Raw genomic sequence first — 144179 nt, 5'->3', positions numbered from 1 at the left:
GACTATTACAGTAGACAACGATTTCTGCAATAACAATCCAAACAAGAAATGCGCCAAGACCCAGTTCCTGGAAAAAGCCTGAACTGCTGAACGGAATTACACCAAATTTGGCAGAGAGATAGCTCTTGGCCCAGAAAGCACACTTTTTTTCATATGGTGTAAATCTGTTCAGTAGTTTTTGAGATATTTAAAGATTTACAGATATCGATATTTGAGAATTGTGAGATCTGATTGGCTGAGCCCTCCAGAGCACGAGCTTGCCTCTGATTGGCTGCCAACACTTCAAACCAGGAAGTGTTGGAAGCCATCTTGTGCCTCGGACCGAGGGATAGGGAAAAAGGTGACAGTAAGATTAAAAAACAAAAAAGGGGGGGCTCACCCTAAACCCCCAGGCCTGCTCAGGGGGTCCCACAGTGACACCCAGGCCTTAAAAAAGCAATTTTATTTAAAAAAAGTTTGGCCGGATCATGCTTGGTGCGCGAACCATGTCCAAATGAAAAAAAATGAAGCGCGGTTGGGCCAGGTCCCGGGGGCAATCATCAATTCTGTAAAAGGGGCCCGCGGGGCCCCTGCAGCCCCAGGGCCCGCCAACTCCTTGGGCTTTATAATTTATTCAAGGGGGGCACATGGCCCCTCTGCAGCCCCGGGGACCACCACCTCCCGGGGCTATGTTAAAATACGATGGGGGGCCTCACAAGCCCCCCCGAGCCCCGGGGACTGCCACCTCCCCGGGGCTAAAATAAATAATGTGTGTGGGGGGGCTCGAGACCCCCCACACTGCCCGGGGACCACCACCTCCCGAGGGCACTGTTTATTTAATTTCAGGGGTCCGTTGTGGACCCCCGGGGACCAACACTTCCTCAGGGCCTTAAACACTTGGAAGGAGGGCCGCGTGGCCCCCCTTCTAGAGCCCTTGATGCCCCTGGGGACCGCCACACCCCAGGGCCGGCTCCTGCATTGTCACGGGGTGCCCACCTCAGGACATTGCTGTTTGCTATGACAGGGCAGGAGCACGCCTCCCGCCCTGTCATAGCAAACACTGCTTTGGTTTTTGGATGCGAGAGCAGGAAAACCTGCTCTCGCTTCCAAAAACCCAAGCAGAATTGCTTTTGCACAAGAGGAGCTGCATGTCAGTCGCTCCCCTTGTGCAAAAGCAATGCCGGCTCCCAAAGGAGGCAGAGAACCGGTGGGACCGTGGGGGCATTGGGGCTACCCCCACTGTCCTCAACGGTGAGGCCAGGTGCTGTAGGATGGGGTCCCCGGGGCCAGAAGGGGCCCAGGAGGGGGCCACGCACCCTCCCTCCCCTGCAATAAAAAGAAAACGGGAAGGCCGGCCCCGGGGAATGGGGTCCCTGTGGCCATATTTGGCCTGAGGAAGGAGGCCACACGGCCCCCTCCAAATAATTAAATAAATAATTTTTAAAAAGACTGGCCATGCCCCGGGTGATGGGGTCCCCGGGGCCATGCAGCCCTCTTCCTGTTTTTAAAAATTATTTTTTTATAAAAAGTGGTCAAGCCCTGGGGTATGGGGTCCCCAGGGCCCCAAAAATGTAAAAGAAGGGGGGCCACACAACCCCCTTCTAAAAAAACAATTTGAAAAAAAGTTGTCATCTCCCCGGAGGCCCAGCCCCCTCCCTGCACCACTCTGTAAACGCACCCCTGGCGTGTTGTAAGTTGGGGAATTAATTCCCCTTCAATACTGAGGGTCCCTGGGGGCCATCTAGCACACCAGGTACCTCCAGTAAGCGCCACACAGCTGGATTGCAGAGAGATGGTCCGAGGCCATGCCCCTTTTTACACCACTCTGCAAACGCGCCTCTTGGCGCACTACTAGTGGGGCGATGAGGTCCTCTTGTGTCCTGGGGACCTCAGGACATAAGTGGACTTCATTCTCCGAGCAGCAGTGCACCAGGAGCTGCGTTTTTAGAGTGGTGTAAAAAGGGGTGTGGCCTCGGACCACCTCTCTGCAATCCAGCTCTGTGCTGCTTACTGGAGGTACCTGGTGGGCTAGTTTGCCCCCAGGGACCCTCAGTATTCAAGGGGAATTAATTCTAGATGTTTAGCAAGCATCAAGGCTAGTTCCGCAAATCGGCGTAGCAGGGTTGCCTTCTTCGGAAGACAGGCTTCCATGGTGGCCCAAGGGGAGCAAGCGGTAAGTCGGGTAAGACCCTGAGAGACTGTAGACCAAAACACCTTCAGGGAGGGGCAAGCCCATATCATATGACTAAAGTCAGCATCCGACCGAGAACATCTCGGACAATCCGTGGAAGCCATAGTGTACATTTTGTGTATTGCTAGCGGCATGAGATAGGCTCTATGTAATATCATCATCTGGATTGTCTTTAATTGAAAATTGTGGGAAACCCTCTTAGGGTGTTCTAGCATCAAAGTCCACTCTCTGTCATTCAATTCCCTGGCTAACGTTGCTTCCCATTTAAGACGAAGGGCCTGTAGGGGAGTACACAACTGCTCTCTCAAACCATGGTATAACCACCTAACCAGATGACCCATAAGGTGAATAGCCTGCAATAATTGAAAGGTAGAAAGTTCCTTCTGGTCGACCAACCAGTACCTAAGGATAAATTGTACGGCCGCATGCATTAAGAATAAGTTGTTTGGGACTGCGTTATTGTGTACAAACTCGGCATGGGGCATCAAGTTACCCTCCAGGAATAAATCCCCAACAGTCACTGTCCCAACCTGTGACCAGCTCTGTAATCTAGCATTTGACAACACTCCGCACCTGGTAGGCAGGCCACAGAGTGGAATGTTCGGGGCATAAGGAATAGATATTTGGGCATATTTTAACGCCAGCTTCCAGTAATGCAATTTGTAGGAGATAGGGAGGATCCTTCACCTTGGTGGCTGCGGGGCATAAGTGTACCTAGTTGCAGACAGTCAGGGGAGTAACCTATTTCAAATAGGTTGAGGCTGGCTAACCAATATGCCAGCCTTTGCAGCTGCCCGACAATGCAATATGCCTTCGGCAAATGAAGTAATTAATTTTTTAATAATGAATTGTTAATTAATATTCATTTATTGATCATTCATTTTGTTAGTTGTTTAATTAAATGTTTTTTAGGTTTGGGCTGTGGGGTTTATAGGGGTAAAGGGTGGGAAGTAAACTCTTTTATTTTATTTGTTAATTACTTGTGAAATGCTAATAATTATTTAACTGGGAATTAATTGATTTAATTGTGTTCTTAATTTTTTGTTTAGTTTTAGGTTGGGGTTGTGGAGTCTAAACAGCTAAAGGGTGGGAAGTTAATTAATTTTAATGAATTTAGATTTTTATCAATAATATTTGTTAAATTGACAAATAATTATGTTAATTGTGCAAGTAAATCTTTGTAACTTTAGCTGTGGGTTGTGGGTTTTGTAGAAATGTATGGGTTGGGAAGTAAATTCATTTTACATTTTGAATACTAAATATATTTCTGGTTTGTATTCAACACATTTTTTAATTTATTTACTGTTTTTAAATGTTTTGATTTGGTTTAAGATATTTTACTTGTTTTTAATGTTGCACTGACTGGAGTGGGAGTAATAAATTTTAACCCTCTGCAATACAACACTTTCCCTATTGTTGCACTGACTGGAGTGGGGATACATTTTACCCCTCCGCAATCCAACACTTTCACTACTGTTGCACTGACTGGAATGGGAATAGTCATTTTTACCCCTCCTAAATCCAACACTTTCCCTACTGTTACACTGACTGGAGTGGGAATAGCACATTTTTACCCCTCCACAATGCAACTCTTTCCCTACTGTTGCACTGACTGGAGTGGGAATAGTAAATTCTATCCCTCTGCAATCCAAAACTTTCCCTACTGTTGCACTGACTGGAGTGGGAATAGTACATTTTACATCTCCACAATCCAACACTTTCCCTACTGTTGCACTGACTGGAGTGGCAATAGTAAATTTAACCTCTCCGCAATCAAACACTTTCCCTACTGTTGCACTGACTGGAGTGGCAATAGTAAATTTTAACCCTCTGCAATACAACACTTTCCCTACTGTCACACTGACTGGAGTGGGAATAGTAAATTTCATCCCTCCGCAATCCAAAACTTTCCCTACTGTTGCACTGACTGGAGTGGGAATAGTAAATGTTACCTCGCCGCAATTCAACACTTTCCCTACTGTTGCACTGACTGGAGTGGCAATAGTAAATTTGACCTCTCCACAATCCAATACTTTCCCTACTGTTGCACTGACTGGAGTGGAAATAGTAAATTTTACCCCTCTGCAATCCAACACTTTCCCTACTGTTGCAATTACTGGAGTGGGAATATTAATTTGTTCCCCTCCACAATCCAACACTTTCCCTATAGTTGCACTGACTCGAGTGGGAATATAATTGTTTTTGTTTTTGTTAATTATAATATTTATTGTTTTGTTAATTGTGTTCAGAATAGTAAATTGTAGTATTTTCTAATGTTATATTTTAATAAATCTTATAGTTATTATAGTTAGAGTAGTAAATATTATTTTTGTGTGATGTAAAGACTTTTTTTATTGTGGTGTGTTAGGTGGGAGTACTTATATTTATATTTATTTAGTATAATTTTTTTTAATGCAGTGGGAAATGTATATGTATTTGTTTACATTTTTAATAATGTATTTTATGTTGTTGTAATTTAGATAATTATTATGTTTGATTTATTAGAATAATAATAATATTTAAAAATGACAATATTTTTGTTTGTAAATTATGCATAATAAAAATTTTAATAATATATGTTTACTTTTTATTTTACATTAAATTATTTTCTTTTTAACAATTTATGTTTTTGGTATATTTAAATATGTAAACATATATTTATGATAATATTATATTATTTAAAATATTAGTTTATATATATATATATATATATATATACATATATATATATATATATATATATATATATATATATATATTCACTGAAAAAAACATAGGTTTCAGGGGCGTTATAGTTAGCTGGACTTTTCACTCGTACAAAACCATAGAAATTCCCCCGTTATAGTTAGTTCAGCTAACTATAACTCGCGCGCCCGCAATGCACTGCTGATGACATCACATATTACATCACTCATGACATGGTCAGTGACATCACTCATGACATCACTGATGACATCTCAAATGACATCACTGATGACATCATCCAGTGAATGTTTTTTTCCCCTGAAAATTACATATGTTTTATATATGTATATCTCAAGGTCGATGGAAGAATACATGGGTATATAAGTGTCTAAATGGATGATTTGTTTTTGGAAAATTGATTGTATAACTGACTGATTAAGTGTATCTTAGTGAATACATGGCTTAGTGAGTAATGTTTAAATATGTAAATATCTGTATCAGTCTCTCACTTTGTGTATAAGTGGCTGCATGGGTTGGTGAGTAGCTACATGAGTGTCTATATAGGTTATTAGTTGGTTTTTTGAGTATCAGTATAAGTGTCTGATGTCTGTATGGTTCGGTGGGGGGTATTACGTAGTGCATAGGTGCATGAATGAGTGACTCACTGTTTGTATGTGTTGAAGACAGCATATGTGCAGGACTGTATGGGTGGATGAGTGTGTGCATAGGTGTGTTAGTGAGTGAATGACTGTCTCAATAGTGTCTCTATGAGTAACTACATATGTTTTAAACTAGTATATGTGACTATTGGTGTATATAAGTGAGTATATGTGAGAGTGAGAGATTGAAAGAGTTCCTGTATGAATAAGTATGTGTTTCTATAAGTGATTGTTTAAAAGACTAAGTATGTGTAAGTTTCTGTAGAAGTAAGTGTGGTGGTGTGTGTATAACTGTATATGCAGGTAAACGGATGTTTGATTCTTTATTAGCATGAGTGACTATGTGTGTGAGTAACTTTATGGATGAGTGGCATTGTGTAACAGGATGTATAGGTGTATGAGTACATATGATGAGTGAGTACATGTATGAGCGACTGTATAGGACTGTTGGTGAATGAGTGGATGTGGATGTGGATCTTACAATTACAGAATAGGTTGTTGTAACTGGTATTGGTATGTCCATTGTTTTGAAAATTTTAATTTCTATTTTTGAATGTGTGTATCAAAGGTTATATTAGGGGGAGAGGAGGTCTGCCACTCTATCACAAGGATGATGTCATGAGTGATGTCATCAGTGATGTCATGAGTGATGTCACTGACCATGTCATGAGTGATGTAATATGTGACGTCATCAGCAGTGCATTCCGGGCGCGCGAGTTATAGTTAGCTGAACTAACTATAACGGGGGAATTTCTATGGTTTTGTACGAGTGAAAAGTCCAGCTAACTATAACGCCCCTGAAACCTATGGTTTTTTCAGTGAATTTCTAAGGTTTTTTAAATGCTAATTCCTAGCTTTAACGTGCCTGAAACCGATGTTTTTTTCAGTGAATTTCAAAGGTTTTTTAAATGCTAATTTCTAGCTATGCCTACAGAGATAGGACATGTGAAGAAAGAAGGAAAAACGCACATAAAGAAAAAAAAGAAATGCAGAAAGAAGCAACAGAAGTCCTCAAAGACGAAGAAAAGTGCAGGATGAAGTATAACGTGCAGAAAGAACAAACAGAAGAGCAGAAACAAGCCTTGTTGCAAAATCATCCTGTACCCTCAACTTTTTCAGACGGATACTGGTGGTAACTGAGTCTGACTAACCAGTCCTAGAGCCGGTGCTATGTTAAAAGACACTCAGAATACAGTGAAAACACCTACATACACTAGGGCACACTATGTGTTGGGGTCCCCCTGTGATTAGCATGACCTCCTCTGTAAGCCCCTAGTATATAATAGGGCAGGGGATTAAAACTACCTCTTAAAACGCATCACAGGGCGTGTTTGAACACGTCACCTCATGCCCCGTCCCCTCCCTTCCCCACTGTGTAAACACGCCCTGTAGCCGTTTTAAGTTGGGAGATTAAGTCCCCTTGAATCCTGAGGGTCCCTAGGGTCCAACTAGACCACTAGGTACCTCCAGTAAGCGCCACAGAGCTGCGTTGCAGAGAGGTGTAAAAAGTGGCACGGCCTGCACCACCTCTCTGCAACGCAGAGCAGTGGTGCTTACTGGAAGCACCTGGTGGGCTAGTTGGACCCCAGGGTTCCTCAGGATTGAAAGGGAATTATTTCCCCAACTTAAAAACGCAGCACAGGGCCTGTGGGCGTTCTGAGTTGAGAGATTAAGTCCCCTTGAATCCTAAGGGTCCATAGGGTCAAAGTAGCCCACTAGGTACCTCCAGTAAGCGCCACAGAGCTGCGTTGCATGGAGGTGTAAAATGGGGCGTGGCCTCAGAACACCTGTCTGCAACGCAGCTCCCTGGCGCATACTGGAGATACCTGTTGGGCTAGTTGGCCCTCAGGGACCCTCAGTATTGAAGGGGAATTAATTCCTCAACTTACAACTGGCCAGGGGGCGCGTTTGCAGAGTGCTGCAAGGAGGGGCGCGATGCCGGTCTTTTATTTATTTATTTTTAAAAAGGAGGGCTGTGTGGCCCCCTTTCTTTTTCTAATTTATTAGCCCTGGGGACCCCATCCCCCAGGGCCTGCACCCTAATTTTTTTTGTTGAAAAAAATTAATTTGGCCCTCACAAGGCCTTAATCGGCCCCGGGGACCCCAACCCCCAGGTCATGGCCATTTTTTTTTTATCATTTTTTAGGAGGGGGGCTGTGTTGCCCCCCTCCTCAGGCCACTTATGGCCCCGGGGACCCCATACCCCGGGGCCGGCCTTAGTTTTTTATTTAAAAAAAAATATATATATATTGATAGAAACACCTAGGACATGCTGGACAAACCGTATGTACCTATCACCATGACGATTTGCATGATATTCATTAAAAGGCGACTATGCATACAATGAATCCACGTAGAATGTATTCACACCGCTAGTGAAGCTCTGACATGTCTGACACCCTACCGTGCCTAATCCCGGCGCCCCTGCTGGTGGGTACTCTCCAAGTAGACACCCTTGTTGTTTATTTATACAAACATGGGTAGCTATTGACGGGCACATTTAATACACATGCACACCAAGCCATTCAAAGGGGATTCGACAAAAATTTGACCAAACTATGCAAGAAACCCCCTCACGGTTAATAAAACACACATCCACCGCCGGATGTGTAATACTTTTTATTTTACTCTCTGGAAAGGAGACAAACCTCACTTGAGAGTCACAGCATGCTCCTGGCTGAGCCCAATGCTGTGTTACACCCACCAGTGCCCGCCGAGTGACACACACCTCTGTGTTGTATTCCACCAGCTAGTGCATATGCTATGACACTCTCTAGCCCATGTGCACTTTGACACCACCCTGTGAATATGTCATGCCACACTTGCCTTCACACGGGTTATATTGCCCCATCTAACGTGCCTTCCTCGATGCCTATGTTATAAAGCACAGCGCTATGCCATACATATTACAATATGGGATCCATATCTTTGTCACAGTGCATATGCAATGTTACACTACACAGCACATATTTGATATTACAACTTTAGAGACTACTTAGGTTACACAACACTGCCCTGTGCATATTACACTCCAAGGCGCATATCACATAGCAAGCGCTAGTGCCTGTGCTATCTCGCGCTCTCCAATGAATCTGTCATTGCGCACAATGTATTGCATATTATATTTCACGCCCCGGTTCATCTTATATCACACTTTTTGGTGCAAAGTTAATACCATACTCTATATCTAGTTTTCATTTTCAATCGTGCTCTCAGGACTATGTTCTATATAACACTGCGTCCACCTACCCTTTTCAAGGGCATTACATTTTGCGATGGGGGGTGGAGGGTCAGGGGATATTTCTGCCAAGTGAGCCCGGAGTCACAGTCCCAAACGTCCTCTTCTTCCTGAATAAAAGTGAGATTATGCTGCATACTTGTTCATATTTTAAGTAGTTCGCACAGACACACATTTTAAAAACAATAAAGTTCCTAATACCTACCTTCTATGAACAGTTAGCTTGCTGCCCCATCCACCTCCTCCCTATCCTCTGTTGTCTGAATCCATGGACTAGCCTCCTCCCTCCTGCCATGCATGGTCTGATGTGCTGCCACTGCCCAACATTTAGCATGATGTACCAGTCCACTCATCCTGCCCTCCATTGCCCAATTCTATGGCCCATTATTGACCTCCTGCTTAGCCTCTGTGCTTTGCTTGCTGCCCCTATTCTCCTTCCCTCTGCCCTCCGATGTCTTTGTGCATGCCCCTGCTCCATCCTTTTTGACCACCATGTTCCATGGACCTGCCACTCCTATCTACTCTGAGTGTTCTGTTGAACTGCCACTCCTCTACCAACTGCCTAGCATTGTCAGATGACTGTAACCTGTCCCTGCCACCTCCACCCTGCCTGTCCACATTCCATGCCCCTATCCCCTTCCTCCTGTCCTCCATGGTCCATTTTACTGCCACACCCTTCTGCCCTCCCTGGTCTGTTGTGCTGCAACTGCTCCTCCTCCTGCCCGCGTGGTCTGTTGTGAGGCCCCTTCCCCTGAACTCTCTTGTCTGTGCCCAGGTCCTGACCCTCCCTTCTATCCTCCATGGTCCTTTGTGCATGCCCCTGCACCCTCCTTCTTGCCCATCATAGCCATTGTGCTGCCACTAACCCTCCCGCTTGCCATGCATGGTCTTCTGTGCTGCCATGGCCCCTCCCACCTTCCCTGTGTGGTCAGCTAGCTGCTCCTGACCCCCTCCCACCTTCCCTCCATGGTCTGTGTGTATGCCATCATAGTCTCACTGTTGTTCTCCATGGTGTGTCTTGCCCCCTTGCCCCCAGCCCTCTGTTTCCATGTGCAGACCCCTATTCCCTACATCCTGGCTTGTCGGTTCCATTTTAATGCCCCTGATCCGTCCCTCCTGCCCTTTATGGTCTGTTATGCTGCAGCTTTCTCTCCTGTCTGTCCATTATGGTCAGCTAGCTACCATTGCCTCTTTCCCCTCTGTTGTCTGTTGTCCATGTGCATGGTCCTGTCCCCTCCCTATTGCTTTCTATGGATTGTTGTGCTGCACTCCCGTCCCGCATGCCCTGTGTGGTGTATTGTGCTGCTGCAAACCCTGATGCCTGCCCTGTAGGGTCATTTTGGTGCACCTCTCAATGTCCCTCCTGTCCTCTGTTATCCGAGTCCATGTCCCTACCCCAATTCCTCCTGCCTACCATGATCCAATGTACCATACTTGCGAACATTTTGAACTTGGTAAGAGGGAGATTTTGAAATAAAACTGGGGTATTGATTTTCCCCTTTGAGTTACATTGAAAAAGAGAAGATTGTAGACAGGAAAGAGATCAAGCAAAGCCCATTTGAGCTTAAAAACATTGGACGTTTCCTGGCTGAAACGGGTCTGTTGGCATGTATGGTTGTATGACCACTGCATCTTCCTTCTGCCCACAATGGTCTATTATATTGCCACAGCCTCTCTTGCCAGTCCTGTATTGTTGGTTTGTTGCCCCTGCCCCCCTTTCCACTGCCCTCCATAGTCTGTTGTGCTGCCACTGCCCTTCCTGCCTGCCTAGTATGGTCAAATTGGTGCCTCTGCACTCTCCTACCTGCCTTCAATTTTCAGAATCCGTGCCCCTGGCCTCTGCCTCTCAACAGTATCCCAATGAACAACTAGATTGCTAACATTCTATATTTGTTACAAAAGTGTGGAATGCCTGACGTCATCTTGATGTAATCAAAACTGTAATGCCTAGAGCATTTCCTTTAGAAATTACATATATGAGAGGGTCTTATTTGCATCAAAATTACGGTTAGTGCTCTAAAAAACTAAAATGAGGACATTTTTCTGAGTTTTCAAATAGCGATAAAGAACTTTTAAATTATTTGAAATCTTAGTTTTTTTATCCAGTTGACCACTTGATTAAATGTTGCATCCAAGGGGAGAGGGTGTGGTGTTACTTCCAGAGCTGCAGACTTTGCAACTGGGGAACCAGGTTGGAGTTTCTGCTTCAGCTCAACATTCTGTGATTCTGGTCAAATCACTTAATCTCCCCATGTCTACAACCGAAATGAATTTGATCTTGTGTGATGTAACCAATGTTCATGTAAAGCACTCCAATACCTGACAAGTCTGCACTATATAAAACTGCAAATACACAAAAAATAAGTGTTTTGCACACTTCTGTCATTGGGCTACATTTGGGCTACATCTGGGTGATATTTGGGCTACATTTGGGCTCTTTTGTCTCTGGTGGCCATTTTAGGAGACTTATTTGTTATGAAGTTTCCTAATTTCCTCATTTACTGCAGTCTCCTCAGTAGGAAATGCTTTCAGTTTTTTACTTTGATTCCATCAAGGAGGTATTCAGATATGTCACACATTTGCCATAAATTCTGAATGTTAGCACTCTAGTTGCTCATTAGATCACTGTAGTAAAGCTGCTGCTCACCACGGAAGTCTGCTGCTAGTATTAGAAGTTAGAAGTGCATGTTTCAGTCTGCATATCAGAATTTTTTAATGAAATAGAAGATGATTTGAGAAGTCACTCAAAATGTGGCCTAATTTTTATTTCTTCAGCACTAATCATAATTTCTATGGCAAAATGAACCCCCTCATTCTGTTCCTTTTTACATTAAATGATTTAAGTGTTACCAGTTTATTCCAATCAAGATGGCTTCAGGTGTCCCATACTTTTGTCATAAGTAAGACAATAAGCGCTCTAGTTGTTCTTAAGAACACTCTGGGACATTCTGTCATTGGGCTATACTTGGGCTACATCTGGGTGATATTTGGGCTACATTTGGGCTCTTTTGTCTCTGGTGGCCATCTTGGGAGATTTATTTGTTATGAAGCTTCCTAATTTCCTCATTTACTGCAGTCTCCTCAGTAGGAAATACTTTCAGTTTTTTACTTTGATTCCATCAAGAAGGCATTTAGATGTGTCACACATTTTCCATAAATTCTGAATGTTAGCACTCTAGTTGCTCATTAGATCACTGTAGTAAAGCTACTGCTCACCAGGCAAGTCTGCTGCTGGTATTCAAAGTGCATGTTTCAGTCTGCATGTCAGAATGTTTTTATGAAATAAAAGAGGATTTCAGAAGTCAAAATGTGCCCTAGTTTTTCTTTCTGCAGCACTTATCATAATTTATATGGCAACAGGAACCCCCTCATTTTGTTCCTTTGTAAATTAAATGTTTTAAGTGTTACCACTTTATTCTAATCGAGATGGCTTCAGGTGTGCCATACTTTTGTAATAAGTAAGACTGTTAGCGCTTTAGTTGTTCTTGAGAGCACTCTGGGAAGCTGCAGTAGAACACAAAGGAATCAACTGACAGTCTCTGCCCTTGTTGGATGTACATGTTTTACTGAGAATGTCAGACTTCAATCTTACATGACTGAGAAAGATAATGTGAATTTACAGAAACTATGCTCTCAGTTTAGCTTATAGATCACCTTCCAAACCTCTGTGGGAAAGTATGAGAAAATAGTTTTCTCTCAAACATGGTTCATGATATCACAGCAGAAGGCTTTTTCACATGGTAAAATCACCTTAGAACACACAACAATTCCTAAAATGAGTATGGTACCATCAACAAATGATTTATAATGTAACTAAAGTCTTAAAACCTTCTATTAACTGCAATGCTTTTTAATGAGGTGCTATCATGTATATTGGTCCCAAGATGGCTGCCAACACTTCTTGGATGAAGTACTGACAGCCAATCAGATCTCACGATGAGATATGTCGTTAGGCTCTGCTCAGATATGTATGTGATTTTACTTTTGATTTTCTCAGGAACTACTGAACAGATTGACACCATATATGCAAAAGGCACATCCCTGAGCTGAGGACTACCTCTCTGCCAAATTTCAAGTAATTCTGTTCCACCGTTCGGGCTGAACCTTGGACTAAAGGTCCCTATGGAAAATTGCATGGGAAAAACGTGTTTTGGGACCCCCCTTTTTTCTCAGCCCCCGCTTGACAAATCCCCCCGAGACTTTCAGGGTAGGAACGGAGCGGAGCGGAGCGGAGCGCCCCACCTATTTTGAAAATTTCGCGAGGATTCGTCAACCGGCGCCAAAGTTATTCCAAATAGAATGTTGCGGATTTCCTATGGAAACACGGTCCTAACTATAACTATCTACTGGCGACCGCCAGTAGATAATATATATATATATATATATATATATATATATATATATATTCACTGAAAAAACCATAGGTTTCACACACGTTATAGTTAGGTGGATATTTCACTCGTAAAAAACAAATGAAATTCCACCGTTATAGTTAGTTCAGATAACTATAACTCGCGCGCCCGCAATCCTCTGCTCATGACGTCACATATTACATCACTCATGACATGGTCAGTGGCATCACTCTTGACATCACTGATGACATCATCCTTGTGATAGAGTGTCGGTCGCGCGAGTTATAGTTATCTGAACTAACTATAACGGTGGAATTTCATTGTTTTTTTACGAGTGAAATATCCACCTAACTATAACATGTGTGAAACCTATGGTTTTTTAAGTGAATTTGCAAGGTTTTTTAAATGCTTATTCCTAACTATAACGTGTGTGAAACCTATGGTTTTTTCAGTGAATTTGTACGTTTTTTTAAATGCTAAGTTATCTATGTATTATTATTATTTTTATATATTTATTTTTCAATAAACTACGTATTAAAATTATTGATTTATTTTTTCATGGTTTTTCACCGTGCGCGCACGGTAAGCGCACCCCCGCGATTTTTTTTTAGAAATGTTTTTTTCTGCCTTCGGGGTGCGTCAGGGACCCCCTGACAGAGGCTAGGGGGTCTGGAACTCTCTACCCTGCCTCCTTTTCACGTTCGCCACCTTCCTTTTCCACTCTCGCACTGAAAACAAACAAAATGGCGGCCGACACTTCCTGATTTCGACCGATTCGAACGTTGACTGACATGTAACAACCAATCAGAATTACGCTCGCGCATGTTAGGGCTATAGATATGTATGTGCTTTTAACTGCAATTTTCTCAGGAACTACTGAACAGATTGACTCCATATATGCAAAAGGCACATCCTTGACCTGAGGACTACCTCTCTGCCAAATTTCAAGTAATTCTGTTCAGCCGTTCTGGCTGTACCTTCGACTAAAGGTCCGATGGGAAAATGCATGGGGAAAACGTGTTTTGGGACCCCCTTTTTTCTCGGCCCCCGCTTGACGAATCCCCCTGAGACTTTCAGGGTAGGAGCTGAGCGGAGCGCCCCATTAGTTTTGAAAATTTCGCGAAGATTCGTCAACCGGCGCCAAAGTTATTCAAAATAGAATTTTGAGATTTCCTATGGAAACACGGTCCTATCTATAACTATCTACTGGCGACAGCCATTAGATAAATATATACATACGTATATATATATGAACTAGGGGTGGGCGGAATTTGCGTAATTGCGTTACGCAAATCTCCGCGAAACGGTAAAAAATCTCCGCGAACACGCAGAAATTCCGCGAACACGCGGAATTGCTTGTTCGCGATGGTTTTTTCCTGTTCACAATTGCTGTTTGCGTGCTCGGGGAGAAATATCTCGCGAACACGCATTTTGAGAACGCGAACAAGCAAAAATTTCGCGAAATCGCGGAAAGCAGACTTTTGAGCAATTTCGCGTTCTCCGCGGAACGCGAAATTACGCAAATTCCGCAAATTTCGCGAGCGGAACGGAATTTACCGCCCAGGCCTAATATGAACATACACACACATATATCTATATGTCTTTACATTTTTAAAAGCAAGTTTATTTGTTATATTTGTTAAAATATACATTTAAATATATTATATTTTATTTTTATAAATTAATGATAGTATGTAATGTATGTTTATTTTCATATTTTCAATTAAATATATTTAAAAATCAATATTTAATACAACTATACTATTATAAACTATATTGTTTTTTGATATTTTTGTACTTACCTTTTTAAGTATAGGCAGTCGATCTTTTTTCTTCTATATTTTTTCCTCGATATTCTGTCAGTGAACCAAAGCAGCAATATTTGCATGGGCTGATATACACATATTTTGTTGCTAAGTATGCAACTATTATTTTCCCCTTCCCTCAATGTTTATAAATGCAGGCATAGTTTTTATGTATAGGGGCATATGTATAACAATGGCCTCATCTTCTTGCCATGCATGTTTTCTCATGTCTAAAAAATGTCATGTCATGTCTAAAGCGGGATTCATTCATGCATGTGACTGATTTATGCCTGATCCCCATGTTAACGGGATAGACAGAGTTTACATGAGCAGGGACTTCTGTCATTCATTTGTTGGTGGATCTCTAACTGAGGACTTCCATAGGGTCCACTCTTACTACTTTATAAAGCTTACATTCTGGTCTATTACTCAGAAGTATTGGAATCCCTAATTTTTGCTCATTGTTGCATTATGCACAAAGGGTCTTCGAACTATATGCAAAGTTAAGCACTTTGTCCTGAGCATTATCTCAAGTACTTGTTAGATCCCTGGAAACCAAAAGGCAGACAGATTGACCACTACAATTGCTAATTGAAGGGACTTTCAAACATCATCTACATAAAATGATTTTGTTAAGACTGTGACCAAAGGAGAACAGAGTGGTTGGGTGGTTCCCTGTCTATCACAGATCACCTCTGAGGCTACAACAAACTCTGGTGAACTTGGTTTGACAGCGGGAGAGTGTGATTTATCTTGATTCTATCTATATAATTATATAAATATACTGTGACCTAATAAATAACAATTTGTGCTGTCAGACAACAGAAGTACGCTGTATGAAATATATGTGTTACATACAATTAATTTTATTCTGATTTTGTTATTTTGGTCATTCTATATTTCGGAGTAGATATTTTTACCCCATCTCCCTAATTTGTGTTTTTCACCAGCAATTCTGCCATCCTGTGGTATTATTGGTTGCCCTATTATGTTATACCATGGTTAAACATACATGCACTGATATATACATATATATATATAAACAGGCTCCGACTCCGTGAGTAATTTAGCATAGAAGGATTTATTCCAACTTAACCCAGACGCGTTTCGGCGGAAACAACCGCCTTGTTCACTGCATCCAGTTCTCTGTTAATAGTACATAGTTATATACAAATTATCTCTTCACTCTCTTAAGGTTGTCACAGCAACCACAGAAAAACGTAATAGACATAGTAAGGGTCATGTTGAAGTCAGTTGTTGTAGCAACTGGAAAACAGACCCAGCTGGATAACGATACAGTTAATAAATACGAACAAAAAATAACGTTTAAAGTAAAATTATGCTATGGTTAAATAGTCACACATTAGCAGTTGAAAAAATACATTTACAACATGTAAAGTGAGAATGTGTTACTGTTCTTATTTGTTAGATGTGTATATCTAAAGTGAAACGTGCCCAATGAAAAATAGAAATCCCAAAATAGAGGGAATAATGACCTTCCTAATGTCATGAATTTCAAGGGCTCGGTGAATTGTGGATAAACGCACCGAGTGCGGATGTAAATGTGAAATACTCGCCATTATCACTGGTTAATCCCATGTGTGAGAAAAAAAGAGAAAAAGAGACGTTTTCAGTAAAGGAATAGTGTCTAGTGTCTCTAGGGACTGTACGCTTATTTCCGCCCAAGTGTGCATTTTTAATAAATGGTACATCCTAATGTTAGGCCCTAATCAAAAAGTCGTCTTGGGTACGTCAACCACAGTAAAAAGGAAAGTGAATAATAAAGAGAATAAAAAATAAATATAAAGTGTACGGGAACTAAACGCTAAGAGGAATGGATCAGTAGAGCGGTTAATTATCAAAGATGAACACTAAGAGCTTTGTCGGCATTCATCCTGTGTGGGATTTTGGAGTTAAGGAGAATAATATATCTTGACTCCAGTCTCCTTAGCGCCAATTGCCCGTTGCCTCCCCTTGGATTTTTCGGAATATTGTCGATGACAAAATAGGATAGATCCTGGGATCTTCCGGCATGTTGTGAGTTTATGTGTCTCGCCCTTGGATATGTTTGGTCATTGTGCACGATAGCTCTTAGATGTTGCAGGATGCGGATATGTACAGGGTGAATGGTGATCCCTACATAGTGTTTACCACAAGTGCACTGTAGGACATATACAGCAAAGTCTGTTTTGCAATTGAAGCTACCCCTTATTTCATAAAGTGTTTTTCTGAAAGGCATGTGCACTGTTTTAGTGTTGGTTCCATGCTTACAAGCTTTACATCTACTGCATTTAGAAAATTCCTTTGGTGTTTGAAGCCAATTTGTTGTTTTGGCAATGACGGGCGCATTACGCACTAGCTCCTGACGCATAGATTTAGCTCGTCTGAAACTGATCAAGGGGACTTTAGCACATGTGGGTCCCAAAATAGGATCATTACGTATGTTATTCCAGTGTTTATAGAGGATTTTTCGTAGGAAAGCATGGTACACATTGAAACCTGTGATTAATCTTGGCGTGTCTGTTTTTATGGTTTCAGGTTTGGTCTGGCTATTTTTTTTCCTGAATAAGAGATCCTCTCTAGTAAATTTATCACTCCTAGTTTTGGCATTATCTAGGATTATGGTCTCGTATCCCCTGCTGCGCAATCTCTTGAAGAGGTCATTGGTAGATTTACTTAGAATCTCTTCCATGCTGCAGTTGCGTTTCATTCTTATGCACTCTGCATAGGGAATACCCTTTTTGACACTGTTGTAGTGAAAGCTGTTTGCGTGTAGAATAGAATTACCCGCTGTAGGCTTCCTGTATGTTCTCGTCTGTATTTTGTTCTTTTCTATGTACATTTCTATGTCCAGAAATTGTATACATTCTTTGCTAGTGTGACTGGTAAAAGAAAGATTAAGTGTGCTGTCATTAAGTTCTTGTGCAAAGCGTTCAGCGCTTTCTTGTGTGCCTTGCCATAAAACAAAAATGTCATCGATGTACCTGACATAAATTATTACATTTTCCTTCATAACCAAACTGTGTGTTTGCATGAGTACTTGCTCCTCCCACCAGCCCATATGCAAATTAGCATAGCTGGGGGCGAAGCAAGTACCCATGGCTGTGCCCTGTAATTGTTTATAAAACAATTTATCAAAGATAAAAATATTGTTTTCCAGGCAGCACTCTGCCATTTGCAGAAGCATAAACGTGTGTCCATGTAAGTGTGTTGGTCTTTTGCTCAGGTAGTGTTCGAGTGCATGTAATCTGTCCTTATGTCTAATGCTTGTGTATAATGTGTTCACATCTAGTGTCATAAATACATAATTATCATGCCATGTGACATCATACATATATATATATATTTATTCACTGAAAAAACCATAGGTTTCAGGGATGTTATAGTTAGTTGCAGATTTCACTCGTACAAAACTATAGAAATTCAGCCGTTATAGTTAGTAGAGCTAACTATAACTAGCGCCCCCGCAATGCACTGCTGATGACGTCACATATTACATCACTCATGACATGGTCAGTGACATCACTGATGACATCACAAATGACATCACTGATGACATCACTGACGACATCTTCCAGTGAATGTTTTTTTTTGTAAACTTTAAATATATTTTATATATGTTAATGTCAAGGTGTATTGAAGAATGAGTTGGTGTATAAGTGTCTGGGTGGAGGATATAATAGGTGTGTGACTGACTGTATAAGTTAGTGATTAAATGTCCCTTACTGAATGCATGGGTTAGTGACTAAACTGTGTGAATGTCTGTATCAATCTCTCAGTTGTTGTATAAGCTGCTGCATGGGTTGATGATTAGGTACATGACTGTCTATATGGCTTACTTATTGGTAGCATAAGTATTATCATGGGTGGCTCAGTGTTTGTGTGTGTAGGTGGGTGGGCGGTGTGTAACTTTCTGCCAACATGTCTGAGTGGCAAATTTATTAGGTGTATGGGTTCAATGGTGCATGTGGAAATAGCTGTTTTGGTGAGTGTGCGTCTGTATCACTGTGTTGGAGAGTGAATGTATATCTCACTGGTATATGTGTGAGTAACTACATATGTGAAAGGCAGTAATGTGAGTGTTGGAGTATATAAATGACTCTATGTGATAGTGAGTAATTGTGAGAGTGGCTGTATAAATGAGCATGTGCTTGTGTCAGTGATTGTATAAGAGAGTCAGTATATGTTACTATTTGTATGAATAGGTTAGATACTGAATGTATAACTGTATAGGTGAGTAAACAGCAGTGTTATAGATTCTTTACATGACTAGCTATGTGTGTCAATAACTCTATGGATGAGTGACGGTTTATGAGTGTTTGTATAGGTATATGAGTATATATAATAGTGCTATATTTATGAGTGAGTGCATGTATGAGTTACTGTATGGGTGAATGAATGAATGTGTGTGTATAACTAGGAAGTAGTCAGTGGGTGTATAGTAACTGCTATTGATTTGTCTATGGTTTAGAAAATGTTAATCAGTATTTTAGAGTGGGTGTATCAAAGGTTATATTAGGGTGTGAAGAGGTGCGTCAAATTATCACGTGGATGATGTCATCAGTGATGTCATCAGTGATGTAATTTGAGATGTCATCAGTGATGTCACTGACCATGTCATGAGTGATGTAATATGTGCCGTCATCAGCAGTGTATTGCTGGGGCGTGAGTTATATTTAGCTCTACTGACTATAACAGCCAAATTTCTATGGTTTGTACGAGTGAAATGTGCAACTAACTATAATGTCCCTAAAACTTATGGTTTTTTCAGTGAATTTCAAAGGTTTTTTAAATGCTAATTTGTAACTATAATGTCCCTGAAACCTATGGTTTTTTCAGTGAATTACAAAGGTTTTTAAAATGATAATTTGTAGCTATAATGTCCCTGAAACCTATGTTTTTTTAGTGAATTTCAAAGGTTTTTTAAATGCTAATTTCAAATTATAATGTTCATTAAACCTATATTTTTTTCAGTGATTTTAAATTATCATTCCATTTTCAAGGCTATATCACCAGTTTTCCAGCAATAGCTTCCGCAAAAACAAATTGTCACAAATGAGAGCAGCAACTATTGCAAATAATATGCAGAGTAGGTGTTCCTGTACAAAAATAACACGAAAACACCACTTCCCGATATTTTTAACGAGCAACCAAATCTGCGGTGTTATCCAAAAACAGGCAATAAGCTGCATTAGCAGTAGGAACGTACCATCTGCATTTTACTGGTGTAAAGTAGGACGACTACGTACAATGTGAAAGGGAGCCCTGCACCGAACCACATCTGAAGACCAACACATGTCATAGAGCTACTGATCATGCACCTCCGACACCCAAGACGGCCACAAAACCCACTGCCACCACCCCCAGGACCTCCCCCGGACCACCACCCCTACTACCACTGAGGCAGCGCACAACAGGACAGTGGACCTTCCAAAAATGGCATGACCCCTCAGCCACACTATAGCTGAATGTTGGGAGATGTAGTAACCAAACATGTGTGAAGAACGCCCACCAATAATAATGCCCACAATACCAAGTGTAGCGGTGATGTGCTGGACAGACCTCACTATGCAGAGCATAAACCTCTCCATGTGTACATATACTGCTGGTACTTGTAGTGTTGTGAACAGTGGACGCAACCATGTTACCTCAGGCAGTGGGGAAGATCTCGGTCATGTACCTGTATCGTCGTCCCCTGTAAGCGGAAGTGCAGTTGGCTGGTCCAACATACGCCACTCCAACTTAGAAGTGTGACTAAATAGGCCGGGACTCTGGGCGTGGTTCACTTGTGTGAAAGCAAACACGTCTGCCAGAGCAGCTGCCCTCACCCTGCCATGTGCGAACACAGCGGAACAGCACCGCAGAAGTATGTCTGTGCAGACTACTGCCTTCAAACTACACTGCGGACAGCAGGGCTTACAATTCAGATGGAGAGGCGATTGCAGCCAGTAAGCAAGACACATTCCTCCCAGTGCGGCCTGCCCAGACCTGACCCACCCAGCTGTGTACACGCTGAGCACCATAGGTACCACTAACTCAGTGCACCACAAGTCTCTGCCACGTGGCCGTACTAAGGTAGAATTCATTAGACAAAAGACATTGCTACCAGTGCGGCCCGCCCGGACCGCGCATCATCACAGGGTGCGCACACGCTGAGTGCTTCAGGTGCCACTATCTCATTGCACCACAAGTCATCGCTACATGGACTTAGTAAGGCAGAATTCAGTAGGCAAAAGACATTTCTCCCAGTGCAGCCCCCTCGGACGACGCATCATCACAGGGTGCGCACACCCTGGTTGCTTCTGGTGCCACTAACTCAGTGCACCACTTATCATCACTTGCTGTACACACGCTGAATTGCCAATAACTGTGCTGCTCTACTGAACGCCATGTGGCTGTGGACCCTTGCTGACCGCTGCCTCTGGCCTACACTGCGGTCAGCACAGCTCACAATTAAAATTGAGTGTTTATTCATTAATTACAGAGTCCAGTAGGCAACTAACTACAACGTCTTCGAAACCTAAATATTATCCTTTTAGTGTGCTTGCTTCAAGAACTTTTTTGATAACAATTATAGCTTTATTAAAATCACGAAATTCATCTTGCAAGTCCAAAGGAACACTGAATGGCAGTCTACACTGCAGCCAGCAGAGCTCACAGTTCAAAATCAGTCTTGATTCATGAATTTCAGAGTCCAGTAGGCAACTAACTATAACGTCCCCAAAACCTACACATTTTGACAATGTATTCCATACATATTTCATCTTTTGTCACCTACACAGCAGTCAGCAGAGCTCACAATTTACATTGAGACTTGATTTATTAATTGCAGACAGAATTGTACTCTATGTCCTCGGATTTTGTCAAGAGGAAGTGACAAAAAGCATTCCTCGATGTCTGTGCTGACTACTGCCTTTCATTTACATTGCGGATAGCAGGGCTCACAATTCACACCGAGTCGCAATTGCAGATGACGCAGTCCAGTAGGCAAGAGAAATTGCTCCCAGTGCGGCCCGCTCGGACCACGCATCATCGCTGACTGCGCACACACTGAATGCTTCTAATGCCCCTATCTCAGTGCAGCACAACTCATGGACCCTTTATGATACAATATTTTGTGTATAATTTCACATGTGGTGCCCCTACCTCTGTGTACCACAAGTCATGGACCTTTTACAATAGAATCTTTTGTGTATTATTTCACATCTGGTGCCCCTATCTTAGTGCAGCACAAATCATTGACCCTTTATGATTGGATCTCTATGTCAGATCCAATGATTACCGTTCTACTTGTTGCTAGCACCAACTATTCCTGGAGGGCTGGCTTGCACTCACCCCACACGCATCCAGCACAGACGTCACTGGACATCTGACCCTGGTAATAAAAAGGAGTTGAGCGCACGTGCCTGTACCCAGTTCCACTATGTATCTGTGTCCATGTGTTCATTATGTATGCAACATGCTGCCCCTGGGCCCTACCACATTACATTGTGCTCTGAGCAGCGTATGCAACCAACTTATCTTTGACAGTGGGAGAAAACTTTGTTTATGTAACTTTGCCTTGGTCATTGTATAAGTACGCACGTAGAGACTGGATGATTAGAGTACTGCAAGGAGAGTATATAGTGAATTTATAAGTGTGTGGGGATTGGCGGAGTGATTGTATAAGTACATATGTTGGCACAGCCTAACTCCGACAACAAGCTCTATTTGGCTGGCCTCGATGACCCAAAAACTGAATTTTTGACTTTACATGGCCCAGTATTGCTACAGCTGTAATACTCCACTAAATGTGCAATAAACATCCACACAGATGTGTCATCTCCACCATATTTCTTGTGTGGAACTATGGATGAATGTAGTGATTCCCCGTACCTTCCATATTGGCCATGTTGTGGGGCTTGACTCACAGAGTGACACATTGACGCTTGCAACCCGGGTTACGGCAGCACTACAACAAGAACACCCGCATAGTGACCAACTTATCTTTGACAGTGGGAGAAAACTTTGTTTATGTAACTTTGTCTCGGTCATTGTATAAGTACGTACGTAGAGACTGGACGATTAGAGTTCTGCAAGGAAAGTATAAAGTGAATTTATAAGTGTGTGGGGAATGGCGGAGTGATTGTATAAGTACATATGTTGGCACAGCCTAACTCCGACAACAAGCTCTATTTGGCTGCCCTCGATGACCCAAAAACTGAATTTTGGACTTTACATGGCCCAGTATTGCTACAGCTGTAATACTCCACTGAATGTGCAATAAACATCCACATAGATGTGTCATGTCCACCATATTTCTTGTGTGGAACTATGGATGAATGTAGTGATTCCCCGTACCTTCCATGTTGGCCATGTTGTGGGGCTTGACTCACAGAGTGACACATTGACGCTTGCAACCCGGGTTACGGCAGCACTACAACAAGAACACCCGCATAGTGACCAACTTACCTTTGACAGTGGGAGAAAATGTGGGTTATGTAACTTTGTCTCGGTCATTGTACAAGTACGTACGTAGAGACTGGATGATTAGAGTACTGCAAGGAGAGTGTTTAGTGATTTTATAAGTGTGTGGGGATTGGCGGAGTGAATATATAAGTACATATGTTGGGGTAGCCTAACTCCGTCAACGAGCTTGTCTCTAATTGGCTGCCCTCCATGTCCCAAAATCTGAAATTTGGACTTTGCATTGGCCCTGTATTGCTATAGCTGCAATACTCCACTGAATGTGCAATAAACATTCACATTCACATAGATATGTCATGTCCACCATCTTTCTTGTGTGGAACTATGGATCAATGTAGGGTCAGTGATTCCCTGTCTCTTCCATGTTGGCCATGTTGTGGTACTTGGCTCACAGAGTGACACATTGACGCTTGCGACCCGGGTGACTGCAGCACTACAACAAGAACACCTGCATGGCCCATTGTTGCCAGATTGTTTAAGCATTCTCTAGTCCAAAGACAACCAAAAAGGGGCCCAAAGTAGCCCAATATTGCTACTTTAAGGAAGGAGGGGCAGGGACAGCATCAAGCAGGCGGTGAATGCATTGGAATTGATGTTGCAGCAGGCTGCCAAGTAAATATTTGTCTAATAAACCACTTTAACAAACTAGTTTGCTTGAGCGCTGTATATATATTTATAATCTGGCAACTAGCACAAACCAAAATTTTACTGCACAACCGGGAAAAATATAGCCCAATTGTGCGTGATCTAGCCCAATCTGGCAACAGTGCCGCATCAGTTGATTCCTCATACAGCTCACGATGGAGCCACGCCCATAGCTCCGGAGTCATTCTTCACAGCCTCACGCAGGACTGACATGCGCCAGGACAGCCCACTCTGCTTACACTTACAGGGAAGGAGAACAACGCTAAATGGCCCAGATTTTCATTGTAGTGTTGTGCTTGTCACAGGTCTAGTTGTCAGTATGCCACAGCCACTCCCTCACGCCTGGTATACACCCACACCACACCCATCCAGCACAGGCGTCACAGGACATGTGACCCTACCAATAAAAAAGACCGGGCACACGTGCTCTACGCCATTTTAGAATTGCACTGTGATGGCCCTTCCCGGTGGTCCGGACACCTCATGTAGGCCTGAGCCGCCGAACAGGCAGGCCTACCGCCACATGCGTGGCCTCACTGGTCACTGAGTTAGTGGCACCACAAGGACTGAGCGGTTGTGCAACCTGCGATGATGATAGGTGCACTAGTATGTCCTCTGCCATGGCAAAATCAAAGACTCAGCACCAAATGTCTGGGCGGCGGGAAGGGAAACTCAAAGGCGGCACAGCGATTTAGGTGTACACAGTCATATATACTCTCCCATTACTAATTCTGTACTATATTTCAGATGTGGGAGCTTGAGGGCTCCACTAGGTCCTGGCACTTGGTTTGAGACACAGCGGTGGGGTAAAGGTGAGCTGTGAGGGTTTTGACAACAGTATGGGCACTCACTGTCCCTCTTCATCTCTTCCTTTCTCTCCTTCACACTCTTTCTCTCTCTTCTTCTCACAATGTTTCTCTCTTTCTCACACTCTTTCTCTCTCTCTCTTCCTCTTTCTCACTTTCTCTCTCTCTTTGTCTCTCTCACTCTTTCTCTTTGTCTTACTCTCACTATTTCTTTCTTTTACTCTCTCTCTTCCTCTCACTCTCACTGTTTCTCACTCTTTCTTTCTTTTTCTCTCTGTCTTCCTCTCACTCTTTCTTTCTCTCTATCTCTCTTTCTCTCGCCTTTGATGGGCGCATGACGCACAATGTTATCTTACTTTTTGTCTTGCAGGCCAGCGATGATGCGTGGCCATCCTGCAATCAACATTCAACCTGAATTGTGAGCTCTGCGTCGCCACGTGTACACAACGGGTGAGGAGGTTTCTTCAGCATGTGGTGGACCCTATTTGACACACGTCGTTGGTGTAAGGTGAGTTGAGAGGCTTGTTTGTGCAGCGGCGGGCAGTCACCTCCGGGCAGTGGGAGTCGATGGGGTGCAGCAGCCTTGGTACGCAGTGGCACACAGCTATCTCCGGGCACTGGGACTGCATGGGGTGCAGCAGCCTGGGTGCACAGCAGCTGTCATACACCTCTGGGCAGTGGGAGTGGATGGGGTGCAGCAGCGATTTAGGCATGTGCAGTTGTATGTACTCATCCATCACTGATTCCATACTATGTTTCAGATGACTAAGCTTGAGGGCTGCTCTATATCCCGGCATGTGGTTGGAGACACACCGGTGGCAGAAAGGTGAGCTGTGAGGATTTTCTCCACAGTGTCAACACTTCCTCTCCATCTCTTCCTTGCTGTTACTCACACTCTTTCTCTCTCTCTCACTCTCTATCTCTTCCTTTCTCTCTCTCACTCTCTGACTCTCTTTCTCTGTCTCTTCCTCTCATTCTTTCGTTCTCTCTCTTCCTCTCTCTCACTCTTTCTCTCTCTCTCTCTCTTCCTCTCTCTCACACTGTTTCTCTCTTTCTCTCTTCCTTGTATATCACTCTTTCTCTCTTTCTCTCTCTCACTCTTTTTCTCTTTCTCTGTCTTCCTCTCGCTCTCACTCTTTCTTTCTTTCTCTCTCTCTCTCTCTTCCTCTCTCTCACTCTTTCTGTCTTTCTCTCTTCTTTGCTGGACAAATGACGCACCATCTCATCTTTCTTTTTGTCTTGCAGGCTGTGATTCACAAATTGTGCACTTGTATGTACTCATCCATTACTGATTCCATACTATGTTTCAGATGACTAAGCTTGAGGGCTGCCATATATCCCGGCACATGGTTAGAGACATACCGGTGGCAGAAAAGTGAGCTGTGAGGATTTTCTTCACAGTGTCAACACTCACTCTCCCTCTCCATCTGTTCCTTTCTGTCACTCACATTCTTTCTCTCTCTCTCACTCTCTATCTCTTCCTTTCCCACTCCCACACTCCTTCTCTGTCTCTTCCCCTCTCTCTCTCATTCTTTCTTTCTCTCTCTTCCTCTCTCTTACTCTTTCTCTCTCACACTGTTTCCCTCTCTCTTCCTCTCTCTCACAGTTTTTCTCTTTCTCTCTTTCTTGTATCTCACTCTTTCTCTCTATCTCTGTCTTCCTCTCTCTCACTCGTTCTCTTTCTCTTTCTCTTTCTCTTCCTCACTCTCACTCTTTCTCTCTCTCTTCCTTTCTCTCACTCTTTCTCTCTCTCTCTTCCTCTCTCTCACTCTTTCTGTCTTCCTCTCTCTCACTCTTTCTCTCTCTCTCTTTCTCTCTCTCTCACTCTTTCTCTCTCTCTTCGTCTCTCTCACTCTTTCTCTCTGTCTTCCTCTCACATTTTCTTTCTTTTTCTTTCTCTCTCTCTCACTCTTTCTTTCTCTCTCTCTCTCTCTCTTTCTCTCTCCTTTGATGAATGCATGATGCACAATCTTATCTTGCTTTTTGTCTAACAGGCTGTGATTCACAAATTGACGTTCCCCCCAACACCCCCACAGCTGAACGAATGTAGAACCTGCGATGAGGCGTGGCCATCCTGACAACAGCTGAGAAAGTTGCTTCGGCACGTGGTGCACCCTCTTACACACACGCTGGTGGCAGAAGGTGAGCAGAGAGACTTGTTTGCGCAGCGGCGGGCAGTCACCTCTGAGCAGTGGGAGTGGAAGGTATGCAGCAGCCTGGGTGCGAAGGAGCGGGCTGACACCTCAGGGCAGTGGGAGTGGATGGGGTGCAGCAGCCGGGGTGTGCAGGAGCAGACAGACACCTCTGGCCAGTGGGAGTGGATGGGGTGCAGCAGCCTGGGTGCGCAGGCCGGACACACACCTCTGGGCGACGGGAGTCGATGGGGTGCAGCAACCTGGGTGCACAGGGGTGGGACAGCGATGTAGGCGTGTGCAGTTGAATGTACTCTGCAATTCGACATGTGGTGCACCCTCTAACACACACACCGGTGGCAGAAGTTGAGCAGAGAGGCTTCTTTCCGCAGCAGCGAGCAGTCACCTCTGGGCACTGGGAGTGGATAGTGTGCAGCAGCCTGAGCACACAGACACCTCCGAGCAGTGGGAGTGGATGGTCTGCATCAACCTGAGTGCGCATTGCCAAAATAGAGAATTAGGCGTATGCAGTTGTATGTACTCTACAATTATGAATTCTATACTATCTTTTAGATGACTAAACTTGAGGGTGCACTATGTCCCGGCACGTGGTTTGAGACACACCGGTGGACAAAGGTGAGCTGTGAAGATTTTCTCCAGTGTCAGCACTCCTTCTCCCTCTCCAGCTCTTCCTTTCTCTCTTTCACACTTTCTTTCTTTCTCTTTCTCTGTCTCTTCCTCTCTCTCATTCTTTCTTTCTCTCTCTTCTTCTCTCTCACTCTTTCTCTCTCTCTTCCTCTCTCTCACTCTCTCTCTCTCTCTTCTGCTCTCTCACACTGTTTCTCTCTCTCTTTTCCTTCTATTTTACTCTTTCTCTCTCTCTCTCTCACTCTTTCTCTTTCTCCGTCTTCCTCTCTCTCTCACTCTTTCTCTCTCACTCTTTCTCTCCTCTCTCTCACTCTTTTTCTCTCTCTCTTACTCTCTCTCACACTGTTTCTCTCTTTCTCTCCTCTTTGTATCTCACTCTTTCTCTCTCTCACTCTCTCTCTTTCTCTCTTTCTTTGTCTTCCTATCTCTCTCACTCTTTCTTTGTATCTCTTTCTCCCTCACTCTTTCTCTCTTTCTCTTTCTCCTTTGCTGGACGCATGACGCACCATCTTATCTTTCTTTTTGTCTTTCAGGCTGTGATTCACAAATGGTCCAGCTATGACATGACATGGCTGTACATAGTTTTAGTTGTTGTTGTTTTGTTTTAATAATTTTTTTATATGTAAATCCATACATTACTAAGATTCTTATTTGTCCAACCTCAAAAGCATCTTCATATTAAACTTTTTAGAACATTACCCAACTTGTGGGGGGTGGGGGTGAGGGAGGATGGTGGTCAAGGGGCAGGTGGTGGGGGTGTCGGAGCAGTGTTGAGTGTCCAACCTGCATGATCATTGTCTCCATTGCATCTGTTGTCAGAGACTTGTGAGCCGGCGGGCTGGCTTGTAGATGAAGAGCTGCAAGCCGACTGGCTGGCTCATAGAGGAAGAGCTGTGGCCCGTCAGTTCGCAGAGGGAGAGCTGCGGGCCAGCTCGCAGAGGAACAGCTGTGGGCTGACTGGTATAGGGAAAGGTGCAGGCCGTCGGCTTGCAAAGGAATAGCTGCGGAACAGTGATGTGGGGAGAGGGAGCCTGAAGAGTGTATCTCACAGAGAGAGACCTGTAGTATATTTCCAGTCTTGGCTTCACAGATGCAACTGCGGGCCCCAGAACTCGCACCCATAGAGCTGTGAGGCGACAAGTGGTTCGCAGAGGTAGACTAGCGGGCCCAAGAATGTTGTTGGAGGTGTGCTGTTGATGGTGGAAAAGGGTGTGTTACCTGCTGATGTAGGGAGACGCAGTGTGAAAGTGGTATCTCGCACAGACAGAGCTCCGGTATATTAAATTGCCCCTGGGACCTTTCCTTTATATTTTCACTGGATGCAAGGCACAAGATGGCTGTTATTACTTCCTGGTTTGAAGTGTTAGCAGACAATCAGAGGAAAGCTCGTGCCCAGGAGTTAGGCACCGTCCAGATATATATATCTTTTTTTCCTTTAATATCTCAAAAACTACTGAACGGATTTACACCATTTCAACAAAAGCACACTTTCTGTACCAAGACCTTTCTCCCTGCCAAATTCCGTTCAGCAGTTTGACCTGTAGCCTTGTCTAATGTTTCTCATGGAAAATGCATTGCGAAAACACTTTTTCAGACGCCTAAACTTTCAAGATACCAGCTGATCAAAAAAGAGAAACTTTCTGGAAAATTTAGTAAAGATTCGTCTAGCGATGCCAAAGTTATAAGCACATGGAGGGCTCCAGGAGGTGGGCCATGCAATCCCCCTCCCAACATGAGTGAAGCCCCGGAACTGCGGGGACACCAGCGGGCGCCCGCAGCCCCACCGAGCCCCCGCTATTATTTTTTAAGAAATGCCCCTGGGACCTAGCCCACCCCGGGTTCTCATTAAAATGAAACACGGGAACCTGCGACCCCAGCGCGAATTGCACCGATATTTTTAAAAAAATGCTTTCTTTGGCCCTGAGGGTCCTTCTGGGACCCCCTGAGCAGGTCTAGGGAGTCAGGGTGTTTCTACCCTGACCCCTTCTCTTGTTTCATACCTTTGTTTCTCTGTTTTCTGGTGACTCGTTTCTACCGAGTCACAAGATGGCTGCCAACACTTCCTGGAGTGTTGACAGCCAATCACAGTGAAGCTCACAGGACTTAGGCTCCGCCCAGATATCAAACTTTTATTTTCTAATCTCTCAGCAACTACTGAATAGATTTACACCATTTAAAAAAAAGGTCGCTATCTGATCCAAGCACTACCTATTTGCCAAATTTGGCGTAATTCCGTTTAGTCGTTTCGGCTCTAGCCTTGCACAAAGTTTCCTATGGGAAATTGATTTTTTGACTCCTATTCTTTGAATTTCTCAAAAAACTGCTGAACGGATTTATACCATTTTAAAAAAAGATCACTTTCTGAACCAAGCTCTACCTTTCTGCCAAATTTGGGGTAATTCCGTTCAGCATTTTGGGCTGTAGCTCGTTGCAAAATTTCCCATGGAAATTAACATGGGGAAAATGTGTTTTGGGACGCCCCTTTTTTCTCAGCTCCCGCTTGATGAATCACCCCCAAACTTTCAGGATAGGAGCTGACCTGTATAGACTTTGTTTGGGGAGAATTTCGTGAAGATTTATCAAACGATGCCAAAGATATTAGCAAATCACAAAATGCTTTTCCTAAGGAAACCAGGTTGTAACTATAACTACCTACTGGCGACCACCAGTAGGTTATATATATGTATGTATATATATATATATATATATATATATATATATATATATATATATATATATATATATATATTACCTAATTACCTACTAGTGGGTAGATATAGTTAAGACCTATTTTCCATAGGAAATCCGCAACATTCTATTTGGAATAACTTTGGTGCCGATTGACGAATCCTCGCAACATTTTTCAAACTTTTGGCCAGCTCCGGTCCGCTCCTATCCTGAAAGTTCCACGGTGATTTAGCAAGCAGGGGCAGAGAAAAAAGGGGGGTCCCAAAAAGCATTTTCCCCATGCAGTTTCCCATAGGACCTTTAGCCACAGCTAGAGCCCAAACTGCTGAACAGAATTACACCAAATGTGGCAAAGAGGTAGTCCTCAGTTCAGACTCGTGCCTTTTGCTTAAATGGTGTAAATCCGTTCAGTAGTTCCTGAGAACATTAGAGTTAAAAGTACATATATATCTATGGCCTCGGAGGATCCGCCCACCCTCCCGATCAAGAGCTGAATTTTAATTGGCTGCCAACACTCTGAATCAGGAAGTGTTGGCAGCCATCTTGTGCCTCGGTAGAACCGAGACACAAGAAAGCCCCCAAAAAAAGACGCAAAACGTGACATGGGGGCAGGGTAGAAATACACTAACTACACCCCCGGGACACTGTAGTTTGCAATGACAGGGTGGGAGCCTCGCGGCTCCCGCCCTGTCATTGCAAACTGCTTTGCTTCATTGAAGCGAGAGCAGGGAAACCTGCTCTCGCTTGAATGAAACAAAGCTGATTGCTCTTCCACATGGGGAGCAGCATGTTAGCTGATGTCACTGATGTCACTGACCATGTCATGAATGATGTAATATGTGACATCATCAGCAGTGGATTGCGGGCACGCGAGATGTAGTTAGTACAACTAACTATATCGGAGGAATTTCAATGGTTTTGCTCGAGTGAAATGTCCAGCTAACTATAACACCCCTTAAACCTATTGTTTTTTCAGTGAATTTGTAAGGTTTTTTAAATGCTAATTCCTAACTATATCAGGCTGGAAACCTATGGTTTTTTGAGTGAATATATATATATATATATGGTGGATATTTATAAGAGTGTTAGAAAACTTAAGCTCCTAAAATATCATGCACAATCTAAAAATAAAGAAAAAATTGCTGGAACAGAGACCAAGATCGACAACCAGCCTACTGAATTTGCTCCCCTTAAACTCACCCAAAATGAATCCGGCAATTTGGTGGATACCCTATATGACTTGATTCACGAAGATGATAAATTAGATAACAATGCCAGTGGCGAAATAGTGACAACCAATACTAAACTATGTCAGACACCCTTCAAGCCACCATCCAAATTCTACCCACTCATGATAAAAGACACAATAGACAGTTTTCAAGAACAAGTCATCAAAGACCTAAAACAACTGAATAAAGTTACATTCAAGGAAAAAACCAAGACTGTCAAAAACAAAAAAGAGCTCCAATATCATCAACTAATGACGAAGATAAAAAACAACAAGGAAGTAGTCATTAGAAATGCAGATAAAGGCGGCAACATCGTGCTGTGGAAAAGAGAGGATTATTTGGCAGAAGCAATGCGCCAACTCAATGACAAAACATGCTACGGGAATAGTAATAAATTGATTTTCAGTTCAGTACAAACGGCGTTCAAAATAAAGCTGATGGGGTGGCGTGACACTGGTCAGTTAACCTCTGATGAATACAAATATCTATGGAATGCCAATCCAACCATTCCCATCATGTACTTTATCCCTAAAGTACACAAGAACGAACTAAACCCTCCAGGGAGACCAATAATATCGGCAAGGAACAGTATTTTTGAAAACACTTCAATATATGTTGACTTCTTCCTACAGGAACATGTTCAGAAACTAGCCTCCTACATCAAAGACACAGGGGATTTTTTGGCCAAAATGGCAAATTTTTCCTGGCATAATGACTATTTACTGATCACCCTTGATGTGGCCTCACTATATACTTCAATCAAGCACAGGGATGGCTTACGAGCTCTACAATATTATTTGTTGAAAAGAGGAACTCAATATGCTGACCATACTAAAATGTTAGTCAATATGGTAGAAATGTGTTTGTTGAATAAAATGTTCATGTTCCAGAATACTATGTTCCAACAGTTACAGGGAGTAGCAATGGGAGCCAGCTTCTCCCCCAGTTATGCCTGCCTACACATGGGCTGGTGGGAGGAGCAGGTTCTCAGGAACAAATATTTGGAAATCCTAGAAACTCACGTAAAATGTTGGTGGAGATTCATTGATGACCTTTTTGTGGTATGGCAGGGCACTGAGGAGGCAGCATTAAAATTCATTGAATCCATCAACATCAATGATTTAAATCTTAGTTTTACCGCCAACATTAGCAAAACCAATGTGGTATTTCTAGATGTAGACCTCATTGTCAATCAGGACAAATTAGACACCAGACTACATAGAAAACCCACGGCAGGGAATGCCATCCTCCATGCAAAAAGTGCACACCCAAAACACTTAGTGCAAAGCATTCCATATGGGGAGTTACTGCGCATTAAACGCATCTGCAGTAATGACAAAGATTTGGAAACAGCACAATTGGAATGCTTAACCAGATTTAGAGAACGAAGCTACAGCAAAACTTGTTTAGTTAAAGCATTAAACAAGAGCAATTTGAAAACAAGGGAAAATCTGCTAAAACTTAAAAGTAGAAGCAACCAAACTAGATACACCACACAGTAAATTTAGATTTATCTTGGAATACAATCAGCACGAGTCATCAATACGTAAGATTATCAACAAAAATTGGTATCTGATTAAATAGGATCCAATAATAGGTGAATCAATTTCCAAAAAAACCTCCATAACATACAGAAAAAATACTTCAATGAAGGATACCCTGGTGGACAATGACCCCTGTGGCCTTACAGCTAAGGGGTCATGGTTAGCTCAAAGAATCGGATTTTACAAATGTAAAACATGTAAGGCTTGTCAGTTTAGAGTAACTACCACCGAATATTCAACCCCTTTCGGTGGACCAAACAGACAGATCAGAAAGGCCTTAAATTGTAAAACTGAATATGTGATTTATGTGTTGGAATGTCCTTGCAGACTGAGATATATCGGCAATACCATCTTGCAAGGACATAAGCGAATACTCCAACACATACGGGCCATCAAAAATCATGACCAGGCCTATCCTGTGGCCCGTCATTTTCATGAGCAACATGATGGTGATCCAAAGGGTCTTAAATATTTCCTATTGGATTCAGTCCCCAAAAACAAGCGAGGGGGTAACAGGGAAAGAACCCTTCGTGTCTTGGAAATTCATTATATTCTAAATCTAGATACCAAACAACCCAACGGGATAAACAGCTCTGATGAATTACATGCCAGTTTGTAACAATAATTATGGTCCATCAGCATAAGTACCAAATGAGCTTTAAGAAGGACTTTTAGAAGTACATCTTGTAATGTTCAAAGTAAAATCATAATAATAAACACAAGTGAGAAACTGCGATAGTCGCAAGAAATAGCCTCTGTAACAAATATATTGGCAAATCGAACCAATTTAAAGTTACCATTAATTTTAAGACCAATCGACCTACCGAATTCTCCCTTTCCAAGTGAATTGTTTTTAATCACTTTTTTTAGATAAATTTTAGACACTTAGCACCTTTTTTTACAAGCACTTTATTTTTGCACATTAATGGGCGATGAGTACACAACATATACAACAAAATATATTTAAAAAAATCTTTTAGCAAGTGAAGACACAAGACATCATTTTGAGTTCAGTTCCAGAAATAGTTGGTTAGATTACCAACTAATTGAATAAACAATATCCTTCAATGTACCAGTATTGGTAATCTGATATATGTAAATGATTAAAACCCAATAATTTAAACGGATCAGCCTATACTCTACATAAACACTATTACAGTAAGCAAAAGAGCATTTGGGAAGATGAATTGGTTTCGGATTTATCCTATTATATACATTTTGTGCATTTATTTATAACATTTTATTTAATGATGCAATGTATTTAATCAACATATGATATTATTTTTACTACTTTTATGGTTGTATTGTAAACAGGAATTGTGTAGTATTTGTATATATTATTTATTTAACTATTTATTTATTTAATTGCAAATTTGCACACAATGACTTGCACCTTATAAGTATCCACAGAACATATTTTGAAGCTGAGTTTAAATTATTTACATTTTGACGACAACAAATACCAGTTCTATGTTGATGTCTTCTACTTGCTTTTAAATGTTGGTATGAACACCTTAAAGAAATCAAATCAGGTGGTGTTTGCACATGAAACACAACCACAACAAATAAAGTTAATGAATTATCTCACGACAAAAAGTACTGGGAGGAAAAAAAAGAGGAAAAAATGAAGGAGGAAAAAACAGGCTTTAAAAAAAAGTGTGTAACCTATAAAAAGCATTCCCATTGGTAAATGCGCGTCATGTGATCAAGTCCCCAGGGAGGGACGAAACGCGTAATGGCTGCCGTTCCTGTTTGTGTAACCATGAAATAAACTGAGCGGTATTTCAAAAGGATTTTTGTGGTCCGTGCTCTTTGTATCCAGCATCCAGTATCCAAGAGGAAGGAAATGTGGTGAAAGAGTATTGAAGCGATATATTTATATATATATATATATATATATATATATATATATATATATATATATATATATATATATATATATATATATATATATATATATCTACTGGCGGTCGCCAGTAGATAGTTATAGTTAGGACCTATTTTCCGTAGGAAATCCGCAACAGTCTATTGGGAATATCTTTGGCACCGATTGACGAATCTTCGCAAAATTCTCCAAACTTTTCCGCTCTGCTCCTACCCTGAAAGTTTTGCGGTGATCCGTGAGGCGGGGGCAGAGAAAAAAGGGGGGTCCCAAAACGCGTTTTACCCATGCAATTTCCCATAGGATATGTTGTCGCAGCTACAGTCCGAACCACTGAACGGAATCACACCAAATTTGGCAAAGAGGTAGTCCTCAGTTCGGACTCATGCCTTTTGCATATTTGGTGTGAATCTGTTCAGTAGTTCCTGAGAAAATTAGGGTAAAAAAGTTAGTGATATCTATGGCCGCGGAGGATCCACGGACCGTACCTGCACCGTAAGCGCACCCTCCCCGAACGGAGCGTGCACCCTCCCGATCGCGCCCTGAATGCTAATTGGCTGTTGAGCGTCTCTCTACATTCGAAACCAGGAACTGTTGGCGGACATTTTCTGCCTCGGTAGAAGCGAGGCTGAAGATGGAAGGGGAATAAGTGTGTAAAAGATATAAAGGGGGCAGAGTGGAAATACTCTGACCCTCTAGATCTGCTTAGGGGGTCCCAGAAGGACCCCCTGTGGCCCCCCCTTTTTTTTTTTTAAAAGCGGGGAAATGCGCGCATGGTGCGCGCATCCTATCGCGTTGGATGCACGGATTCTCTCGCGGTGGGTGCGCGGATCCACGGCAACGTTTTTTGAAAAACGACAAGAAATCATTGGTTGTATAACAACTTTCTACACTGAAAGGTAGGGTGTATATTTTTGTTTTTTAAAGGTATGATTGTTATTGGTTAACAAAAACAGATTGTTAGGAACATTATATATGATAAGCTGATATGTTGAAAAGTCAAGCACACTTCCTGTCTTGTGTAGGAACATTGTGTTCTGAACTTGTGACCTGTGAGCTCAGTGCAGTGTTCCATGACCTGTTTCTTTGGTAACAGCCAGAAGGCAGATTGGGGGAAGGGTTGAAATGTATTTCAGTTGGAAAGGGTTGAAATGTTTAACCAATAGAAATGTGTGTTTGCTTTTGAGTTTATGTGCGAAGGATTGTGATTTGATGTTTACATGTATATGTGTGGAAAATGAAAGGGAAACTTTTCCATTCTTTGCTTTTGCTGAGAGGTGCACAGTGCAGAGATTCTGTAAAAGAAAATATGGTGAGTGATTGATATACTCCTTAATCTACAAAAGAACTTGAAAGATGAGTTATTTAATTGTGAGGGGATGTATGTAGACTATTTTGATTTTAATCAGACTAATGTATTTTTCCTGCTAAAGTGTAGGGAGTACTTTTTTTCTCTACAATGTGTGTGCATGTAGAAACCATTCTGTGATAGGCATTTGTGTTTTTCATGTGTTTGTAGACAGATAACTGTCTAGTTTTTATATTTTGGTAGAATTAGAAACCAGTCATTGTTTATGAATTTGTGAAATGAGTTATGTTATGTTTCTATACTAACATGTAGTACTACTTCTAGATGAAGAAATGTGTTGTGGTATAGTGCAAGGGATAGTGTTGTTTGTCTAGAATCACACAGTGAGTCTGTGTGCATTTGGGAACCACTGTGAGAGAAGCATTTGGTAATAGTGTGTATTTGCTGACAGATAACTGTTTTAAAACCAGTCAGGTTGTCAAGTTTTAGTAGCATTAGAAGACAGTTATGGCTTATGCTTTCATTAAATGAGTGAGGCATTGAAAGTAAATTGCAGTCGTGAAATATGTAGATTGTGTGCAGTTCCCTTACCACTTGCACTGTAGTGAATGAGTTTTGGTAAGCTCATAGGGATAGTGGTGCTTGTCTCGAATCACACTGTGAGTTAGTGTGTATTTGGGATCAGTGTGAGAGAATCATTTGGTAACATCATGTATTTGCTGACAGATAACTGTTTTAAAATCTGTCATGTTGTGAAGTTTTAGTAGCATTAGAATCCAGTCTTTGCTTATATGTTGATTAAATGAGTCATGCTTTGACACTGATGTGCTGTACTTAAATATGTAGATTGTGTGCAGTTCCCTTATCACTTCCAGGGTAGTGAATGAGTTTTGGTAAACTCCTAGGGATACTGGTGCTTGTCTAGAATCACACTGTGAGTCTTTGTGTATTTGGGAACCACTGTGAAAGAAGCGTTTGGTAACATCGTGTATTTGCTGACAGATAACTGTTTTAAAACCTGTCATGTTGTGAAGTTTTAGTAGCATTAGAAGCCAGTCTTTGCTTATGTGTTGATTAAAAATGAGTCAGGCATTGACACTAAAGAGCAGTCGTGAAATATGTAGATTGTGTGCAGTTCCCTTATCACTTCCAGTGTAGTGAATAAGTTTTGGAAAACTCCTAGGGATACTGGTGCTTGTCTAGAATCACACTGTGAGTCTTTGTGCATTTGGGAACCACTGTGAAAGAAGCGTTTGGTAACATTGTGTATTTGCTGACAGAAAACTGTTTTAAAACTTGTCATGTTGTCAAGTTTTAGTAGCATTAGAAGCCAGTCATTGCTTATGCATTGATTAAATGAGTCAGGCACTGACACTAAAGTGCAGTCGTGAAATATGTAGATTGTGTGCAGTTCCCTTACCACTTCCACTGTAGTGAATGAGTTTTGGTAAGCTGCTAGGGATAGTGTTGTTTGTCTAGAATAACACTGTGAGTCTGTGTGTATTTGGGAACCACTGTGAGAGAAGTGTTTGGTAACATTGTGTATTTGCTGACAGATAAGTGTTGTAAAACATGTCATGTTGTCAAGTTTTTTGTAGCATTAGAAGACAGTTATGGCTTATGCTTTCATTATAAGAGTCAAGCATTGACACTAAATTGCAGTTGTGAAATATGTAGATTGTGTGCAGTTCCCTTACCACTTGCACTGTAGTGAATGAGTTTTGGTAAACTCATAGGGATAGTGGTGCTTGTCTAGAATCACACTGTGTGAAAGAATCATTTGGTAACATCATGTATTTGCTGACAGATAACTGTTTTAAAACCTGTCATGTTGTGAAGTTTTAGTAGGATTAGAATCCAGTCTTTGCTTATGCGTTGATTAAATGAGTCATGCTTTGACACTGATGTGGTGTACTTAAATATGTAGATTGTGTGTAGTACCATTAACTCTTCCAGAGTAGTGAATGAGTTTTGGTAAAGTCCTAGGGATACTGGTGCTTGTCTAGAATCACACTGTGAGTCTGTGTGCATTTGGGTAAGGATTGTGAGAGAAGCATTTGGTAACATCGTGTATTTGCTGACATATACCTGTTTTAAAACCGGTCATGTTGTGAAGTAGCATTAGAAGCCAGTCTTTGCTTATGCTTTGATTAAATGAGTCAGGCTTTGACACAAAAGTGCAGTCCTGAAATATGAAGATTGTGTGCAGTTCGCTTACCACTTCCACAGTAGTGAATGATTTTTGGTAAATGAGTTATGTTATGTTTCTATACTAAAATGTAGTACTTCTTCTAGATGAAGAAATGTGTTTTGGTATAGTGCAATGGATAGTTTTGTTTGTCTAGAATCACACTGTGAGTCTGTGTGCATTTGAGAACCACTGTGAGAGAAGCATTTGGTAACATTGTGCATTTGCTGACAGATAACTAATTTAAAACCTCTCATGTTGTCAAGTTTTAGTAGCATTAGAAGCTAGTCTTTGCTTATGCATTGATAAAATGAGTCAGGGTTTGACACTAAGGTGCAGTACCATGTACTATTCTGTTCACTGTGGCAGAACTGAAAATTTAAAAGTTTTACCTAAGCACTGTCCTAGAAGTAGTCTGATTATTTAGTCAGTTTCCAAGTACCAAATAGATTGCTTCAAATAAAAGTGTTCTGACATACTATACACTTGTCTTTTACACCTTCAATTCCCTAGTCAGTATCCATACACTTCCAGGAAACATCCTGTCACTTCCTTTGCAGTCCTCTAGAGACCCATTCAACAACATGTACTAATCCATTGACTGTGCCAAAACTCAAACACTTATAAATTCACCTAGACACTTCCTTTCCAGTACTCTAATGATTCAGTCACTGCCTAAGTATTCATGCACTGAGCCAGGTCCTAGCACATGGACTACGTCAAACCCATATCCACTATGAATGCAGTCCTCTAACCACCTACACACTTGTCTTTCACACCTTCAATTCCCCAGTCAGTATCCGTTCACTTCCAGCAAACACCCTGTCACTGCCGTTGCACTCCTCTAGTGACCCATTCAGCATCATGTACTAATCCATTCACAGCGCCAAACCCTAATAAATTCACCCAGGCACTCTCCTTGCAGTACTCTAATCATTCAGTCAGTACCCAAGTACTCATCCAGTGACCCAGGCATTAGTATATGGACTGCTTCATACCCTTATCCTCAATGTTTGCAGTCCTCTAACCACCTACACAATTGTCTTTCACACCTTCAACTCCCTAGTCAGTATCCATACACTTCCAGGAAATACCCTGTCACTATCTTTGCAGTCCTCTAGTGACCCATTCAGCACCATGTACTAATCCATTCACTGTGCTAAAACCCAAACACTTATAAATTCACCAAGATACTATCTTTGCAGTACTCTAATCATTCATTCAGTGCCTAAGTATTCATACACTGAGCCAAGCCTTAGCACATGGACTGCTTCAAACCCCTATGCACTATGCATGCAGTATTCTAACCACCTAGACACTTGTCTTTCACACTTTCAATTTCCTAGTCAGTATCCATACAGTCCAGCACTTGCCACTGCCTTTGCACTCCTCTAGTGACCCATTCAGTACCAAGTACTAATCTATTCCCTGTGCGAAAAGCCTAGCACTTATAAATTCACCTAGGCACTCTCCTTGCTGTACGATAATCATTCAGTCAGTACCCAAGTAGTCATGCAGTGAGTCAGGCCTTAGCACATGGACTGCTTTAAATGCCTATGCAGTATGGATGCAGTCCTCTAATCACCTACACAGTTGTGTTTCACACCTTCTATTCCCTAGTTAGTATTCATACTCTTCTAGCAAACAGCCAGTGAGTCACCCAGTGTGTCTCCTTATAGTACTGTAATCATTTAGTCAGTTAGCATGTAGTCTTTTAGTGAGGTAGGCTTTAGGACATTAACTGCTTCAAAGTAGTATGCACTATGCATGTAGTGTTTTAATGATCGTCACACTTGTGGTTCAGGGCTATAGTTTCATAGTCAGTTTTTATATAAAATGTGTTTGTACAGTAATGGAATAGTATAAATTAGAAAGTTATTAATATACATTTATTTGTGATTCTTTTTTACAGATACAGAACAGGAGTGTTTGCTCATCTGTTTGCACTCTTCTCGTGCAAGATTGTTTGGATGAAGGGTCCTTAGGTGTTTCATCATACTTGCTGTGCCGCACGAGTATTTTTTGCTAGGATCTCCTCGTAACAGAACTCTTTGGCAAATCTTGTGAGTGACAAAGGTGGCATTGGTCTTTGTTTGCTCCTTGGAAAAATAAAAAATTTCCTCACCACTGAAGAAAAACGTTTTTGGTGTGGTGCCTTCTGCAAAACATTTTCTTCAGATTCGGTAAATATTTTAAAGCGGCAACATTTACAGTTTTTGTAAGTTAAACTTATAACATTTTGTTAGCTGTATGCATTTTATATATCTGTGATTTTTTTCTTGTGGTATTTTGTTGAGAATACCATGGTTTTTTTTTTTAACAATCCTTCTTATTTTCCAGGTCTGTTGTCGACATCCATTGTCCCCACAGTAGTGTTCCGCCTTGTTTTTTTTTATTATTGTTGTTACATTTTGTTTATTAGTTTATTGTTCATATATATGTTAATAAAAAAATAAAGTTTGAAAATAGTTTTTCGTTTATATATTTATTATTATAAAAAATAAAGTTTGAAAAAAAAATTAATAACGTTTTTGGGTGTTCTCTTAACTGCTGTGTGACTCTTTCTTGTTCTTATTACTGTTATTTGATGGAGTCCACCATGGTGTTAAATTTTGGGGCACTTATCGCTGGAATACTGGTGATATCTGCAGTTTGTACCAACTTCTGAATAGTGTGTTAGATTTATCTCAACTTTACTTCCGTTAAAGTGATGATAATGAAATGGAGAGTAGCCGTTCCCGTGCAAAAAGACACGAGGTGCACCTTTCCGATTTATTCTAAATACTAAAATCCTGTATTGAATTGCACTGAGGTATTGGCTGCACTTACAGTGTACACACAAAATCTATTAAGAAATCTCATTGTATTTATATTGATTGGGAATAGTGCGTCAGGTGCTGAATCTTGATGAGATACACTGCTCACTTCGTATATTGTTCTGCACACGAAAAAAATCACATCACAACTTTCACACCAATTGCAATGCAAAACAAATTCCGGCGATAAGACACGTTAGCACCAGGGATTTTACACCTGCTTTCTGCTGGTGTTAAGCAGGACAACTACCTGCGCCATGAAAGGGAACACAGCCAAGAGCCACACCAGAACACCCACAGGTACCATAGAGTCAATGAGCATGATACAGGGATACCCATGAGGGCCAGAAGACTCATCTCAACAACTCCAGGACTGCCAATGCCCCCCAAACCCACATCTTAGTTAGTGTGTCCCCGTGGTCATTGTCTTAGCATGATAGGCACGAGCCCTGCAACATCACAGTGTGCTGTCACCTCGGCGTTGGCAGTGAGCCTGGATGTGTAGCTATGCACGCATCCTCCTGCATGCACAACTGGCGTGTGCTGGTCTGGGGTTCACAGGTCAGTGCAGGAGTGTGCCTATCCGGCAAGGGGAACGGGGTGTCTCGGACATGTCCGTGTACAGGAAGTGCGGTAAGTGTGTCTCTGTGTTCTGGTGTGGCCTGCTACAAGAGCCGCAGCAGTTGATGTTGTAAACTGGCATGCACCACCTCCAAACGGCACTGTGATGTTGTAGTTGGAATGTAGTAGGACATGCGCAAATAGGCATTACAATGGTGTGTCGTACGAGTGCACGAGATACAACAGTGCACCGTACAAAAGTGTGGGGGCTCATGGGAGGGAGGTGCAGCCGTTTGGCAACATAACACACAGTGAACTCGACCATGTGCCACATGCTGGGCATCTCATCCATGATGACCACAGTCGCAGACATCCCACAACACCAACGACTGGCCTTTGTACACATCCTGTATGAATGCAGTGTGGTTTTCACTTCTATGCTCGTTCAGTGGTGTGATGTTGGCGGGTTGTGTGACTTGTGCTGCTTGTTGGTGTGTTTCATTTTGGCCATTGTTAGTCTATATGTGTGTTGTACTTAATTGTGCACGTGTGCCATTCTGCCCATCTACCCCCCTCCCCCCACTCCCAGCTTCTTCCTCTTCCTAGTACTGTTGTGTCTATAATTTTGTTGCTGCACACATAAATACATGTAAAGAATAAATTAGAATAGTTTCTTGATTCTTTTAGGTTTCGAAACTTCTCTATTGGTTTCTTTTTAACTTTCCATATGAACCGTTTTTTTAATATTCAACAACACATAGAAGTCAGAATTGCAACGTATTCTATCAACACACTTTCTAGAACATTCTACAACACGTGCAGGTTAAAAGTTCATCAATTTTTTTAAACTTAACGATATTTTTTGTAACATTTTCTTGAATATTTAACGACACGTGCAGGTTAAAAGTTGACGATTGTTTTAAGTTTGAACAGAGCCTTCCAAATGCAAGTAGCAGGTGTGGTTGATCTGAGCAAATTTTATCCTTTGATATGTACTCCACGTTGAAACTGCTTTTTCTTAACCAATCACAAAGATGCTTTTCCACAAAACTAATGTGCACCCTACTTTTAAAAAAGAATGCTTTTCATGATATCTTCAGAGATAAGTTATAGATAGGAATTAGCATTTAAAAAACCTTTGAAATTCACTGAAAAAACCATAGGTTTCATGCACGTTATTGTTAGGAATTGGCATTTAAAAAACCTTTGAAATTCACTGAAAAAACCAAAGGTTTCAGGGGCGTTATAGTTAGGAATTGGCATTTAAAAAACCTTAGAAATTCACTGAAAAAAACATAGGTTTCAGGGGCGTTATAGTTAGCTGGACATTTCCCTCGTACAAAACCCTAGAAATTCCCCTGTTATAGTTAGTTCAGCTAACTATAACTCGCGCCCCTGCAATGCACTGCTGATGACGTCACATATTACATCACTCATGACATGGTCAGTTACATCACTGATGACATCACTGATGACATCTCAAATGACATCACTGATGACATCACTGATGACATCATCCATGTGATAAACTAGTGCATCTTCTCACACCCTAATATAACCTTTGATACACCGACTCAAAATTTCAGACTTCCATTCTCAAAACCATACATACTCCAATACCAATATAACTACATACACACTCATTGACTCTTAGGTCTACACACACATCCACTCACTCACCTGTAGAGTCACTCATACTTACAGTCACTCAGGACTATCATATGCATTTATATACCTATATAAACACTCCGACACCACCAATCATCCATAGACATACTCACACACCTAGTCAGTCATGGAAATAATTAATCACACTCCCATTTTCTCACCTATGCAGTTATGCACACACAAGTTCACTTACTCATAAAAATATTACCACATTCTTACTCTCGTATATTATCACTGATACAAGCACACACTCATCCATACAGCCACACTAACAATCACACTCTCTCACATATACCCACTTATATACTCTTACACACATATATACTGCCTTTCACATATGTAGCTACTCACACATGTACCACTGAGATATACGTTAAATCACTAACACACCCCGACATACACTCACCCAACCACACACTCCATCACAGATGCACTCTTAAAACCATGCACCCATAGAATCACCCACTCACACATGTATGCACAGAGTCACACACACCCCACCCACACAAACACTCAGGCACCCAAACAGATACTCAGACAACCAATCAATAACCCATAGAAACTCTCATATAGCAATGCACAAAACCATGCAGCCACTTATACACCAACAGACAGACAGATACAGACATTCACACAGTTTAGTCACTAGTCTGGAGTTAGATACGTTTAATGACTCACTTATAGAGTCAGTCACGCACCTACTAAATCATCCATTCACACACTTATACACCCACTCATTCGTCCATAGATTATATATATATGTACCAAAAGAAGAACCTCAGAATGGGGAGCCACCAACCCTGCAGGGCGGCCTCTTCAAAGACGGGTACGGAGCAGCCCGCCAAATTCCACTCTCCGTGAACACACACACAAGAGGCCCATTTCAAGAGACATGAAGCTTTTAATTGGAGAATTCAGCACAGCGCTTCCTATAGTCCAACCGGTTTCGGCCATACTGCCTTTGTCACGGACAGGAAGTAACGCAGAGTGAAACTGTGCTTACGTTTTTATAGTTTTTTTCGGCACTTGACTGATTGTAGCCTGCATCTCCCATAGTGCATCATTCCATGCTGGTAAGTGTGATTATTGGAACAAATGCGCGTTATGCTGGCAGAAGATTAGTAATCCGCTCAGCTCCCTGATGCACTTTATCCTTCGAGTATATTTCACAGTCAATTGTCTTTTAAAAAGCGTAGTGCAAGATTTTCACTTGCTCCAGTTATCTGCTTCTGTCAAAAGAACGATTGGAAGGGGAATTATCCCCGACCAAATCCCTTCCAGCGCTGCCGTCTTTTCACTATGTTGGCATCACCTTCGTAGGTCTGGCGGAAGCATGTGGGTCATGCTCCCTCATCACACATCAAAAGAAGAACCTCCGAATGGGGAGCCACCAACCCTGCAGGGCGTCCTCTTCAAAGACGGGTACGGAGCAGCCCACCAAATTCCACTCTCCGTGAACACACACAAGAGGCCCACTTCAAGAGACATGAAGCTTTTAATTGGAGAATTCAGCACAGCTCTTCCTATAGTCCAACCGGTTTCGGCCATACTGCCTTTGTCACGGACAGGAAGTAACGCAGATTGCAACTGTGCTTACGTTTTTATAGTTTTATTCGGCACTTGACTGATTGTAGCCTGCATCTCCCATAGTGCATCATTCCATGCTGGTAAGTGTGATTATTGGAACAAATGCGCGTTATGCTGGCAGAAGATTATATATATATATAAATATATATATCACAACAAACTCCTCCTAAGAAAGCGCAGAGGCCTCAGCGGGGATTAAAGGAAACTCCTTTATTGATTAGGCGGCATGATGCATTTCGGCCCAATCGGCCTTTGTCGGATGCCTTAATATTCAGGAGGCTTGTCACAACGGTATTTAAAACAGTCCTACCACATTCCCATTGGTGGGAACTCGCTCCGCCCCAAACCAGTGTCTGCTCACCACCCGCAGTCAAATCGGGACTAAGGGACTACGGATCCCAGAGGGTACCTGTACCAGGTAGGTGCTGCGTGGGGATGTGATTTATTCTGCCCATGTGGGCTGGCGAGGTGTAGGATTGTTTGCGATGTTGACAATGCCAATATCCTGCTGAGATTGAATCTCGGAGTTTCCTCTAGTCCCCAGACCATTCCAGCCACCAAGCTCAACACTCCACAGGGCAGGGACAGGAGTAACAGTGCACCCTGTACCTCCGTGAAGTCACGTACCGCATTGCAGCCGCCCTTGCTTCAACTTAGATATAGGGGGTGGGCCCGGACCATTCCAGTACCCTGGACGAGAAAAGAAATCCGCAAAAGCAGGAGCCAGTGATATCCGGGCCAACTTGTGGAACAGGGGCCTCTGTAACGCATCTTCTGGCTGACGCGTATAAAATGTCACAACAAACTCCTCCAAAGAAAGAGCAGAGGCCTCAGCGGGGATTAAAGGAAACTCCTTTATTGATTAGGTGGCATGATGCATTTCGACCCAGTCGGCCTTCGTCGGATGCCTTAATATTCAGGAGGCTTGTCACAACGGTATTTAAAACAGTCCTACCACATTCCCATTGGCGGGAACTCGCTCCGCCCCAAACCAGTGTCCGCTCACCACCCGCAGTCCATCGGGACTACGGATCCCAGAGTGCACCTGTACCAGTTAGGTGCTGCGTGGGGATGTGTTTTATTCTGCCCATGTGGGCTGGTGAGGTGTAGGATTGTTCGCGATGTTGACAATGCCAACATCCTGCTGAGATTGAATCTCGGAGCTTTCTCTAGTCCCCAGACCGTTCCAGCCACCAAGTCCAAGACTCCACATGATCAGTGATGTCATTGAGATGTTATCAGTGATGTCATCAGTGATGTAACTGAGCATGCCATGAGTGATGTAATATTTGACATCATCAGCAGTGCATTGCTGGGGCGCAAGTTATACTTAGTTCAACTAACTATAACAGGCGAATTTCTCTGGTTTTATATGAGTGAAATGTCCAACTAACTATAATGTCCCTGAAACCTATTTTTTTTTCAGTGAATTTCTAAGGTTTTTTAAATGCTAATTTCTAACTATAACGTTTTTAAAACCTATGTTTTTTTCAGTGAATTTCAAAGGTTTTATAAGTGCTAATTTGTAACCGCAATGTCCCTGAAACCTATATTGTTTTTAAGTAAATTTGAAAAAGACATGCATACTTTTTGTAGTGAAAAACTAACTGCAACAGTAGTCTGTTATAAGTTATAATTTAACAATTTTTAAACCTTAATTAGCACTAATTAACATATAAGTGTGGAAAAAGTGTGACACAGCAGCTATGATACCTGACTTCGAACAACGGCGTTCACAGTTCGATTCCCACTCTGGCGGCACATTAGCCTACCACTATGTCACTGTGGGCAATACCTTGCTTGATCTTCCCGACGCCCCGAGCGCCGGGACACCTCTCTGGCGATAGCTGTACACTTTACAAATGCGGGCATTTTTTTAATTTAAAACCATAGTGAAGAGAAATGTTAGCACATATTTTTTTTTTTATTCTGAATGATATTTTATTTATGTCTTCTATTTAGAATTACGGCTATTAATAGATGTTTTTAGTCATGTGAAAGGAAATGACACGGTTTGCCGGGTAACCATTTTTAAGCTCTCCAACGTTTGTACATATTAAGGAGCTTATACGGTTGAGGATCGAAATCGAAACCTTTACCGCTTCACACTTTGTAACTTTTCCCTACATGAGCAGAAGTTAAACAGTGAAAACGTGAGCACGTGTCAACTGTAAAACGTGATATCTAAATGGGCGGAGCCGCATGTTCCTTCCATAGGCTACTCAATAACCAAAAAGTATATAAACTACACCCGTTGATCCATTCGTTTTATTTTTGCGAGTTATTTGCGCGTGCCCATTCTGTGATGCAGGTTCCGTTTTCTAGCGTTGAATTCTTCTTTTGCGACAACAAATCATATTACGGAGTTGTAAGTTGTTTGATTATGGCATAGTAGATATTTATAATACGTAGCTATTTGTGAATATTTAAAGATTTGTATTTAGAAAAAAGTGTTATTGGTTGTTTTTGGCATTTATATGTAACGTCAGAAACAGACAGAATAGAGGAAAGACTGTTTCTTTTCCCTGCTCCTTTGAGCTCATATATTGTGACTTTGTATATTATAATATTGACACTATACTTGACCTCAGAGGTGTTGGTGACCCGTGGGCGCGAAAACTAAAGAGTTATAAGTAACGTCAGCAGCTTCTGGTTCTTACTCTGTTTCTCCCCTATCATATAGTGTGAGTATGTATATTGTAATATTCACAGTCATTAGGATCTCAGAGGAGTTTATGACCCGTCGGCGCAAAGACGAAAGATTTCGAAGTCCCGGAGAAAAGAAGCTTTGAACACATTCACCGCTGGAAAATATTTCGTTATTGATCTTGTTTTGTGTTCATGACTTTATTTTCCTTTTCCTTTTATCTGTCATCAGTGACACTCGGTATATTGTAGTACAGTGTCATATTTTAAGACAACAGGAGTTGGAGATTTGTCGGTGCCAGGAGTAAACCATCTTAAATACAGCTTACTGACCTTTATAACTTATTTGATCAGATATTTTTATAGTGAGAATATTTTTTGAAATTGCAGTTTAAAAAAAGATTGTTTGCATAGATACTTATGAAAATCTGTGACACCGCATTTCAAACTGGTCACTATCCAGATGTTTGGAAGAAGGCCGTGATCAAACCTCTCCTGAAGAAACCCTCCCTGGACCCCACAGCTCTGGCCAGCTATAGACCAATAGCGTGTCTCCCCTTTCCTGCCAAAATATGCGAATCTCTGATGAATAAACAACTCTCAGAGTTCATCGATACTCACCAACTTCTCGACGAAACGCAGTTTGGCTTTAGGAAAGGTCATGGAACTGAGACCGCTTTAATAAAAGCTTCAGATGAGATTAGAGCCATTATGGACCAGGGAGGTGCGGCTGTCCTGATTCTGCTGGATTTGTCCGCAGCCTTTGACACGGTCGACCATGATATTCTGGTCGACCGTGTCACAGCCCTGGGGATAAACGGTATGGCTAGAAATCTCATTTCATCTTTTCTTGCCTACCGTACCCAGACAGTGAAGTTGGGTAACTTCTATTCTCCTGTCTCTGCACTCCCCTGTGCAGTCCCACAGGGCTCCTCGCTAAGTCCAACGCTATTTAATATCTATTTAGCAGACTTAGCGAGGGTAATAAAGGCCCATGGGCTGCGACTTACATCCTACGCAGATGACACCCAACTGGTTCTGGCAATACACAAGGGCGGCCCAGCGGTGGCAGCTAATTTCCAAAGCGCCATGCTTGCTGTCAGTACCTGGATGTCCTCCAACTGTCTGAGGCTTAACTCGGACAAACAGAGGTCATGACCTTTGGTAATGTCTCCCCGGATTGGTCTTCTGCCTGGTGGCCTGACCAGCTGGGCTCTCCTCCTGTCCCAGTTGATAAGGCCAGAAACCTGGGAGTCATTTTTGACAGCAAGCTGTCATTCAACCTTCATGTCAACAAGGTTGTGTCATCTGCGTTCTTTATTTTAAAGAAAATTAGGAAAATACTGCCTTACCTTCCCACCTCAGCTGGGAAGACCCTGGTCTCTACCCTAGTGTTTTCTAAAATCGATTATGGGAACGCCCTCTTCCTTAATACTCAGAAACTCGTTCTATCTAAGTTGCAGTCCATACAAAATGCTGCTGCAAGAATTCTTCTTGACATCCCCCGCCGCCAGCCAACTACTCCAGCCATTCGTCACCTGCATTGGCTAAGAGTAGAGGGCCGCATTAAATTCAAGGCCCTTTGCATTGCCTATAAGGCAGTGCATGGCGTCGGTCCAAAGTTTCTGATTGAAGCATTCCAGTTGTATAGCCCCAAAAGACAGCTGAGATCCGCCAACTCCTGTCTGCTTCCATTACCTCGCACCAGAACGGCAACCTGGGGAGACAGGCGCTTCCTGGTTGCCACACCTAAACTCTGGAACCTTTTGCCACTCACCATAAAAACTGCCCCCAATTTGATAAGTCTTTCGTAGGCTCTTAAAGACATGGCTGTTCAATCAGTAATCCTGCGGCTTGGTCTCTCGTTTTTGTCACATGCGCCGAGACACCTTCGGGTATTTGTTTGCGCAATAAAAATCGTGAAAACAAATAAATAAATAAATAAATACTTTCTTACTGAATGCCTTTGATGAACCCTACATTTCTGAGTGATATTTTGGTATTTCTCCTTTTCTCTGTTGTGGTGCCTATTCTCCTTCTCCCTATAGAATATATAGGAATAGTAGTGTATATTATACTACTATCCTATATGTTCTTAAAGGAGTATGTGATCTGTTAGTGGAGCAGTGAGCGACCTCTAAGCACTACAACAGAACTTTTCTGAGTTCTACAGAATAGAAATTGTAAAAGTTGAGATTTTTTTTATTGTGGTCCTTATTCTTCTTCTCCTGTGGAATACTATAAACTCACCATGTATATTTTAATACTGTGACTTTATAGTAGTTCAAAGGGGTTGGAGATCTATCTGTGCGAGGAATTAACAACATATACTACAGTTATTTCTGTTGATAACTTACTACCTCACAGTTTGTAACACTGCTAATGTTTTATAAAATAGTACTTCCTAAAAAAAAATTGTATACATAGTGCTTCATTTAATGTTTTGATGAAGCGTACATTTCTATATAATATGACGTCATTTGTGTTTAACTGTTTTTTACTTGCTATTGTTGTTGTGACCTGAGATGATATAGTGCGGGAGTGTTTCTTGTAGCACTTCTTTTCTACTTTATCTAAAAGTAACTGATGCCCTATTATATTAACAAGAATACGGGGCAACACTTTTACAAACTATAGGCGACAAAAAAAAGGGAGGGTGTGGCCACGCTTAAGGGATATTTAATGAATTGCGTTTTTATTTGATACTCCTCTGATATATACAGCTACACTTTCCTAAGAAAGTATATTTGTGATTGCTTAATAAAAACTGTTTCAAACCTAGACTGAAATTTTTGCAGCGCAACCACACCTACTATTTTGCTGCAAGGAAGTAGCACTCCCCACGACAGAAGTAAGCACCGCACTATGACTATACATTATAAGTAAACATTGCTCTCGAGAAGTAGCCTACTCAGAACCTTATTTAAATGAAGACCGCAACAGCGCGCTTTGTTTTTGCAACCCCCTCCTCCATATTATAATATTTGTTCCAAAGATGTAGCACACCCGGCCGGAAAGTAAACACCACCTTATAAGTAAATAGTGCTCCTGGGAAGTATCCCACCCACTGACTTAATAAAAAGAAGACCGCAACACTCTGTTATTTTCCCGCAGTGATTTGTAGGCCCCACGCAAATTATATAAATGGCCCTTAAAATATATAAAAACCATTTTTACCTTCAAAGTCCCTGTCCACCACCTTGTAACCACTGTACAGAGTTAATAGTGTTCCTACCCTCCCATCTACTACCGTTTTTTTTCCGTGCGTCACAAAATGGCTGACAACAGTGAACCGTTCCCAGCCAATAAGGAGCAAACTTGTACTCGGAACACTTTAGTCAATAAAATATCCATGGTGTTCCGCAGAGGGGGAGGCAATGGCTGCCAACACTTCTGCTTTTAATGCTTCACAGCCAACGAACATTAAGCTTGGGAAGGTCCTGCTTGGAACACATCAGCCAATCAGATGTCCCTGCTACTCCGAAGAGGGGGAGGCAATGACTGTCAACACTTCTGCTTTTAATGCTTCACAGCCAATGAACATTAAGCTTGGGAAGGTCCTGCATGGAACATGTGAGCCAATCAGATGTCCTTGCTACTCCGCGGAGTGGGAGGGAATGGCTGGCAACACTTCTACTTTCAATGGTTTGCATCCAATGAACATTAAGCTTATTGCTGGAACACCTCAGTCAATTAAACACGCCCTCCCACATAATATTACATTTCCTCTAACAAAGTGACACTATCCGTGATAAAAGTGAACACCGCATTATAAGTAAACATTACTGCGCATTGTATTAATGGAAGGCCGCAAAGGGGAGCATTATTGTTTTCCCGATATGATTTCCACAGCCTACTGAACATTGCCGCAATACTGCGCATCGTTGTTTTGCGGATGTGATTTCCACGGCCTACACAACATTCACGCTACCTGTGTGTGCACCCTACACACTGCTTGCCGCCATACGGTGTATTGTTTTCCCGATGGGCTTTCCAGAGCCTATGCAACCTTGCCGCAATACCGCGCACCATTGTTCTGTAGATGTGATTTCCATGGCCTACGCAACATTCAAACTCCCTGCCTCTGCACCGTACAGACTGCTTAAACTAAGTCCACAGTGTTCCTACTATACAATTTTTCTCTTTTTATCCCCTACTCCTTTCAACTGAGTCACAAAATGGTTGTCAACAGTTCCTAGTTTCAACCGTTTACAGCCAATGAGCCGCAAGCTCGTGCTTGTAACGCCTCAGCCAATCGATGTCAGAATTATCAAATATCGATATCTGTCAAATTAGAAATTTCTCAAAAACTACTGAATGGATTTACCCCATTTAAAAAAAAGCATGCTGTTTGGACCATGACCTTTCTCCCTGCCAAATTTGCAGTTTGACCTGTAACCTTGTCTAAAGTTTCCTATGGAAATTGCATGGAGAAAATAAGTTTTGGGACCCCCCATTTTTCTCAGCCCCCCCTTGATGAATCACCCACAAACTTTAAAGATAGGAGCTGATTTTTTGGGAAAATTTTGTAAAGATTAGGCAAACGATGCCAAAGTTATAAGCACATCAAAAAACGCTTTTCATATGGAAACTAGGTCCTAACTATAACAACCTACTGGCGACTGCCAGTGGGTGATATATCTATACCCACCTACATTGGCCGGCATCTGAGGAAGACATTGTTCGAAACGCGTCATGCCATGGCTTTTCAGTGTAAATAAATTCTCTCCTTTACTCCCTGCTGTGTCCCTCCTTTTCTGTTTCACTGCACGAACGTCTCTGGCATATATTCCGCGCTAGCCCCGAGCGTATTGGAGGAGACCCGCCTACATAAGAGGTCTGGGTCAGCAGGGCAGCTTCGGCAACTCTTTCTTCTACCATTGGCACGACTGTCTGTGATTTCACGGAGGAATCGGGAAGCACTGTTTCCTTGTTTTTCAGGCAGCTACTATCATGATGTTTTGTGGTTGTGGGCGTCTAGGGATCCGGGAGAGAAATAGAATTTTCGCTAGCAAGGTTCGACCACAGTTCAGAACAGCGTTCCTCGAACACTTCCAGTACCCCAATGGGACACAAGCAGCTGAACTACGTGACTTACCTGGTGTACGGTGAGAGGTACATACTGGGAATTGCAGTCTGCCTAAGCAACTACAAGTCCGATTGGAACTATGGTTCAGCCCACCTGGATGGCCACCAATGGCAGAGCGACTGGGACTATATCAATGAACTGGTGGGAGTGTCTTGTTGAAGCCGGCATCTGAGGAAGACATTGTTCAAAACGCGTCATGCCACGGCTTTTCAGTGTGAATACATTCTCTTCTGAACTCCCTGCTGTGTCCCTCCTGTTCTGTTTCACTGCACAAACATCTCTGGCATATATTCCGTGCTAGTCCCGAGCACGTTGGAGGAGACCCACCTACATAAGAGTCAGCAGGGCAGCTTCGGCAACTTTTTCTTCTACCAAGGTATTGGCATGACTCAGAACCCACCACACCCACGCTTAGCTGATGTGCCGCTGCGCTTAGCAGTCTGTGATTTCCCAGAAGAATCTGGGAGCATTGTTTCCTTGTTTTTCAGGCCGCTACTATCATGATGTTTTGTGGTTGCAGGCATCTAGGGATCCGGGAGAGAAATTGAAGTTCGCTAGCAAGGTTCGACCACAGTTCAGAACAGCGTTCCTCTAACACTTCCAGTACCGCAATGGGACACAAGCAGCTGAACTACATGACTTACCTGGTCTGCGGTGAGAGGTGCATACTGAGATTGCAGTCTGCTTACACAACTACAAGTCCGTTTGGAACTATGGTTCAGCCCACCTGGATGGCAACCGATGGCGGAGCGACTGGGACTATATCAATGAACTAGTGGGAGTGTCTTGTTGAAGCCGGCGTCTGAGGAAGACATTGTTCGAAACGCGCCATGCCACGGCTTTTCAGTATAAATAAATTCTCTCCTGAAGTCCCCGCTGTGTCCCTACTGTTCTGTTTCACTGCATGAACATCTCTGGCATATATCCGTGCTAGCCCCGAGCGCGTTGGAGGAGACCTGAGTCAGCAGGGCAGCTTCCGCAACTCTTTCTTCTGCCAAGGTATTAGCACGACTCAGAACCCACCACACCCACGCTTAGCTGATGTGCCGCTGTGCATTGCAGTCGGGGATTTCACGGAGGAATCTGGGAGCACTGTTTCCTTGTTTTTCAGGCCGCTACTATCATGGTGTTTTGTGGTTGCAGGCATCTGGGGACCTGGGAGAGAAATTGAATTTTCGCTAGCAAGGTTAAACCACAGTTCAGAACAGCGTTCCTCTAACACTTCCAGTACCCCAATGGGACACAAGCAGCTGAACTACGTGACTTACCTGGTGTGTGGTGAGAGGTGCATACTGGGACTTGCAGTCTGCCTATGCAACTACAAGTCCGTTTGGAACTATGGTTCAGCCCACCTGGATGGCTACCAATGGCAGAGCAACTGCGAATATATCAATAAACTGGAGGGAGTGTCTTGTTGAAGCCGGCATCTGAGGAAGACATTGTTCGAAACGCACCATGCCACGGCACTTTAGTATAAATAAATTCTCTCCTGAAGTCCCCACTGTGTCCCTCCTGTTCTGTTTCACTGCACGAACGTCTCTGGCATATATTCCGCGCTAGCCCGAGCGCATTGGAGGAAACACGCCTACATAAGAGGACTGAGTCAGCAGGGCAGCTTCTGCAACTCTTTCTTCTACCAAGGTATTGGCACGACTCAGAACCCACCACATCCACGCTTAGCTGATGTGCCGCTGTGCATTGCAGTCTGTGATTTCACGGAGGAATCTGGGAGCATTGTTTCCTTGTTTTTCAGGCCACTACTATCGTGATATTTTGTGGTTGCAGGCGTCTGGGGATCCGTGAGAGAAATTGAATTTTCGCTAGCAAGGTTCGACCACAGTTCAGAACAGCGTTCCTCTAACACTTCCAGTACCGCAATGGGACACAAGCAGCTGAACGACGTGACTTACCTGGTGTGCGGTGAGAGGTGCATACTGGGACTTGCAGTCTGCCTACGCAACTACAAGTCCATTTGTAACTATGGTTCAGCCCACCTGGATGGCCACCAATGGCGGAGCGACTGGGACTATATCAATGAACTGGTGGGAGTGTCTTGTTGAAGCCGGCATCTAAGAAAGACATTGTTCGAAACGCGTCATGCCATGGCTTTTCAGTGTAAATAAATTCTCTCCTTTACTCCCCGCTGTGTCCCTCCTGTTCTGTTTTACTGCACGAACGTCTCTGGCATATAATCCGTGCTAGCCCCGAGCACGTTGGAGGAGACCCGCCTACATAAGAGGTCTGAGTCAGCAAGGCAGCTTCAGCAACTCTTTCTTCTACCATGGTATTGGCACGACTCAGAACCCACCACATCCACGCTTAGCTGATTTGCCGCTGTGCATTGCAGTCTGTGATTTCACGGAGGAATCTGGGAGCACTGTTTCCTTGTTTTTCAGGCCGCTACTATCGTGGTGTTGTAGTATGGGTTAACCACTCCCTATGTACAACGCTAAGTTAGCATAACTTCGTCGTCTGTTAGAAAGCCAGCTTGCCACTTTTGCTGCTTTTGCACGCGACACTGTTGTTACATGTTATTCATTCGAGAACTGCTGACTCGTCTTTGCTTCACATGAGAACTGTCTGTTGTTTAACATCCTTAACAGTAAGTAGTGACCTTGGTCTGTACACCGTGTAAAGAACGAGTCTGGGTCACTAGACGGTGCAGGTTGTTGTGTTCAGGTTGATCGTACCACTTCTTAGCCATAACATACATACAGCTGCCAATACCTGAAAGACGAGTCCTTTAATATTGCAGAGCAACATGTTTTCACTTTCATTCGAAACGAAGAGCTGTTGCAGGAGAGAGCCTAGCTGATCCTGTGATGTGATTCCACTAAGCTGATCCATAAGGTATGGGGTCCCCCATGCAAGCCTAAGAGACCTTCTATTAGTCTAATAATAACCTATTAGTTGCTAGAGAAAGGAGGGTGGTCGCTTTCCACTTTCATTATTATTATGATTGCTCCTTTCATTTTCTATGGTATTGTAACAATGCTGATGGTTCTGATCTTAACCATTTGTCTGCTTGTGTTAGCCAAAGTACTGCATCTTAGGACGCGAGGTTTATAAAATAAACTCTTTAAACTTTACCGTGTCTTTGTTATTCTGTTGTGGACTGATATATAGATACCAACGGGTATTTCGGATTCCCACCACTCCTGAGAATATCTAAGTTGCTTGTTCTGGGTTGTCTATACATTGGGACCGCCGAGCTAAATCTCGGATAACGAATGGGACACTAAGCTAGTCGGATAGGGGTTCTTGGTTCTGAGGGGAGTTTCTGGTACACCACAATTCTCTGAGGTCCTGGTTTCCTGCGCATAGTTCTGTGCATAAGCAGAATCCCCGCAACATGCTGTAGTACCAGCGAGAATGGGCCCGTCGTCTATTGCAGGGGCCACATGGCCGGTGCTGGCCGGTTTTACGCCCCATCCCCGCTACATGACTGTGGGGGTGGCGGAGTTGCGTGTGCTACACACTGCCCTGATTACGGTCCATAGGGCGTTAGTGCAGTACGTGTCTCGCAATGTACAGGTGGGGGCACCTGCAGTTGCGGGCCACACGACTGACCATCACGCGGTGGTCATCAGTCCAGTTATGGTTAATGCGGTTGTCGGCAAGCGCCCCCAGAATAAGGATGAATTTCCTTACTGGCTTGCTGAAAAGTTTGATCAATTAGAAGCCGTGTTTCCGCATACTTCTCCTGTGGATAAACACAGGATACTCACTAATACTTTGCCGAAGGACCTGGTCCCGGATATTGTCGACTGTGACAATTGGGGCAAGGTCTTTGCTGCGACCTATGCAAAGTGCTATGGCACTCCGTCTATGTCCGTACTACCCTCTGTCATCAAGAAGGTCCAAGACAATCATGGTGCAGAGGCAGCCATTGAGTTGGGAATGAGGCTTGTCGACAGCTTCGATGTGGTTTGTTCCATGGTAATGGGCAACCTCAAAGGAGATGCCATGTAATTCCAAGTGGGCAATATGTTGGTACTTGTGGATCTGGCCGACAGGCCAAAGGAATTCGCTAAAATTATTGCGAAAGCCTACAGAATGGTGGGTTGTAGCGCCTTAGGTGTGAAACCCACCGTGATCATTCCTACTGTAGTACAGCAACCTAAAGTGAGTTTGTCTACCAAAGACGAAAAGCCCAACTTTCCAAAACAAAGTTGGCAAGCCAAAAAACAGGGGAAGCAGCAAGAGAAATGGAGGTCTCGTTAGGCGTCGCCGGTGCAGATACAAACTGAACGCACTTATGATTTGCGCGATTGTTCTAATATTAAGTCACCTGATAGATTTCAGGTTCCTGAACAACGCTCTCCTCGTTCTTCACAGGAAACATCGGCTTTTCAATCCGGTGGCGGAGATCGTGGGAAAGGAAGGGGTGCTCAAGGTCGTGAGCAGCCCCGTCAGACTGACGGTAAAGGCAAGCAGGACGAATCTGCACGTCAAAGACCCCCGTTTCAGAAGAAAAAAGTTGCTGCTCTGACTGCGAGATATGCCTCAGATGGTACGGACACAGCTTCTGAACCAGACATGGGTGCTAACGCTGCTAGACAGCGCGATGGAAGTTACAGTAGTGCGACAAGCGCTGCGTCCATATCTGGCGGCGACAGCAACTGATACATTTGTAAGTGTTGAAACTGCTGATACTCGCGTATCTCCCCCTGAACGGATGTTTGAAATTGTCCTTATAATTGAGGGTGACATACAACGTAAAATTAAAGTGGTATTTTGGGATAATCTAACCTCCACCGATGATATCCTTTTGGCGGAGGCGGATTGGCCCCCGGCTTTCGTTTTAGATGCTCCTAGAGGGGAGGTAGTGATCCTCCCGTCCTTTGGGCACACAGTGCCAATGGAACATTCTAACAGGTTAGCCGGGGAGTGGGCGCAGGTGCTCGCGCCTGCGTTGTACCGTACTCAGGTTGGCTGTGACAAATTTTCTCCCCACCATACGATTCCGTTGCGGTCAGAACCCCAGCCACAGCCCCAATATCCCATGCGTCGCGAGGCTAGGTCTCACGTCGCGTCTATCCTTGAACAATTGGAATATCAGGGAGCAATTGAAATATGTGTGTCACCCATGAATAATCCTTTATTCACTGTGACAAAGCCTGACGGACCGTACCGCCTAGTTTTGGATTACCGGCACTTAAATTCGCACTGCCGGACATGTGCGGTACAAAATACTCACAGTTCGGCTCTCGTCGATAGTCTGGTGAGAAAACGGTTTAAAACCACACTTGACATCTCCAATGGCTTTTATAGCCATAATCTGTCCCCTCATAACTATGAGTGGACGGCGTTTACCTCGAGTGGCAAACAAAAGAAGTTCAAAAGGCTCCCGATGGGCTATAAAAATAGCCCCGGGGTCTTTGCTGCTCGTGTGGTCCCTCTCTTGGAGATGGTTGACCCGGAAGCATACTCGTATGTAGATGACATCTACCTAACAGACGACGAGTTGCTTCCACACCTTGCTTACGTGGATAACATAATTACTATGTTTGCTGACTTCGGTTACAAGTTCAACTTTGCGAAGTCCCACATTGCCGAGTTCACAGTGTTGTTCTTGGTGTACGAACTCAATAATGAGGGTCGAGGCTTGGCTCCGCAGTTCCTTGAGAAATGTGCACGCCTTAGTGCTCCTACGACACTGAAGAAATTACAATCTTTGCTGGGTTTTCTGAATTTTGGTCGTACCTACATTCCTGATTATGCCCAGCGTATCAAGTCGCTTTATGCCTTGGTAAAACCTACTTTTACCAAATCTTGCTGGCTGCCTGAGCATTCTGCTGCATTGCAATCTTTGCAGTCTGATCTTCTTGCTTCGAAATTCTTACAAACTCGTGATAACCACACTAACCTGGTCATTAGAATCGTACCGGGTGCAGTGGGTTTCACCTACTTGACGTTCAATGAGGGCGACACCGTCCCCATTGCCTACAAATCTCATCTGTACACTTCGGCTGAGCTGCGCTTTTCCGCTGTCGAAAAAGTACTGACAGCAGTTCAGATGGCGATCCTGAAAGAGCGAGCGCTATCACAGGGGAAGCACATGCTGGTGGTAACACCGTACCCTGCCCTTGAGGCAGTCACTAAAGCCAGTATACCGAATTCTAAGGCTTTGCATCCAAGGTGGATAAAATGGGCAACCTCCTTGACCTCGCCTGACGTCACATATATCTTTGACGCGGCATTACAGACACAGGAGTTCTTGGAGTATGAATTTGTTCATCCGGCTCCTCTGACTTTGCGCCCGCTCGAGGAGTACCATTGTGTCATTTACACTGATGGGTCTGCGCAACCCGCTACTGGATCAAAGCACGCCTATTCAGCGGCCTGCGCAATTGTGGTGGATACTTTCGTGAACGGAGAGTTCCAATCTGATGTCGTGCATACGCAGTCATTGGGTGATTGTACCGTGCAGTTAGCAGAACTGAGGGCTCTAGTGCTTGCACTGGAGTTTGCTGATCCTCGAGTCAGTACTATTGTGTTCAATCATACAACGAGAATCTACACTTTTGGAGTCACAATGACTTTCGTGATTCGAAAGGTAGCACAGTAAAGCATAAAACGCTTTGGGTTCGAGTGGCAGAACTTAAGGAACGTTTGCCCCTCGTGAATGTAATTCACACTCTTGGTCACCAACGGGTTGGTGTCCATGCTGTCGGTAACAGTTTGGCTGACGAGGCAGCAAAAACCGCAGTGGCGACATATTTAGGGGCAGCAGTTACAAGATCCAAAACTAAGATTGATGATGACATCTTGGCAGCTATTGCTGCGTCCGAGACAGGGACAGGCTTTCCGAAAGGTTTCCCTTCTCGCTACCATTATCGCTTAAGTCCTGATAACGTCCCATTAGTGAGGATTAACGACGTTGGTGGCAGATTGATTCCCAACGCGGACTGCAGACCATCTCTGATTTCAGCTGCCCACGAAGGTGTTGCGTGTGCGCATGCCGGCGTTTCGGCTACTGTATCTCTTTTGCAGCAACGTTACTGGTGGTACGGTTTGTACAAACAGGCGCGGGCTTATGTCCTTTTATGTGACATTTGCCAGCAGATTAAACCTTCTTCTGCTGCGCGTCCACCACAAACGCAGCTGTATATATCTAATCAACCACTTGCGTGTGTTTATTTAGATTACTGCGGTCCTTTTTCCTCTGATACTGCGTACAAGTACATCTTAGTTGCAGTGGATTCGTGCACACGTTTTCGGTGGGTGTGGCCGCGAAGGAGTGCTGATGCCCAGACTGTCATCAAGGATTTGCGTGTCTTTGTTGGGAGTTTTGCATGTGGTACCCTTCATTCTGACCAGGGCCCTGCGTTTGCATCTAGGGCGTACAAAGAAGCCATGAGAAGTTTGGGGGTCCAAGTCAAATTTTCGTCTCCATACCGGCCTGAGGGCAATAGTGTTGTGGAGCGAATGAACCGTGACCTAAAGCAATCTTTGACAGCAAGGGTTTTAGGTACAGGCCGAGGCTGGCTCACCCACTTGTATGAGGTGCAACGCGCACCTAATAATCTCCCTAGAAGGTCTCTGGGTGGGCGGACCCCATACATGATGCTCTTTGGAGTACGAATGCTTGTCCCGGACCTTGAGGGTCTAGACATGGTGGCGGCTGCCGTGCCTTTTGACCTAGATGATCACTGTGCTGTATTGCAGAATCTTCAAGAAGCCAGAGACACTCTAGCAAAGGAACACGTACCCTCTGCATCCGAAGCTGAGCTCCAGATTCCGGTAGTCGGCTGGCTACCTCGAGTTGGTGACCTGGTCTGTGAGAAGGTGGAGAACAAGAAGGAATTTGGCCCCTCTTATCATGCACCGGTCCCGGTGCTTGGAGTCCAGGGTACACGTACAGTTATTTTACCTCCACTTCCTGGTCGCAAGGATAACAGCTACAGCGTGTGGCCGATTCTCCATAGTATGACATCTTCAGTTTCTTGCCCTTCCATTCTGCGAAATTCTGTTGTGATGCCGCCCTCGAACATCATGCCTGAGGTTGCCGTTGAGATGCATGCAGTTACTGCTCCTTCTATGCAGCCTACTGCTGGTGGTTTGCCTGATGATCCTGAGTATGCTTATCCTGCAGGTGTCCCGTTGCCTCTGTTATATTCGACAGCGATTAACCAGTCACGTTCTTCCTTTGACACTGAATCAATGACTTCCACTGCCCCTTCCAAAATTTCTATATTTTTTGCCTGGTTCAAGAGACATTTTTTGGTGGCACCATGGACTTACATCTGGCTGGTGATAATATGTATTTTTTTGTTCATGACAATTGGCTTTGTGGTAGTGTTTTTTAAACTTATCAATGGCCACTACCTGGCTGAGCGATCTGCGATTAGATTACTTGATGGAACTTTGGCCCCCCATTCCTCATCACACATTATGAAAAGGGACCAGACTTTTGTGAACATTACTGCCTGGCCTGTGCGTGATGGGTTCGCTTGGGATGCTGTTAAATTTCAAAATTCATGGACCTACTGAAGTGATTAATGTGCCTAATGTCTTTCGTGTTTCTATGGGTGATGTAGTTAAACAGAATATCCGATCGAATGATTGGGATGTACAAGCAATAGAAGCACTATTTTCTGATCTAAAATATTATGCTGCATTTGATGCTGAAGATTTGTATTTAAATTCTGCAAATTATGGTGAACAATTTTGCTATCAACATTATGGCACACATTCCTACACAGAACAAATACCTTTCGTAATTTTGATAATTACACACAATGGGAACACTGTCCGGCCCCTTATTATGGCAGTTCTGCCACGTTAGTGAACAAGTTCACATATTTTTCGGATTTTAGTGTGTCAAGTCCGACCTCTTTTTATTTTAAAGTGGCGGCTGAGACCGCCTCTAAGGTTTGATTGACACATACCAAATTGTTATATTCCAAGTCCTTTATGGACGAATTGGCTATCGGAGGCTATGAGCTATGGAAAGCTACTATCGATCTTAAATCGGTTTGGGGTACTAAACCGTGGCAGGTTCAGGGAACAGAAGATTTGCATCGCGCCTGTCTCATCCCAAACCACATTTTGTTTTTGAATTCATCTATTTTTCAGACCACCTGTTTTGGATTGGCCACATCTAAAAAATTGAATTCCCCCTCGATCCCAGATCTGGGTGCTTATCCTGGCTGGGGTAATCACACGGATCTTTCCCTTACTAGGTTGCAGTCCCTCATTTCCAACACCACCTTTAATGTTTCAGCATTTAATCCTGATGGGTGGTTGGTATGGCAAACTGGTTCAGATTCCTGTCAACGTCGATTTCTAGCTTTAGCACCTGGGTATACTCAAGTCAGGGTAGATCCTCGTTTTGAATCATCACACACTGTAACTACCTACTCTGTGGGTAAGTTATGCCAGTCATGGCTGCAACATTCCACATTAGCATCTGTTAAACTTCATTTGTCACTTTTAACTGACAAAATTGATCTGAATGATTTTATTAAGGATCCTGCGACAGGCAGGTCCAAAAGATGGGTATATGCTATTTACAACGAAGTTTGGAAAATGTCGCAAATTGAAGCTGCGTCCAGATTACGTGCTATTGACCAGGCCAATATGGAAAACGTATTGGCTGTGATTGATAATAGTATAAACACCGTGTCTTCTAGAATATACACTTTAGAAAATATTTTTTCATCTGTCGTAGACATTGTGCAGGATGATTTGTCTGTATTGTATCATGGCCAGAATCAGTTGCGTTCTGTTATGCAGTTTGCATGGACTTTACAAACGTTAAAGGCAGGGAAGGTCCCATGGGATTACATGAATGTTTCATCTTTGTTCCTCCCTTTTAATTTAACTGCAAAACAATAGTTTATGTCCATGAAAGATGCTACTTATTCATTACTGCACATTGAGAAATTAGAACCGTTACCTCTCTCTATTGCTGAGTTAAATTCGGCCGTGTGGCTTATCCGCGGAGTGATCACTTTACCTTTTCCGCTTTTTAAGTTTAGTTCGTGCATGAAACATTATGCTCTTGGCAGATATGAACAACGTGGTACTGCATTCCTGCACAAAGTTTGGTCGCTCCCGTTCACATATAGATGCATGCGAGAGGGAAAAGAGGTTTATTTGAGGGGTGAGGAGTGCACTTCTGCCCCTGATCATTCTGTAGTGTGTAGACACATACAATTACATGGTGCTTGCAATATACACGCTCCTAATTTGGCTTGCATCCTGAAAGGTATACCGGTCCCGGTTATAACCCCTTCATTTACGCTGCTTGCTAACGGTAGTTATTTGCTTTTAAATAATGAGGATTGCTGCGGGATGCTAAAGGGAATACCATACATAGTAACTGTTTCACAGTGTGTTGTTTGCTGTAAAAATGTCCTTTTCCCACCCCGCATGGCCGGCTCGATGTTTCTATCTGGCCTTCGATTCCAACCTTGAACGCAGAGTTCAACTAGATGAGCAGAATAAGGGCTCTTTTGTCTCGAAAGGAGATCGCTTTGAGTTCGTCCCGTGAAACCTTTCTTCTTCACGTGGCAAACACCCGCACGGAGGTGCAGGCACTTTTGAATACTGACCTCCCCTTGCATTTTGGAACATTGATACAGACTATCTTTAATGCCTCGTCTACGACTGACATAGTTCATTTCTTTAAACCTGTGGGCTCCGGCCTCGTGACCTCCTTTCAAACTATTTTTGGTGTGATTCCTGCATTTTTTCATTCTATTTTTTCCAGCTTCTTCGGAGGTCTCCCTTTGCTTCTCGCCCTTATAGCTGGAATACTTCTATTGGTTTGCATACTACGCAATGGCTGCGCAACTTGTGTACCGTGACAACATGCCCCGGCTGTTACAACTGCGTAATTGGATGCTTGAATACTATGGCACCTTACCCCTGGCGACCTTAAGTGTCGCATATGGATTGTTCTTCCGGTTTCCATTCTTTACTTGTGTGCAACCAGTCTTTCACTGCCTGGATTGTCCATTCCAGTGGGCTCTGGATTTATGCCTGTCAAACTCGGTGTCACCTGTCCCAGATTTTGATCAACTAATGGGCCCCTTAGTGGCTCATGAGTTTGAATGTTCTGGTGTCGGGTTTATGGTCTTGGGTGCGGCACATGGAGTCCTTGGAAATTGGGCCATTGAAGAGGCTGCGATTGACTTGCTGGAACAAAGTTATGTCGAGGAACCTTCCTGTTGTCCTCGTGTGGTGCTGGAAGCTCCAATTGTGAGTGAACACGTGTGTTCCTTTCCCTTGCTGAATTGGATGGCGGATAATTTTGCGGAACGCTCCAATGATTTCCTCTTGGAGGCTGTTGCAACTTATTGTGCCTATACCTTGATGGATTGACTCTTTGTCTTGGTCAACTCATGGTGCATCCATCGATGTCATTTTTCCCCATTTTTTCTTGGTTTTTTCCCTGATGACATCATTTTTCCATTTTGACACTTTATTTTTTTTTCGAACTTTACACTTAACCTTATATGGACTTATAGTTCATGCCCTTGGTTCCCCTCTTTCTAACTTGAACTCTGCGTTCTTGATAAGTGCGCCCCTAGTGGTTAGTGGTCCGATCAAGGGGGGTGTAGTATGGGTTAACCACTCCCTATGTACAACGCTAACCTCGTCGGCTGTTAGAAAGCCAGCTTGCCGCTTTTGCTGCTTTTGCACGCGACACTGTTGTTACATGTTATTCATTCGAGAACTGCTGACTCGACTTTGCTTCACATGAGAACCGTCTGTTGTTTAACATCCTTAACAGTAAGTAGTGACCTTGGTCTGCACACCGTGTAAAGAACGAGTCTGGGTCACTAGACTGTGCAGGTTGTTGGGTTCAGGTTGATCGTACCACTTCTTAGCCATAACATACATACAGCTGCCAATACCTGAAAGACGAGTCCTTTAATATTGCAGAGCAACATGTTTTCACTTTCATTCGAAACGAAGAGCTGTTGCAGGAGAGAGCCTAGCTGATCCTGTGATGTGATTCCACTAAGCTGATCCATAAGGTATGGCGTCCCCCATGCAAGCCTAAGAGACCTTCTATTAGTCTAATAATAACCTATTAGTTGCTAGAGAAAGGAGGGTGGTCGCTTTCCACTGTCATTATTATTATGATTGCTCCTTTCATTTTCTATGGTATTGTAACAATGCTGATGGTTCTGATCTTAACCATTTGTCTGCTTGTGTTAGCCAAAGTACTGCATCTTAGGACGCGAGGTTTATAAAATAAACTCTTTAAACTTTACTGTGTCTTTGTTATTCTGTTGTGGACTGATATATAGATACCAACGGGTATTTCGGATTCCCACCACTCCTGAGAATATCTAAGTCGCTTGTTCTGGGTTGTCTATACATTGGGACCACCGAGCTAAATCTCGGATAACGAATGGGACACTAAGCTAGTCGGATAGGGGTTCTTGGTTCTGAGGGGAGTTTCTGGTACACCACAATTCTCTGAGGTCCTGGTTTCCTGCGCATAGTTCTGTGCATAAGCAGAATCCCAGCAACAGTGTTTTGTGGTTGCAGGCGTCTGGGTACCCGGGAGAGAAATAGAACTTTCGCTAGCAAGGTTCGACCACAGTTCAGAACAGCGTTCCTCTAACACTTCCAGTGCCCCAATGGGACACAAGCAGCTGAACTTCGTGTCTTACCTGGTGTGCGGTGAGAGGTGCATACTGGGACTTGCAGTCTGCCTACGCAACTACAAGTCCGTTTAGAACTATGGTTCTGCCCACCTGGATGGCCACCAATGGCAGAGCGACTGGGACTATATCAATGAACTGGTGGGAGTGTCTTGTTGAAGCCGGCACCTGAGGAAGACATTGTTCGAAACGCGTCATGCCACGGCTTTTCAGTGTAAATAAATTCTCTCCTGAACTTCCCACTGTGTCCCTCCTGTTCTGTTTCACTGCACGAACGTCTCTGGCATATACTCCGTGCTAGCCCCGAGCGCCTTAGAGGAGACCCGCCTACATAAGAGGTCTGAGTCAGTAGGGCAACTTCAGCAACTCTTTCTTCTACCAAGCTTTTGGCATGACTCAGAACCCACCACACCCACGCTTAGCTGATGTGCTGCTGCGCATTGCAGTCTGTGATTTCACGGAGGAATCTGGGAGCACTGTTTCCTTGTTTTTCAGGCTGCTACTATCGTGGTCTTTTGTGGTTGCAGGCGTCTGGGGACCCGGGAGAGAAATTGAACTTTCGCTAGCAAGGATTCGACCACAGTTCAGAACAGCGTTCCTCTAACACTTCCAGTACCCCAATGGGACACAAGCAGCTGAACTACGTGACTTACCTGGTTTGCAGTGAGAGGTGTATTCTGGGACTTGCAATCTGCCTACGCAACTAGAAGTCCGTTTGGAAATATTGTTCAGCCCACCTGGATGGCCACCAATGGCGGATCGACTGGGACTATATCAATGAACTGGTGGGAGTGTCTTTTTGAAGCCGGCATCTGAGGAAGACATTGTTCGAAACGCATCATGCCACGGCTTTTCAGTGTAAACAATTTCTCTCCTGAACTCCCCGCTGTGTCCCTCCGGTTCTGTTCCACTGCATGACCATCTCCGGCATATATTCCACGCTAGCCCCGAGCGCGTTGAAGGAGACATGCCTACATAAGAGGTCTGAGTTAGCAGGGCAGCTTTGGCAACTCTTTCTTCTACGAAGGTATTGGCACGACTCAGAACCCACCATTACCACGCTTAGCTGAGGTGCCGCTGCGCATTGCAGTCTGTTATTTCACTGAGGAATCTTGGTGCACTGTTTCCTTGTTTTTCAGGCCGCTACTATCGTGGTGTTTTGTGGTTGCAGGCATCTGGGTACCCGGGAGAGAAATTTAATTTTCACTAGCAAGGTTCGACCACAGTTCAGAACAGCGTTCCTCAAACACTTCCAGAACCCCAATGGGACACAAGCAGCTGAACTACGTGACTTGCCTGGTGTGCGGTGAGAGGTGCATACTGGGACTTGCAGTCTGCCTACGCAACTACAAGTCCGTTTTTAACTATGGTTCAGCCCACCTGAATGGCCACCAATGGCAGAGCAACTGGGACTATATCAATGAACTGGTGGGAGTGCCTTGTTGAAGCCGGCATCTGAGGAAGACATTGTTCGTAACGCGACATGCCACGGCTTTTCATTGTAAATAAATTCTCTCCTGAACTCCCCACTGTGTCCCTCCTGTTCTGTTTCACTGCAGGAAAGTCTCTGGCATATACTTCGCACTAGCCCAAGCGTGTTGGAGGAGACCCGCCTACATAAGAGGTCTGAGTCAGCAGGGCAGCTTCGGCAACTCTTTCTTCTACCAAGGTATTGGCACGACTCAGAACCCACCACACTCACGATTAGCTGATGTGCCGCTGCGCATTGCAGTCTGTGATTTCATGGAGGAATCTGGGAGCACTGTTTCCTTGTTTTTCAGGCTGCTACTATTGTGTTGTTTTGTGGTTGCAGGCGTCTCGGGACCCGGGACATAAATTGAATTTTCGCTAGCAAGGTTCGACCACAGTTCAGAACAGCGTTCCTCTAACACTTCCAGTACCCCAATGGGACACAAGCAGCTGAACTACGTGACTTACCTGGTGTGCGGTGAGAGGTGCATACTGGGACTTGCAGTCTTCCTACGCAAATACAAGTCCGTTTGGAACTATGGTTCAGCCCACCTGGATGGCCACCAATGGTGGAGCGACTGGAACTATATCAATGAACTGGTGGGAGTGTCTTGTTGAAGCTGGCATCTGAGGATGACATTGTTCAAAACTTGTCATGCCACAGCTTTTCAGTGTAAATAAATTCTCTCCTGAACTCCCCGCTGTGTCCCTCCTGTTCTGTTTCACTGCACGAACGTCTCTGGCAAATATATATATATTTTCACTGAAAAAAACACAGGTTTTAGGGACGTTATAGTTAGTTGGACACTTCACTCATACAATACCAGAGAAATTCAGCCATTATAGTTAGTTGAGCTGTGGGGGGCCTCTTGGCCCCCTGCATTTAAATCATGTAGCCCCGGGGAGGTGGTGGTCCCCGGGGCTTATGGGGGCCTGGGAGTCCCCCCAAAAAATTAAATGCCCCATGGAGGTGACAGGAGCTCCCCCCACATATTTTTTATGGAAAAGCCCCGGGGAAGTGGCAGTCCCTAGTGTTGCGGAGGGGCCACGTGCCCCCACATATGATAAACAAAGCCCCAGGGAGGTGGCGGTCCTCTGGCCTTTGGAGGTCCCCACACCATAATTAACAATTGCCCCAGGACCTAGCTCACCCAGGGGCTTGAAACAAACAAAGCGCGGAAGACTGTGCTTCGTTTCTTTATTCTCAAAACCATAGACACACCAATACCAGTTAGTACATATCCACTCACTGATTCATAGGTCTACACACACATCCACTCACTCACCCATACAGTCACTCATACATATAGTCACTCATAAATACAGCCACTATTATATACACCCATACACTCATACAGACACTCACACATAGCCACTCATCCACAGAGTTACTCACACACCTAGTCAGTCACCCAAAGAGTCAATTACAATGTCATTTACTCACCTATACAGTTATACACACACCACCTCACTTATTCACAGATACTAACACATACTTACTATCTTATACAATTACTGCAACAAGCAGACACTCATTTAAACATCTACTCTCACAATCACTCACTTTCACATACAGTCACTTATATACTCCAACACACATATGCTGCCATTCACATATGCAGTTACTCACACATATACCACTGAGACATCCATTCACTCACCAACACAACCATATGTACGCTCACTCACCCATACAGCCCCTTGCAGACACACTCATAAACCCATACAGCCAGTGAATCCCCCACTCACACATCCATGCAGGTAGTCACACAACAAACATCACACAACACACATACACTCAGGCACCCATACAAGTACTCAGACAATCAAACAATAACCCATATAGACACTCATGTACCTATTCACCAACCCATGCAGTCACTTACAGACCAACTGACGGACTGATACAGACATTCACACAGATTAGTCACTCACCCATACATTCACCCAGACAAGTAAAATCACTCACTTATAGTCAGTCACACACTGACTGAATCATCATACATATATCACATTCTTAAACTTTTTAGAAAGACTCACAGTCACTGGATGATATCATCAGTGATATCATCAGTGATGTCATTTGAGATGTCATCTGTGATGTCATCAATGATGTCCCTGACCATGTCATGAGTGATGTAATTTGTGACGTAATCAGCATTGCATTACGGGGGCATGAGTTATAGTTAGCTCTGCTAACTATAACAGCTGAATTTCTCTTGTTTTGTACGAGTGAAATGTCAGACTAACTATATCATCCTTGAAACCTGTGGTTTTTTCAGTGAATACCTAAGGTTTTTTAAATACTAATTTCTAACTATAACGTCCCTGAAACTTGTGGTTTTTTTCAGTGAATTTTATATATATGTATTTAATCTCCTCTCACTCTTACAAGGAGGAAATCAGCACTCAGGTTGTAGTTTGGAAGTATTTAATCTGCAAGGGATGCGATCCACGCATTTCGGCTCGTCCGAACCTTGATAACGATACAAGATGTCATTGTAGCTTCCTTATTTAAATGTACAAATGCCTCCAGTTGCCAACATTAACAAAGGACTACATATTACTTCAATCCAAAAAGCTGGCGGCCATATTGGCCAGGTCACGATGTGAAAATTCAGGAATTGATACAATAAAGAAAAGAAAACAAGTGTTAATATGCACACAATATCATTTCAGCATATCTTGCCCCGTGACCGCCATACCTGAATGTTCGTCAACGTAACTTATTCATAATAAACATACTTTGGATTGCAAACATCAACATAAACAATAGACTACACATTACTTTAAAGTGAAAGGCTATTGGCCATATTGATCTGGGCACGTTGCATATTCTAATGGTTCTTTCACGAAAGAAAAGAAAAAAGGGGTGTTAATATACACACACTATCCCTAAATAAAGTTTTAGTGATTATAGTTCCATTCCATTCACAGCTCATTTGAGATGTCATGAGTGATATCATGAGTGATGTAACTGACCATGTCATGAATGATGTAATGTGTGAAGTCATTAGCAGTACTTTGCGGGGGCGTGAGTTATAGTTAGCTCAGGTAACTATAACTGCTGAGTCTAACTATAACGCCCCTGTAGTCTTTGTTTTTTCAGCAAATTTCTTGTTTTTTTAACGTTAAGTAAGATGCCTATCACAATGGATAGTGGGGGGCTGTTAGCAGGGTCTGGCCTGGCATTGTGCTGCCCCCACCCAAGCTTGCTGCTCCTGCCTCCCCTCCTCCTAGCCATCCATTGTCCAAGTCCATGTCCCTGCTCCTTTATGGCCGTTCTTCTGCCACTGGCCTTCCTGCCTGCATCCACCCCCTTCCTATCCTCTGTTGCCTGAATCCATGCACTAGCCTCCTCCCTCCTCCCTCCTGCCATTAATGGTCTGATGTGCTGCCACTGTCCTCCATTTAGCATGATGTCCCTGTGCACTCCTCCTGCCCTCCATTGCCCAATTATATGCCCCATCATTGACCTCCTGCTTAGCCTCTGTGCTTAGCCTGCTGCCCCTACTCTCCTTCCCCCTGCCCTCCGATGTCTGTGTGCAAGCCCCTGCTCCATCCTTTTTGCCCACCATGTTCCATGGACCTGCCCCTCCTATCTACTCTGAGTGTTTTGTTGAGCTGCCATTCCCCTACCATCTGCCTAGCATTGTCAGATAACTGTAACCTGACCCTGCCACCTCCACCCTGCCTGTCCACGTTCCATGCCCCTATCCCCTTCCTCCTGTCCTCCATGGTCCATTTTACCACCACACCCTTCTGCCCTCCCTGGTCTGTTATGCTGCAACTGCTCCGCCTGCCTGCCCCGCATGGACTGTTGTGAGGCCCCTTCCCCTGAACTCTCTTGTCTGTGCCCAGCTTCTATCCTCCATGGTCCTTTGTGCATGCCCCTGCCCCCTCCTTCGTGCCCATCATGGCCATTGTGCTGCCACTAGCCCTCCTGCTTGCCATGCATGGTCTTCTGTGCTACCATGGCCCCTCCCACCTTCCCTGTGTGGTCAGCTAGCTGCCCCTGACCCCCTCTCACCTTCCCTCCATAGTCTGCGTGTATGCCATTATAGTCTCACTGTTGCTCTCCATGGTTTGTCTTGCTTCTAGTGCCCATCCTGCCTGACCTCCATGTTCAGCTTGCTGCTCCTGCCTTGCCCCCTGGCCCCCTGCCCTCTGTTTTCCATGTGCAGACCCCTATTCCCTCCCTGCTGGCTTGTCTGTTCCATTGTAATGCCCCTGATCCCTCCCTCCTGCCCTTAATGGCCCGTTATGCTGCAGCTTCCTCTCCTATCTGTCCATTAGGGTCAGCTAGCTGCCATTGCCTCTTTCCCCTCTGTTCTATGTTGTCCATGCGCATGGTCCTGTCCCCTCCCTATTGCTTTCTATGGATTGTTGTGCTGCACTTCCGTCCCGCATGCCCTGTGTGGTGTATTGTGCTGCTGCAAACCCTTATGCCTTCCCTGTAAGGTCAGTTTGGTGCACCTCTGCATGTCCCTCCTGTCCTCTGTTATCCGAGTCCATGTCCCTACCCCAATTCCTCCTGCCTTCCATGATCCAATGTACCATACTTGCTAACATTTCAAACTTGGTAAGAGGGAGACTTTGAAAAACAACTGAGGTATTGATTTTCCCCATTGACTTACATTGAAAAAGAGGAGATTGTAGACAGGAGACAGATAAAATAAAGCCCATTTGGGCTTAAAAACATTGGGCATTTCCTGGCCGAATCTGGTCTGTTGGCATGTATGGTTGTACTACCAGGGCCTCTTCCTTCAGCCCACAATGGTCTATTATATTGCCACGGCCTCTCTAGTCTGTCCTTTATTGTTGGTTTGTTGCCGCTGCCCCCCTTTCCACTGTCCTCCATAGTCTGTTGTGCCTCCACCGCCCTTCCTGCCTGACCAGTGTGGTCAAATTGATGCCTCTGCACCCTCCTAGCTGCCTTCAATTTTCTGAGTCCGTGCCCCTGGCCTCTGCCTCTCAACAGTATCCTAATGAAAATATAGATTTTTAACATTCTATATTTATTACAAAGGTGTGGCACGTCTGACGTCATCTTGATGTAATCAAAACTGTAATACCTAGAGCATTTCCTTTTGAAATTACATAGATGAGAGGGTCTTATTTGCATCCAAATTATGGTTAGTGCTCTAAAACACTAAAATGAGGACATATTTTTGGAGTTTTCAAATAGCGACAAAACACTTTTAAATTATTTGTTATCTTTATGTTTTTTATCCAGTTGACCACTTGATTAAATGTTGCACTTAGGGGAGAGGATGTGGTGTTACTTCTAGAGCTGCAGACTTTGCAACTGGGGAACCAGGTTGGAGTTTCTGCTACAACCAAAATGAATGTGTCCTTGTGTGATGTAACCAATGCTCATGTAAACCACTCCAATACCTGACCTGTCTGCACTATATAAAACTGCGAAAACACAAAATATAAAAAGTGTTTTGCACACTTCTGTCATTGGGCTACATGTGGGCTACATCTGGGTGATATCTGTGCTACATTTGGGCTCTTCTGTCTCTGGTGGCCATCTTGGGAGATTTATTTGTTATGAAGTTTCCTAATTTCCTCATTTACAGCAGTCTCCTCAGTAGGAAATGCTTTCAGTTTTTTACTTTGATTCCATCAAGAAGGCATTTAGATGTGTCACACATTTACCATACATTTTGAATGTTAGCACTCTAGGTGCTCATTAGATCACTGAAGTAAAGCTACTGCTTGCCAGGGAAGTCTGCTGCTGGTGTTGAAAGTGCATGATTCAGTCTGCATGTCAGAATTTTTTAATGAAATAGAAGAGGATTTGAGAAGTCAAAATGTGCCCTAATTTTTCTTTCTGCAGCACTAATCATAATGTCTATGGCACAATGACCCCCCCTCATTTTGTTCCTATGCATATTAAATGTTTTTTTAGTGTTGCCACTTTCTGCCAATCAAGGTGGCTTCAGGTGTGCCATACATTTGTCATAAGTAAGACTGCTAGCGCTCTAGTTGTTCTTTAGAACACTCTGGGACATTATGTCATTGGGCTATACGTGGGCTACATCTGGGTGATATTTGTGCTACATGTGGGCTCTTTTGTTTCTGGTGGCCATCTTGGGAGACTTATTTGTTATGAAGTTTCCTAATTTCCTCATTTACTACAGTCTCTTCAGTCGGAAATACTTTCAGTTTTTTATAAAAATCGCGGGGTGCGCGCACGGTGCGCGCACGGAGCACCGTGCGCGCAGCGCACCGTGCGCCCAATGTGTGCGCATGGTGCACGCACGGTGAAAAACCTTAAAAAATATATATAAATTAATAAATACATAACTTAGCATTTAAAAAACCGTACAAATTCACTTAAAAAACCATAGGTTTCACACACGTTATAGTTAGGAATTAGCATTTGAAAAACCTTGCAAATTCACTTAAAAAACCATAGGTTTCACACAGGTTATAGTTAGGTAAAAAACCAATGAAATTCCCCCGTTACAGTTAGTTCAGATAACTATAACTCGCACGACTGCCACTCTATCACAAGGATGATGTCATCAGTGATGTCATGAGTGATGCCACTGACCATGTCATGAGTGATGTACTATGTGACGTCATGAGCAGTGGATTGCAGGCGTGTGAGTTATAGTTATCTGAACTAACTATAACGGGGAAATTTCATTGGTTTTTTACGAGTGAAATGTCCACCTAACTATAACCTGTGTGAAACCTATGGTTTTTTAAGTGAATATATATATGTATATATCCTTTCTCCTACGGCCCGTTTTTTTGACACATGGGCGCTCTTGATGGTGCATATGCGATACGACGGAGCCAAGTCGTTTACAAATCCACAGCAGCGTCTCCGTTTAGAGACAGGTTCGTTCGCACTCAGAAATGATCACAGCCGAATCCATGTTTCTCTTGGCAAGGTTGCAATTTAATTCAGCATTCCAGTAAACTTTCCTCTACGCGTTTTGATCTTAACAAAGATCTTGTTCACGAGGATCAGTTGTTACACTTCTGACATATTTTTTTCATTTTTAAACCAATTTCCTCATATGTCATTACGTCACTTCCTGCTTTTTGTATTGCATTCTGGTTATTGTAATTCCATCATTTTTACTGTTACTGATTTTCTATATACATAATCACCCTAGTGTGTACTATTAACCAATCATTTTTCTTCCTTCTAATATAAGCATTTCTTTCTGCCGATTATTTTACAAGGGAAGTTTATGCTTAATGCGGGCCACCCATTGCCTATTGTTGGCATTCACCTTAGCTTCAATTTCAGGTCTAGTCGCATGTTATTGAAAAACGCAGTTCTCATGTCACGTATGCCTCTTGGCTTACAAAGGGTAGTCACCTCTTTTACAAACTTTATGTCTAAATTGGGCCTTACCATTAATTGCTCAAAAACATTCACTATGAACTGTGTCAACAGATCCAATAAAAAGGGTATCCCTATTTTTATTAACAAAAAGGTAATTGAACGCACCAAAACATTTTCTTATCTAGGGCTTTTATTCGAGCGATCAGGATCCTGGACTAGTGCAGTTAAATCCAGAAGGCTTCTCTTTTGTAAGTCTTTGATGGCTTTAGCTAATTTTATCAGAAAATTAGGGAAACGCTCTCCAGGAGAACTACTGCACATATACAAGGCAAAGTGTATTACGGTCGCTACCTATGGGGCAGGAATTTGGGGTATCTCTAACGTCAACTCACTACAAACGGCAGAAAATATGTTTCTAAAACACCTTTTGTCTGTACCTGAAAGCACGTCTAACTTCATTCTGTCATGCCGAACTTGGTTTACCCTATCTGGAGGACGTGATCAAGATCCAGCCTGTCCTCCTTTGGCATAGGGTTTGGACCACAGATGAGTCCGTTTTTAATCGCCTTATATTAAAAGACGCTATGGGGCTTGACGGTGTAAAAAGTATGGGTTGGCTAGTAGGAGACGTTAAATTATTCTTAAGCCAGTTAGGCCACCAGGAATACTATAATGATCCCTACACCTTATGCAACGTTTCTAGAAAGGATTTTAAAACTGGTTGCATGAGATATTTGAGTGAAAAGAGAATTATGATTGAAATGGATAAACCCCCGGTCCAATCACACCATCTTACCTTAGCCTTTGAGCATATCCAGCCATATATCCTGATGGTCCTTAGCGACTATGAAAGATTTTTGCTTACGCGCTTCAGGTTAAACATTATTTTCAGGTCATTGAGTTTTCCAGAACTGAATGATTGGTCGAGAACGTTAAGTAAATGCCCATGCGATGATCTTTCCGCACAATCCTCCAATCACATTATGTTCTTTTGTAAATTTTATCTTGACCCTAGAAAAAGATGGATTGTACCAGTGCTTAAAAAACTAGGATTGAGGCAATGCCGCCCAGCATATTTAGAACTACAATTCCTGGACAGTGGATTTATAATTGCCACCATTATTGCCTTTTTAAAGGCTGTTTTTAAATTGCGTAAATCAATTATGATATGATCTGACCGTGTTATAAACCGCTTTCTTTTTATCATTTTTAAGTTGGATAATTTATGAACTGTGCTTTTATGGAATGCTTTATCAAGTATCTGAATAAAGTAATTTGATTGATTGATTCACTGGGTGCATGGTTTCAAGAGTGTATCTGTGATAGACTGTATGGGTGGGTGTGTGTGTATGGGTGTGTTAGTGAGTGAAAGTATATCTCAGTGCTACATGTGTGAGTAACTACATATGTGAAAGGCAGTATATATGTGTGTTGGAGTATATAAATGGCTATAAGTGAGAGTGTGTGATTGTGAGAGTGGCTGTATGGATGAGTGTGTGCTTGTATCAGTGATTGTATAAGAGCGTAAGAATGTGCTAGTATTTGTATGAGTAAGTGAGCTGGTGTGTGTATAACTGTATAGGTGAGTAAATGGCAGTGTGATTAATTATTTGCATGACTGACTAGGTGTGTGAGTACCTCTATGGATGAGTGGTGGTGTGTGAGTGGCTATATAGGTGTATGAGTGCATATGATAGTCCTGTGCTGAGTGACCATAAGTATGAGTGACTGTACGGATGAGTGAGTGGATGTGTGTGTAAACCTAAGAATCAGTGAGTGGGTATGTAGTTATTGGTATTGGAGTGTCTATGGTTTTGAGAATGGCAGTCTGTAATGCAGAGTGGGTGTATCAAAGGTTATATTAGGGTGTGAGAAGATGCATCAAATTATCCCATGGATGATGTCATCAGTGATGCCATCAGTGATGTCACTGACCATTTCATGAGTGATGTAATATGTGACGTCATCAGCAGTGCATTGTGGGGGCGCGAGTTATAGTTAGCTGAACTAACTATAACAGGGGAATTTCTCCGGCTTTGTACGAGTGAAATATTCAACTAGCTATAACGCCCTTGAACCCTATGGTTTTTTCAGTGAATTTCTAAGGTTTTTTAAATGCTAATTTGTAACTATAACGTGCCTGAAACCTATGTTTTTTTAAGTGAATTTAAATGCTAGTTTCTAACTATGCCTACAGAGGTAGGACATGTGAAGAAAGAAGAAACAACACACAGAAAGAAGCAAAAGAAATGCAGAAAGAAGCAGCAGAAGTCCACAAAGACAAAGAAAAGTGCAGGAAGAAGCAAGACATGTGCAGAAAGAACCAACAGATACTCCTGTGCCCACAACTTTTTCAGACGGGTACTGGTGGTAACTGACTCTGACTAACCAGGCCTAGAGCCAGTGCTATGCTAAAAGACACTTAGAATACAGTGTAAACACCTACATACACTAGGGAACACTATGCATTGAGGTACCCCTGTGATTAGCATGACCTCCTGTGTAAGGCCCTAGTACATAATAGAGCAGGGGAATTAAACCTACCTCTAAGTCAGAGGTGCAGAAATATGATACTTTAACTAGTAGTCCTGTTTGCGAATTGGTGGCGAAAGGGTGCTGGGTGTCCAACCAACGTTCAGGAATTCCACTGCGTAGGACTTACAGGAGGTACCAGGCGGGATTCTTGGCCCCCAAACTCCCTCAGGACTAAATTGGACTTCATCCCCCATCCGTAGTCTGCCATGAGGCGCGTTTGCAGAGTGCTAGAGAAAGGGGGCCATGGCCTCCGAAGATGCCTTTGCAATCCCACTGTGTGGGACTTACTGGAGGTAACAAGAGGGGTAGTTGGCCCCCAAGGACATCCTTAGGGGCCAACTTTTCAAACTATTACCTCCAGTCAGTACCACACAGCAGCATTGGTAAGTACTGGTACAAGGCCACGCACACTTTGCCTACAACTCTACAAACGCGGTCCCTGGAACGCTCTTGGATGGGGATTGAAGTCCCCTTAACTGATGGGGGTCCTTTAGGGGCCAACTAGCCTACCTTTTACCTCCAGCAAGCCCCACACAGTGGGATTGGTGAGAGGTAGACAAAGGCCATGCCCCCTTTATCCACCACTCTGCAAATGCGCCCCCTGGCACGTTGTAAGTTGGGGGATTAAGTCCCCTTGAATCCTGAGGGTCCCTGGGTTCCAACTAGCCCACCAGGTATCCTCCAGCAAGCGCCACAGAACTGCGCTGCAGGGAGGTGTAAAAAGGGGCGAGGCCTGGACCACCTCTCTGCAATGCAGCGCAGTGGCGCTTACTGGTGGTACCTGGTGGGCTAGTTGGCCCCCAGCAACCCTCAGGATTGAAGAGGAATGAATTCCCCACCTTAAAACACTCCACAGGGTGTGTTTGCACACATGTCACCTCAGGCCCTGCCCCCTCCCTTCACCACTGTACAAACACGCCCCGTGGCGCGTTTTAAGTTGGGGGATTACGTCCCCTTGAATCCTGAGGGTCCCTGGGGTCCAACTAGCCCACCAGGTACCTCCAGCAAGCGCCACAGACCTGTGTTGCAGAGAGGTGTAAAAAGGGGCATGGCCTGTGTTACATCTGAGCTATGTCTCTTTAAGTGCATGCACCTGTTCATTTGTTATAGTGGCATGCGCTGTGTTTTGTTTTACTATGTATTCTATGTTCTGAAGTGGAACATAGTGTGTTTGTACCAGTGAGAGCCCAGTTGTACTGGAAGCTTTCATCTGGAAGGACATACTGCCGTGCTGTGTTTAAATAAACGAATTGAAGACTTCTTTGCTTTCCAGCATTTTAATATTGGCGACGAGTTGGGATATTCTCCTGTCAGTTGCAGCACGGGTACGGAGAGAGAAGGAACCCAAAAAGATTATATTTTTTTTTGCGTGTCTGGCTCGTAATAGAAGAAGAAAAGGTGGATTATCCTATTTTTGTAGCATTTCACCCAGGAAAGAAGAAACGTTTTTTTTTCTGACCGTGGTCGAGAGAAATTGCAAAAGAAACGCAAGGAAAACAAAAGGGATTAGGTCACGTTTGGAAAAAAACAAATCGTACCGGAGTCAACAGAAGTTGAGAAGGAGCGTGCGCCGTATCCTAGCACCTCTGTGTGGAGAGTGTTGTTAAGGAAGGTGCGTCTTCTGGAATCCAAAGAAGATAACGTCATCAAATATCCAGTCACGCAAAGACGTATTCTGCGCAAAGGAACGCTGTAGGCGTCACCACCGTTTCTTAGTAACCAATTGTTGTCTAAGGGAGGAACGTCAGCGCGCAGTATGCACAGTGACGCGCAATGTGTTGAGACAACCATTTTTGAGTTGCTAAGGTAACCGCAATTTGATACGAGCTCAGAAGACGGAATGGCGCGATCGTTCGTCAAGTAAAGGGTTTGACTTTTCAAAATCTGGTAGGAATTCAATGAAAAGTTTGGGAAATAATATTTTTTGGGGTTATCAAGACAGTCAGTCTTACCAGTGATTTCATAGTAGGATTTGCTTTTGTAAATAAGAAGGGACATTACAAACGTCGTTTTGGAAAGGGCATTGGAAGGGACTGTTTAAATATATAAATATAAAAAATGTGGAATACATCATTATTTTGGAGAAGCAAATTGAAACACATAGTTTAAGACATTTCCATCTAAAAGAGGAGCGTTGTTTTTTTTTTTTGCTTGGAAGTTGGTTCTCATACTCAGAGTTTTGAATAGAATTTCAGGTAGAGTGTAGTTTTGTTCTGTTTTTATATTGGATTGGAAGTGGAAAATAACATTTGAAGAAACATGCAGTTTGAACCACCAGGAACATTTTTACAGAATAAGGGGGATCCACCTTTGCCATGGACGAGGTGGAAGGAAGAATTTTTAACGTATATGAAGGCTATTGATGGAGAAAGAATGGGAGCAGAAAGGAAAAAGAGCATATTACTAAATTTTTTAGGGTCAGAAGGTCAAGACATTTTCAGAGCTCTACCGCAATTCACAACAGAATTAGGAGAAGAAAATTTGAACGTGTATAATGAAGCCTTGCAAAGACTTGAGAAGCGATTCAAACCAACTACCAGCATTGCTTTGAACAGATTCAAATTCTACACGAGGGCACAAAAAGAAGAAGAATCTTTTGATGATTTTTTGACGGCTTTAAGATCCTTATGTGTGCATTGTAAATTCGGTATGATGGCTGATAAAATGATAAGGGACCAGATTATTGTGCATGTGAGGAACAAAAAAGTACAAGAGAATTTATGGGTGATGGGTAATCCTAGCTTGGCGGAAGCAATAGCTAATGCCAAAGCAGTAGAACAATCTGAGAGCTGGATGCAAACAGTTAGACAGAGTACGAAGAAGAATGAGTTTGTGGAAGAGGTGTGTGTTTTAAAGAATAATTTAGGAAGTAGTACACAGGCACAAAGCAACAAGCCGGAGGTTAGTCAAAAGAAGACTATAAGCAATAGATACAGCAGTGGAAATGTATTTAGAGGTAATGTGAATTTTGGAGGTCAAAGTGTGTGTTTCAGATGTGGGAATAAAACACATTTAGCGACATTCACAGGGTGCCCTGCGATTAATAGACAATGCAGGAAGTGTGGTAGATTTGGTCATTTTAGTAATGTTTGCAGGGTTAATAGAAGGAGCAACCCGTCCTCCGCCACTGTAAGACCAATCTCGACAGTGAGGGGTACAGAAAATGTCACTGATGATTTTCAAAGGGAAGGGAATGTGATTAATTCCGAATGTGAGAGAGGATTTGTTGTGTCTATTGTTGGTAGGACTGTAAGTGAGTACAAAGAGAATTTGCTAGTGTCTCCTAAGTGTATGGTTGTGGTTTTAGGTGTGGAACTACGACTCATGGCTGACTCAGGATCACCATGGACGATAATTACAAAAGAGTATTTTAAAGAGAAATTGAAAGAAGTCTGTAAAAAGGAAAAGCTACATGCTAGCGATGTCATTGCAGAAAGTTTTGATGGTACAAGATTTGAAATGGAAGGATTTTTCAGTGTCACTTTGTGGTGTAAAGGAAGGTGTGCAGAAATAAAATTGTATATTGCAGTAAAAGGAGTAAATGTCCTTGGATGGCGTGACCAATGGAAATTAGGTATTATTTTAAATCCACGTGCTACAGAACCAATCATATTAGGAGGTGATTTAACTAAAGGAAATTTGGCTGTTTTAGATCATAGTGACAGAGTGAAGAATTTAGTCAGTAAATACAGTAATGTTTTCAGTGACAAGTTGGGAAGAATAAAGGATTTTGAGCATAAAATCATTTTGAAAAATGATGCACGCCCTGTTGTACAAAGATTGAGAGGCGTTCCTATTAATGTTAGAGAGGAACTTAGGGATAAGTTGAAGGAACTCACTGATGAAGGTGTTATTGAAGAAATTGAGTTGTCTGAATGGGTTTCACCTATAGTTTTAGTACAGAAGTCTGATAAGAATTTGAGAGTGTGTGTGGACCTCAGAGCATTAAACTCTAACATTGTGATTGATTGTCATCCTCTTCCAAATATTAACGAAGTTGTATCTATGTTTGTCTGAAGAGTCAAAAAATCTCACGGCATTTATAACTCCACAAGGCCTTTATCGCTATTCTAGGATGCCGTTTGGGTTGGCATCGGCCGCAGCTGTTTTTCAAAGGATTATGTTTAAAATTTTTAGAGATGTTGATCATTTTGTAAAGTGCTTTCAAGACGACATCTTAATTTTTTCAAAAAATGAGGAAGAACATAATGCACATCTCAAGGAAGTTTGTGGAAGGTTAGAAAAGAATGGTCTTACTTTTAAAGAAAACAAATGGAAGTTGTATAGGAAGTCTGTGGAGTATTTAGGTCACACTTTGTCTGGTGATGGTGTTGTTCCCAAAAAGTCTAATGTAGATGCCATCATTAATGCCCCAGCTCCCACAAACAAGGATCAATTGTTAAGTTTTGCGGGGATGTGCGAATATTACAGCAAATTTGTCAGTAATTTTTCTTGCAAAATGGAGCCATTGAGAGAGTTACTCCGAAAGAATGCAATTTATATTTGGAGCAGTAATCAACAGAAAGCTTTTAAAAACATAAAAAAAGAAATTGTGCGTGCTCCCACTTTGAAACCGTTTTGTGTTAAAAAAGATTGCATCATCACAGTTGATGCAAGCTTATATGGTGTTGGTGGTGTACTCTCACAGAAATATGGTAGAGAAGAGTGGAATGTGGCCTTTGCGTCAAGAACGCTAAATGATACAGAGAGGAAATATGCTGTAATCGAAAGGGAATTACTCGCCTGTGTATGGGCCATCGAGCATTTCAAGTTATATGTATGGGGTTGCAAGTTCACGTTAAGGACAGATCACAAGCCTTTAGTAAATATTCTTTCTCCTGGTGGAGGGTGGAATTCGACTGCTAGAATTGCTAGACTTTCTTCTAGACTTCAAGAGTATAATTTTAATACGGAATATGTTCCAGGGAGGAAGAATGTAACAGCTGGTTTTCTTTCAAGATTACCGTGTGTTCAAAGTGGAGTGAATGTTGTGTAAGAAACTGATTTTGTTCTTGATATTAGTGATATTATCCCTGCACAATTTCAAGAGATTAGTGAAGCACTTTGGGAAGAGTGCGTGGATAAAGACAAGGATTGGTCAGAAATTAAAAAATATGTTATGGAAGGTTGGCCGAAGATGGATCAAATTAGACCCGAGTTATTACCTTTTTTCAAGGTCGCAGGTGAACTAGGATGTGAAGGAGCTTTTCTTTTTAAGAACTATAAATGCATTCCTCCTAAAGAAATGCAAGAGGTAATTCTTAAAATAGCTCATAAGATGCATCCTGGGATTTCTTCCATGAAACGTCTTATCAGGAATTTTTTTTGGTGGCCTGGCATTGATAAATTTATTAGTAGTCAGGGAATGTGATTTGTGTGTTTCTAGTGAAAGAATGCTTTGTACTAAAACTCCTCCCCTTAGAATGGTTGAATGGCCAAAGGAACCTTGGCAGAAATTAGCGTTTGATATTTCAGGTCCTTTTAGTATGCTTCCAGAAAGATGTAGGTTTGCATTAGTTTTGGTAGACCATCATTCAAAGTGGCCTGAAGTAAAATTTGTAAATAAGATCACAACAGATGTTGTGTTAAATTTCTTGAGAGAGATTTTTGCACGTGAAGGTTGTCCGTCGTATCTTGTCACTGACAATGGAGTACAATTTACTTCTTCAGATATGAAAAATTTTGTGAAGGAGTGTGGAATAAAACATGTTTTTACGTCTCTTTATGGTCCGCATGAGAATGGCCAGGTTGAGAGGTTCAACAGAGTTTTGAAGGATTACATAGTGGAGTCTGTGAAGCATGGGGGTGATTGGTTAAGTAGAGTGAGGGAGAGGTTATGGCTTTATAGAATTACTCCTCATTCGACAACTGAAGTCAGTCCTTTCAAACTATTTAAAGGTAGGGAACCAGCTTCTAAGATTTGCCCTTGGTGGTTTCGTCAGAAGTGTGTCAAGCAACATATGAGTAGCGAATGTGTTAATGACATTGCTATTAAAGAAACTTGTTCGTGGTTTGATAAAAAGTGGAAAACTCGTGTACCATCTTTTCGTGTTGGGGATTGGGTCAGAATTTTAAAACCTGGCATCATCAGTAAGGGTGCTAACAAGTTTAGTAAGCCGATTCAAATTAAGAGAGTTTTTAGGAATTCTGTTGCCACCCAAGATGGCAAGGTTTGGAATGTTAGAAGAGTGGCAAAGTGTCCATCCAATTTGCAAAGTTTTGTTCCTGCAGATTTTTCTAATGAGACTGATTCTGTTGATGAAGATGGTGTTAGTATTTCTTGTGAGTCTAGTAAGGGGAACACAAGTATTTCCAATTGTCCTAATGTTAGAATTTCTAACCGTGTAAAATATTTTCCTAGAAAATTGAATGATTATGTTTAGGTGGGTTTTCTGTTTTTCATTTTTTGATGCAGTTTATGTTTGTTTATTTTTGGGTGTTTAATTCAACTTTATTTTATTTGAATGAGGGAGATGTGTTACATCTGAGCTATGTCTCTTTAAGTGCATGCACCTGTTCATTTGTTATAGTGGCATGCGCTGTGTTTTGTTTTACTATGTATTCTATGTTCTGAAGTGGAATGTAGTGTGTTTGTACCATTGAGAGCCCAGTTGTACTGGAAGCTTTCATCTGGAAGGACATACTGCTGTGCTGTGTTTAAATAAATGAATTGAAGACTTCTTTGCTTTCCAGCATTTTAATAGCCTGGGACACCTCTCTGCCACTCAGCGCAGTGGCACTTACTAGAGGTACCTGGTGGGCTAGTTGGCCCCCAGGGACCCTCAGGATTGAAGAGGAATTAATTCCCCACCTTAAAACGCTCCAAAGGGTGTGTTTGCACACATGTCACCTCAGGCCCCACCGCCTCCCTTCACCACTGTGCAAACGCGCCACGTGGCGCATTTTAAGCTGGGGGATTAAGTTCCCTTGAATCCTGAGGGTCCCTGGGGTCCAACTAGCCCACCAGGTACCTCCAGTAAGTGCCACAGAGCTGTGTTGCAGAGAGGTGTAAAAAGGGGCATGGCCTGGACCACCTCTCGGCAATGCAATGCAGTGGCGCTTACTAGAGGTACCTGGTGGGTAGTTGGCCCCCAGGGACCCTCAGGATTGAAGAGGAATTAATTCCCCAACTTTAAACGTGCCACAGGGCGTGTTTGCACAAATGTCACCTCAGGCCCTGCCCCCTCCCTTCAACACTGTGCAAATGCTTCCAGTGGCCAATTCCAGCCCCGGGGAACCCATCCCCCGGGGCATGGCCCCCTCATAAGGCCTCTATTGGCCCCGGGGACCCCATCTCCCGGGGCCCGTCTTTATTTAATATTTATGTTTTTTGGGGAGTGGGGCCGCGTGGCCCCCCTCCCGGGTCAGGACCCCATCACCCAGGGCCTGGCCATCCTTTTTTATTTTTTGGGGGAGGGGGCCATGTGGACCCCCTCCTCAGGCCAAATATGGCCTCAGGGACCCCATCCCCTGAAGCCTGGCCTCTCCTTTTTATTTTTTCATTTTTTATACTTAGGGGAGGAGGGCCGCGTGGCCCCAATCCCGGGCCACTTCTGGCCCTGGGGACCCCATCCCCCGGGGCCTTGCCTCTTCGTTGGGGACCGTGGGTGGGAGGCTCAATGCCCCCACGGTCCCTGCCGGCTCCCCGCATCCTGGATACACATGCAAAACAGACCATGCAGTGCATGTGCTGCAATACCCATGTGGATTCAAATATGTGGGTAATACCACATTGGAAGTCCACAAGCGCATTTTACAACATCTGCGTGCTATAAAAAATTGGGATAAAAGCTACCATGTAGCACACCATTTTGAAGAGCAACACAACAAAGATGCACGGGGTCTCACATACTGTGTGACTGACGCAGTAAAAGAAAACATGAGAGGAGGAAACAGGGAGAAAAGTTTCAGAAGACTTCAATCCAGATATATAATTGAATTAGACACAAAGAGCCCGAATGGTCTGAATTTAGGTGAGGACATGCACACACATCTTTAATACATTGAGGTAATTATCAAGAAATTCCCGTTCTAGAATGATGCATTATCATTGATTTGTATTGGTAACATTTTTATAGCAGCATGTTTTTAAATTTAGGTAGGAAGTGCACTTTAGATCCATAAACAAACAATGAATTTGAAATTGGCTTAATTAATGTGTTGTGAGCCTACTTGACCATGATAGCATGATAGCAGAGAGAATCACGATAAAAGGGCTAAATACAGTACACTGTTATGCAGAGAAGAGAAAATTGTATTAATAAAATTTATTTGAATAGAGTTGAACTTGGTAAAAAAGGAGAAAGGCCCACAGTGGCTGAATATGGGTTTATGCCTATAAAAGCAAATTGTATTCACGGGATTTTAAACTTCTAAAATCAAGTGATTTTTCTTTTGTAATTAACGACAGCCATATTTGAGGCTAGGACTTGAGTTAACAACAATGTTATTGATTTGTACACGTTTTCAAATTAAGAAATGTGTATGAAATGTTGAAAACTACAGGTCTGTTGTCTATATCGTTTGTAATGGAAGTTTCACGTAATGAAATAGAAACAGTTAAAAGACTGCCACTAATGCAGTCCTCGTCATTGGTGATCAAGGCTGGGATCAGCCGAAACGCGTTCGATGGAGGTTTGACAGTAAAAATATTGCCAATCACACATGGCGTCGTCATCCTGGTAAGAGGAGTTGGATTTGCAATATATATATAACGGACTCTTCCCATGTATTACTTACCAGATAACATTGCCTTTTGGGAACTGTGGTTTTTCGAAAGCCTCAGCGAATATTGAAACATGTGATCAAAGGCAAAGCGGACTACCGCCAATGGGAGTGAGCCAAGGTATTTCAAAAGGGCGTGATGGAGCAGTACCTTGGTCTAGTGGCATCTGATGAAGGCCGTAAGGCCGAAATGCATTGTGCCTGAGCTGCTGTATTAAAGGTCTTCCAACGTGTTCCCCGTGTGGCCTCTACCTCTTTTCAATGGAGTGGTGTTTTTTGGATATATATATATATATATATTTATTCATTTATTTATATATATATATATATATATATATATATATATATATATATATATATATATATATATATATATATATATATATATATATATATATATATATATATATATTATATATATATTACCTACTGGCGGTCGCCAGTAGGTAGTTATAGTTAGGACCCTGTTTCCATAGGAAATCCGCAACATTCTATTTGGAATAACTTTGGCGCCGGTCGACGAATCCTTGCGAAATTTTCAAAACTAATGGGGCGCTACGCTCTGCTCCTGCCCTGAAAGTCTCGGGGGGATTCGTCAAGCGGGGGCTGAGAAAAAAGGGGGGTCCCAAAACGCGTTTTCCCCATGCATTTTTCCATAGGACCTTTAGACACAGCTACAGCCCGAACGGCTGAACAGAATTCCTTGTAATTTGGCAGAGAGGTAGTCCTCAGGTCAAAGAAGTGCCTTTTGTAGGTTTGGTGTAAATCTGTTCAGTAGTTCCTGAGAAAATAGCATTTAAATCAATATATATATCTGTAAGCGCGCTCAGAGCGCGCACCGTAAGCTTACCGTACGCGTACTTATGTGAACATTTAATAGAAAACCTTTCACAATGAAGCGCATAATATGTCCTCCGTGTGCGGACTGTGCGTGAAGGGCATCGTGCGTACATGGCCCATCCAGCGTAACGTGGGCACCGCGTGCCCACCGTGCGTGCACGGAACGAACTGCGTGAAGTGGGCGCGCACGGCACGAACGGCGTAAAGTAACTTAGCATTTAAAAAAACGTACAAATTCACTGAAAAAACCATAGGTTTCACACACGTTATAGTTAGGAATTAGCATTTAAAAAACCTTGCAAATTCACTGAAAAAACCATAGGTTTCACACAAGTTATAGTTAGCTGTACATTTCACTCGTAAAAAACCAATGAAATTCCACGTTATAGTTAGTGCAGGCAACTATAACTCACGCGACCGCAATCCTCTGCTGATGACATATGTGTCTTTATGAAAAAAAAAATATTTGTAATATAGGTATAGCTAAAATTTAATGGAAGAAGACATGGGCAAATAAGTGTCTAAATACAGTATTAGCATCAGCAGAGGATTGCGGTCGCGTGAGTTATAGTTGCCTGCACTAACTATAACGTGGAATTTCATTGGTTTTTTACGAGTGAAATGTACAGCTAACTATAACTTGTGTGAAACCTATGGTTTTTTCAGTGAATTTGCATATATATATATATATATATATATATATATATATATATATATTACCTGCTGTCGATCCCCAGTAGGTAGTTTTATTTAGGACAAAAGTTTCCAAAGGAAAAGCGTTTTTTGATTTGCCAATAACTTTGGCGCCGCTTGACTAATCTCCACAAAATGTTCACAAAACTTCCCCTTTTTGGTTCAGCTTCTCTGTTGAAGGTTTTGGGGTAATCCATCAAGTGGGGGCCGTGAAAAAATGAGGGTCCCAAAACGTGTTTTCCACATGTTATGTCTATGGGGATTTTGTAATTTTTGACCACAACTACAGCCCAAACTGCTGATTGAAATTACACCAAATTTGGCACAAATCTAGATGTTGGTCCAGAAAGCATGCCTTTTTTGATTTGGTGTAAATCCTTTCAGTAGTTTTTGATATATCTAACTTTAAAAATATAGATATCTGTGGTTGCGAGTCATTGCAGTGGACTTATGGATCCTACAAAATTTGATTGGCTGCCAACACTTCAACCAGGAAGTGTTGCCAGCCATCTTGGGACTCGGCTTGAAGCTGAGTCCAATAAAAAAATTTAAACAATAAAAAAAAGGGGACAGGGTAGGAATACCCAGATATTGTGGGGGGTCCCTCAAGTACTCCACCGATGGTACAAAGCATTTAAAAAAAAAGAATTGCAACAGACTTGCTGGTAGATCCGCGAATCCGTGGCAATATTTTTTAAAAAAGCAAGCGCAGGCTTGCGTGTTTGTTTTGAATAGCCCATGAGTGGGTTAGATCCGGGGACATATGCTAAATATAGGAGGTAGCGCATGGGGTGCATTTGCAGAGTGGTGGAGAAAGGGGGTTTGGCCACCGAAACCTCTTAGAAACCCACTGTGTTGGACTTGATGAATGTAACAAGAGGGGTAGTTGGCCCCCAAGGGCCGTCAATAGCCAAGGGGACTTCATCCCCCTACTAGCAGTGCACCAAGAGGCCTTCCAATAAGTAATCTAGTGGCATCATTGGCAGTGATGGTGGGGGAAAGAATGAACTGGCAGTATGCTGATGCCCGGCATCTGTCGATTTCATTATCTGTGGGTAATTATATAAGCTTGAATACTCCCATTGATGGAAGGCCTGAGTGAAGTGGAAGCTGTGCTGGGCGCTGAAATCCTGGCATTGTGAATTGCGACATTTTTATCCCATTAGGAGGTCCTTGAAGAGAGTGATGTGACTTTCCTTTGGGAGTTGGAGTTCTGGCCCACATTGACTCTTGCATATTCATTCGCCACTGGAGACTACTCCTTTTCTATTGACTTTGCAGACATCCTGCTCCTGGCTTTGGTTGCAACTGGGATACTTAACATCCTAGTACAGCGCTACGTGTGCCTTGTTCTCTAGCCACGTTCAGGGCCCCACCTATCAGCTCCAAAGGTGTGTTACCAAGCACCAGACAGAGCTTTAACTTCTTGGCCCGAAAGCCATCAGAGTGAATGTTGGCCCTAATATGGCGTACATAATTCTAAGCCACACCATTCCTCCTCAATTCGCGATATGCTTCACAACCCTGATCTACCCCGCTTGGCAGGGAATGACTCTCAGCCTCATCCCCCAGCACCGGTGAGGGCTCGGTCTCACATGCTTCCTTGTCTAAGGAAGGCATCCAGATTTTGCTTGTTGAATTCCAAATGGAGCTCACTTCCCTGTGCCATGATTTCACTACAGCCATCTCCGAACTTGACCAATCCCTGCTTCAGATGGACACTTGCCTGACTTCTGTGGAGATGATGGTGGCAGATCACAACATTTATTTATTTATTTATTTTATTTATTTTATTTTGCACATTTGTAGAGCGCTCTGATACCCGGAGGTGTCCTGGCACTAGAAAGATAGACTGGTGTGTTGAAGCGTGCTTACTGAGTGAAGAGCCATGTTTTTAGACCTTTTCTAAAGGCCATCAGATTCTGGATTTGTCTAAGCGCAAGTGGAAGTTTATTCCAGGCCTCTGCGGCCCCAAGAGAAAAACTCCTGCCTCCCCAGCGAGCTCTTTTAATTCTGGGGACCGTGACCAGCGCCTGTTGTCCTGACCTCAGGGTTCTTGCTGGTTTGTGCCAGCGGAAAAGAGATTTCAAGTGCCTAGGTCCCGAATCGTGGAGGGCCTTAAAGACCATACAGACTGCCTTGAAAGTGATTCTTTTACGGACCGGCAGCCAATGAAGCTTGCCCAGCTCCTGAGAAACCGAGGCAAATTTGGGTGTGTCAGTGATAAGGCGAGCAGCTGCATTTTGCAGAAGCTGGAGTTTATTTAATACGCTCTGCTGGGCGTTTAACATCAGGCTGTTACAGTAGTCTAGGCGTGAGAGCACTAGACCCGTAACTATTGTTTTCCTGTGTTTCTTCTCAAGATAAGGTAGTATTTTCCTGATGGTTTTGAGTATGAAATGAAGGGAGGAGGAAAGAGCATTTACCTGGGCTTTAAAGGTCAGGGAGGTATCCACCAGAATACCGAGATTTTTCACTTTGTCCACCGGATCTGGGAGAGGTCCCAATTCGTCTGGCCACCATCTCGGGGACCAAAAGTTGTCTCTGTCACCAAAGAGCAGAACCTCGGTTTTTGAGGAGTTCAGCTTAAGGCAACTTTGTGCCATCCAGCGGCCAACTTCAAGCATGCAGTTTCTGAATCTATCAGCGGTATTTTCTGTGTTACCGGGAAGGAGGGACACCACAATCTGTGTATCATCGGCGTACGCCGTGAGTTGAAAGCCGAATGATCGAATCACCGGGGCGAGGGTGGACACGTATACATTAAAAAGGGTTGGGCTCAACGAAGACCCCTGAGGAACTCCGCAAGGAAGCACAAAGGAGTGAGATTCGTGGCCGCCCAGCGCCACTGTCTGAGATCTGTCAGACAGGAATGCTTGTAAGATTTTTAAAGCCTTACCCTGAATTCCACATGCCCTCAACCGGTCCACCAAAAGCTTATGGTGGACCGTATCGAAGGCTGCCGAGAGGTCTAATAGGATCAGAGCTGCTCTGCCCCCTGTATCCATCACCTGCCTGATATCTTCCATAGATTTGATCAGGGCGGATTCCGTGCTGTGCCCCTCTCGGAAGCCGTGTTGGGAAGAGTCCAGTACATCCGCCGATTTGAGGAAGGCACTAAGATGTGTGTTCAAGTAACCTTCTATTATTTTGGCCGGGAGTGGGAGTCTGGCAATCGGGCGATAATTGTTCATCTCCGTGATGTCAAGATTGGTTTTTTTTAGCAGGGGTAAGATGGAGGCTTGCTTCCAACTAGAGGGATATTCCCCTGTCTCCAGCATCTGATTGAGGAGGGGAGTGAGACCCCTAGCAATTGCGTCTGGTGCAAGTTTAGTTATTGTTGTGGGGCAGGGATCATGAGGGGAGCCTGATTTAATTTTGAGTAGGCGACTTATCACTTCTTTTTCCGTGATGGGCGGGAAATATAGAAGCGTGAGTTCAGGTCTGGCGGAATCAAGGGCCTCCCTCGGTGAGGAGGTCATCACTATACTATCTAAGGGGAGAAAGATGTTTTCCACCTTTTCACGAAAGAAGGTCGCCAAGCTTTCGCAGAGTGAGAGGCTTGCTGGAATTTCCATAGGTTTGGGGTTTGCTAAGGAAGCGACCGTAAGGAAGAGTTCTTTAGGGGTATTGGTTGCATCTTCTATCTGTCTCGTGAGAAAGGCTTTTTTCGCTTGAAGGATGGATTCCTTGTAACGCCTTTGTTCTGAATTAAGCGTTTTTTTGTCAGCTGCCCTATAGTGCATGCGCCAGATTTTTTCAAGTTTTTTGCACCTTATTTTATGTTCCCTTATTTGATCTGTGAGCCATGGGGCGGCAGGCTTGGCCCGAGTGGTGTGGATGATTTTAGGGGGGGCTAAGAATAAACAAGCCTGGTCCAGCCAGGTAGTATAGGTCTTAGCTGCTTCCTCCACATTGTTCGGAAGGGGGGGTAATGTGGTGTTTAGTGTATTATCTAGCGAGTCCCCAGTGATGTTTTTCCATTTTCTCGCTAGTTTCGGGGTGTTTCTCTTGTTGACTGGTTTTTCATAAATGGTGAGAGGAATAGAGAAGTGGACTGCTGAATGGTCAGACCAGAACACTGGTAGGACCGAGGAGACTTTCAAATTAAGCTGATTGGAAAAGATCCCATCTAGGGTGTGTCCTGCTCTGTCAGTAGGATCCATTACTAACTGTGGCATGTCGATCCCAGTCAGAAGATCGATAAGTTCCTGGGTGTCGGGGGAAGTTTTGCTTTCCAGATGGAAATTAAAATCACCCAGAAGAGTGAATCTTTGGGAGCAGGCTACAGCTTCTAGTAATTTACTCAAGGCTGCTAGAAATCTAGTTTTCTCGCCCGGGGGCCTATAAACAAGGCATCCTATGAAAGACTGGTGATTAGAGAGGGTAAAGTTGAATAGCAGAGATTCATCTAGGTCAGAGGGACCGGGTTGAAAGGAGCCTCTGATGTCTTTATGATATATAATGGCTAGGCCGCCCCCTCTCCTTTTGTCCCTATTTTGGGTGTAGCAGATAAAGTCCTGTGGGGTAGCTTTGACTATATCTGGACCTGATGCTGCGTCGGTCCAGGCTTCCGTGATGAAAGCAATTTTTATGCCTGCGTCCTGAATGTACTCGGCGACTTCTAAGCTATGCTTGACTAGAGACCTTGTATTAAGGAGAAGGCACTTAGTCAGGGAGTGGTTGATTATTGGACAGGTGAACTGGTCTCTTAATTGCGTGATTGGTAGCCAAAGAGGTTTGAGCAAATGTGACGAGCACTTGGGGCAGTGGGAGAGTGTGGGAGGGTGATTGGTCCCAGGTTCCCAAATGTTGCAGTCCTTACCGGGAGAAACGATGTTTAGTGCTAGCAGTTCGTCTGTATTGTAAACAAGCCTGGGTAAGGGGTGAGGCGTGGAAGCAGCAGGGGGGCTGGCCCTGGGCGTGGGTCCGGCGCGGACGGGCACAGACGGGCTCGCCTTTGGCGAGCCTTCGGCGCGCCATCGGCGCGCCCACTGCGCTCGTCCGCTGCGCTTCCTCGTGAGGGGGGCCATATAAAGGAGGAAGGGCGGGAGGGGCGGAGCACTGCACTGCTCGGCCGGCTCCCAACCCAAAATGGCGGTACCCTCGGGAGCGGAACGCCTCCAAACGGGGGTTCGAGTGCCCAGAACAGAAAGTACGGAATTTAAGAAGATAAAAGCAGACACAAGTGAGCTTTACAAAAATAACAAGTGGGATTAAAACAGTTTACAATTTATTTGCAAACAATACTAATCTGTTCTAAATGTCCCGGCTTCCGCCTCAGGACGCTAGCTTCACACACCGAGACTGTCAAGTCAGTCTCCGGTAGGAAGCGCCAAGTTTTTAAAGGAGGAAGGGCGGGAGGGGCGGAGCACTGCACTGCTCGGCCGGCTCCCAACCCAAAATGGCGGTACCCTCGGGAGCGGTACGCCTCCAAACGGGGGTTCGAGTGCCCAGAACAGAAAGTACGGAATTTAAGAAGATAAAAGCAGACACAAGTGAGCTTTACAAAAATAACAAGTGGGATTAAAACAGTTTACAATTTATTTGCAAACAATACTAATCTGTTCTAAATGTCCCGGCTTCCGCCTCAGGACGCTTGCTTCACACACCGAGACTGTCAAGTCAGTCTCCGGTAGGAAGCGCCAAGTTTTTAAAGGAGGAAGGGCGGGAGGGGCGGAGCACTGCACTGCTCGGCCGGCTCCCAACCCAAAATGGCGGTACCCTCGGGAGCGGAACGCCTCCAAACGGGGGTTCGAGTGCCCAGAACAGAAAGTACGGAATTTAAGAAGATAAAAGCAGACACAAGTGAGCTTTACAAAAATAACAAGTGGGATTAAAACAGTTTACAATTTATTTGCAAACAATACTTATCTGTTCTAAATGTCCCGGCTTCCGCCTCAGGACGCTTGCTTCACACACCGAGACTGTCAAGTTTGATAGCGTTGATAGGATGGCACTCATCGAAAAATTGGAGGGGGGCAACTGACAGTGCAGGATAAGATAGATGATTTGGAGAATCGCTCCAGGTGCAATAACATCTGCTTGCGGGACCTGGCTGCTTCCAATTCACCAGCTGATCTGGAATCCCATGTTCAAGTCCTTTTTTCCCACCTTCAGCAGCTTCCTGATGATTTGTTGGTTCTCCTGTGCTGTACCCACAGAGTCTATTCTACCTTCTATTTGTCTTCAGACACCCTGCCTCTGGTACTTTACTTGTAGGAGGCTGGCTTAGTATATGGTGCTCACTTATGTAAGTGTAGCACCCTGAACTAATCCAGACAACCCTTTTGGTGATTTTAGTGGTCTTAGACAACCTTAGAAAACTCTCTGAATGGTAGCTGTGGAGCCCAGAAGGAGTGTAAACCAGCTTGTTTTACCAGTACTAATCATGTGGGATAGGTTAAGTGAAAAAGAACCACACAGAGTAGCTATAAAAATATGTATTTATTATAAACACTCACTAACACATTGCAATATCTCATACCCATAGATATAGCCACAATACACACAATACTTTAATAATAAAACACGTAAGCAGCACAAATACACAGTGGTCTCCAAGGGAAGACCAAACCATATAATAAGAAAGTGGAATGTGTTAGACGACTTAAGTCAAGACTAGAACCAGAAGACGGAGAAGAGCTGGGGACCCAAGCAACCACCCATGGTCAGTACCCAGGAACCTCACTGAGGCCATGTGCAGAGTGGGAACATGACTGCATGCTCAATACAAGTCAATGGGTAAGTCGCAGTTGCAGATTTTAAGACGAAGGACCCTTCCCAGAGGACACTGAAGAAACCCCATGGAAGATGGGTGCATAAGTGCAAAGTGACATATGTAACCGCCATAGACCACAATGGAAGACTTCAGTGACCATGGATACCCCGGGAATCAGGATACCTACACCAGGGAAGCCGGGTGCATAAGTGCAAAGTGACATTGGTAACTGCCATCGACCACAATGGAAGACTTCAGTGAAGATTCCGCTGGCAAAGAAGGTAAAAGGGTCCAGTGAAATCCAAAGGTGTATTCAAGATGAGAGGTACCTGCAAGCAGAGGGGACGGAGTCTATGCCACTCAGGAGTGACCAGGTGTCACGGAAAACGAATGCCCACTGACGTCAGAGATGCAGGAGAGTTGACAGTGACCTTGGTGCTGCAACTGTGCAGACCAAGCAATGCTGTGGAAGACCAGGAACCATTCACGAGCTGTCCCATGTCGGATGTCAAGAGCCAGAGGGTTGGTGTCCGTCGGAGCACCAACAAGCCTTGGCAGCAGTAACAGACATAGTAGAAGATAAAGGTGCAGTGACTAACCACGAACAGGTCAAGGAGGGGAGCCCACAGTATCCAAAGAAGACCCTTAAGAGGACCCACGGGCCGAAGGCACAGGAGTCACAAGAGGACCTCGAGCAGCTCACCAATGATGAATGCCCACAGTGCAGGGGGTGTGGTGAGGACAAAGATCTTGGTAGCAAGAGACGCTTGAGGCTGGACCTTCTTGGAGCCCGAAGATCTCTGGTGAAGAGAGTCAAGAAGCATTGGCAATGGCAAGTCAATGCAGTGCACAGGGGTACAGCTCCAGCAGTTTCAACAAGGGATACTGGCTTCCAACTTGCTGTGAAGATAGTGTAAGCCTAGAGGGAGTTGCAGAACCACCACCTTTGTTTCTGAACCTTTCGGAGTCCATAACAGCTCAGGGACAGTAGACCAGTCAGCTTCGTTGGCGGTGTCTGCAGGTGTAGGGAAGTGAGCCCTTCACTTCAAGGGAGAATCTTTTGGGTGTCTTGGATGTCCACAGGCCTGTTGAAGAACCTGTATGGAGTACAGGCACAGACAATGCAGAAGACTGGCAGGATGACGAGACAAGGAGCAGCAGGAGTCTTGCCAGTTGCAGTCGCGGTTTCCAAAGCGTAGTCCAGCGAAGGCCAAAGTGCCCAGACGGTTGAAGATGAAGTGGTTTCGGATCTGAATCTTGTCCCATGATGAATCTAAGGAACCATTCACAGGTTAGTCCTTAAGTACCCTAAGGAATGGACTGGGACGATTCAGGGGTCCCTCCCATGTCCTTTGTCCAGTTTTGCGCCAGAGTGGGAGCTAAATGCTCCCTGAACTGGTTCCAACTGCAGTATGCAAGGAGGGCAACAAATGTGCCCTTCAAAGCAGTCTAGTGGTTCTGGCAATTAAGCCTAGGCGGTGCTTGTGCAGTTGTACTCCGCGGAATTTCACGGAGTTACTGGAAAACTCAGTGAAATATGTGGCACACTGCTTTTCCCAATGTGTCCCAGGAGACTTCTCAGAGCACTTCATATCTTCATTCCTTTTTTTTTTTTCACTTTTTTATTTAGCCAAAAGAGAAAAACAACCAGATAAATTACAAAACAGACCATAAAGTCAGAGAGTCCAGACTGGATAAGCAAATATAGAGTATATGATATATACAAACAAACTCATCGTTACTCTTTAGTCCCATTGCAGACAATGCCAGATTCGTTCTGTTCTAATCTGAGAGCGGAGGCCCCTGGCCTTTGCCAGGGCGATCTCTAATTCATATACCCCTCTTAACAGCTGCCAAAATTCCACAAACGTTGGAGGTTTAGGCTCAATCCAGACCCTGGCAATGCATAGTCGGCAACAAGCCATAATAATAGAAAATAAGGCTGCTGAGATTAAACCTGACTCATCTATTAGCCCCAACAGTATCTCTTTCTCTGAAGTAACAATATTAGTCCCTGAAAGGTTACATAACTCCTGAGCAGTCCTAGACCAAAGGGCAGATAGTAAAGGACAAGTAATGAACATATGTCTAATATCAGCAGCATACAATGTACATTTGGGGCAGACGGTTTTAGGTGCCACATTGGACATAGCCCATTTTTAAATGATTTCAGGCGTATAATATAGAAGGAATAACATCCGATGCTGCTGCAGTTTTAAGTTAATAGACGTAACAGAAGTGTTAATAATCGATAATGACCTATACAGAGTAGTTGTGGTGATGCTAATACCAAAATAACGGTTTAATTTCTCAACAGCCTGGGGGGCATCATCTGCTACACCTAAAATTAAACATTTGTAAATTTTCCCAATACAGCCCCTGCCCCGGAGTTGTAAGAATGAGCTTGCAGGTTCCCCCAGTAGATTAACTCTCACTAAACCTTCCCCATTAATAAAAAAATCTCTAATTTGCAAAAATTTAAAGAAAGAGTGATTGGGAACCCCGAATTCGTCTCTAAAGGAAGAAAATGGCCTAAATCCGTCCTGATCATACAGTTGCCCTAACTGCAGTAATCCGCATTGTTGCCAAATCTTCCAAGCAGAATCACCAAATAAAACCCCCAGCCTAGGATTCCCAAATAAATAGGTGCTAGCATGCAATTCGGGGATGTTATACTGCTTTGAAATATCTCGCCAGATCCAAGCAGCATGCCTCAAAATCTTAAAACGAACGCGTTTGAAATAATTTGGGTCTGTCATCTGGGCTAGTACGAACCTGTAGTCCGACCCACATGTTAACTGATATGAAGTCCACTTTTGAGACGTACCAAGACCTTCCATCAAGCTCTGCAAGCGCGTAGCAAAGGCCGCCCAAAAGTATAGTTTAAAATCGGGTGGTCCGAAACCGCCCCTCTCATATGGGAGTTTAAGAAGTTTAATAGTCCGCCTGGCCCTTTTATACCCCCAAATAAAACTACCTATGATGCCATCCAGTCGTTTAAAAAATGAAAATGGAACCCGCAGATGAATACTCCTAAACAAATACAAAAACTTTGGAAGGACATTCATCTTAATAACATTACAATGCCCCCAAATAGTTAAGGGCAGTTGATGCCACCTGCGCAGGTCCGTGGCCACTTTCTTGAAAAGTGGTTCATAGTTAATCTTCACTATTTCCTCCGTATGACTGTTAAGACTGACCCCGAGATAGGTGGCCTTTTGAGTAACGCCCAAAATAGATGGACAGGGGCTATATTCAATATTAGTGATTGTTTGAGTTTTACTAGTGTTAAGTTTATACCCGGAGATTGATCCGAAACGCTGAGCCTCCAAGACAATCTCCCCCATCGCTTGGACGGGGTTCGTAGTAAAAACAGCTATATCATCCGCATAGGCGGTTATTTTAATATACACTTGGTTAAAGAGGACCGGAGTAATCCGCTGGTTCCCTAACAAATGACAAATGAAAGGTTCAATGTATAATGCAAAAAGTAGGGGGGAGAGGGGACACCCCTGACGGGTGCCCCTCTGAATAGCAAATGTATCCGAAGTCAGGCCGTTAAGCCTAATAACAGCCTGCCAGTTTGCATAGATTTTCTGGATTGCCAAAACAAACTTGCAGCCAATCCCTACTTTCAACATTATAGCCCAAAGTGCCCGCCAAGTGACTCGGTCGAAAGCCTTCTCGCCATCCAACATTAACAACGCTACTTTACCACCCAGGCATTGAGCCGCGTCAAACACAGCTATGGCAGTATTAATATGGGAATTGGTATCCCGCCCTGGGACGAAACCATGTTGTTGATCCGACACTATTAACTTTATGTATGGAGCAAGTCGAGAAGACAAGATCTTCGAGAAAATTTTGGCGTCATGATTGATAAGTGAGATTGGGCGATACGAGCCTCTCTCATCTTGAGGCTTCCCTTTTTTGAGAAACACAATTATATTTGTCTGTTTCCAAGACGGGGGAGCGTCCCTGCCGTTCATGATATCATTCACCATCATTAAAAAAAACGGTCCCAGAATTCTTAAAAAAATCCTGTAAAACTCTAAAGGTAAGGCATCCCCCCCAACAGCATTCCCTACGGGTAAAGCCTTAATTGCTTCCAATATTTCAGCTCCGTCCACATCCCTATCCATTGAGAGGGTAGTGAGAGAGTTTAAGGTTTTCAAGCCACTCTCCTGTAGGTAAGCATCTAGCCCATGATAATCACTAGTCGTGTCATCCCTGTATAGATCTGTATAAAATTGCCTAAATTGCTCCAAGATCTCTACAGATCGGTGAAAAGTTCGACCATCATCCCCAATGATACTCTTAATTTGCGTATGGGCCCTAGAGTCCGCTAGCTGATAGGCTAAAACCCGCCCAATCCTCTCTCCATATTCATATTGTCTTAATCTAGATTCGTGATACTGACTAGCCACCTTCTCCCTTAACTCGTGAATGATCTTGGCTCTCGCTATTACAAGTTGCTGATGAATATCAACTTCTCGAGGATCTCTATTTTGTATTGCTTTAATGTGTTGCTGTTCTAATTCCGAACACTCCCTTCAACCAGCAGCTACAAGTAGTACCCTAGCCTGATTTTGACGAAACAGATACTGCTGAGTGATGCCCCTAATGAATGCCTTTAGGCTGTCCCAGACCATAGACCATGAAGCAGTATGGGCATTAGTGTCTATAAAATCCACTAGTTGTCCTTGCATACGCTGAATATAGTCATGGTTTTTAAGAAGAATTTTGGGAAATGTAAAACCCCTTGCCGCCCGGGGTGTTGTTAGTCCGAGAAAGATTGTAACCAATAGAGGGTTGTGATCCGACGTGATTTTTTGACAAACCTCGATATTGGAGTCTGCTAGGCGAGCCTGGCTAACAAACACCATGTCTATTCTAGAATATTGACGGTGTGGTTGCGAAAAATATGTAAAACCATTAGCTAATGGATAGACCTCCCGCCATAAGTCGACCAACTGGTGTATTCGCAATAGATCTTTAATAGCCACCCTAGTAGATACCATTCTAACCCGACCCGAGACGTTTGAGGAATCTAATTTCTGATCTAGAACACAATTGAAGTCTCCCATAAGTATAAGTTCACCATCCCAGCCCAGCAGCCCTGAGTTTAAAAAGGAAATGTCCTTAGAGCAGTCGATATTCGGACCATAAACCACGCAAATAGTGAGTTTGTGTCCGCAAACCAAAAGTTGGGCAATGACCCATCTACCCCTATTATCGCTAAGTGACCGTAATAAAGTAAATTTAGTAGTTCGTGCTTGCAAGAGAGCTACACCACGTATTGAGACAGTCTGTGAGGTACATGTTATCAATTCAAATCCCATTTGCTTAAAAAAGTTACGATCCTTGAAAGCCAAATGAGTCTCTGTTAAACCAATAATCAGTGGTTGATATACTTTTAGTTCCTCCGAAACTAATCGCCGTTTAGTAGAAGAGTTCAGGCCAGCCACATTCCAACACATTATACGAACTCTAGACATTTTCTTCCGGGTATTGCACTTAAACACTGTCCCTCCAAACCAAAATCTTGTCCTGGAACGGAAAATCCATCGTAACCAATAACATTCTTTTTAACACTCTTTTGGCTATTTTCAACTGTTACCCCCCCCTACACCTACCCCCACCCCCAACCCAAACCTGGATCCCCCCACAACCCTGTGCCTAATGAACGGAATCACCCCCTTTCCCAGCTGTCAAAAGACAGCAATACACCAAAGTGCACCCCCCACAAAGAGCACCCCCCCCTCCGACCACCGAGAACTAATAAGTACGACAAAATACAAGTACATTGCAAAGCCCTGCCTAACTTACCAAGTAAGTAAGTCATTACACATAAGTGGTTCAACTCGGAACAAAGCATGTAAATACGTGGAAATACAGAGACCATAATATGCCCCCCGTTAAGAACACCCCCATCATTTCTTTGGTAGTTGTTGCCATTTAGATAGGCTTAACTTAGCCTCTTGTTCATTAAAGAAAATATGTGATCGCCCATCTTTGATCACTTTGAGGCGGGCAGGATCTTGTAAAAACACTGATGCACCGACAGCTTTAAAAGGATCCATAAGCTGCCTTAACTGCCACCGTCTATCCATAGTGTGTTTGCACAGATCAGAACGCACAAAGATAGACATTGAGTCATATTGTACTGGGGCCATAGGTCGAGCTTTAAAGAATATGGCTTGCCTCAATAGAAAGTTCCCAATATACACTAATATTGGTCGGGGGAATGTTGAGGAACGAGAAGGGTTAGCAGCTAGGGGAAGACGATGCGCTATTTGAATTTGCGAATCCATATCCCAGTCGGCAAGATCAGAAAATGCTTTAGAAAAGAGACTTACAACAAACAAATGATGGACGGAATGCTGACAATGCATACATTCTCCCCCAGTCAAGAGATCTGGGTTAAATCCATCGTTCTTTTGCCCACTACACCACCCCAGTTTAGACATGGCCATATGCAAATCAGTCTTGACCTGTGCCTCATGGGAACAGTCCAGCCCGAACTGCCAAGCCATGTCTTCCCTGGACCGGAATCAAGCATCCTAGGACCGGTTTCTGGCTATCAGCCGTCATCAGCCAGGATAGCTTGACTCCAGTGGCGTAGTGAGCACGGGTCCCACGTCTGGGAATACCCATCCCACTTAGGGCGAAAAGCGTTACAACAAACAAATGATGGACGGAATGCTGACAATGCATACATTCTCCCCCAGTCAAGAGATCTGGGTTAAATCCATCGTTCTTTTGCCCACTACACCACCCCAGTTTAGACATGGCCATATGCAAATCAGTCTTGACCCTGTGCCTCATGGGAACAGTCCAGCCCGAACTACCAAGCCATGTCTTCCCTGGACCGGAATCAAGCATCCTAGGACCGGTTTCTGGCTATCAGCCGTCATCAGCCAGGATAGCTTGACTCCAGTGGCGTAGTGAGCACGGGTCCCACGTCTGGGAATACCCATCCCACTTAGGGCGAAAAGCGTTACAACAAACAAATGATGGACGGAATGCTGACAATGCATACATTCTCCCCCAGTCAAGAGATCTGGGTTAAATCCATCGTTCTTTTGCCCACTACACCACCCCAGTTTAGACATGGCCATATGCAAATCAGTCTTGACCCTGTGCCTCATGGGAACAGTCCAGCCCGAACTGCCAAACCATGTCTTCCCTGGACTGGAATCAAGCATCCTAGGACCGGTTTCCGGCTATCAGCCGTCATCAGCCAGGATAGCTTGACTCCAGTGGCGTAGTGAGCACGGGTCCCACGTCTGGGAATACCCATCCCACTTAGGGCGAAAAGCGTTACAACAAACAAATGATGGACGGAATGCTGACAATGCATACATTCTCCCCCAGTCAAGAGATCTGGGTTAAATCCATCGTTCTTTTGCCCACTACACCACCCCAGTTTAGACATGGCCATATGCAAATCAGTCTTGACCCTGTGCTTCATCGGAACAGTCCAGCCCGAACTTCCAAGCCATGTCTTCCCTGGACCGGAATCAAGCATCCTAGGACCGGTTTCTGGCTATCAGCCGTCATCAGCCAGGATAGCTTGACTCCAGTGGCGTAGTGAGCACGGGTCCCACGTCTGGGAATACCCATCCCACTTAGGGAGAAAAGCATTACAACAAACAAATGATGGACGGAATGCTGACAATGCATACATTCTCCCCCAGTCAAGAGATCTGGGTTAAATCCATTGTTCTTTTGCCCACTACACCACCCCAGTTTAGACTAAGGGTGGGCGTAGCGGGCGTAGTGGGGCTACGTGAAGCAGCACGTAGTGTGCCCAAATCTACGCACACTACGTGCTTTGCGTAGCCCCACTACGCGCCACCCGCCTCCCGCCCGCCCTCCTTTTAAATCAAACCCCTGCATTTACAATAAATACTAAAGTAAAGAAACTTACCTGAAACGCGGCGTCTCCGGGGCTCCCTCTTCCATTTCAAACTTCTTCTGACAAATGCGCATGTGTGGAAGCCCGCGCATGCGCATTTCTTGCGAGAAATGCTCATGCACGGGCATCCGCGCATGCGCATTAGTCAGAATAAGTTTGAAATGGAAGAGGGAGCCCCGGAGACGCCGCGTTTCAGGTAAGTTTCTTTAATTTAGTATTTATTGTAAATCCGGGGGTTTGATTTAAAAGGAGGGCGGGCGGGAGGCGGGTGGCAGCGGCAGGCAGCTACGCTTCGCCCTGGGTGTGCGTAGCACTAGCCTGCTTCGCCTACTTCGAAAACTGCGAAGCAGGCAGCGCTACGTACACTACGTGGGCGAAGCGTAGTGTCTCGCCCAGGGTTAGTTTAGACATGGCCATATGCAAATCAGTCTTGACCCTGTGCCTCATGGGAACAGTCCAGCCCAGCCCGAACTGCCAAGCCATGTCTTCCCTGGTAGCCATGTAGTCTCTGAAAAGAGACTAACAATAAACCCTCGGGCATCGGCACCCTCCCTTCCTTCGGGTATCCCAAAAACCCTCAGGTTCTGGCGTCTTTGCCGATTTTCCAAATCCTCGACCTTAGATTGTATAGTAATTATCAGCTGATCTTGAGCCTTAATCGTGACACAGGCGGCAGCGTTAGCCTCCTCCACCTCAGCAACCCGCTGTTGAAGGTCTGAGACTTCGATACCGAGATTTGAGACCTTTACAGCAACCTCCTCCAGGGCAGTTTTGATCTCCTGCCTATCCGTTCTGGCCTGAAGAAAGTAGTGCTGTGTCTCCTCGTGATGTGTTGCCAGTACTGAGAGTACAGTAGATAGAGTGGGTTCAGGACACAGAGCTACTTTAGGATTCGAAACTCCGCTACTGCATTTCTTGACGTGCTCACCTGCCTCTTCCACTGGCAAGCCCACTGGTGTCTGGGGTGCCAGACCCAGAATCCAAGAGTTTGAGGAGGGCTGCCGACCCCCTGCTGTGTTAATTGAATCATCCCTTTCTGAAATGTTATCACTGGATGAAACCGGGGTTATTACAGAAGAGATTTGAGTAATGGGGCTTGTAGAAGTCTCTGTATGTTCCAAATTAATAAAAAATGTTACACCATCAGTCGCAGTATCTCTAGTTTGAGCTATCGGGGCTATCGAGGCTTGACCTGCTCCCACCACTATCGGTAGCTTTACAGGAGTGACAGGAGCAGATCTAGGTCTCTCTGACCGTGTTGCCGAGCCCATTGTAGAATTGCCCAGACTAGCAGGTAAACCAATGTTAGATAATCGAGCAACCATAGTTCTCACTTCTCCTTTTGTAGACACCCATTTGCGTAGCAGGCTTGATCCCAAATCCTTTTTTTTTAAGGAGTTAATAACAGCAGGTCTTGTAGCACCTTTACCTCCAAGAACAGCACCAGATACTTGTGTCTTCCCGTGGCCACGGCCCTTTCCACCTCTACTGCCACCTCCACACGCTTTAAGGCCTTTGGTTTTACCAATTTTAGACGGCCCCACTTGGGGCTGTGATTCTGCCTGCTCTCACTCAGATTCCGCTACATAGTCCAAAGTATAGTCGTGAAGTAAAGATATGCTTGGAGATAAGACTGCGTCCTCAACACTCCCGGGTGGCCGGTCATCAGATTCCAAGGAGTGGTCGGTACTAGATAGCCCAGTTTTCCCGGCTTTCCCAACCTCGCCCACATCCTTAGCCATCCCGCACTCCACTGCAGCATTAAGTGCCTCGGCTATGGGAAAACCCGGAGTTGAGGTTTCCGAACCGATAGCCTGTAAAAGAACAGTAGCTTGACCAGATTTCAAAAAGTTCATAATAGGTTTACCAAGGCTGCTGGTGTTAGTATTAATGTTTGGTGACACACTTGCAGGGATGCCCCCGCTGCCGCGGCCCCCCCTATCTCGACTGAGAACCTGAATAGGGCTATGCTGAGTATTACTGCTGCTGTTGCTGCTAGTAGCTGCTAGCTCCTCCTCTTCGTTGGTCCCTGCAGCCGCTGCCTGTGAAACCACTGACTCTCTGCCGTGCTCAGGCCGGGCTCGTCGGGTGCTCCGAGGAGGGGCCATCCCAGCAACACAGAGTTGCTCACCTCACACTGAACCACGGAGCTTCCTTGCAGGTCCGAAGCCTGCACGCCACCTCGCGCTGCGAGCGCCGAAAACAGAACCGCTAACTTGCGTGAGGCGGCACATCAGGTGAGTGCCTTACGATCTGCTCCTTTCCGCTTATTGTATCGCTCGGTATATTAATTTAGTTCTTCACGGACCTCTGCTCCGTTGCAGCCCGTCTAAGTATGCCATTAATCTTGGTCCGCTTAGTGAGGCAGAGCCGTAGCCATCAATCGGTGGTCAGAGCGACGGGAGGGGGAGCACTAGGAGGAGGCGTCCTTCAGCAGCGAACCAACGTCCGCCATCTTCCTTTCCCCACCCATATCTTCATTCCTAAGGGGGAACAAACACTGTTATTAATCCACAGGAGTTTGTAGCACCCTGCCCAGCAGTTATGGGTTCATTGACAGATCTGAAGGGCTGTCCGCTGAGGTGGCAGCTTTTCCCACTGTGCTTTGAGCTCTCCCTTTGATCCACTTATTTTTCTCACACACAAGTCTCAGCAAGACTCACATGGCCCTACTGACACCCTGCTTTGAGGTCTCACAGGAGGCAGTCCCTGGGCTTATTTTGCAGTAAATTGTCGATCAGCAGTTTCTGCAGATCCCCTTGTACTAGACCTCGCACACTGGTTTTAGTTTTACAGTCATTTCTTGGCTTCCATCAATGTGATCATTTTACTAGAATCAGCGCTACTATTGATGATGTCATCTGTCACTACGTATGCAGTTGTCAGAAAGTTTTAGGTTTTGTCTTGTAGGCTAATATTCCCCATGTCAATTGTAACTCAACAAACTAAAGTTTTTTCACCGAATTCAATGGTTATTTTAGGTGCGATCGCAATCCCTCTGTGTTCTAAATGGTTACAATATAGTTGGAGAATCCGGTGCCCTCAAAACTATTGTTCCACAGAGTCTTTCTGCTGTCTGTCCAGTTCTCATTTCACCAAATAAACTTCAAAGGTAATTGTTTTCGCACCCTGTTTCCATTTCTCAAAGCCCCAAAGGCACTGCTCATGGACTTCGGCCATGGATAGCAAACAGTATGCACAGTTTAGCCCGAGATGCCGCCCTAGGGCTCATCCTTTTATCTAAACCAATTGCACATGGCCTCTGGCCATGGCCAGTGGTATCTGCACTGATCATAGCTTGGGCCATGATGTACACCCAGACCGTAGATCTCTGAAGTCTCTGTGAAGATAGAAGAGGCAGACAACAGCTGCAAGAGAGAATAATACCCTTGGTAGAGTGAAAGGTTTTTGGGGCTTAACTTGGACCCGTCTGTTCGGGGGAGAAAAGCCTTTTGGAGATTATCAAGGAATTCTATTGATTGGACTGTCGAACTCCCAGGACTGTAGGAGCGAGTGGTTTGGCTGGGGAAACTTGGAGTCTGAAAACATTTGTTAAACCAAGTATTTGTTAGGTCTTTCAGTTTGACTTGGACTGTGGATGAAATCTCAGTAACAAGCTAAGGCAAACAACACTATACTTATATCTTTCCTCCCAGTCCTAAAATGAACCGTGCTAACTTAATTACAGAATTGCAACCATCTGAAAGCTGCACCAAAAATCATGGCAACACTTGATCTGTTAATTGTAGTGTCTCATTTTATATTTAGTTGATGTGGTTTCATGCACTTGATCCAGATAAATAAAAGCAGCTGTAGAGCCTTGGTAAAAGTAGTATAGTGCCCTTGATGGTGGGAACATGTCTTCCTGTGTAATGTCCAGATTATCGCTTGTCAACTGTGTTTTGAGTACTTGGGATGTATCTAACAATAAACCTATACCATAAAAAGAAAAACATGCACTTGCAATGCAACAGGTCTCGCGTTTTGCAAGAGTTTAAGCTATTGATATTGTAAATGACAATGCCTTTTATTTATGTTTTAAAAAGCAAAACATAAAGAAAAGGCATTATCATTTACAATGCCAATAGGTTAAACTTGCGTAAATGCAAGACCTATTGCATTGCAGATGCTTGTTTGTATTGTGACCAATACAGTGCAACACACAGGGACACAAAATGTAATACACTACTTGCCATTGCTGCCGAATTTATTATGTAGAGTAATTTCAGTGATTTTCTTGGTCATGGTCCAAACCCTACAGCAGCTACAAAGATGATGCCATGTTGGATGAGGGTGTAGCCAGAGGATGTTGCTGCTCATCTTGGAATTTCTAGGGTATGTGTGACAAGTCTATCCAGAAGGTTGCTAGAAAGTTTAAATGTAAAATCTGTTTTGGTAAGTCTTTATCTCCTGCATTAAGTTATGTACAAGCGTTTCCTAAAGATCTAGAGAGTGAATCAAAAGTAGATCAGAAGTTGATACACGGTTATAAATTCTATCTTTGGTTTACTTTATCACTCTAAAAGAGCAGCCATTGGTTTATTTAAAGTTTATTTCAAACTTTTACATATGTGCATTTTTGGGTTGTCCCTTTGTGTCAGTTTTCCTGTTGCAGTGGTTGCTTGAGCCTGAAATTCCTGCGAGAAGTTGCAATGTCTCCTACATGTAAAGAACGGCTGCACTGGTAGCTTGTCGCTTATTGATCTTGATGAAACAAGATTGTCATGTTAAAGTGAATTCTGAAGGTTGACATTTATACAGAGATGGCAGCCCTCAACAGACAATCATTAAGAAGATTAACAGGTTGTCTTTCCGGAATCCATTCTCCATGTGGTAGAGAATTTGCATAAGGCCCATGCCCCTGATCGCATTCTCCAGAAATTCACCTTTTTATCTCATGTCGGAAAATTTGGAAGGATGATACCAAGTTATAGATAGAATAGTACATTTTACTATTATATTTCCCCTGCTTGTAGCTGCCCTGTTTGCCCATTGTAATGCTACTGTATACTGACAACTATATTTAACCAATGCACTTTGAATATTTTACCTATGTTTTGTAATGCATACTATGTATTCAACAAATAAGAATTGTTACCACTTTTTCAAGCTTTACAGTGCGTCTTCTGTAAGCAAAACCACAATACAAAGCAAGCAACCTATAAACCTGTCTGCTCAACCAAACAAGATACTCTCTCACAAGGTAATTAAACTTTTCTAAAATCATTTGTTTCAATGAAATCTCAACCAGCGGGATGTCACCCTTATTGATATAGTTATTCCCTGTGCACCTGAGATCAACTATACCAACTGTCTACCACTAACAGACAAAGAGAACCCTTTACCAAGATGTTCTCAATGACGTTCAACGACCAACACCACAAAAAAACTTACTCAGTGTCTTCTACACTGAGATGACCAGTAGGTAATATCTTGAGATCTTAGGATACAATTGACCCGTTTACAACTTCAGCTTTGCTTCAAGCACCACAATCATTCATGGACTGTAACCATGTATACTCTAACCACTTCACCATAGCAAAAAGCATCCCTATTAATACTCACAATCCTTCGCTGCTACATGTTGTCTTATCAGGACGAATACTCTATTAGCACTCCATCAATCATTGGTCTTTGGACTTTGTCAATAATTTTCCAGTCTTTATGGCACCCTTAATCCTCACTTCTCTGGCCAGAACCGTAGCTCTGCTACCAAAGATTTGATCCAGCGTAAACTGTATAAATATTTCAAGTTTATCTTTCAACTCACAGCTTACTCATCTATCCCTCAAACTGTACTGGGCACCCTACAGCTAGATGGATTACAACATATCCTTCACCACAGAGGCAAGTGGTACTCTGATGGATTTTTCTCTACCGATGTTGAGTGGAAGAATCGGACAGCTGGAACATTCAGAGTGAAGCAGCAGATATGGGATTTGAACCCTGCAAATCTTTGGTACAATTTCAAGTACAAGTTGCACTCAAGTGGATGGATTTTGTCTCAAACTGAGACTTAACATCAATAATTTAACAACATTTCAATGACAGGAAAGCATATTTTTCCCCACAAACGCAACTGAGAATAGTAGATTTGCAAACCATAAAGATCCATTATTAGATTAGCAAGTTAAAATATAAAACCATTCAGTTTAGTCATAAAGCAATAATCACCTTCTGAAAGCATATTTCAATGTAATCTAAAGAATGACTCAGATTAGAATGTACAAAAGACATGTCATTTAAAGATGATCATATGCAAGTAGAATGAGATTCTGTTCCCTTGAAGGGAAATTCCCTAACACTAAGATGACGATTCAGATAAGGTGGGCGAAATTTCAACAGCAGGTGACAGCAAGTAAAGCTTCTAATGGCAGAACCAAATGAAGAGCCCATCTGGCAAGAAAGGATAGATTTGCTTAAGAGTTAAACTCTATGAGCAGTGCAAAATAAGTATAGAGTCTCAAGAGAGAGGAAGAGGGCACCTGCTCTCAAAAAAGTAGATAGGAGCATATAAATCTAGCTTGGTCAGCAATGCACAATTAAAATACAATTTCTACATTGAAGAACAACTCCCTACAGTTGCCAATGGGTAGAAACCAATCAAAAACTAGCATTTCATGATAAGATGTCTTTGTTTGTCTTCCCGGGCATCGCACAAAGGAAGCTTACAGCTGCATGGCCTTCAGCAGATATCTCATACTGGCTGATAGATCACAGTCAGATCGTCCTGGGCACAGGTGAATGAAACCAATTATGAAGTGAGTGGATTTCGGTGTATCGAATGATATGACTGTGGGGCCTCATCATGGAATACACTCACAAAAACTGTCTTGGGTCCAGTCAGGCTCGTTTGCAAACCTTGAGCTCAACCCTAAGTAGTTATGGCTTTGAGCAGCAAGGCTTAGAAAAGGAACATAGTGTAAAGCATTTAACAGCACCAAACAATGAAATAGGAAAGTCACACAACATGAAAGAAATCGGATACCAATTTATAAAAATAGATTATATTTTTATCAATTTTTAGAGACCTTGATGAGCAAAATCACCAGAGGGTTCCAGAGATATATATTTTAGTTTAGAAGCTTTACTCACTTGTAAATGCAACTGCAAATGAGCATTAGTCATCAAAAAGTTTGTAAACATTTGAAAAGTTTGAAAGAGTTAGTGCAACTATTCCGACTCGGCTGGGATGACCAAATCAGACAGGATGGAGGTCTAGGGGGCCATAAGAATACATTGGGCAGTTACCGGGCCACCAGAGTCCTTTTCAGTCCAGTTCAGCCTTTAGAGAACTACCATCATAAATTATAGCGGTGTGGTCCTGATGCTGGTGATGCAGGCAGAAAAGATGCCTAAAGATGATCCTGATGGAGTGCAGTTGACGGGGGTGAGTTACCGATGACTCCTCGATCCATGGGTGAGGTGAACATTGCCTTAGTAGATCGCCAGCTGCAGCTAGTCTATTGTACTTGCTGTACAGTGGTTGGAAAAGGGATCTATTGGTGGGGGATACTGTCCCTTTTGTGGGATGAATTCAGACTTGGATATTACCCCCGAGGTCAGCACAATAAGGTGCAACTTTTGGCACCAACTGAGGAGTACAAAAACAAATTTTCCATTGGAAATGCCAAATTAAGATTGAAGGAATCAACATCATCAGACCTTTACACTCTCCAATTTAATTTATCACTACAGAGAATCTAACAGTAAGGCAGTTTTCAGCAGTACTAACCTTAGAGAAGGAAGATCAGATTGGAAAACGTAGTGAAAACATGCAAAGTTAGCAGTTTGTGACTGCTGACAAATATTCCCATTTTTATCAATACCCAATTAGTGGACCAACACCAAGTGCTAAAAAAACAAGCATTAATGTGTAACTGGGGTATGAGAAGTGCCCAAATGTCCAGTGCTTCGTGGATGTGGGAGAGGGGTCCTCTAGACCAGAAAATGTTTTTTTCCAAATGGAGAAAAAAAATTGCATTCTAGTCACACTTACTCCTGTGGATTGTCCACTTTATCAACATTGTGTAGGAATAATCGTAGAGGAGTGCTCATGGAAATGAACGGCTTGAAGATTTTCATTAGCACCACTGGAAACATTTTTGACTCCCCAAATACCGTAATTCAGATTGGTTGAACGGTGGAAACCCACTTTGTGTGGATTTTTGACTTTGTTAAACATGTTAGAGATTTAGACCTCACATGAATAGCTCACAAATGGAAAGACCTGACTATGTACTTTTTATGGGGCCCGTTCAAGTGGACTAGTTGTGATATGGAGAGTAATAATTCTAGGGGGATTACTCCAGATTATAAATTAATGGGGAATAACATGCATGACTAAGTGATTCTGCACTGATGCGGTTCTCCTTTTTGGCAAGAGTTTCACGGAGTCATTTCATCCAATCTCAGAAGGCAAAGCATCCACGTGAAAATGATGCTGACCTGTGGTGTTTTATAATCGCAATGGGGGTGGTAAACCCTGTGAGAATTTCCCATCAGCACTAAAGGGGCACTGGTAAGGAGATGGAAGTACCCACTCAAGAAAGTCAAAAGAGAAGAGGTCTGTAAATGCTCATCCCTCTTCACTCCTTGTCACTCAAGAGAGAATGAGGTAACACTTTGCATCCTTCTTAAAGCATCAAAGAGTTACATCCTACGAGGGTCGGCTATGGAGCGATGCAACTAGCGCAGCCGCAACAGGCACCAAGGTCAAGTGAGCACCCCCTACATGACGGGTTAAATCGCGGTAAGAGCAGCCTTCAGACATGTCCATGTGCACAGCATTTTTCAAGGGATAACTACAAGGGCATAATAACTCTGGTAGTTGATGCACTTGATGGAGATCTGCAATTTGTCTAGTCACAGTTTAGACTCATGATATCGCACCATAGAGGGTATTGTTCCTGTTGCAAAGCACAACATGTGTCATGCAGATCACAAATTAGCATTTTTGGTATATAGTTCAGTGGGCTATTGTTTTGGTCACAGAGAACCATTTGTTAGTTGGATTTCAGATGTAGCAATCCTTCTAATATAGCACATTGGCCTATGAACTGGCAACAAAGTGCTGCATGCAAATTGAAAGGCGTAGGTTTAAAACCTTATTGTTTTTTCTCCTTAATCTTTCATTATTCTCAGGTTGATAAAAGAGTGCATTTAGGTAGCAATACAATTTTATTGGTATGACACTCCAATCATTGTGTTATGTTTATAGGTCGGATTTACTAAAACATTGTGCTTGGTACAAAGTGTTGTTTTGTATCTTATTTTCCAGCGCAAATCTTCAATTGCATTAGAAAGGAGCCCTAAAATTACAGAAATTAGCACTATGCGCTACTTTACGTCAAGGAGGTATACCATGGATGCTACATGGACATTCCCATGCACTCACCCAAACTTTTGATGCTAATCCCTACCGACTAAGGGGCATATTAACAATGGCCAGCGATAATTATCGCTGGCCGTGCTTAGCGATAATTATATTATCGCAGGCTATCTCTGGTATTTATTGCCCTGGTAGCGCGTTATTAACAACGTGTTACTCCAGGGCGATACAAATTCCAGAGATAGCGAGGTTATCGCCCTTTTGCAGGGAACATCGCTGGTTTTCCAGCGATGTTCCCTGCAAAAGGGCAATAACCTTGTTGATACGACCCACAGGGTTGTATCAGCATAATCCACCCCCTATGTTAGGGATAGCTAAATCAGGATTTTAGCAGACGTTAGGTTTTGGCGAAAAACTGCAGTTTTCGCCAAAATCTAATGTGTGCTAAAATCATGTGTGCTGCCTTGTAAATATCGCAATGTAAACATCAGCGATATTTGCAAGGTAGTCCATCTTGGGTACGCCCAGCAACGCCCACTTTGCATCTCATTGGAGATGCAAAGTGAGGCGTTGGGAAAAAGGGTGCCAACATGCGATTATGCATGTTAGCACCCTCTTGTAAATAGGGCGCTGGTTTTATCTCCGCTTTTTGGTCTTTGTAAGCCAAAAAAGCGGAGATAAAGCCCTTGTAAATATGCCCCTAACTTCGGTAGGAAGGGATTGCCATGATAGAATGACGCCTCATCGAGGAGCTCACTGCGTAAAGCTGGGTTCCCTCTGAGAGTAGACTTTTTCGTAAATAAGGCATACGTCCTCTTCAAAAACACATTGTGGCTGCAAAACTAAGGAGAAAAAGCAGCAGATCTCTGAGACTGAGGGCAGAGGAAAGACTCCAGCCGACCCCCCATGAACTGCTTCTTCTTAAGACAGGACATAGTCACACAGTTCTCATTGCTACATGTGTAGACGAGATGGCACCAACTCCGGCAAAATAAATAACTCACAGCTAATCTGTTTAAATGAATAACGAGGCTGCTGCCGCTGAGACGGTGGAAATGGCAGCTCTGTCCCATAAAGTCAGCAAGAAACAAGCAAATGTTTCTCATTTACTGCCGATGGGTGGTGGGAGCATGGTGAAGCCCAACGCGTGGGTAAGCTGCCTGCTGATAATGCTTTTATGTTCGACTCGTCAAAGGCATGTCATTTGTTGGTGCATTTATAAACATCAGGGATGCGACTGATGGAAATGTTAAACCTACTATTGACATTCCTAATGATTAGGAAACCCGAGACAACCATCTACAGAGTCTGTTTCCACGTGCTCGAGTTTTGTACAGCTAGAGTTGTTTTCTAAGGTTTTAAAGTTTCATTTTATAGGGTTGCACACAGGGATCTTTCGACACCTACTGAAGGGCTTTCTTGCACCTATTTATTTTATTCATTTTAGAGTTTTTAAAATACTTCAAACTATGGGGCATATCATCAAGGCCAGGCGATAATTAACGCTCAGCGCTCTTAGAGCAAGGACAATTATCGCCGGGCCAACGCTGAATTTTATCACGGAGATAGCGTGCTATCAGTAACGCTTATCTCCAAAGCGATAATATTCAACGCGCAAGCTGCCAACTGTGCGATTATCGCTGGAAATCCAGCGCTGATCGCACAACGTTTGGCGATAGCTTTCTGATAGGGCAAGGCAGACTTAGCCATGATATCCACCTTCCATTGGATATCATGGCTAAGTCAGTTGATAATTTTTTATCGCCGCCTTGTGGATCTGCCCCTATGTTTGGCTGAACGGAGTGCTTTGAATAGGGAAGGTAGTACCTGTGTTTAACAACTGATCTCCTTCCTTGCTCCATTACTGACTTCAATGAGCTCAAGGTGTCTCCTCAGGTCTCTGGACTCTATATCCAATATTCTTCTTTGGTTACTTCCTCCAAAAGGAAAGATCTCAGTCACAATAAACAATCCATTCCTCCTCCCCTCCCTACTTCTATTTCATCTTTTGGTGACCATGTTTTCCTGACTCCTATCAGTCTTTTGGGAATGCTGCAGTGGAAGCAGGGTTTGCTTTTTCTAATAATTATTGTTAGGCACGTGTTCAAGTGCGGTGCAGAAACCCCATTTCATTTTGGAAGGTGATTGGAAACATGGCGGGCGAGTAGAACTCTATGGCAGATGCTGCTTATTTTCCCTTTTCTGATGCGGCAATATATGCATAGGCTATAAAATTACATTCCATAGTTAACGGAAATCTCACCCAGCGCTAAACTCTCAGATCACTAGTTTCTTTCCAGTGGCAAAGCTTCAACAACAACCAACAACAAAATAGAACTGATTATCTGAGAGACAATAAAAAGTCCTTGAACCGTGAAAATGTATTTGAAATTTCTTTTTATTATCACAGATGAATGTCCTATTTTACATGATTCTTCATTCATGAAATCAGAACGCGATACAGGACACATGCCAAAAATTATCAGATAAGATGCGCTTGAGGGGACATTGGCTAAAACTGTGTCAAATGTTGAGAGGAACACACAGGAGCTAGTCTTTCTTAAGGCACAGGAAAGACAACGCAATCAACTCTTGAAAGGTTAGAAAACCAAACTACATGCAGTAACATCAAAATAGTAAATGTACCAGAAGAAGTGGGAAGGCCTAACTGTGCGTTGGGTCAGAAATTTGGGATGAAACTATTCCAACATGGGGTGAACATGGGCTTCTATTGGAATTCTCAAGGGCATATTATCAAGCCCATTAAAGCCGCTTTAGCCGCAGTTTCCTGCTGCTAAAGCGGCGATAATTTTAACGCAGTTCTTGGTAATATGCCCCAGAATGTTCTAGGGAATAAAATGACCAAGCTGCAAAGCCTAGGGGTAAGGCCCAACAAAAATTTCAAGACACATTAAAAATTATGTGAAACAATAAAATGCACTCCACGAAAAACAAAGTGGAAGCACAATTGTTAATACAGAAGATAAGTCAGGCTAAAACGCCTGATTAAACTTGTGGAGTAAATTCATGAAGAAGGCTTTATCAACAGAGAAATGGCTGAATTAGAGGGGAAGTGGAGGAAACAACTACTTTTCAGATTAACTATGCCAAAGGTAAGGGAGTGAGAGTACACTCAAATGGCTATGGGAGGCTGGGAGAATTTTAGAGGGTTCCCGAATGATGGTTGGCACTGGGTGAGATGTTAATTTATAACGGGATGCACACCAAGTTTAATCCGTAATCGTTAATCCTCCCAGAATGCGTGCGTGAACTGACGTGGTGCCTCGCCCGGGTGGCACTGGTAACAACAATATTTAGATGGGGTGTCCTTAACACCCCAAGCCAGGCGCACAGCATGATCGCTTCGTGTTACTGCATTTATCCAAATTTGCACAATTAATCATCAGTTAATCTCTTCTCTGCTCAACTCCGTATTGATCCACACAAAGAATAATGCCATTTTCCAAGTTTCTTATACTTGTGATGAGACCATCCGGACTTCTGTCACAAATACGAACGACGCATAATTCTTCTCAGGCGTGTTCTTTATTAAAAAAAAACAATGCATTTCGGACTACATGAGTCCTTCTTCGGGGGTAACTACAATTGAAAACATTATACAATTAATGTCCGCTTCATACAATCTCATGATGCTTTAAAATTTTCAACACATTTAGTATTTGATCAACAGCGCTACTGAACTGTGTACTGAACGTTATTCTCCTTAAAGATATGCATTGTTACGCTTGCTAACAAGTCCCCTTTATTTCTTCTTTCACTCCCCAGAGACTGACCCTTGTACAATCTCAACCGTCTAAACTCCATGTTATTACGTAAACCACCCACATATCCTGGTTTACTAATAATCGTCATGCCATACTTCCCTGTCCCCCTGTTACCCTCTGTAGAAAACTAACGTCTCATCAACACATACCTGCCCAAGAACTTGATCGATTCCACTTCCTTATCGTGGAAAAAGTGTTTACCCGACCATGACCGAGCTCGGTTTTTAAACACGGCACGTGAGCCCTCCCTCATAATCACAAGTTAAGATTAATCACCTGGTCGTAACTGCTCCGCTGAGTGCCTGATCTCTACTACAACTCCCAGCATGCTCTATGTATCTTAGTCCCGCTTTGTAATTAGACTTAAATGTGCATATACATATTGAAAATAACAATCAAAGACAATCTGAATTATTAAAATCATTGCAACGTTCAATGCTGTATGCATAAAGTCAACATCACTCGAAAAAATGCCCCTGTTATTCAAAAGAACCTGGTGTGAATTGCCAAGTGTGTAGGTCAAACTTCCTGACCCTTTTTATCTTCTTCTCCCAATTTCAATGCTGGGTGCAAAACCGTAAATCGGGCGAAACTTCATGGTTAATGTTAATTTATAACGGGATGCACACCAAGTTTAATCCGTAATCGTTAATCCTCCCAGAATGCGTGCGTGAACTGACGTGGTGCCTCGCCCGGGTGGCACTGGTAACAACAATATTTAGATGGGGTGTCCTTAACACCCCAAGCCAGGCGCACAGCATGATCGCTTCGTGTTACTGCATTTATCCAAATTTGCACAATTAATCATCAGTTAATCTCTTCTCTGCTCAACTCCGTATTGATCCACACAAAGAATAATGCCATTTTCCAAGTTTCTTATACTTGTGATGAGACCATCCGGACTTCTGTCACAAATACGAACGACGCATAATTCTTCTCAGGCGTGTTCTTTATTAAAAAAAACCAATGCATTTCGGACTACTAGAGTCCTTCTTCGGGGGTAACTACAATTGAAAACATTATACAATTAATGTCCGCTTCAAACAATCTCATGATGCTTTAAAATTTTCAACACATTTAGTATTTGATCAACAGCGCTACTGAACTGTGTACTGAACGTTATTCTCCTTAAAGATATGCATTGTTACGCTTGCTAACAAGTCCCCTTTATTTCGTCTTTCACTCCCCAGAGACTGACCCTTGTACAATCTCAACCGTCTAAACTCCATGTTATTACGTAAACCACCCACATATCCTGGTTTACTAATAATCGTCATGCCATACTTCCCTGTCCCCCTGTTACCCTCTGTAGAAAACTAACGTCTCATCAACACATACCTGCCCAAGAACTTGATCGATTCCACTTCCTTATCGCGGAAAAAGTGTTTACCCGACCATGACCGAGCTCGGTTTTTAAACACGGCACGTGAGCCCTCCCTCATAATCACAAGTTAAGATTAATCACCTGGTCGAAACTGCTCCGCTGAGTGCCTGATCTCTACTACAACTCCCAGCATGCTCTATGTATCTTAGTCCCGCTTTGTAATTAGACTTAAATGTGCATATACATATTGAAAATAACAATCAAAGACAATCTGAATTATTAAAATCATTGCAACGTTCAATGCTGTATGCATAAAGTCAACATCACTCGAAAAAATGCCCCTGTTATTCAAAAGAACCTGGTGTGAATTGCCAAGTGTGTAGGTCAAACTTCCTGACCCTTTTTATCTTCTTCTCCCAATTTCAATGCTGGGTGCAAAACCGTAAATCGGGCGAAACTTCATGGTTAATGTTAATTTATAACGGGATGCACACCAAGTTTAATCCGTAATCGTTAATCCTCCCAGAATGCGTGCGTGAACTGACGTGGTGCCTCGCCCGGGTGGCACTGGTAACAACAATATTTAGATGGGGTGTCCTTAACACCCCAAGCCAGGCGCACAGCATGATCGCTTCGTGTTACTGCATTTATCCAAATTTGCACAATTAATCATCAGTTAATCTCTTCTCTGCTCAACTCCGTATTGATCCACACAAAGAATAATGCAATTTTCCAAGTTTCTGGGTGAGAAGCATAGGGGAAAAGGACAAGAAAAGGTCCTCATGAAGTACTGGGTTTTGCAGAACCAACCCAGCGGTGCCAGGGGACACACCCGAAGACTTCGAGTTCTTCCTGTTTCAGACCACAGAAACACAGAGTCTTCTAGATGAAGTCAAAGATCGTATTTATTGTCTACAGACCAAACACAGGTATCCGAGAAGTACAGCACGGTGTATGTTCTCAGGAGACTGCTCCTGAACCAAAAACCAGTCTTTTCTTATATACAGAATATTACGCTCTGGGCAACACCGCCCCTATTTTACAAGTGGTCATTCACATATTTTCGCTTCAAAGAAAGAGCAAAGTCATGATCAAAATCCCACATTTCAGCTCGGTCAGCCCATAATTATTTACCCAGCGAGGCTCAGAACCCTCATCAGATATCAGCAGACCCCAATAAAACGGGCACCTCCTTCTCGTGAAACAAGCCATAAAGTAGGAAACAGAGTCAGGTGTGAAAGAGATTAGTCAGGGTTCATGTGGGATGCATGACTTTATGATGTGTCGGGCCCTGATGCTAATCCCATTTGGCCGCAGTAAAAGGAACCGGCCGGACAGGACTGACCTCGGGCAGCGGAGTCAGTTTTCACAGGTCACAAAGAAGTCACAGGAGGATTGCGTGTCCATTAGGCCTAGGCATGGCCTTAATGCGCAGCCTATGTGAGGGCAACCACAAAATGGTTACCATTCTAAAATGGAACCCGAGGGTTTTATATGTAGTATACATATACGCGGTGAATTCATCGGGGAAACATGACGAAAACACTCATACATACCGCATTAGTCATTTGCGGTTTGCTGATACCAAAATCGGCATGGTAGGACCATGCTACCAACATGGTTCCGAAATTTACAGTACCACAGACCCTCTTTTTGCCCTTACATAGGCAATAACTATACTCATACTAATCTGAGTCCAGGTCTATATTCATAAAGTCATGAAGATGTTGCTGTAGCATCATCCTATTGCTTAGCTCATCCCTTGATACAGGTTTCCTTACACATGATGTAACACAGAGGCTACACATTACAGGAGCACACTGTATACATAAACAGAACAGGAAAAGAATGGCTAAGATCGTCCCAGTGACTATTAGAATCTTCCATCCCCAAGCTGATATCAGTCCCCAGAACCACCCCATCATCGACCAGTCTCCTTTATCCACATGAATGGATTCGTAAATCTTATGCAGTTTGGAAATGGCCTGATAGACTGTCGGAGCGTTATCTGGTATGAAAATACAGCAGCTTGATTGGATAACCTTACATACTCCACCACGGTCGGCAAGTATGACATCTAGAACCATACGGTTCTGCAACATCATGAGGCGATCCGCTTGGAGCTCAGCTGTCAATTTACCAAGGGCACCAGCCGTTACATTAACAGTGGATTCAACTACATGAGTCAGTTGTCTCAGGTTCCTACTATTGACCATTGGTCCCCAAAACGGCAGGAAACCCAAGAAGAAGTCTCCCGCTTCCTGACCGGCAGTATCCTCCTTACTAACAACGCCTCTCACAACTCTGGTCTTGTGATAATCAGAGGCGGCAGTAAATGTCGGCGGTAGCAAATTTGCAACATAACACGTGCCCAAGAAATCAGGGGGCAACCATGTATATGCTCGGTCATTACAAACAAAGTATGTACCCATGGCAGCCAAAAACGCAGGGGAAAACTGTGATGGAAAAATGTACGTTTCAGCACAGTCACTCTTCCCTAATTGAGCTCTTGGATTCTGACCATTGCCTTGTAAACAGAACCGACCTATGTGGGGTACGACCCAAATCGGAGATGAACTTTTACGCTGTTTCTCGCATAGACTAATGCTATACCCCGTCGCGTTCCAACCCACATAAGCTCGCAACTCATCCTTGGGAATAGATGAATATGCATCGATATCTCTACTCATATCAGCAACTCCTCTCATCAAGGCTTTATTGTTCGTGCTAGGTCTATTGGAACGTGGTCGTGGGGAATAGGTCTCAAGTGCAAAAAGAAACATAGTCTGGAATGCCCATGATGACCCATTATAGCTAAACGGCAGCACTAGATATGGGATACCCTTATCGATGGTATGCGGCATCAAACCACACACCCAGCAATTTGTTGTGTTCATAACTAGTTGGTGCTGGTGCAGGAGTTGAATAAACAAATTGTTTACGAACTCAGAAAGTCTAGCTTGTTCGTGTTCAGGCAGAGGGTGGAAAGAGTGTGAGGGAACAGTAGGAGGAGGTATGGGCTGTATAGTGGGTGCAAACGGCACCTGAAAAGACAATAATACATAACCTACAGAAAACATCATCATGCTAAATAGTACAAACAGACATAATATTACAAAATGTTTGCTATTCATTACTTTACATATTCCGCTCTTAAAATGTATTTCCTCAGCGGGTCTCTTCATCTCGAAAAACTCCATCTTCTAATCGTGCTGTTTGCGGCGGATGAGTACACCTGTCAGTCCAGGGAACGCCCTAGACCAACCAGACCGTTGACCTAACGTCTCCGGCTTGTACCCCAAAGTCTTGGCACCGCGACCCTACAGCTGAACCCGGATGACGGTTCGAAAAAGAAAAAATAAGAAAGTTTCTCAGATGGAAGAGAGAGCTGCACTACTCAAAAAATATCAAAGAAAAAGAATTTTTATTTGTCCATAGTTCTCGGCCTCAAATTGTAACGACTTCTTGTAGGTACTGTTTGGTCTTGAAACAAGAGTTCAGGCTCGGTAGTGTCCAATCGAATTGACGGTGGCACAGCTTCTTGCAAGATGTCATCGCTTTCCTTCTCAGAAAGCGTTCCTTTTACTCGTGCATCGCTAAACGGCATGAAACGAGGTACAGTCTCAGTCTCTGAGTCAGCGATCCCTTCCTGGACCCACTGGTCGTAAGGCAAAGGCAAAGGGACCCTCTTGCAGTGAACGCCGTGTATCCAGTTCTTTTTCCCTTTTACTCGAACAGCCGATCTCGTCGGAAGAAGGACGAGATGGGGGCCGGTCCAACGGGGCTCATCATTCTTTGTCCTCTTGAAGTTTTTGACCAGCACCCATGATCCAGGATTGATAGGATGTCGTGGAGCTTCAGAGACCTGAGGCAGAGTATCATGCACCTGTTGATGTAAAACACGCAATTTAGCCGTCAATTCATACAAGTAATCAAGCAGTACTGGATGTTCGATCTCACTGAATTTTGTAGGCCTTGGCACTCCCCATATATTGGCCGGGCGGCCAAACACGATTTCGTAGGGACTAAGTCCCACTCGTGAATGCGCAGTCATTCTTGTTGATAGGAGTGCTAAGGGCAGAGCATCAGGCCATTTAAGACCAGAACTTGCTTGAATCTTAGCCAACTTAAGTTTCAAAGTGCCATTGTAACACTCTACTAGTCCAGCTGATTGGGGGTGATTGGCAGCGTGGAATTTCTGCTTTATACCTAGTCCCTCACATACATTCTTCATCACTCATCCCACAAATTCACTCCCATTATCACTCCATACCATTCTTGGCATTCCAAACCTAGGGAAAAATTCCTTGACAAGGGCTTTAGCTGTGGATAAGGCAGTATTGTCTTTTAAGGGATATGCTTCTATCCACCTTGAAAAAGCGCAGACAACAACAAGTACATATTTCAAATTGTGGCACCTTTCCATGTGGATGAAATCTAGCTGCAAAATCTCAAACGGATACGTTGGAGGCGCAAAATGACCAGCTGGAGTTGGGGTTCCCCTACCAGGATTGTATTTCAAACATACCATGCAATTTTTGACCATATTCTCTGCACACTTGGGAATTCCAGCATTCTGCCATACTGGAGCTAACAACTAACAAATCCCTTTCACACTGATATGCGCCATTCCATGTGCCATCGTAACCACTGGAAGCACATATGCATCAGGTAATAACCATCGCCGGTGTTCTGACAAATCAACCCAACAACCATTTTCATCCAATTTACCCTTACTTTCTTTCCACATACTCAATTCTTTCTCTGTGGCTTCAGCTTGAAGGGACTTCACACTCTCTATCGTGTCTTCACTAGGGGTGGGCGGAATTTGCGTAATCGCGCTACGCAAATCTCCGCGAAACGGTAAAAAATCTCCGCGAACATGCAGAAATTCCGCGAACACGCGGAATTGCATGTTCGCGGTGCTTTTTTCAAGTTCGCAGTTGCTGTTTGCGTGTTCGGGGAGAAATATCTCGCGAACACGCATTTTGAGAACGCGAACAAGAAAAAATTTTGCGAAGTCGCGGAAAGCAGAATTTTGGGCAATTTCGCATTCTTCGCGGAACGCGAAATTACCGAAATTCCGCAAATTCCGCGAGCGGAACGGAATTTACCGCCCAGGCCTAGTCTTCACACATTCCTACATCACCAACCCATCTTGCAGGGCCTGCAACATACATTCGAGTTGTAACATCTTTTGCTGTTTCTTTCGCAACTTCGTCAGCAAATGCATTACCACGACCAACATCATCGGTAACTTTCTTGTGGGCACTGCATTTCACAATCGCAACTTGTAATGGCAAGGTCAATGACTCAAGGAGATCATTCACCAACTGACCATTCTGTATCTTAGTTCCATGCGAAGTCAGGAACCCACGTTCTTTCCACAAGCGCCCAAAACTATGGGCCATGCCAAAGGCATACTGACTGTCAGTATATATGTTCACTTTCATTCCTTTCGACAACACACACGCTCTTGTAAGGGCAATTAATTCTGCTGCTTGAGCTGAATTATGTGGTATACGTGCAGTTTCAACAATCGTGTGCAAAGTCGTGATAGCATACGCAGCAGTCGTATCACCATTCGGAAGCTTGAAGCACGAACCATCCACCCATAAGGTACCATCACTCTCAACCAGGGGAGTATTTTTAAGATCCACTCTCCCTTTTGTTTCTTCTTCTGTTCTGAATAGACAATCATGCTGTTCAATCTCATCTGTGTCTGCTGAAATCGGCAATAATGTAGCTGGATTCAACGTGTTGCACCTCTTTATGTGCACATGACTCGCTAACAGTGTTAACTCATAACCTGACAATCGAGCACTAGTTAAGTGCTGTGTCTTGGTCCTGTTCAACAACGTGTCCACTGCATGCGGAACCATTACAATCAACGTGTTATTCATTACTAACCCAGCAGACTGTCGAATAGACACAGCTGCTGCCGCTGTGGCTCTCAAGCAACTCGGCAATGCCTTAGCTACCGGATCCAAAGTCGACGAAAAATATGCACATGGACGCTGTTTGTCTCCAAAAGACTGTGTTAACACTGACAATGCGCAACCTTCCTTCTCATAAACATACAATGTAAAGGGTTTACTGTAATCGGGGGTACCCAACACAGGAGCTGAACATAATGCATTACGCAAATCTGAAAAACTTTTCTGACACTCTTCAGACCACGGGACGGGATTCGGTGTATCTTTACATGTTAATGCTATCAAAGGTTTTGCCAGCAAAGAAAAACTCGGGATCCACTGCCTACAGTATGAAGTAATACCCAAGAAAGCACGCACTTCTCTCTGTGTTCTTGGCACGCTCAATTGTGCAATGGCCTGAATTCTTTCTAGGGTCAGTTTTCTTCCCTCTTTCGATAAGAGATGACCTAAGTAGGTCACTTCTTGTCGACAATATTGCAGTTTTGAGAGAGACACTTTGTGATGAAAGGTAGACAAATGACGCAACAATGACAATGTAGCTTCTTTACAAATCTCCTCAGTATCCGCGGCGATTAGTAAATCGTCAACATACTGAATAAGGGTAGCACCACTAGGTAAAACAATTGCATCAAGCTGCGCTTTTAAAGTCTGACTGTATATTGATGGACTTTCACAGTAGCCCTGTGGAGCGCGTTTAAAACGGAAGCTTCGACCTCCTAGACTAAAACCAAAAATATCCCTGCTCTCCTCTGCAATCGGGATGCTAAAGAAAGTATTCTTTAAATCGATCACTGAGAACCAAGCAGCGGAAGCTGGAATCATAGTTAACAAGGCAGTTATATCAGGGACAACTGGAAACTGCGGCACAACTATCTTATTGACCTCTCTAAGATCGATCACAAATCTGTAAACAGGTGGCTGAGAAGGGTCAGTACATTTTAAAACAGGCAGAACCGGACTATTGCAAACGTTGCCTCTTGTCTCTTCAATTACATCCTTTTCAATCAAATCATAGATAATCGCTAACAACGCTTTCTCACCTTCATTAGAGATCTTATACTGGATAATGTGTGGCAATTTAACATTGGCTTTCAAAGTGACCACATATGGCGGTATTTCCAAGAGGCCCACATCATTAGGACCAGTAGCCCAAAGGACATCTGGAAGAGACGACAATTCAGCTGGCAGTTTATTCTTCGACAAATACATTGGAGAAATCACTTCCCTACCCAGTGTAAGTTGTACTCCCGAGGGGGAACAATATAATGTCGCATGTAATCTCTTTAACAAATCCAATCCTAACAGGTTTTCACCACAACCTGTCATTAGGATAAGGGGTGCTTTCAGCTCACAAGGTCCAACAGAAAGGGGCATAGGACTAGAGATCGGGTTCCTAACCGGGGCGCCAGAAAAACCTACTGAAACATTCATTTCGCCAGACAAAGGCGCGCCAGGGAGTTTTGAGTGCATAATAGAACTCTTTGCAGCACCAGTATCCAATAGAAAAGGCTGTGATACACCCGCTGTAGTCACCTTGACATACGGTCCACTCTGGTCCACTGGCACTGAAACAACTCCCTCTCTCTGTCTATGGCTGTCCTAGTAATCATTACCTTCCGCATTTTCATCTTCCGCATAATAGTCATCGTTATAGTACTGAGCTGTCCTACCAGTTGCATTGGCCTGCTTATCAAAACTATTCATCGTATTTTGAGGCGGAAGAGGACGCGCGTTCTGGGGAACATTCCCACGCCCTCTACCTCTAGGAGCTTGCAGACCACCTCTACCTCTCGTGCCATAAGCATTATTCGTACGCTGCAACAATATAGGACAACTATACTTAAAATGACCTTCTTCTTTACAATACGAACATTGATTGGGACCTACAGGAACACGCGGTTGGGAATATTCGAACCTTTGCATATTTCTTTGAAACTGCTGAGGTTGCTGATAGTTACTCTGACTACCGCGTGGTGGGTAGGCCTGTTGTAACAGAACCTTCGTTTTCAATTCTTTTGTTTTCTTGTCTGCTTTATCTTTCTCTTCTTTATCCCTATTTTCGTGAAGAGGAAACAGCCCAAGAACTCTCTGAATCTTTTAATTTCTTGCACAACTCGGGAAGTAAATTATGCACGAATTTATCAACAAATAATCGTTGACCACCTTCCGTACTCATATCTTGTCCACTATGGTCGATAAAAGTTTCTTCGAAGCTGGTGAAGAAATCGGACACTGACTCATCTTTCTTCTGCATGCATGCCGATAATTTATCCCAATTCACCCGCATTGCGGGCATTAAAGTTTTCATATAATTAATTATTCTACCAGAGAGTTCTGCTACCGCGGGCTCAGGCTTGGCACCACCAACTTGTCTGGTGTCTGCAGCAATGATATTAGCCCATGTGTCACCTAGTTCTGCAGCATGATCTGCATTACGAATCAATCCCCACAAAGGCTGCGGAACAACATTCCCGACCAACATATCAATGTCAGCTAAATTCATGACACACGATTCTGCGGTCTGTGATAACTCCTTATAATATCCTGCAGGGTTTTTACGGGGGTCAGGCAATGTCTGCTTAAGCGCTATTACTTCAGCTCGCTTCCATGGTACGTGTACCCAAACACGCTGAAAATGTGGCTGAACAGGTGGGTTAGCATTTAAATCACCAGGTCTCCAAACTGGAGGAACCTCACGCATCGGATATTGGCGCGCTTTTACCTTTTTCCCTACAGGGAACTCCTGTTCGAACAACGACTGATGACAATCCCCATTCCTGAAGGACAACAATGTCGTAACTGCTCTATCAACATCGGGGCCCACAATCGTGCCTTTCTCAAAATCGAACCGTACATGACACAACTCCCGCGGGCTTGAATCTAGACCATGATCTTCCAATTCCTCACAGAGGAATTCACACATTTTCTCGAAAACATATCTCTGTTTTGGTGCTGTTGTGAACCAGGGGTCGTACTAGATGACCCGAAGAGAGGCGATATAAAACTAGTGACCGCACTAGCTATTCGTTGTTGTGTAGAAGGTGAAGTTGAGGCAAGAACAGGGGGAAAGACTGAGGGAAGAAAAACGGGTGCGGAGACAGGTACAGGGATCGTATCAGGAGAGAGGGCTGCGCCGTAGGGATAGGAGCCGGCTGAGGAGGAGCTGGCGGCTGCGGGAAGGCTTGCGGAAAATTAACTAGAGGCTGTACATTTAAGGGTTGCGGAGGTGCTGTAGCACTCTGCGCATACGGGGGTGGCGAACTCAGCAAATGTGACATTAGGGGATCTTTCTCCTTTTCTTGTGACGCATCTTGCTGAAGGGGCGGCAAAACTGGGTAGCATTTATCAATCACTAGTTTATGTTGCCTGCGCAGCTGCTCATTCATTTGTTCTTCTTCATTATCTTTAAACTGTAAGGCTGCTTGCATTATCGACATACCTTTCTCTCTTTTATTTTTCTTCGCTAATTTGATTTCTTTCTGTTTGGCTTCCTTTCGCCATAGGCGGAAAGAATCAAACATCGCCGGCCGGGCTTTCCTCTAGATTATCCAAAATCTCTATGTCAAAACTACCATAATGGGGCCATTTTAAATCACCATCTTTCCTGGTGTATCGGATCCATACTTCATTGTAGGTAATGGGGCCCACGCCATGTTTTACATAAAGCTCATAAGTTGGAGTTCCAATTGGAGGAACCGGACACGAATCCTCTAATCGGGAGTCCTTATTATAACCCAGACAAAACTAATTTCCAAATATACTAGAACCAGGCATCTTCGCTCACTAGTCTAGTTTCAAACGTCAAAGGATTATTGAATACGATAATCTTGTGAATACACGAGTCCTTCGGCTTTGGCACTTGCAAGTTCCAAATCAAAGCGATCCCAAAGGGATACCAAACTAAGAACCAAACTAAGGACTGGGAGACGCTCCACTTATACTTAACTGAGGTATCAATGACGTCACCAGAAGACTCGTCTATCGTTTCACTCTACCAATCATCAAGGGTCCAAAACAGGGCGATAGTCAGGGCAGCAGTCCTTCGTAGCCGTCGGGACGCGGAGAACCTCGCAGTAAAGACTTTCGGACCACGTCGACATGCAGGGGTCGATGAAGTGGCGGCCTTCCTCCAGAATTTTCACACGAAGCTCCTCACGAACCTCTGGCTTGGACCGGTACTGCTGAAATCGCCCCACGTTGGGCGCCGACTGAAGTACTGGGTTTTTTAGAACCAACCCAGCGGTGCCAGGGGACACACCTGAAGACAATGGGCCCAATTCACAGAACTAACTTAAGACAAAATCCTAAACTTACTACCATTTTAGTATTCACAGAAGGCACTTACTCATTTTGGTATTCACAGAAGGCACTTACTCATTTCGGTATTCACAGAAGTTAGGAGTCCTAACTTTAGGACTCCTAAATGCCTTCTGTGAATACCGAAAGTCTTAAAATTAGGATTTTTCTCAGTTTAGTAGTGAAATGAAATGAAATGAAAAATTATATTTGTATAGCGCGTAACTACCCGGAGGCCTCGTCGTGCTTCAACAGATTACTGTAACGGGCTCCAAGGTGCATTAACACGCTTTTGCAAACAGATGAGTTTTTAGGGCTTTCCTAAATGCTAACCGATTGTTAATCTGTCTAATAACCAAGGGAAGAGAATTCCAGAGTCTGGCAGCAGTGTGAGAGAAAGAGCGGCCGCCCCATCGGGCTTTAATAACCTTTGTTGTAGTTATTAAATGCAGTGAACCAGAGCGAAGGGCTCTGGAAGGAATGTAAGGCACCACAAAGGGGAACAAGATGGAGGGGCCGGTGTGATGGAAAGCTTTGTGCACAATGCACATAGCCTTGAACTGTGCTCTGGCAGCCATTGGGAGCCAATGCAGCTCCTTTAGAGCTTTCTTGGCTGACTGCCAATGGGGAACGTTAAACAATAATCGGGCGGCACAGTTTTGGGTGACTTGGAGCCTATTGGTCACCGCTGCAGGGGCGCCTAAATATAAGGCATTCCCACAATCCAGGCCGGAGAGAATCAGGGCCTGGACCATGACTCTCCTCGCCACTACCTGTGGAAAATGAGGAGTAAATGGTTAAAATCTTCTGAGAGAAGAAGGTGGCTAAATTATTACAAGTTTTTGCGCCGTCGGGTGACTGGCGCTCCGGAGGAGGGGGGGAGATTAGAGATTTGGCTATCTTAAAAATTTCCTTAGGGGAGTTGGCAGCTAGGTGGATTTTAGATTCGTAAAATTGGGCTTGGGCAGATTTGATTTCGTTTTTATAGAGCTTTATAGCAGCTCGATACCCCACTTTTTTTGATTGTGAATATTCTTGTCTCCAGGCTCTCTCTAATTTACGACAAAATTGTTTCTTAGTCCTGAGGGCAGGCGAGTACCAGGGAGCAACTTTGGATCGATTTATTAGATGTAGGGATTCCTTTGGAAGGAGTAGATCGAGAGTGTTGGAGATCCAATGGTCAAAATTGACAGTGGCTGTGTCGGGATTAGTCACCTCCGGAGGTGGCTGCTCGATGAGAGCCAGTTTCCATAGTAGTAGTATAGTTAGGACTCCTAACTTTAGGACACCTAAATGCCTTCTGTGAATACCAAAAGTCTTAAAATTAGGATTTTTCTCAATTTAGTAGTAGTAAAGTTAGGACTCTTAACTTTAGGACTCCTAAACTGAGAAAAATCAAAATTTTAAGACTTTCGGTATTCACAGAAGGCATTTAGGAGTCCTTAAATTAGGACTCCTAACTTCTGTGAATACCGAAGTGAGTAAGTGTCTTTTGTGAATACCAAAATGAGTAAGTGCCTTCTGTGAATACCAAAATGGTAGTAAGTTTAGGATTTTGTCTTAAGTTAGTTCTGTGAATCGGGCCCTTCAAGTTCTTCCTGTTTCAGACCACAGAAACACAGAGTCTTCTAGATGAAGTCAAAGATCGTATTTATTGGCTGCAGACCAAACACAGGTATCCGAGAAGTACAGCACGGTGTATGTTCTCAGGAGACTGCTCCTGAACCAACCAGTCTTTTCTCATATACAGAATATTACGCTCTGGGCAACACCGCCCCTATTTTACAAGTGGTCATTCACATATTTTCGCTTCAAAGAAAGAGCAAAGTCATGATGATAATCCCACATTTCAGCTCGGTCAGCCCATAATTATTTACCCAGCGAGGCTCAGAACCCTCATCAGATATCAGCAGACCCCAATAAAACGGGCACCTCCTTCTCGTGAAACAAGCCATAAAGTAGAAAACAGAGTCAGGTGTGAAAGAGATTAGTCAGGGTTCGTGTGGGATGCACGACTTTATGATGTGTCAGGCCCTGATGCTAATCCCATTTGGCCGCAGTAAAAGGAACCGGCCGGACAGGACTGACCTCGGGCAGCGGAGTCAGTTTTCACAGGTCACAAAGAAGTCACAGGAGGATTGCGTGTCCATTAGGCTTAGGCATGGCCTTAATGCGCAGCCTATGTGAGGGCAACCACAAAATGGTTACCATTCTAAAATGGAACCCGAGGGTTTTATATGTAGTATACATATACGCGGTGAATTCATCGGGGAAACATGACGAAAACACTCATACATACCGCATTAGTCATTTGCGGTTCGCTGATACCAAAATCGGCATGGTAGGACCATGCTACCAACATGGTTCTGAAATTTACAGTACCACACTCATCACCTAAGTCATTTTAATTTAGGTAATAAGCAACACAAGACAGCATTTAATAGTAGAAACTGGAAAAAAATAACTAAATTTTTATCTTCCAACGTGAATTAATTTAGATTAGGGAAAAGGCAAAGAACACTTCTATAAGATATCTGTTCTATAGGCAAAAGTGGATTTAGTTAATCAGTAGAATTACTCAAACTTGCATAACTAAATGTGTAGACTAAACTCCAGCATACAGCTGATAAATGCAGAGGCAGGCAAGAAGGGAAGATGGGTTAATGCAGTAATTAGCATAAGCCACTCAGAGTTTACCTGTGTGGGATTTTATGGGCCTAACGTGGACGACACAGAACATCTGAGATCACATCTTTGGAATATAGTGCCCCAATATTTTTTTTATTTATATCTTACTAAGTACAACTCTGGATGGATTGATTAATTGAGCTCAAGGGAATTTCCTAAAATGACAAACTGTCTTAAAAACATTTTAGATGATTTAGGACTTAGGTATATGTGGAGACAAAGGAAGGGATCTGCAGAGGTTTCTCTCTTTTTATAGCAAAAAATTAGGCCGCAGGTCTAGAATAGACAATTTGTTTGTTGATAGTAGATATTTGAGACAAACAGATCAAATATACGTCTGTATCCCTATCAGATCATAAAATAGTTGAGCTTGATGTAGAAATAACAGGAAGCACTGCTTTTAGAAGATAGTTTATCAGAGACGCGTTTTTAGCTTGTACAGATTATATTAGAGTAGATCCAATTAAGAAGCTTATATAGCTCGACAGCTACTCTCTCTGGGTTTTCCAGCGCTTTAACAACAGGAACGAGTGATCCCAGCCAGCTAGCTCAAAACAGCCACGTCTTTATTTCTCTGCAAAAGGTAGTTAGTGATGGGCAGAGTCTCAGATGTTCCGGCAAAGTCGTTCCAGAGTTTTAGGCCAAGGTACATAAAAAGGCACGACCTCCCATATGGGATCGTTTAATACTGGGACTTCATATTGGCACTACAATCAGGTACACATGAGTATATCAGTATAAATATAGGTAGCTGCACAGCAAATATAGTTGTGGGATGCCTATAAAGTCATTATAAGGGGCATTATCACCAAGCGTTAGAGGGTCAACAATCATGCTCAGCTGTATTTAGGGAGACAGTAGCCAAAACATATGTTGTTAATTGAGAAAAAAGATGAGATAAGTGGTAAAACAGTAAAATGCAACACTGTATATAGTAAAAAAGTAGGGACACTCTTACCGTGGAAAACCAAAACCCAGGTAAAACATAATGATATTAGATGTATTCAGGAAATACAAAATAGCCCCAAGGTTAAGGCAGTCAGAAAAATTAAGGACTGCATCAAAAAATTCGACCAGATGCTTTATAGTGAAAAACAATAACCCCACGTACACTAAAGATAAAATAGTGGTTATACGAATTACATCTCCATTCTCTGAGTACAGACCATCAACAGAGGTAAATGAGCAAAACCTTAGCAAAAATAAAGAAAAGTAAGGCTGGCAGGCAGCTTTCTGGAATAATGAACACGACAATGGGCAATGAGATATGCCTGGTTATGAAAAAACTTTTTAATAATATCTTCGTCTTGAGTGAGAAAAGATGAGGAGATATGCCCCCTTAAGCTAATATGATTCACTAAGAATATAGGATTTCAAGTTGATGACTTAAAAATCAATACAGTAAATCCTAATGAGACATTGCTGATATTTGAATATTTGGCAAAGCAGTTTGGAGTTCTATCAGGATTCGTAATAAATAAAGATAAGAGGGAAATAATTAAATGGAACCAAGATTACAACTGAGTAAGAAACAAACTGTGGTGTTTAGGCATCTAGATAAACCAGATCAATCTAGCCAAGGTAAAAAATGAAATAAACCAAAAGATTAAGAAATGGAATAACTTCCCACTGAGTACTTATGGCATAGTAACTTAAAAAAAAAATATCATCCTTCTGAAGATCACTTTCTTGTTCAACTGTATCTCCGAACATTTGATAAATAACATATTTGCGGAATACAGAATGAAACAAACAGCATTGTATGGACTTCTGAGGGATTAAGGATAGCCTAAAAAAACTTCAGAAAAAAATAAGAAATATGGACCTTCAGCTACCTGATATCCAATTATATTGTAGGGCATTTACATTTAAATCCTTGAGGTTACTTTCAAGTACTCCAATCAATACAATAAGGGTCATATGCTTAAGGCAATGTCAGAAATTTATGGATCTAAATCAGGATTCCCCGACTAGTTTGGAAACAACAATTTTTGAAAAATGTGTGCCTCATAATCCAGAAAACTGCGGTCACTCTATGATATAATCATAGAGTTAGCTGGGTGAGTCCATATTTCTCCCTGTTAACCCCTATGTGGGATGCACATGGTTCTCCAGAATGCCTCAGGGATACATTGTGTCTCTCTGTCAGAGAGGCTGGGATAGAAAAGTGGGGTGACTTGCTAGATGGCAACAGATTAAAATCATGGCACTATTTGCATTTGAAAACCAATGGAAGACTTTCCAAATTTAGATTCCTCCTATTATCACCTTGAACGGCAATTCTTAAGCAGAAACTAAAAGAGGCAACGGATATTGAAATGAAGTGTCAAAATACTGAATCAAAGGAAGAGGTCGCAAAGTGGTAACTACAGTGTCAAGCTAAGGATCTACTGAAGCCCCCACACTACAACATCTTGTTATGAGTTTCGCCAAATAACAGGTGGAAAATATATGACAAGTATCATTTGACCCACTTTATGATACTGTTAATCCTGCCACTTTGTACACTTTGATTAGGGCATATTGGACACCAACCATACAAGCTATCTAAATTTGCAGCAGCTCAAGAGGACTGGTTTAAGAAGCGCTGCTACCCTAGAGCAGACAACTGCCATATGTTTGTGGAATGTCCTGCTTTAGAGGTATGTAAATTCGGTAATGACAGAAGTAACAACAAGATTTCAAGGTAACCTCTACTATAGAATTATTTGAGATACATAATATTGCCAAGAGTAAGGTCCAAGAAAAGAGGGAATGTCATCTTTTCTCTGATAGCAAGGCATCAAATATGTAAAGGATGGTGTTACCCTAAACCTCCTCAACGTAATGACTGGATTATCCAGTTGTATATAACATGCAAGTGAGACAAGTCAGGCTTAAACAACAATAATCATGGTTTCTTGTCTCCAATAGTCGAATGGATGTAACTTAATCATATAAGGGACCTATGATTACAACACTTTTTCTTCTTTAGTAACTTCAAGTTGGGCTTCTCCAGATTATGATGAGGATTTGGGATTCCTTGACGGAAATGCATGTACAAGGTTATGTGTCAGCCAGGAGAAGCCTCTTTCATCTAATCTTCCATTGCCTTCAGAGGAAGAACAGCCAGCCATTAGTGGGAAGTAGTTCTGGCAATGCCAAAAACCTTCACTTCTTAAAGTACCAATGATTTCAGCAATTGAATAGCTGTTTAATCTGGAGTGGAGCGCCCCAGAATGATGTACAGTTTATTGTTTTATGTTTAGATGCTCTTCTTTTGGCTCAGCATGGCTCAATACTTGACTACTGATTTGGCAAATTTAACAGGACAGACTGATCTAATGAAAGAGGACATTGCATTTGAATGTGGATAATAAAGTACGGGTGCTTTCAAGAGGGCCTATACAAAATCAAGTCTCACAATGAGGTATGTAATTTATTTTGTACATGCCTCACAATCCCTCGCAAAGTTCTTTATCTACAGCTCCACAAGATTGGGAGTGGTAGAAATTGGGTTGTTGGTCGAGGGCTTATTCACCCTGCTCAAGCACCAATTACAATCTCTGTCAGTATGAACCCTAAAATGCACTAAATTAACCTGTTCTCCACCCCCTGGTAGCTTGGCACAAAAGTAGTCAGGCTTAACTTAGAGGCAATGTGTAAATAACTTATGCAGCACATGAACAGTAATAGACTGAAAATCCCACACCAATGTAAAAAAACATTGAGGGGATTTTAATAAATTATTTGAACCCAAAATGTCAAAAATCTAATCAGTAGAACTGCAGTTATATATGAATTTTTAGAGTTTAGGGTATAGACTAGTGCTTAAAAGGTCAAAGGGCCAACCCCGAACATCTACCTGGCAAAGTAAAAAAATATGGCAGATAGAGATGGAACGCAAATCAGATACAAAAAGTGCCTTGTGCCCGGTCCGCTCTTACCTTTGGACTTAGAAGAACTTTCATCAAAAAGTTGTCTAAGAAGCTAAAGTACAGCAGGGCAAGGCTGCAGGCAGTGTCCAAGGAGGAGGTGTCATCGTAGGGAAGCCGCTCGACAAAGTTGCTGTGAAGATTTCTAAATTTGGACTTATTCTCTTTTTTAGAAGTTGGGAATCTCCAGCAGGACGAAGCTGAAAGCTGTTGCCGACGAAAATTTGGCAAAGCAGGATAGCTCATTGGCGAAGGACCCCTGAACATATTTTGCTGCTACAATGAAGAACATAGTGGGAGCTGCCGCAAAGTCAGGCTGACTTGCGATGCACCTTGGGCAGATAAACAAGCAGCTTGGTCCCGGTTTCCTCTCGGTTCTCATAGTGGTTTTTAGCCAAAAACATTCTAACTCCCAAATTTTGTATTTTGGCTATCTGGGCACCTTTAACACCACAACTAAGGGTCCAGGACTAGCGGGAAACCGCCTGGGGGTTAGGATTCACTCAGGCTGGGTCTATGTATGGGTTAAAGATGGTTGGAGCCTTTTCTGTGCCTGAGGCTCTGATTAGGAGGCTGGACAACTAGTCCTTGGAGTCACTCTGGTAGTCCTGAATTCAAGCAATTGACATGGCTCAAGCAGCAGGGCAGACCTCTGGGGGTTCAGGCAGGCTGCAGGCAGCAAAGCAGTCCTTCCACGGGCAGCAAATCAGTCTTGTACACATCAGGTCACAGTAGCAAGCAGTTCTCTGAGAGTCCTTCTGATGGTACAGAAAGTGAGCTCCAAAAATGGGTCTGAAGGCCCTATTTTTCATACCTGGTGCCTTCTTTGAAGTAGGAGAGTTTTCTAGAGATTTCCCTTTGACATTCTTGAACTTTGCCACCTCCTCTGCCCTGTCTCCGAGCTAGCTGCATGAACAATGCAGTGGTGACAAGTCTTTCGTGTGAAGGCAGGGCACACCATATTCAGTTGCAAGTGGGGATGTGCGCAGTTCCGCCCCCATCCTGCCAGTGATGGCCCATCCAGGCACACCTAATCCCTCTATTGTGGGTTTGTCTGGAAGGAATAAACACAGTCCAACTGCCAACTATAACCAGTCATGTGACCGAGGAACATGCTGCAGACACCAAATAGTTAGGGCAGGAAAATGGCAACATCCTAAAAGTGTAATTTCTTCAAAATTGTACCTTAAAATACAACTTTACCATTAAAGAAGATTTGAAATTTCAATTTATCAAACACCAAACATATAATATGTGCCTGTGCCCAATTAAAAGCTAGCACTCATTCAATTAAAGAAGGCAACCAATGTTTTCCTATGTGAGAGATAGGCCTCCCAGTAGTGAAAAATTAATTTAGGACTTTTATTTACAACCAGGACAAATAAACTTGAAAGTAGATGTCAAACAATTTAATTACAATGATGCACTCTGCCTTATGAGCAACCTAGGGTCTACCTAGAGGTGACATATGCAATAGAAGGGGAGTTTAAGACTTGGCAAGGGGGTTATATTGCCAAGCAAATTGGCATTTTAAAACAGCATTCAGACTGCTCTGGCAGACCTGGGACATGTTTTGAGGGCTACTTCAGTGGGTGGCACAATAAGTGCTGCAGACCCACAGATAGCATTTAATTCACAGGACCTGGGTATATGGTATGCCTCCTTACAAGGAGAATTACAAGTAAATTAAGTATGTCAATCTGATGTAAACCAATTTAACTATGTTTAGGGGAGTGAGCACAAGCACGTTAGCACTAGTTAGCAGTGGTAGTGTGCACAGACTCCTAAGGCCAACAAAATCCAATCATAAAGGAGGGATGAAGGCAAACTGTTTTGGGGGGGTGACCCAGCAGAGAGGGCCAACTCCAACAGGGAAGGTTGCTCTCAATTCGAGACTCAGATGGAGCCTAAGCCATTTCATGCATTTTAATAGCTCTTTGGTATTTTCATCTCAGAGGATGGAAAGTAGATGCCTTGCAAAATAATTGCTTTCTTAGAATGCCTTTTTCAGGTAGCTTACTCTTTGGAGAGCAGTTAGAACCTGTTGTTCTTAACTCCTTTAAGAACTAGATGCACACTCAGCCCTTTCGATATAAATCCAAGTCATTTGAAAGAAAGAATACATCATTTGAAAGAAGGGACTGAAGAAGAGCAGATGTTGCCTTTAATAGATCTAGTTTTGAGCCTAAGAACTCCACCTTTTGTCTCTACAGATATGGGCAGTCAAATACCTAATTCTTTACTATGCTGGAATATTAGGTGCTCCTGAACCAGTTTCTGAGGCCTTTTGTACCATTTCCAGAGCAATGGTTAAAGTTGATTTCGGACAAAATCGGATCTGTAAATGTTGTTCGATTCCTCCAGATTCTCATTGAATACACTTTACATAGCCCAGGAATGCACTGAATAAAAAAATCTTTGGAGGAGAGTGTAACTTCATTAGTAGAAAGAAAGAAATTCTTTTTGTTTCAGCCCATTAGATAATGGTGCTCAGTTGTCTTCCAAGTGAGGAAATCTTTTGGGGATTAGAACACGGTGATAGACCTTAAAGAGATGAATTTTTTTATTGTGACATCCTATTTCAAGATGAAGATTCGACAGCAACTAGCTCCTATAATTATATGAGGGGACTTCTTGTCGATTATGTATTTAAATATGAAATATCTCATATTTGTGGTGGGGTTTCATCATTGACAAACAGGGTCCTGCATTTTGGACTCAAGACAGCTTCAAAGTTTTCACAAATATTCTGACTCTAGCAGTATCCATTCTACACAACAAGTCAATCAGCTTTTATGCTTAGTTAGATTATTTTTTAACCCAGTCTTCCTCTCCTACCCAAGGATTGAGGGACCTGGAACTGGTAATAGAGAATTTTATTCTCCTGAAGTTCCAGGTTTACCTGTACAAATCTTATTTACAGCCTAAACAGAGCCTTCACATCACTGGAGCATGGTTCTGTCCAAATATGGACAAAGTATTTCTACTAGAAGGAAGGAGAATTGAGCTGCTGTCCCTGCTTGAGTAATTACTCGTGAAGAGCTATGTATCAGCTAGGGAATTACTTCAGAGTCAGGGACCAACGGTAAATGTTTGGAAACAAAGGAAGATGTTTTGTCAAAATCCGTGGTTTCCTGGGAGGATTTATTAATTGGATGCTGCATGTTCACATTTTCAAGGCAATAACTGTTTATAATTCATGAGGTCTAAATTCGCCTGGCCAAGAGGTGTCTCACATTGTATGGCATTGGATGATACTTTCAATTGACTATAAGGCACTGAGTCCAGTTTCTCAGATCATTCAATATTGTCTTCAGTACAGGGGTGAGCTTCTCATTTAAAGGCCAGTAATCCTAACTACAGATGCCATTTGTTTGGGCTGGAGGGGCTGGAAGGGTCTGTGGAGAACACTGGGTTCTGATTCTAATCAGGGCATTGATTCTGGAAAGAGATGTCTCAATTATCGAACTGTAAGTAAATTATGACAATTTAGCTAGTGCTGCAGAATAATGCATTCAGTGTGAAGGGCTTAGCAATGGTAATTTGATCCGACGATATGGTGGCCAAGGGTTATATCTAGACTGACAGTTCATAACAGAGTCCAAGTAAATCTTCTATTTCGCACAGCAGGCCACTTCTGAGGAAGAGACAATATCAAAGCACATCATTTAAGTCCGATTTTCCATTCTTCTCAGAAATTCTCTCTAAGTCATCCTGTGCTCTGACAGATTGCCATTGAATTGGTGTCCCAGAGGTAGACCTACTAGCAAGTTATCAGACTATTCTTCTTTCTCAATTCTTCTCCAGGATTGTAGCTCCACAGGAATTAGGGATGGAAGCTGTTCTATATTCTCGGCCAACAGCTCTTCTTTTCGTCTTTTCACTGATTCCTCTTATTCCCAATGTGCTTGTCAAGATTCAGAGGGAACAGGCAGAAGTTCTATTAGTCCCTCCATATTGGGAAGGAGATCTTGCCTTCTTCCCTTTCATCTAATTCTGTTAAATAAAAAGTGGTTAATTCCTACATTGCCTGCCCCTCTAAATCGCCATCTCCTTCCAGCGACCTCTTACTGTCATCTCAGATTGCCAGTGCGGAGGTTGAGAACTCAGGGCTTGTGAATCTTAGTTTATAATGACCTGTTTCTTTTTCCATTAAGGTATCTAGAATGGAATCTTCTTTAAAAAAGTGTGGTCAACTTAATATTCTGTCCCCTGTTGGTTGTGCTCCAGAGAGTATTTTGCAGTGTTTACAGGAAGGACTTGAGAAGAACCTTTCAGTAGCCGATTCAGTTTATAGTAGTCATTGGTTAGAGCTTCTACATTACATTGGGGATATGTTTTGGATATGGAGTCCCAGGGTTTCCATTTTTTCATGGGTTTTGATTTACTGAGACCTAGGATAAAGAAGTTGCATCATCCTTGGAATCTTTCTCTGGTTTATTGGTTTCTTTTTGTATCCACCTTAAGTCCCTTTGGAGAATGTAAATGCTAAATTTCCTTCATTGAAGGTTTGTTTTTCAGTGGTGATCACAATGTCTTGGAGGCCTGAAAAATTGCACTTTTTCCTTAGATATCCCTATTTAATGAACTTCGGTAAAAGAATTATGTTACTTTTGGACCCAAGTTTTATTCTTAAGGTCAATGCTTTCCACAGAGACCCAGAAGTGATACCTTCCACTCAATGCCCTAATCCTGACAATGACGATGATTCTACACCTTTGAATGTGGTAAGCGCTGTAATAAATTACCTTTACAGATTAGTAGATTATAGACGGTTGGACAGTTTGTTTATAAACTTTAGTCTGGTCAAAGAAAGAATGTAAATTATCCAGGCTACTTTGTCCCAATAAATTAAGATAGTGATCTCTTGTGTTTACCGGAAATCATGAATAGGTTTTCCTCTTGCAATCCAGGTCTTGATTGCCTCCAAGATTGAGTGGGTTGGAGCATTATTAAGCAGAATTTTTTTAACCTGCTCCTTGAGTTCTCCCTTCAATTTTTATTTCACAATAAAAATTAAGTCTGGCTCAGAGAAATGAATAGTCTTTTGACATGAGAGTCATACAGAATCTAGTGTTGCACTGAATACATGCTAAGCAAGAGTATGCAAATGCTGCTTGTCTGTTATTTTTCAGTTTTGCCCGTTGTGATTCTTTTTTTTCTGTTCACAGAGATGGTTATATTAAAGCTTCTGTCTCCATATGTAACGTATGATCTTGAAATTAGCAATTCATAATAATGTTTTACTGCTGACCTCTTGCTATTTCGGGGTCCATATTGGCGAGGCTAACAGGCACCTTGGATTGGGGGGAAAACCGAAGACTGGGCTCATTGCCTGGAAGCAGATGACCTCGGTGAGATTTAGTGCATAGTCATAGTTCCCATGATTTTAAATGCCTGACAAACTTCAGGAATTGTTGAAGAAATCTAAACTGATCTCCCTCATCTTTTCAACTGGGTGCTAATCGATCTTGTCAAAAGTAATTCCACTTCCCACGGAGATGCTTTATTCAGCAAAGATTGACAATACTATGAAAGAAATGTCAGAATGTTTTGTAGATATGATTGGATGGCAAGAAGATGGTTAAATCAGGACACCAGTACAACCTTCTATTGAACCTGCTCCTCTTAAGCTCTTTCTCCCTTAAGAGGTATGGCTAAAAGCAGTGCTGATTTTCATAACTTGGATGTCGATGAAGGATAAGAGGCCCACTCAGCTAGACATCCAAATCAAGCATCCATATCTTCTGTGAGATCTGTGAGATCCAATATCTATGGCTTGGCTCAGAACAGTGCTCTTGGTGCGCACACTTTTACACTGGATTTGCTACGATTTTTTGTTATTATTAATTATTATTATCATTATCATTATTATTATTATTATTATTATTATTATTATTATTATTATTATTATTATTATTAATTGTATATATTTATTTTGAATGTAGAGCAATAAAAAAGTTACAGCATTAACAGCATTAAAAACAATTTAAAATTTTAAATGTAATTATTTTGAATGCATTACATTAACATAACATTATTGTTGAGGTATACATTAAAAACAAATCAGAGGGAAAATAAAATTATTGGATTTGTAGTATATTTTAAAAAGTATTAAAAGTGATGCATACAATTATTTGAAAGGTATTTATTTGTTTTAAATATTAAGGTTACAATAAGATTTTTTATTTAAAAGGTTGATAACCTATTTTAAAAATTAAATCTTAATTATGTGTTATGCATAAATGTTTTTAACATTAAATACATGTATTTATATTTTAACTATGTTAAATAATATAATTACATTTAACATTATTTCTTATGGGATTTTATTTTAAAGTCCCTATCTTTACTATTTTCCATTGGAGGGTATTGCAGTATCAGTGGTAACTGGGCTTACTCTGAGCTGGAGTACATTTATGACTGGTTTAGGTCTTTTTGTTTGTACCAATTTTAGAAGTGCAGTTTCTGAATAGCAATGGGCTTATTCTTTTGTGGGTGAATGCAGGTCCCACCCTAAAACTCCTTAACTCATTCTTTAACCCCTCCTATTAGAAGTATATGTTCCCCATTTTCCAGACACTCCACCTAATGCTCCTACATTTACTACTAAATTGAATATTTAAGTGTGAGGGAGCTCAACAGTCGGGAGGAGATCCCTGCACAGAAAAAAGATAGGAGAGGCAGAGCCAGAACCTTCATTCGTAGGTTTGTGAGTAGTATTGTGCAGTACTACAATGCATACTACAAAATTCTGGTTGTGAATAGGCTCCTATGAGTTTGTGTGCATCGGTAAGGTATATGATTACAAGGGCTTAATTTCACTTATCTTCTGGGGACCCTACTAAAGCATGAGGGCAAATTAAGGTATGGACTTAAGAAAGGATATGAGCTTCATGAAAGCCTACTCTTGTGTCTTGGGTATTGTGTGATTTCACTATGAGCTGACATTTTGAGAGGCGTTTGCCCTAGACAATTGGAGTGTCTTAATGTAAGAGAGACGCTGAAGATATCTGTAACTTCTCCTGGGGTGAGATGTCGGATTTATGTATTGTATATTTATTATTCCTGTAACTGAACTGGAAGACTTGGGTAACTCAAATGCATAAGCAACTTGTGCATAATCAGCCATTTTAACATTGGTGACAAGGAGAACTTGGAAGAGGAGCAAGGAATATACTAGAAGAAAGAAAAAAGAGCCAAGTAGGAAAAAAGAGAAGAAAACACATCCTACCAGTGCGTGTCACCCGGTGGCCCAACAGGGAATAACCTATACAGTCAAGAGAGAGAAGCGGCTGCTGGACATCTGACTCTGTGACTGATGGAGAGACTAAGCAGCTTGAAGGCGGAAATGGCTTTAGTCAGAAGTACAGATTCACAGCTGGAGTGCTGCTGTGAGAATCGGTCTATAATGATCAGGCATCAGGAATCTGCCCACGACCTAATACCCAGAGAAGAAAAAATTGCATGAGCCAAAGAGTACCAAATGTCATGTACTTCTGCATAAAGCATCATGGTTAGCGATACAAAGGAGACCTCGGGACTGGACCACATTTGTGATGTTCTAAAGAGAGAGAAAATACAAATATGCTGTCAAACCATAACTTCATGATGCACAGATAGGGATTTGTGTTAGAGCCTGCCACATGATATGCCCAGATGACCCCTGACAACATGTCCTGCAGGGGTGACACTAGTGACTTCAAAATTACCGGCACCAAATAGAATGTGTTCATGAACAATTTTAGTGTGTTTTGGTAGACGGACAGCAAAGGCTGCATTTAAAAATGGACAAGAGTGACAAGGCATCAGAAAAAAATAAAGTAATATCCAGGTTCCTAGTTGCTGACAATTGCGTGTTTCTCAGGATGGGAAATTGTCAACGTGTCTAGGAAAGACACACAACTGTATGCTGGAGTGGACAGCATGTCAGATATCATTTATGCTGACTTCAACATGTTCAGGTGAGACATCAGTAGCTTGTCCAGAAGAGGACAAATATTAATTTGTGCTGGGTGCAAAGCATACAAGTGTATGCTGACTACGAAGTTGTGTTCAGATGTGGCACAGTTCAGCGAGCCCAATAGAGAACACAACTTAAAATAATGTGTGTCAGTACATCCAGGAGAGGATGCACCTCTAGTCAGGGTAGACAAAGTAGTCAGTGTTGACTTAGCTGTGTTCAAGAAAGAACTCGTGTCCAGGTCAGACACAGGTCTACATGTCAAGAAGAGAACACAAAGCAAAATACTGTTCTTCACCATGTCCAAGAAAATACATAAGTCTGTTTGTCCAGTGGAAGACAAACCAATGTGTGATGACTGCACTATGTTGAAGTGAATCACAAGTCAGTGTGTTCAGGTCAGCACCCAAGTCAATATGCCCTTATTTGATTCCAGAAGAGGATAAAAATATGTGTGCTACAGATGCTGTTCCACACCGTGTCCAATAGGAAACATAAATCAGGGGCTGGTGTATATGGCAACATGTCAAGGATGTGACAAACACACATTCAAAGTGCCTTATTGGAGATCAGCCTATCTAGAAGAGGACACAAAGCAATGTACTTTGAAGGTGAAAAGTCAGCATGACCAGAGTAAAACAATAACCTGCTTTCTGCAGTGGAAAGAAAGACAGCACAGAAGATAACTTGCTGGAAATAGCAATATTGATGTAATGGCCACAGTGTGCAGTATGCAAAGCGCCAAAAGACCAACATAGAGAGATGGGAAAGAGAACAGTACTGGAAGGTGTTCTGAATGACTCAGCTGTATTGTACAATAACGTTAACCCACAAGCGTCAGAGCTGAGGGAGCGTGTTGCTGCTCTGTCATGAGGATGGTGTGGTTCCTGATAGAGACAATACTTGTCATTCCCTGTGCTTTTCGTACCATGAGAAATAGTAAGTAGTCTTTGCGTAGCTGAGCCTGTAATAAAGCCATTGTATTTTTGGGACACTAATTAAAGCCTGTGCTTGCAGCACACACTGGTACTCAGTAATTGTATCTGGAAATTGTCTGCATACACTGGAATGTTAGAACATATTTCCTACAATTGCATGACCACTCATCAGCGGGGAGTGTCCTCCACAGGCTCAAGGCTGCATGATGAGCTGCAGAGCTCCCTCCAGACTTTGTGTGCTGTGTACGGCTATCTATCAGTGCAGGTTGTACATTTTGGAATCACATGTTTTTTAAGATTCAACACCTTCCTCCAACATACTATTAGGGGTGGGCAAAATTTGATTTTGGGAAATGCCGTGGAATTAAATTAAACTTCAGTGAGATTCTGCAGCGGGGCAGAGTGCACCCTCACATCTAAAAATGGATGCTAGGATGCATTATGTACTAAGAATTAGCGTTACCAAAGAACAAATGCACTTGCACTGCTTGCTGCAGAGTATGTAAGGTTGCCGAGGGGTATGCACTCTAAGTGCATTTGGTATTTGACACTGCCATGCCTAACACTTGCCGGTGCAACTGACAGATTTTGGAGATAAGAAAAGCATGGGTATTGAGGCCAAACTTGTGCCACTTAGACCACTGAACTCCTTCCATATGATTCTTTCACCGCACACTTATAAGGTGGGTAGTCAAATTAAACAAATATAGCAGAGCCTTGGGCCAACTGGGACAGGGTATCCACTCTCCAGGCTTCCTGCCAAGAGGCCTTCAAGCAGAATCGGTGAAGAAGAGCTGTCTGGATGCACAGGTTTGGCACCATGGAAGTCCTAACTGATCCACAATCATCTGAACAGCTTGTTTTGACAGATGGTAATTTACAGAGGAAGAGAAAATCTGTTTAACTTGTCTGATGTTTGATTTTCTTTCCCTGGTGCATAGGTTGCACAAAGAGATATCAGATTATGTTTTGCCCAGCTTACATCTTTTGAGTGAGTTAGGTCAAGGCTAAAATCCTGGTTCCACCCTCACAATTGACAAATGTTTTCACTACTTGGTTGTCCATTTCTATCAAAACTACTGTGCCCTGAATAATTGTACATCACTATTGAAGAGCTAGACATATTGCTGAGAGTCCTTCGGGCAGAAAAATGTATCTTTTCTATCTGGGGCAACTGACCCTGAATATCCTGATTTCAAAATGTGGCCCTCCTCACAACCCCAATGACATGCATCTGTTGGTATAATTAAAGGTGAAGAAGGAACTAAAGAAACCTCCCCCACCTTCAAAGATGCCCCGGAACAAGCCACCTACCTAGAGCTCAGGAAACAGGTGAAGTTATTGGAATTACAGTCTTGTAATTTTTGGATTCCGAAGACCAATGTTTCAGTAGATAAGATATTAAAGGCTTCAGATACCGGTGTGCGGAAAGAACCACAGTAGTTGTTGACACAATGTAACCCTGAATTCAGTCTCTGGCAGCCGGTTGAAGTTGTGCTAGCTGTTGAGGGACATGATGCTGAAGACAGTTGTCAGTTCTTGGGCAGGGATACTGAATCTGACCCCTGCAAAGTCCAACACTTTACCTACTATTGCTTTGTTAGGAGTGATATTTTTCTATTGCTTTGAATTTGGCATTGGGTCCTATTCCCATTCCTAAAGTCCCAACAGTCTTTCTGCCCCAGCGGGCAGATTGGCAGATTTACCCCCAATCTACCACAGGGGGGCAGAATGCCTATGAGATGACACGGATAGATTTTTTTTAAATTATGGTGGGTCCCAACCTGTCCTGGATCAGACTGCAGCCTCTCACCCCTAAAACCCTGATTCCTTTTTTGACCCGATAGGGCACATTTAAAAAAATAATTACAGAGGTGGGTGCTGGCTCATCAGACCACATCCCTACTTTAAATCCCCAACAGTCTTTCTGTCCCCCTGCAGCGTAGAACATTCCCATCTATATGGCAATCAAGAGAAACTTTGATAAAGAGTTGTTTTGACACAGGGCAGTTGAAAGGGGGTAAACCCCCTATTCTGCTTCCCCAGGGTGGCAGAAAGATTGTGTTGTGCTGATGAGGAGGATGCAGCACAATCTGTTTTTTACTTTATTTTCTTGATATTCTGGTATGCTTTCTCTATCCCCCTGAGAGGGGGAGATTAGTGGTAAACACCCCAATCTACCTACACTGAGGGGGTCCCAGCCAACCAGGGGGAAAAAGTGAGAAAATGAATGGGGTGGCTTGCAAGACCATCTTGACATTAGCACCAGCCACTATTTCCATTCCAAGAGAGAGGTAGAATGAAAGGTTTTCCCCTTTCTCCACCAGTCCCCATGTCAAAACG

The sequence above is a fragment of the Triturus cristatus genome, chromosome 6 (genome assembly GCF_964204655.1).
Source record: "Triturus cristatus chromosome 6, aTriCri1.1, whole genome shotgun sequence".
In the NCBI taxonomy this organism is placed as follows: domain Eukaryota; kingdom Metazoa; phylum Chordata; class Amphibia; order Caudata; family Salamandridae; genus Triturus; species Triturus cristatus.
The sequence above is the reverse complement of the archived record's forward strand: the minus strand, read 5'-3'. Positions refer to the sequence as shown.